Source organism: Urocampus carinirostris, chromosome 12, assembly GCF_059441175.1.
Source record: "Urocampus carinirostris isolate Australia breed hairy pipefish chromosome 12, RoL_Ucar_1.0, whole genome shotgun sequence".
Classification (NCBI taxonomy): Eukaryota; Metazoa; Chordata; class Actinopteri; order Syngnathiformes; family Syngnathidae; genus Urocampus; species Urocampus carinirostris.
Genome location: NC_142360.1, coordinates 22,015,004 through 22,147,629, shown reverse-complemented (window position 1 = coordinate 22,147,629; position 132,626 = coordinate 22,015,004). Strand labels below are relative to the sequence as shown.

At 38.4% G+C, this 132,626-nt stretch overlaps 1 protein-coding gene across 9 annotated transcripts; it reads right to left on the bottom strand.

Moving 5' to 3' along the window:
- Nucleotides 1-13,711: 13,711 nt before the first annotated feature.
- Nucleotides 13,712-111,767, bottom strand: ephb3b (eph receptor B3b). 9 transcript variants are annotated; one of them, XM_088350105.1, is made up of 16 exons: nt 111,101-111,766; nt 59,553-59,617; nt 53,581-54,253; nt 48,178-48,333; nt 46,422-46,757; nt 43,223-43,347; nt 42,461-42,623; nt 40,509-40,617; nt 37,579-37,631; nt 36,443-36,661; nt 33,313-33,560; nt 32,132-32,347; nt 30,040-30,225; nt 29,027-29,226; nt 22,533-22,688; nt 13,712-16,820 (listed from the first exon to the last, which is right to left on the bottom strand). In XM_088350105.1, the coding sequence occupies exons 1-16, from the start codon at nt 111,156-111,158 to the stop codon at nt 16,712-16,714; spliced, it is 3,072 nt and encodes a 1,023-aa protein (XP_088206231.1). In that variant the 5' UTR covers nt 111,159-111,766; the 3' UTR covers nt 13,712-16,711. The 9 variants fall into 9 exon arrangements, with proteins under 9 accessions (XP_088206231.1, XP_088206232.1, XP_088206236.1 ...); XM_088350106.1 differs by having other exon boundaries at nt 36,443-36,649; XM_088350110.1 differs by having other exon boundaries at nt 36,527-36,649.
- Nucleotides 111,768-132,626: the final 20,859 nt, after the last annotated feature.

The following is a 132,626-nucleotide window of genomic DNA, read 5'->3' as shown; positions in this document are numbered from 1 at the left end:
CACACTCCAAAAACAATTGGCCAGTCCAAATTGTCCCTAGGTGTCAATGAGTGAGTGATTTGTACGTCTACATGTGCCCTGAGACAGGCTGGCAACCAGTTCAGGGTGTCCCCTGGCCACTGCCCAAAGATAGCCGGGATGGGCTCCAGCACCCCGCAACCCTAGTGACGATAAACGGTGCATATAGTGGATGGACATCACCGGTTCACCACTGATTGTGTGTGTGCAAATCAGCAGGAGTAGCAGTACGGGTTTGAATTGAGCAAGAAAATATTTATATGTTGAGTTATGTGTTTAGAGTCACAATTTACATTAACAACTTCAGATTCAGATTCAGATTCAGATTCTGATCTACTTTATTGTCATTCTAGTACACGTGTATACAGAACGAAATGTCGATACATCTGACCCGCACAGTTTCCTTGAATGTACAGATATAAATAAAAGTTGTATTGTATTATGGCTACGTATTTTACCATAGTGCCGAACTTGACCAACTGTTATGTGTACGGGTGCATGTTTCACAGTTTTAAGGAACATTTTTCTTTAGCAATTCCAAGAGGAAAGAAGTCCTTTCAAAAGCACCGTAGGAGATTGTGGCTGCAAGCTTATAAACAAACTGACTGAACCGAGGACATCATTAGCAATACCCATGTTTGTGGTGCACATTTCATAAGTAAGTTACCGTGGTGATCTGGTTTGAATTTACTTGAATGCCGAATGCCTTAGCAAGTGTAAATATGATCAGTGCGAGGGAAATGTTATTTTTTCACAAATGCCTACTATGGACTGTAATTTTGCTACTAATGGTGCTTGCAAGTACATATTTTAAAAGAACATCTAGAATTACGTTATAATTTGTGTTCCCAATAACACCATTGATGCTGCAAGCCAAATAAAATCAATTCTTCTCAAGTTTACCTCATGTGTGAACGAAGCTACTGTTAAAATGAAATGGTCATCTGAGCCCCCCTTCTTGGTTCTTGTTACCTACCCGATTTGAATACGAGGCAACAATCTATTGCTGGTGAATTATAGCAAATTTGGGTAATCAATAAACTATTAGAACAAGTAATCAATCTACCAATTAAATTATCTGCACCGCATATCCTCAGTAGGGTCACGGGGGTGCCGGAGCCCATCCCAGCTATCTCCGGGCAGTGGGCAGGGGACACCTGAACTGGTAGCCAGCCAGTTGCAGGGAACACAGGGACAGACAATTCATCCGCTCATACACACTTAGGGAGAATTCTGACCGGCCAATTAGCCTAACATGCATGTTTTTGTAATGTGGGAGGGAACCCACGCAAGCACGGGGAGAACATGCAAACTCTACACGGTAGGTCCGATCTCATGACCTAAGAACTGTGCCGCACACGCGCTAACCACTGTCCCGCCGTGCTGCCCTGAGACTGGTCCATTCTTTTTTAAACAAGGCGCTCCCTGAATGTCCTTTGTTTCTCAAATGAAGGATGACATCAAACCAAACTTCACGTCCAGTTTCCACCTAATACAATTCAATCACATTAAAAAATTAAATAAGACCTATCCTAGGATGTGCCTAATTTGACATAATTGTGTTTTCTACATTGGAAACAGGTAATATTTCACTGATGGGTTTTTCATGTGGGCAAAGACAGATTGGTTGATTCCTGTGGAGTCTAGCTGGGTTAGGGGAAACAGAGAAAGGGTTCTTTAGATGTGGTATGCAAATGTAGGGTTCTGTCCCTCAGTTACCTTAACATTGACTTTAATGAGTAAAACAAAGTTGTTACTTTGCTACTGGCATATACTTTGTGCTTATTTGAGATGTAACCATCTGCGATCCATGATCTTTTTCTATCATTCTGGTCACATTTTTTCTGCCGTTCTGTCTCAACAATGCATGAGCAGTTTGGCGACGTCACACTTGTTTACAAACAAATATAGTGTTCTATACAGAAGAATTGAGCACAATGTACGTCATACACTTTGATCAGCATTTAACTTATTCAGTACCAGAAAATGTGTATGTCTTTAGGTGAATGACTCCTTTAAGGAAAATATGACCATTCTTATACAAAGGATGTATCAAGCTATCCATCTTTCATAGGCGCCACCAATTATCAAGTCCTTTGAAAGCGACTTTTTTTGCACAGGCCTCTCAAACTATTTCAACCATGGCGGAGCATTGAACAGATCACAAATCAAGGACAGCAGGGAGGACGAGGTATGATTGCTTTCCCACCCAGGAAGTAATCACAGTGGAGCTGCCACCGCTCTGATTAAGACTGATAAATATCGACGAGCAGTTAATGAGATGTCAAGCAGGAACAAGGCCCTTACCTTCATGCCTACCCATGGCACCACTGGAGAGGAAAACTGACCTTGAGATGGTGACATCTCCAATGTCTTTGCAAAGTGTTTCAAGTAGCACTTCTTTTTTTTAATACTATTTTACATACAGTACTTTTTGTGATTCAATCTGAGGTGTTTTGCATTCCTTGAACTTTTTAATTGCCAATGCGCAGTCTGGTTCGGAAACCTGTCTCATGCAAAGAGCCATGACACCAAATATATTTTCATTGAGAGCCACACTAACGTGTTAAAACAAAATTTGATGCCAGCAAACCTGATCTCCAGAAAAAAAAAAAAATGTTCACTCTGTGACATTTGATGATTTCATAAACTCTATGAAATAATAATAATTCAGGAGCAAATATTTCACATACAATTTGTCTCCCTTCCGCATTAGTATGAGATTGTTGAGGTTTATTTTGGCCGTCATTTGGAAAATAATGATTGCATTTATCTTCAGCTATGTGACCTGTCCTCAATTCTAACCTTGGGAGTTGTGTGTTCATTAATAGTCCTTCTTTTCATGTCATGGTTGCAAGTCTTCGACTTTAAACAGTCGTGTAAAAAGTCCTCTAGTGAATCATTGATAACTTGTCATTTTTTTCATGATTTGCGCAAAATATATGCTTGAAAAAATACCTGGGTTGGAGGACCAATTATTATGTTTAAACTTTAGCAGACACTAAAAACAAGTCAAGAAGACATCAATGGATTGATTTTGAAAAGTGCTCTTGGATTAAAAGAAAATACATCCACACCCCTGAGCCCCCTCTTTTTATGAAATATTTTGGGTTAAAGTAAACGGATCAGCCACAAAGTGTGTGAGGTCAAAGAATAACACTATGATTGGTCGATAGTAACAATGATTTATTAAATAAAACAACAAACACCAGTGAGTCCATAAAATGAAATGACATCCTATGAAATCTCCTTTGCAGTTGTCCAATAGTAACAAACTTATCAAATATCCAGGAAATGGTTGAAGTTGGGCGAAATACTTATAAGTGAATTCTGATGCATCCAAAGGTCCGTTGTAACAAGTTACATTTACTCCGTTAAATTTTAAATCAATATACTTATTACTTCTACTTGAGCAGATTTGTGAAGAAGGAACTGTACTCTTTGTCCGCTGCATTAGGCTACATTAAACCCGTTACTCGGAATTATTCCACATAAAAAACAGTCTGTCTCTGCTAAGAAACATTTTTTGTCAGAGACCTCCACTATTTAGATTTGACCAGTGACCCAAACAACCACCTGGCACCTTTAAGCAGGCTAAAGGAAGTATTGTTTTAATTTTTTTTGTTATTTTGTATTTTATTTACTGTACTGTATGTGCAGTGTATGTGGTTGTAGCTTCACATATATATTTGTGTGTATATATATGTATGATATATATGTATTTATGTATTAACTTTTTACTTATTTATTCATTGTTTTTAATCCAGAGGGTTCATCGAAAAACAAACACGGGCTTGTAATTCATTGTTAATAGGATGATTTGAATATTTGGTTAAACGGTTGTTTTTTATGTTTAAAAATCAATGAATAAGACAAACAGGAACTCAGAGATCCAGTCAATCCCCTGGCTAAAGCATGAAGCCAGTATAGGATGAAAATCAGCACAGAAAAAAAAAAAAAAAGTGATGACCAACAACAATCCTTAAGGTATCACCACAATTATCATCATAAACCACAGAGAGATAGATCCTGTCACCAAATATAATATTTTGGAGCTGTCATGTCAGAAAAGGGGTCAGAACCAGAAATCATGACCAGGAAAGCTCAAACCACAACCACACTTGCCAGACTTAAACCCACCTGAAGTGATAAGAACATAGCAGTAAAATCAAATATCAGACTCATGCAAGTGCTGGTTACTTCCATCTTCTTCTAAGCTCTCAAGACATGGACTCTCACAGCAAAACTGGAAAAGAAAATCCAGGCCAAGGAGATGCGATGCTACAGGAAACTTCTAGGCATTAGGTACTTAGCCCATGTGACGGACAAAATAGTCCACAACACCATCAAAGCAGAGGCCACATTGGACCCTACGAAGAACCGTTGTCAACTGTGCACAGCCGGAAACAAATGCTTTGGATGACTACTTTTTACTTTTACTTATGTCATATTATTCTGAACAGTAATTTTACTTGACTTTGGATACTCGACCCACCTCTGTATTCAACACATTTAGACATCGTATAGCAGTGTTCATTTTACCTCTGAAAAGTGATGGTTCCCGGGGACTCACATGCTCAAAAATCTATGGGTCCCAACAGAGATCTATGGGTCCCCAAAATCTAGTGTGCTCCATGCTCTTACAAACTGTCGTATTTTCCCTTACAAAATACAAAAAATCTTTTTTTTTTTTTTCAAACATGTTTTTTTTTCAAACATAATCATTCGTAATGTAATGCACCAACGCAAGTGAGCCGTTTGAGAGCCGGCTCTCTAATGAGTTGAGCCGAAAAAGCCGGTTCTCTAAAAAGAGACGGACTTTCACTACACAACTCGAAGTCGAGATCTACGTGCAGACGAAAACTCGAACCGCGAGACCAAGACAACAATGACAGATCTGCCTGACGAAAAGTTTGGAGTGCGGTAAATCTTTGTTAAAAAATGGGTATTGACAATTTTGTGTCAAAAAAGTTGCGTCCCGGGGAGGCACGTTGATTTGACCAGCAAAAATAATGTGTCTAGGACGCAGGTACGCGGGCAAACGAGAACAGTGGTATAGTCAATGTATTTTGTGCTCAGACATCAATTTTCAGTCACGCATATTTCTTGTATGCCCTATTTACAGTGAATTAAGACTCTAATCTCAATCAAGGGCTCCAAGGATGTCTTATCTCTTTGCAACAACCTTTAAACGTGCTTGTTGAACTGCCCCAGAGAGACCGGGGGGGCTATCAGACCCCCAGCATGCGAGAAGTTCCTCAGTACCTGCCGGGCTCTGCCCATGAACTTGGGGTCACCTGTGCCTGAGACCCTGTTGACTGTTTTGCCTCGACAGACATTATCGACTGTCTCACAGGAAGAAAACACAGCTGCACTCTAACACTCAACAATAGGAGGCTTATAAGGGGCCAGCAAAGGCCTGCTGGTCTTTAGGAAGGTGGAAGGGGTCACCTGGTAGATGCTTTAAATCAGTAGTCAGCAACCACTGAGCCGCAGACCAGTAATGGGCCGTGAGTCGTCTGGTACCGGGTCACATTGAAAGAAATAAAAGTTGCCATATTTTTCTCTTCTACCATATATAATGCATATTCTTTACCCACTAAAGAACACAACGTTTAGGTGTGTGTAATACACATGGTTTTACAGTAGTATATTACCGTATTTGAGCAATAATTGATCAGTCGAAATATATCTCTATAGCTCTTGCGTAGTTACACAATTAGTACATATACTACTATAATATAATTACTTATTGTTACAATTATTTAATGACAGTGTCTATGTCTTCTTATTTCAAGTCGCAAAAGATTAGATGGACTGTCAATACTGGTTAGTATTTTCATGTTACATGGGTAACCCCTCATTCAGACTCAAAATGTCAATAACGTGACTGAGTTTTATTCCTCAACTATATTGTTAGATACTATAACAAATATTGAAATGTGTCACTGCACAACATTTTTATCTTTTCAGTCCTTTAAATCTTTTTGATTTAATGAAAATGAATTGACCACATGATAGTTCATAAATGGGTCTAAGCATTTTCTTTATGATATTATTACCAGGAAGGGATTCAATCTTTGTAGTCTTTCTCATGGTGTTTTTAGTTAGAAGTCTGAGTGTATTAACTATTATCCAGACAATGTTTTGTCAAAGGACCAGTGTAGAACTGGGATTTGGTGGTTTTCCAATGACTTAAGTTTCGCTTTTGTCGAGGCCGATCCACATAAAACATCTTTTCAGCACACTTATGAAACCGCAGAGTCTTGTTCTGTACACTCAAGCCCAGAATTTGCAGGGTTTTTTTAAATTTCATTTGTTGTATCGTAACAAATGTATGTTTGAACATGCGGAAGAAGAACAAGTCTGTCTTCCTTTAAAAGTCAGCAGAAATTGTTGCTTTTTGTGAAATACTTTAAGTGAGAGTACAAAACACAAATCATCCAAGTGCACTGTAGTTGTTGTTTTTTTTTTGTTTTGTTTCTTGGGGAGAAAGACTTGAATAGTTTAATTTAATTTTTTCAATAACAAATCCAAATGCTTTCAAGCCCAAAGTGGGACTGTTTAAAATCAAATTATTGAGTCGGGCCGGTTGTAAATATGTCAACATTGCTTATGGTGATAAGATGTGTTTTTCAGGATTTTATATTCAGAAATGTGTTGAGGTTTTTTGTGACGTTGGCGTATTTCAATACAGTGCATGTTTGTGTGTGTGTAAATTATTATTCATTGCATTTCTCACTGTGAAAGCATATTGACATGAGCTCTCAGGCCAAAAGGCATTTGCTGAAATAGTTTTCCATGCTAATCAATTCATTTACATTTTCGTTTTCGAAACACCGTGGCTCTCCAATAAGCGAAAACAAAAGCTCGGTACTCCAAATATATCTTTGCGGGGACTTCTTGCAAATTAGCGAACGAGGCAACCAGGCAGTAATTGGGTTTTCCAGTCGACTGGAGTCCTGGCTCAAGCCGGGCTGAGAGCGGAGCCACGCTAAACACCTTGCTATTTGTCCGGCAATTACGTAGGGTCCCCGTGTCATCATACAGACGTGAGCAATTAGCGATGGCCGACTCCAATGAAAGAGGGATTACTGCAAAAGCGTAAAGAGGGGAAGGAGAAATCGCTTGTTGTGTGAAGCTCAGAAGGACGAAGATTGAGTCGAGGGATGATTCTGAGAGTCTGTTCCCGCATTGATCATCATCCTGACCGACATGAGGCTCAGGCATACTTGTGGTTATGCTAATACCGACCGAGCCAGGATTACGAATTAATCTTTATTGACAACCCGATCATTTTAGCCTTTGTTACAGTATATGAAATCCTCGGATAAAACGAGTCAATAATTTTCATCTTATAGACATGATGTTAATGTTTACACTACAACAGTTTAACTAGTAATATGAGAATAGAGCAATCCCTCACCTCTTCACGGTTGGAATTGTCTTTATTGTCATTGATATGAACGTATGGTGTCTTGTGTTCTGCAGAACACTGCAAACTGTAAATGCTATCACAGGGGCAGGCTGTATGCGTGTATGTTGGGTGGACGTGACTGCCTGTGTGCATGACTGAAAAAAGACAAGGCGGGCGCACAAGCCAATGTGTCCACCCAAAACGAAGAGTGACAGCTAGCTTTGTGCGGCTTGCTACATTGAAAAAAAAATCATCATCTAATACAGACTTTGAGAAATGTTAGAAGAGCTCAAAGGAATGGTCTTCAGCAGAGGGTGCTCTGTGGATTATTATCGGTATCAGTAAGCGACTGAGGCAGCAAAATCGCTTCTGCATGTCTGGCCTAAATCTGTTATTAGTATTATTTAGCAATATTATTCGGGGATCAATAGTTGTTATTTTGTCACAGTTGTTTATTGTCAGTCGGTAATGACATGATCTCAAGGTAAATTTGACCCTTGAGGGCTTTTATAATGGGGGTAGCCACTTTGCAGATTTTCACATTCTACGGGGGATACTGTTTCCTATTCTCCGAGATAACTGAGGGATTACTGTAAATGTTTACCGTGCAACAGTTCATCTAGTAACAAGAAAATTGGCTCAGCGTTGCCGGGGTGAAAGACATTTGCATTCAACTTCTTGGACACACGCACACAAACAAATCAGACTTGATAAGGTAGTTTAGATTAGCTACATTAGAATTATAATTAGGTTTCTTTTTTCCTCACGCTGAGGTTTTAAGTTTTTCCTTACCCGCATGTTGGTTTTAGATCAGGTGATGGTGTAATTATAACCTGTGCAATCATTTGGTACATTTGTGTGATTAAGGGCTATACAACTAATTCTGACTTGACTTCACTTGATTATATGTGAGATTACTATAGAGCTAGTATCCATACCGATATAAATACTGATACATTGTATTATACACTAAGAATCCTTTTTTTTTTCAATGAGCTTTTCTTCTCTTTGAAGGAAGTGTTTTTTTTGGTTGTTTTGCACAGTATTGTATTTCAATCCAACTAGAAAATATATTATTATTTTTCTATTTGAAGTAACTTTAGTCAAGTGAAGACATGTTTATTTGTATAGCACTTAATTACAAAATGTTTCAAAGGACTGCACTAACCACCGTTACTATCCCCTGATCTATGACTGACATGAGGGCAAGGAAAAAAAAAAAACCTCAAGATGAGGAAAATGAAAAGACCTTGAGACAGTGCCACAAATGAGGTAATCCCCTTCCAGGATAATCAGGCTGCAAAGGATGTTGCAAGGGCATCAACTTACAAAACACAAACATCATCAACATGAAATAGAACATATAATAGAAAGTCCAGATGACAGCTTCCTGTTTCAAAATCCTGACATGGTTGAGGTTCTAAATGATAAAATACATCAGGTCTAAGTGCCTGTAAAATGGCTCAAAATGCATGCACCGTGCAACAATCAGACCTGTCCTTCTCCCTCAAAGACCATAAGACTAGAGTATGATGCCCACACTTATAAAATATCAAATATAAGTGGGTTTTAAGCCTAAATGTAAACACATCCACTGAGGTTGCACAGCAGAGGGCAGAGCATTACACAGCACCGGGGCCGGAAAGAGAACCTGCAGAATTTCTTCTTGGCTCTTGACTACAGGGGGGAAATTCAATCATATGATGGGACAATTCCGTGCAACATTTGTACAATACCAACAGAACCTTCGAATACATTCTTAAACAGACAGGGAGCCGGTGGAGTTCAGCTAAAACAGAGGTAATGTAATCAAACTTAAAAGCGCACTTTTGCTAAAATAGAAACTAAATGGTACTTACGGATGGTGCCTGAATAATACCTGTTTTTTTCATTGAATTATTAATTTATGAGGATTTTTTATACAAAATATTTGATCTTTTTGGCCTGTTAGAAATGGAAGATGAGTGAGTGAACCATACAAATGTTGCTTTATTCATCTGATCATATTGGAATATATTTTCAGAGGGTACAGTTATGTTCACGAGACTCAATGCACCATTTTAAAAATGCTTATCATTCAATCAGTTGAGCCCTTGGATTGTAGCCATTTTGTTTTATTTGGCTCTCTGTTTAACTTTTAAAACCTTGCTTGTCAGTGCCTCTGTTTTTAATCCGTTCATCAAATCTGGATGTAACTTTAAAATAAATCATCTGTTAAAAAAAGGGAAATTATTTTTAATGTTGGTATTTTACAACTAAAACCAAGACAAAAATAAAATATCTTTCCTTTTCCAAATCCAACCTAGACACACAAAAATATATCTGTTGCCGCTTTGGGTTGAACATCAAGAGATGGAATGTGTTGCAAAATATCTTGTGCAGCTACCCGATGCTGAGGCCACAGATGCAAGGCTCTATATTTTCTGTAATTGGACCGGCAGAGGAAGAAGACAGGAGCCTGGGGACAAGGAGCCGCTTGCATGAGGAAGAATCTATGATCTGAGCGTCTTTCTCTTATTAGCAGAGAAACAAAACCGTTGGCTCAATGCCCTTAGAGACTAACTCATATTAATTGGTTGGGAGGAAATACAATACAAGCAAAGACTGCCTTGCACCTTATTGGCACAATGTGGAGTGCAAACTTTTTGGGTCTTTGTTGCAAAAACCTGCTAACATGTGGTTTGAAGACGATTTTGGACTTCTCCAGTCCATCCTTCCATCTTTCGATCCATGCATCTTTCAATCCATCCATCTATCCATCGGACGGACGGAGTTCCTTCCATCTCTTCATTTTGTTCCAGATTAATATCATCATCATTGTTAAGTTTTTTGTATATTTTGGTCAGAGTATTTATCACTTTTCTGTTTGTGTTTGTATTGAATATTTTTGTATTTGCAAAATCGAAAAAAGGTTGAATTGTAAATATATTTAAAAAAATTTGGTTCAATATTACAATACCCAGCTATTGAGTACATTCAAAAAATGTGCACCTTTGTTTATGTTCTTTTGCTTAAAAATCATAATGATGATTGAAAATGAAATAATAATACAGTCTGAGTTTATACATGAATGTGTTACGCTACTAGTTAAAACTTTAGGCATTTGTGTTTTTGATCATAATGATAATAAAAAAACTATATTTTCTTATACTGTATACATGTATAAGCTAAATCAGTTTTATCGCCATCAGGAGACTCGGTCAACATTGCTCTAAAATTTCTAAATCTAAAAAAAAATAATTCTAAAGAGTCATTTAAAAAGATGTATGAAACAGTGGCTCATTATACCCCCCAACTAAAGTTTTGATTGTTTTTTTTAAATGTCAATCTTGCTAGCTTGTGCTTCACACTTGACTGTCTCAGTGAATTGCAGGTTGAAAATGTCTTCAGGTAGTGGGCTATCCATCCATCCATCCATTGTCTGCACCGCTTATCCTCAGTGGGGTCGTGCGGTTGCTAGAGCCCATTCCAGCCATCCTCGGGCATTGGGCAGGGGACACCCTGAACCGGTTGCCAGCCAATCGCAGGGCACACAGAGACAGACAACTCACTCACTCATTCACACCTAGGGACAATTCTAACAAGCCAATTAACTTGACATGCATTTTTTTGGAATGTGGAAGGAAACCAGAATGCCCGGAGGAAACCCACGCAAACACGGGGAGACCATGCAAACTCTACACAGGAGGTTCGATCTCATGACCTCAGAACTGTGCCACACACGCAGGAGGTGTGCCAGTGTTTCCTAAAATGAAACGAACGGTTGTGGCTATAATCCATTATCCCTGGCCAACAATTGCTATGACCAGGGACCAGCAGACCTTGTCGACTGTGGAGGCACAACCTTAAAATCTGGATTCATATTTACAATGTATAACTTTAACCAAGTGATCGTGTGATCCCATCGTTCTATCAGGCCACAAGTATCAAACAGGCGACCCGCGGGCCAGATACGGCCCGCTAAGGGATTGAATCGGGCCCGCGAGACAATACTCAGAGAAGCGCAAGAGAAACACAAGCTGCAGGTTGAAATATGTCAAGTTGATGTTGCCAAAGCCCAGTGCCTCTCACAAAGACACTGTACTTGTATTTATTTCTCTCTCTCTCTCTCTCTCTCTCTCTTTCTTTTCCACCCCTTTTCTACCACTCTGTCTCTGTCACTTTCTGTGTCTCTTTTTCTCTTCCTTTGTTGCTCTTTGTCTCTTTCTCTCTCTGTGTCTTTTAACCTCTTTTGCTCTAACTTCCTTTTTTCATTTTCTCTCTTTTCTCTTTCTCTGTTCCTACCCTTCATGCTTTCTTTTCTATTTTCTCTCCTTCTGTCTTTCTATTTATCTTTGGATTTATTTCTTCCTCCCCTTTTCTGTTCCCCCTTTCTCACAACTTTTAATCTTTTGTTTCTCACGCACTCTCCCTCTCTTTTTCTTTCTTTGTCCAGCTCTCTCTCCTTTCCCCCTCCCCCTTTCTCTTATTTCTTTATCTCTTTTTCTTTCTCTTTAATCTACTAGTCCGGCCCCTGACAGAATGTTTGTTCTATCGTGTGGCCCCCGAGTTAAAATGAGTTTGACACCCCTCTATTAGGCCCTAAAGTCCACCAGTGTAGCAAGGTGTCGTAAAACAAGTTGTTCAGCTTTTTTTTTTTCTCAACAATTTAAAAGCATGACCACTAGTTTTGCACTTGGTGATTGATCAAGACTCCCCTAGAGTGTCACACAATCACATTCAACCTTTAAACCTAAATCACACTTCATGATAAGCGCCACTCCCCAGATGGCGAATATGAGATTGACACAATTATTTTGTAATTTGGAGTTGGCAGGTTTTGCTGGTGTGTACGGCAGAGCCGTTGATCTGCAGAAGGCTGAGTGGAGACAGGATGATTGCAGGCCAGACAGGAAATATAGAGAAATAATGATAGGTCAGCGCGCCATATGTCTGTGTTCACCGTGTCCCGGCAAAGTCGGACCGGTTAGAAGCATTAATGGACCTGACAGACAAGACCAATGGGTTTCTCTTCTAAGCACCCCGGATTCTTTGATGAAGATATTCTACTTGTGGGCCAGTTTATTTCAGAGCCTTATGTCAAAGTATTTTCAGGGATAGATAAGACAATGTGACTTAGTTGGACTAACTTGTGCTAGTAATGGAAACCCCGGCTCTTTTTTTAGCTTGGCTCACAAACGGCTCTTCAGATGTGTTTTTAATGATATATTACAAATAATAATAAAACATTAAGCACCAAAATCATTAATTTCAAAAATGTATTATGCTACTTTAATAAAATAGCCTTTAGTGTTTCAGTGTACCGTGAACTTTTGCCAAATTTAAATCGTTTGGGATTGAATTGTTTTCACTTAGCAAACTACAAAGATGACTTAACTCCCCAGATGGCGAAAACGAACATGACTGGTTACGAGCGCCTTTGAGAAAGAGAAAAATAGAGAGAGAGAGAGAGAGAGAGAAAGAGAGAGAGGGGGGTAGAGAGAGATACAAATATAGAGAGACAGAGGGGAAGATAAAGGGGGAGAGAGGTAGAGAGACAAAAATAGAAAGAGAAAAGACAAAAAAAGAAATTAAAGGACAAAAAAAGAGACAAATGACAGAGAGAGTGGAAGAAAAAGAGACGAAGATAGAAAGCGAGAGAGAGAGAAAGAAAGGATAAGATACACTGAGAGAGACATAAGAGGGGTGGAGAGAGAGGGATAAATAAACAGAGAGAAACATTGAGAGAGGGAGACAGAAAGACAGAGCAGCAGAATGAGAAAATACAAAATAAAGAGAGTGAGAACATGTGACAGAGAGAGGGCAAAAAAACAGATATAGATTGAAAGAGAGAGGGAGAGAGACAAAGAAAGGGAGATAAACATAAATAGAAAAACAGAGATAGGTGGAGGGAGGAAGAGACAAAAAGATAGAAAGAGAAAATGCAAAATAAAGACTGAGGACATGTGGCAGAGAGAGAGAGAGAGGAAGAAAAACAGACATAGATTGAAAGAGAGAGAGGGAGAAAGAGATAAAGAGATGGGAAAAGAAACAGCAAGAGAAAAACAGAGGTAGAGAGAGGAAGAGACATAGAAAGAGAAAAGACAAGCAAGAGAAATAAGAACAGTAAACCAAGAAAACGCTGTTAAATTGTGTATCAAAAAGACTTATGATCTAAAAAATACTAAATGTCACCTACCCCAAAATCCAAGACTTATTACCAGTAATTACTTCTCCTGTTTCCAATAAAAAATAAATAGCACCTTTGCGACTACAACAAAAACACACAAATCCACATACGGTATATGTTTTTTATTTTGCTTAATCATCACCAACTCATCAGCTGAATCTTCTTGATTTCCATCTGATTGTTTCACCTCCCAAATGGTCTCATCTGAGAAGTGAAGGTGTGGAAGTGTTGGAAAGGGGGGCACAAATAAATACATAGGGAGGGATGACAACAAATTAAAACAATTATTCTGATTACTTCTGACTAGTTAAGTAGAAAGTTGTCCACGAGGGGGCTTCTCTGCATACCTTATATGCATATATACGTTCTGCAAAGTTTGTGATTCCATAAAAAAGACATTTTTTTTTCCATTTTTTTCTTCTTTTTTTTGAGCAGTTGTCCACAGAATATAGCGTAATTGTTCCAGATATAGATGCTCCTTGTAATGGTTCAGTTCATGCGTTAACTCTCCACAGTGGCAAATAGCGGAAGCCTTATTGTACAGTATACTTGTGTGCACCGTGACACAACTGCACGTCCAAGCACACTTAATTACACATTCGCCCACACGCAATCAAACAAACACACTCTCTCAAAAGGCCTAGTGGTCTGTCTATTGTGTTGCCACAGTCCCCCGTCTCAAAGCCAGAGTCCAATGGGGGGGATTTCAGCTCGACCGGCCATTCGGAAACCACAAATCTCCCGAAGAAATGACAAAAAACAAAAACGAGGCAAACTAACAAAAATGTGAAGAGAAAAAAAATGAGCAAGTGATGGCAAAAGCAGCTGAACGGACGTAACCCGCCGCTTTAATCCGCCAATGGTAGTACCTCAAGTGCCCTTTTCGATAACACACCTTCAATATGAAGATGGAGAACGACACAAGTACAGTAAACTTCCGGGTAAGAATTGTCCTCTTTTTCCTTGCAGTTGTTTGTCTTCCACACGTGATCATTCCGTAGTTTTTGTGCCCGTCAAAGCCACGTTGGGGGCGGATCAGAATCTCTAATGACAAAGCCAAGCTTCCTAAAAATACATTTTCATGCAATGGGGCTCAAACTGTTAGCGTAAATAAATTACCTTAAATTCCGGACTACTGAGCACAGCTAACTAAAAGCTGCATGCGCGAATTTGAGTAAGAAATTCCACTTTGTTTTGGCACAAACTGTACCGAAATTTAACAGCCGCAAACAATGACTCATTCAGGTCCATTTTTTCCATAAAAAAAAAAAAAAAAAAAACAGCAGGTAAATGTCTAGTCCAGAAAAGTAACACATGGTGCCGCGATGAAGTCTCCACAGCAGTCAATCTTAATTAAATTGGCAATAAGATATCCGCAAGCAACAAAACCTCAAAATAAAACTCAATTGACCAAAGTTCACAAGCAACGATCACGACAGCCTGTACACTTGCTGAGCCATGCGATTGATCTTAAGCTCTCTCATGAGTCTCATCCCTTGCGCACACGACAAAGTGATTGAGAGGAGACCAAATATTACTAATACTACCTAAAAAATATAGTGTGGCAGGAACTGACTATTTAGTTATTATGATGTATTTTCCCAATCGGGGCGTAAACTGTGACATCATATCAGGCTGTGATCGGTCCGATAACTATGAGCTGAGCAATTATCATGGACACCTCCTAAGTAACTAGTGTTGGCATGTATTATACTTTTTTTAATGTGGTAGTAGCAGCAATTCTCTGTCTCCTCTCTATCAATTTGTCATGTATGCAAGGGATGGGAGAGATTAAGATCAGTCACACTGAATAGTGTTGTGATTGCACAGGCCTTTGAATTTTAGTCAGTACAGAGTTTTGTTTTGAGAATGTTTTTGTTGCAATCCTACTGACAGAGACACCTCGCTACTTAGTACTTCGGTTATCGCTGGTTCACTGCTTCGCAGATTTTGAATTTAATTGTCTTTATTTTTATTGATATCAACGTACCGTGCATTGAAGTCAGCAGAGAACACACAGCAAATGCATTATAGGGATAGGTTAGGTAGGTCTCTGTGTATTGGGTGTGCGTGAATTTCTGCACGACTGTGAAAGGCCGGTGTATGTCAGTTCAACAGCAGGGTGGGCGCACGAGTCAATTTGTCAACCAAAACAAACTGCGAAGCACAGTGACAGCTAATAGCTCAAGCATTATATTGAAAGAATGTTTAGCGATATTTTGGATTCTGAGGAAAGTCAGAAGAGTGTGATTACTACCGTTTATTACCAGAGAAGAAACTGAAGTGGCGTTGGGAGATAAAGTAAAAGCGATGCTGGAGGTCAGGCATACTGCGACTAGGCTACGTAACAACTCTCACTATCTATCACTGCCGAGCCTGTATCTCCCCAACGCCAGATCCACTAGCCATGAAAAGGAAGAGCTGGAGCTACACCTCATGGAAAACCGCTCCAGACCTGGCTCAATCCGAGAATACCCGTTGCTCTCGTGCAGCCAGCCAAACGCTCTCTAAATCGCTTTCTTACACTGAAAGGGAAAGCCATCCAATTTGGTTGTAATTTATTATAATGACAATAAAGACCATGTATTCGACTTCAATTCTGTGTTCTGTGTTTTATTTAAAGATCTATACTTATTTTTATATATTTGATATAATCGTATACACTCACTAAGCATGTCCAGGTAAGTCTTAACCTTGGGAGATTTAGTGGAAGGGCCTCGCTACTTCCTGTATTTTCACTTTTCGCGAGGGGGTTCTGCACCCATTAAACGTGATAACAGTAGATTTCTGTGGAAGTTCCACTTTGATCAATATTGACTGCTCTACTAGTTATTAGGACTGACTGCTAAAACATGTAACGGCTTGTAGTCCGGAATTTACGGTACCAAAAAGAACAATACATGACAAATTACAAAACCAGGAAGTGGTAGTGGTGGAAAAGAAAATGTAAAAACGTTTGAGGCACTGCAAGTCAGTTTTGTTGTGTCGAATTGGCAAAGATGGTCAGGCAGCATGGATCCTTTTTCCAAATGGCTCGGTCCGGCAGGGTTCCTCTCTCGTTTCTTGTCCTCAAAATGGCCGCCATGCGACCGTGAGTCTCTTTTTGCTCACACTTGGACAGGAAGTGTCTGGTTCATCTGTAATCTCATGTCCTGAATGCTACCGAGAATCTTCTTTTGGTGGCCGGCCAGAGTCACACCTATCCGGAGTAAATCCCTGCAACGGAAAACCAGACAGAAAGGGAAAGTGAGTGCTGGCGGTTGGGTCATATAAAAAAATAAAGAAAATATAAATCAAGTAAACGTTGTATTTCTAACAAACTGTAAATCTAATTTGGTCAGTGAATAAACACAGGATGGGTAAGTCACCACTTCGGTTGACACCCATAAAACGCCTCGTTCAGTTTAAGTCAACAAAAATGGGGAAGGCGAAGAAGTGCCACTATTGTTTGGCAGGTGAGCTTAAAGTAAATTCAACTGTCAGGAAATGAAAGTTAATGAACAATTTTCTTGGTACTGTACAGCTTCTGTTAGGAAAACCAAATGAAGATAAGCCCTACCAGCCGTTGTCCATTAAAGAGTTTGTTAGTTTCCTTAGGTAAACGTTGAGGAGTATAAAGTTACTATAGCCAATAGCAAATGCTTATGAGCATAAAACAATCTAAACACCAAGATTTCCAATTTAATTTTAGGACTTTTCACCACACCAAAAGAGTCTCCTAAGAAACAAAGGATCAACAGATAACCAAGTTGTTTCAAGTATGATTCAGTACTACAGGGTTCGTACAGGTGCTCAAAATTCTTGAAAATGTTTGAAATGTTGAAAGTGCTTGAATTTTGGGTAAGGTGCTTGGAAATGCTTGAAATGGTTGGCATGTTTCTAAACAAGTCCGCTACAGGTCCCCCAAGTACCCCTACAGGTCACGCCCAAGAGGACCTGTGCATGCTACACCTAAACAGAACACTATGAAATGTGTATTAGTGCAAAGATTACCAATAGAATATGGACATTTATTATGGGCTACGCAAAAAATGAAGGTAATGTGTCCCAGGGGTAAAATACATAGTATACAATTATATAGTGTACAATTTTATATATTATATGTATACTTATTGGGTAGCACGGCGGCGCAGTGGTTAGCGCGTGTGCGGCACAGTTCTGAGGTCGTGGAAACCTCCTGCGTGGGTTCAAGTCCAGCTCCCGGCCTTACTGTGCGGAGTTTGTATGTTCTCCCCGTGCTTGCGTGGGTTTCCTCCGGGCACTCCGGTTTCCTCCCACATTCCAAAGACATGCATTTCAGGTGAATTGGCCGGTCCAAATTGTCCCTTGGTGTGACTGAGTAAGTGAGTTGTCTGTCCCCGTGTGCCCTGCGATTGGCTGGCAACCAGTTCAGGGTGTCCCCTGCCCACTGCCCAGAGATGGCTGGGATGGGCTCCAGCCCCCCCGTGACCCTAATGAGGATAAGCGGTACAGCTAATGAGATGATATATATATATATATATATATATATATATATATATATATATATATATATATATATATATATATATATATATATATATATATATTTGTGTGTATTATATATTGTATTATTATATAGTCAGTTTATTTGTATAGGCCTTAATCAAAAGGAGTCTCAAATGGCTGCTCAAACCACAAATTATTGCAAACTAGACTGACAGACTATTATTACACAATCCCCTGATCTAAAACCTACATGAGAGCAAGGAAAAACTCAAAATCCTCAACATGAGGAAAATGAAGAAACCTTGAGAAGGGACTACACAGGAGGTAATTGCCTCTTCCAGGATGACCAGGCTGTATGTATAGTTTTTTTTTTTTAATCTGAATCCTGATTTTTCTTATTACAGCTATTTTTTTCTCCAGGTACAATATTTGTTTTCTCCCAATGCCTGCAAATCCAGACTACAAAAAGTAAGGTTAAAATTTTAAAGAAAATGTACATTAAGAAGAAAATATTCAAAATACTGTTAATAATCTGCTGAACTAAAAATAAGATACTGTACACTAAGTCATAATCTCTCTTGTTTATGTTTATTTTTTTGCATCATATTTTTACATCATAAGTGTAGTTTTGGGATGGACAGAGGGGGGCGTGTCCCCACCAGTATCAAGTTGAGTCATGTTCACTGTATTTGTGTAGCCCTTAAGAAGTCTCAAAAGGCTGTACAGACTACAGAGTACTATTATCAAGAAAGCATTGTTTCATTCCCATCAATATTATTTGATTACCTGAAAAAAATGCTCCATGTCCATGCTTATACATAAACCAAGTGAGTACTACTTTATGCACAGCAGGTAAATACACTCGTTTAAAATGGCCAGGGAGAGCGCATCATACTCATTACTTAAGTGGGTCTAATCCAATCCCTCTGTAGCCAACAATTAGTTTACTGTTTGGGTCCCTGCCATAATCTGTGTCCTCTCCGTTCAATCACATGCAAATAGTGGAGAATGAAATATTATGGTCGGATACATAACGACCGCCTTGGGAAATTGTATTGTTATTTATTTTTTTGTTGATTTTGTAATTTTATTGTGTGTATTTAAATAATAACATGCTTGCAATATTTTCTTTCTTAAAGGGACACTGTATTTTATGCGGCCACTAGGTGTCGCTGTATTGTGTCATGCAACCCAGAAGGCCTGATAAAAGGCATAAGGAAGATTACAAACTACAGAGAATCAAAGTGACCACAGGGCAGCATTTATATCCTCATTTCTTTTGCGGAGCCTTTCGCGAGGTTTTGGTTTTTCGCAGCAAGATGACGGAAATTGTTGTCAGCTGACTCTCGGTAAGTCTCATGGTATGTAAACATAAAATTTATTTTTTTTACTAGGTATTAACATATATATATATATATATATATATATATATATATATATATATATATATATATATATATATATATATATATATATATATATATGTGTGAATATGATAGTATATGTATTTTTCGTATTATTTAAATCAATATTGCTTTTTCACCACTAGGAAGCACAAAATAATACACTTATTTACCTTATATATGTGTGTATTTCGTGGTTTAAATGGAATTTTGCAATTTTTTATTGAGCAATATTTTATATCATGTGAGAGAAAATTGATGCTTTTTTGTAGTAAAATAAGGAAAAAATATATATATATATACACATATATATTCATGATCAATTCAATTAATACAGGTATTGCAAAAAAGTCTTGTTATTTTAATGCCATAAAATATTAGTTCCTAAAATTGGCACAGTTATTGGCCGGAATTACGAAATATTTGTACCTGAAAAGTAATGAATATTTTATTGACTTTTATTTACTAAATTCATTATGTAAAGTAAACCAAATGAAAAAATAAATATTTACAAAAATCTCCAATTTCCATCAAATACAGTATATTAGAGGGATGTTGTGTATTATTTCTTACCTCATAGTGGTTAAAAAAAACGTTATTCATCTACAAAACAAAAATATTGTTTTAATAATAAGTCAGAATACAAAGACCATCCTATAAAGATCCATTTTTTATAGTACTTGTAGGTTTGGAAATGTTCATTTAATTTATATAAAACTGGGGCTGACATTAATGTCCATTATCTTCCTGCAAATGTACCAAAAACCTCCTGAAAGGCTGGAACAAAATAATATAAAGAAAATTGTTACTTTTTGGTCATTTTGAGTATCCGTAAATTGTACTCTGCTCCATGTTTTTAGCACTCGTTTTGTGTTGCGCCACACAATAAAGCGACATAAAGTGGTCAAATATTACACAGTGTCCCTTTGAAAGCACTTCATATTTTATGTACTTTAAACTGAAACATTTTATATCTGGATCTTTTGCAATGTATGTAGATGGTTGGCCTAAAGCAGTGTTTCTGGTAGAGTGGGTTGGAACCCCAATAGTAAAATGGAGAGGAGATCCTGAGGATCAATTACACAATAAATGGTGATAATGCTTTTCTCGATCTTTTCTTCCTGTTCAGTCAATCGCCGCCATCCCAATGGAGTTTGAGAGGGACCACATCTCATTTTATTGTAATATTGGCTGTTTTATTTCATTTTTCATAATAAGGGACCCAAGAAAAATGGTGAGAAGGGGAAGAAAAAAGTGGAAAACAGTGACAACCAGGATTATGTTTAAGAAGAAAATTATTGTTAAATACGTCAGGTTTGCACAAGTGTCTGCCATTAAAGCTCTGCTGGAATCTACAGCAAATCGTTTAAACATGTTATATTTACTACATTTTGGATTATACACACAATTATGTATTTCCTATTGTTTAAGTATTTTTTTTTTAATATTTTGGTAGCAAACTTCTTTTAGTATGTGGCTATTTAAAAGCAGTTTTCAGGGTGTTGCTTTTATGCGATGAAGGCTTATGTAGGGTGTTTGAAGTTTTTATGGTTTTGCTGGTCATATTGTTTTTTGAAAAAAAAAGGTGAATATGTACTTCTATCTCTGCTTTAAACTTCACAATCCTTTCATTCAATACAGTTTAAAGTGGAATTTTTTTCCCTGATTTGGGTCACAGCTTCTCATTAGGGTGGAATGTCGGGTCCTCACGTCAGACCCTGAAGTTCTATATGAATACAATTGAGCTGAATTTACCAATAGCACATAAATAGTGAACAACTGTTAGAAAACCCTAGAAAACCTGAACATTGTGAGGGGCGTATCCCGGCAATTACGCGCAAATACAGTACATTTTTGTTTTTTCTTCGTTTGTCATCTGCGTCGACACAGTGACAGGAATGAAATGATAATAAATGGGTGCCATTAGAGCAATTACTGGCCATTTGGGGCACCAGAGAGCCACAGTACACCACACCTGTCAGCCTGACCAAATTGAAACAAATTACCCCTACCTCCAGTGCTTATTACGCAGCTAATGAGGAGGATTTATTTATCATTACAATCCTAATTCATTCACTTGATCGTCACCGGGCTGAGTTTTGTTACGTCATTTCCTCTTTGTAAACAGCAGCAGGAGCAAGTGAATTTTCAAGGTCGAACAACTGCAGAGCTTGCCCTAAATTTTAATATTTTGTTTCCGACATCGTCTCCCCTTTGTCAATTTAGCCGCGCATTTGGAGTGGACTAACACGTTAAAAAGGAACACAATTACTTTTCTCAATTAATGTAAGAAATTGATGTGAATTATTTTATGTTTATGAGTGTTAAAACCTGTGAATTAAAATCTGCTGTTGTTTGAAAAAAACAAAACCCAAAGTAGAGTTTTCTCCTTTAATTTTGCATGTGGCTTTTAATCAGGTGTGCTCTGTAGTCACAGCCTAATATGAAGTCACAGTTTTTAGGCTTATAGGGAAAGAAAATAAACATATATGGTACTAGCAAAATCTGGTCTCCTCTCAATCACTTTGTCGCGTGCGCAAGGGATGGGAGAGCTTAAGATCTGTCGCATGGCTCAGCATAAGTACAGGCTGTTGTGATTGTGTGGGCTTCTTAGTTCTGAACTAGTCAGTGCAGTACGTCGAGATTTGTTTTGAGAATATTTTGGTCACATTCCTGCCAATATCTTAATGCCAATTTAAATAATATTGATTGCTGTGCTAGTCGAATAATATTGACGGATGTAGACACAGTCTGCAAACGAGTGTCACAATGTGTTACTTTTCTGCATTGGGCATTTCCCCACTTTAAATGTAAGCGATGGATGTGAATGAGTTGATTTTCATGTCTGTTTAAGTCAGCAGCTTAAAATCCAGCACAAAAACAACCATGTGTTTCTTCCTTAAATTTGTGGATGTGGCGTTTAATCAGGTGTCCTCCTCCATAGTCCGTAATTTATGTTAGTAACTTTAACTAATTACTTTTTCAGTAACATTTGCCATTTGACTCTCAACTTTTGATCAATGGCTTTGGCCCGACAAGCTGAAGCGATTCCACTCACTCTGCGGTCATCTGGGCCACGAGGTCAAAGGAAGCAAATCCGGCATTGATGAAATTGTCATGGTAGCGGATCATCTTGATTGCGTCCAGCCAATCGCCCACAGTGGTGAAAGTCGTATAGTCTGGCATGCAGCGGTCGAGCAAGGGTTGGGATACCCTACATGGCGGTGGGTGGGTGAGGAGAGAGAGAAAGAGAAAGAGAGAGAGGGGTTAAGGTGGTTACTTCTTCGCCTTTGTCGGCCAAACTGACACCCCCTTCCCAAAATGCCTCCCCCACTGAGCGCCACCTCACCACCTCTCCTCCTCTCTCCTCTCCTTTCCGCCACACGGATTGGGCAAGCATATGGTTGGCGAGGGGGTGTGTGTGATGGAACTAGGTGGGTGTTAATTGAATGGGTGGAGAGACCGGCGGGAGGTTCGGTTGGTGGGTGCTGGCGCTGCAGCTGATGAGGGAGGTGAATGTTGAATGAAATATAGAGAATGAAGTTAACACGTATGTGGGGGGGTTTGAGTTGACAGTGGATTATTGCAACTTTTCGGATCACTGTCAACCGTCTACAGCACACCCAATGTGGCCCGCCACATTTTGTACAGTGCTTTGCAACGGTTTATGGAAAGTATGTTAAGTTTTTTTTAATCTTTAATTTTTAAACCTGATATATGGCAATACGTCAAAAAGTTATTGGGGCCGATACTTTTGCAAGCCATTGTATGTGGTCCAGGAAAGCTTACTTTTTATCAGCGTCTAAAAATCAGTAGGTTGAAGGAGTGCTTAGACGGATAACTACATTCTCCACAATGCCAGTCAACTACGCTACTTACAAAGTAATGGCTCAGTACATCACTGCATAGCAGTGGTTCTATATTAATGTCAGGGACTGAAATTGATAAATAAATGTTCGCAAAAGTGTCCAAAAATATTTTGTTATCTTCTTATATTTAGTTTTTGACACATTATATACGTGTCGCACCTTTTTTTATGCTATTGTCATGTTTGTATCTTGAAGGTGGTCCGCAACTTTAAATGTTGGTACTTTCTTTCCTGGCCTAAAGTCATGATCGCAGCCTCAGTCAGCTCATTCATGAAGTACTTATATAATTGTCTTTTTTCATTTTTTGGGGCGTTTGGGTTGGCAATCGGACTATATTTGAAACAGGCCTTTTCTTAGTTCTACCATTTTCAGGCGACAATAACAAAAAGTCCGGGAACGACCATGAAAGCACTCTCCACATCTCACCCCCAGCCCAAAAGCTCCCTTTCCTGCTTCCTGATGTTCCGAGTCCGGGGACAGCAGTGCTAAAAGTAAAGTAAAATAGGTGCGGTAGAAAATAAATATATAAAGGCTATTTGAACTCCGTTGGGCATCATTAAAACATACTTAACAGAGCAAATATTTTATTTTCAACCTTAAAGAGACACCTCAAACGACGCACCACTTCTTTAAATAATTACTAAATACAGACTCCTTCTACATTAAGGAGTAGTTACATTTATTTTCCATACCATTCAGTTACATTTAGTTACATGAATACGTTAGACCAAATCCTTTGAGGACAGCCAATATGGAATGTGGCTTTCAGAGTTCGACACCCGAGGTGTACAGTAATCCCTTGCTGAATCACCAACATTAAGTATGAGCAAAACTTTTTCAATGTTGTTGTGCTAAAGCGGTGCTCCCTGGTGGCTACCTCGAGATTTTATTTAGAAATGTTTGGAAATGGAAAATAATTGGGGGGGTATACGTATATTTTTGTGTGATGTTTTTTAGAGTACGTATTAAACTAACCTTTACGTATGGATCACCTTTTCTTTTGATCTAAAAATAGTTTTTTATATGATATTTTATTTTGTGATGCTCCAGGCATATTTGTTTTATGTTGTTGTTGTTGTTTTTATGTCCGTTATGGCTCCTTCAAAATTGTAGGCTGCCGACCTATGTGCTAAAGGAAAGTAAATGCATTTTACACCACATTTCCCAGAGCGTCAACAAGACAGCGACAAAATATAATCTGAAATTTAAAAAAAAGTGGATAGGTCCTTAATGTCTTTTGATCAAGAAAAGGGACAGCTGGTTCTCAAGAGATTTGCCCTGTCTAAATTTAATTGCTTCCCCAGGCAGGAAAGGATCTCAAAAACTGGAGTTCCTCACCATATTTCAGAAGAAAAAAAAACTCTTAAACCGAAAATATATGGGTACATGCAATATGACGTGCTATCTTGCATGGAATGGAAAAATTAATAGACACACCAGTTCGTTAAAGAAACACTGTTCAAAATGTGACCAGTCGATGTCACTGTACAGTGTAATGCAACCGAAAACAACTGTTAAAAAGCACAAGGATGAACAGACTATGGAGACTCAAGTGACTATTTGTCTTTTAATTTTTTTGACAACCTTTGACAATGTTTTCCTTTTTTGGGAGTACAGGAAATGGTGCCCAAACGACCCTAGTGGTTAAGGGATCCGACCGACCGACCAACAGACCAACCCTTAGCAGCAAGATGAAGAACAATCATGTTCGCTCTCTCTAGGTGAGCCTCATGTTTGTAAAATAAATTTCTTGACCTATGGGCCTTTTTAACAAATACTCAATTATGTGATGGCACATATTATCCCTTGAATTTAACAAGACCTGCAAACTGAATCCGGAATGAGTCGTCAATTTTGGAGTTAAATCCAAACACTGATATTTAAAAGAGTCAATTAATTACAAAACCACAAAAGAAAACTAACTAACTAAGAGCAAACAAAAGCTTTCAAGATTACTAGCTTTTAGCATGGAGCCAAAGCCACTTGATGACGTGAATACGTATTAAATTGGAGGCTAACTAAATTACAATCTTATTTTGGTTTTACCTGCACTGAAGTTAATCTCAATTTCGGAAGCTTAAGTATTGCTTGTTTAAGTGATTATTTGACAGGTAGTCTTTAGGTTTAGAAGTACATACTGCAGCTAAGCACATATTTTCATGCAACTGAGTGCTAAATTCACTCTGAGAAAAGTTAAGTGGATGAAGAAAAGACAGTAGAGAAGACTTAAAGGTGAGGAATCAACTTTGAAGAGAAAGAACCAATAGAAAGCTAAGACAAAGAGCGGCACTGTCTCTCCTCTTTTCCGCTCTGTTGAGTCTTGTCATCTCTTTTGATGGCATTAGATTCATTAACAATTAAAAGAGGAATGAAGAACTGTAAAAAAAAAAAAAAAAAAAAAAAAAAAAAAAAAAAAAAACAGAACAGTCAAAGAACTGCAGCTAATAACCGTGATACAGAGGCTCCATTGAGCGGTGTAGATTGAGTGATTTTTAATAAGAGCTATGCTTGGTTGCTCAAGGCTTCAGGCTGTTTTTAATGGGTTATTGTTGGTGCTCCTCCTCAAATGTTAGGTTCTAAAGGATCCTCTATGTTGCTGGTCCCATGGATTTAACCAGTCCGGAGCATTGCAGAAATGCAGGCTTAAGTTAAACTTAGGTCATTATTTTTTTTCGTTTTGAAGCAGTGTGTGTTGGGAATTTGTGTGTGAAAAAGTAGATGAAAAATACAAAAACAACCATGCATTATGTGAAACTTGTATTACAACTACTGGTCATTACTCTGACCCCCTCTAAAGCGGTATGGATTGAAGTAAAAACGATGTTACATGATTCAGAGAACTTTGGTAGCCCCCAGCTAGCCTTCAATGCCAAACAGGACGACAGTCTCTCTCACGTTGTGGATTTGTCGGCTGGAGGCCGCCACTCTGCTGGGCCCTTTTAAATCTTGTTAGTGGCTAATTAAAAGGCGCTCCCATCTCTTTTTGTATCGCCTTAATCGAGCTAATTAACCGCAAGCTTAATCTTCTAAGAACGGCGGTACAGTGGCCAACCGAGACCCTGGTTTCCCCCAAGAGCAAAACCCCAGTTGTCTGCAGACTTCCCGTTGGACAAAAATATCCTGATGCTAGGATTGATAGGTAGGTCACCGTCTTCCTAAACCCGATCACTCAAACTGTGCTAGCAACTTGGATATAACAGGACATAGCGCATATCTGACTTGTTAATTTACAGATACTAGCACTGTGCACTCTCGAAACAGAAGATTACCTTATTTTGGGCTGGAACAATATATTACTTGGGTTAACTCTATCTAATCCCCTAAATTGTTTTTGTGAATACAACATTAGCCTAGTCAAGGCATGTTTATTTGTATAGCCCTTAATCACAAGGAGTCTCAAAGGGCTGTCCAGACCACTGACTATTGCAAACTACAGACAATTATTACACCTTCCCCTGATCTAAAACCTACACGAGGGCAAGGAAAAACTCAAAAACCTCAGCATGAGGAAAATGAAAAAACCTTGAGAAGGGACCGCTCATAAGGTAATCAATCCCCCCTTCAGGATGACCAGGCTGCAATGGATGTTGGATTAACAAAACATTAAGAGTTATACAAATAAACATGATTTGACTTGACTTCAAACCAAAGATATTGGGTCTTCATTGTCCAAAATATGTTCCAAGACCACGTTGGGCTAACAAATTGATACATGCAATAAATAATTAAAATCTTTGATCAATAAAAATGAACCTAACTAGCTTAAATTTAAGTTTTTAATTTTTTGAAGTAGTTTTTTTTTCTTCTTTAGAAATTTTAAATAGTCAATATGCCGGTTGGGTTATTTATTGTCAAAACAGCAAATATGGATGGGTAATATGCTGAAAGCCTCTGAAAATGGTCAGCAGGCCACAAATGACCCATTGGTTACACTCTATTGTTTAAAATAACTTTAAAATGATTTATTTTAAATAAACAGAGCCAAGAGAGTGAGATCCAAGCAATGGTGGCTTGGTCAATTGTTGCCACAATTTGCGTTGTTTTAAGCAAATGTTTTTAAAGTGCATAAGGAACTTGTGGACATTTTAAAACTTTTATATTTTATAATTATTTGTTATTAATACTCCATTAGTATATTTGGGTGGCCATGCATGACTGAAGCTATGATACGTGATCCAGTAAAAATAGTTCGTATGAGTGCTTTAGATTATTGAAAATTTAATTATATGTTTTCAAGGATTCGAAAATGCTTGAATCTTGGGTGAAGTGCTTGTAAATGATTTATATTGTTGCCATGTTTCGCAACAAGCCTGATTGAAATCACGCCGACATTGCCCTCTGCTGGCTTTGCTTTGCCATTGCACTCTTTCCCTTGTGAATAACAGCAGCCGGGATTAGTTTGTATGACATTGTCCAAATCAGCATCACGCCCCAGAGAAAAGCTGCATGCTATATCTGAACAGGGCTCTTTAAAATGTGTATTAGTGCAAATATTATGTAATGATAGATTATTAAAATATGTCACTGAGTATGTTGTTACTATAACATGAGTTTTCCGGCAATATTAAGTTTATTATCTGATCATCACAACATTACTTTGATAATCAAATAATGAACTAAATATAGCAAGAAACTGCACACAACTGGATTTTGGAGGTTGTATGATAAGATAAGGGTGGAAAACCATTTTTGGGAAAGTACTGATGCTAGAGAGGTCATAAATTAAATCTCATCTCATCTCATCAGCCGTACCGCTTATCCTCATTAGGGTTGCGGGGGGGCTGGAGCCCATCCCAGCCATCTCCGGGCAGTGGGCAGGGGACACCCTGAACTGGTTGCCAGCCAATCGCAGGGCACACAGGGACAGACAACTCATTCGCTCATTCACACCTAGGGACAATTTGGACTGGCCAATTCACCTGAAATGCATGTTTTTGGAACGTGGGAGGAAACCGGAGAGCCCGGAGGAAACCCACGCTAGCACGGGGAGAACATACAAACTCCGCACAGGAAGTCTGGAGCTGGATTTGAACCCACTACAGGTTCCCATGACATGAACTGTGCCGCACAAGCGCTAACCACTGCGCCGCCGTGCTGCCCATAAATTAAATACCTAACTCAAATATGTGGATGAACATAAGTGCATTTAAAACAACTAAAACAAATAATATAAATAATAAAGTAATGTTGTGATGATCAAATAATAAACGTAATATAGCTGTAAAACTCATGTAATAGTGACAACATACCCAGTGACCTATTTTAATCATCTAACATTATCAATTTTTAATCTTTATTATGAGCCATGCTAAAAATGAAGCGTTTCCCAGTTTTAACTTTTAACGGGTTCTGAAAATGTAAGCTATATATTATCATCATTTACTTTATAGGAGAGATTTGTGTCAAAAAATATTTACACACGTATTGTTCGGATTTACAAATATATTCAAAATGTACTTAAAACATCACATTTGTAAATCACCGATCAATTTGTGGATCAGCAAAAAACATGATTCACACCGTATTTCTTCTTTGAATGGCACTGGAGAAAATAAGAAAATTGTCTTTGAAAGTCTTAAAAAGTGCTTGAATTTGGCCATGAGAAAATTGTACAAACCCCTGTGCAAATGATTCACCCAAATTGAAGCAAACATTCATCCGTGATAGCCTTCAACCTACTTACCCAGTCGATTGCGTGCTATTGGTGACCACTTTGAGGCTGGCGGCGTTGCGGATAAGTTTATCCAACGTGGCAACAATTTGGGTGAATTTGGGCCGCAGGTTGCGTTCTTTCACCCAGCAGTCTAACATGAGTTGATGAAGCGCCGTTGGGCAGTCCATGGGCGGGGGAAGTCGATAGTCCTGCTCCACTGCGTTTATCACCTGTAGAACCGTCAGAGAATTGGGTAAGTATTGACATTATCCATACTAAAAAAGTACTGGGATTGGATTGTTAATATTGTCTTTGAATCAATACCTTATTACCATTTTAAACCAGCACAATAATAATGGTGTGATTGAATTGTAAGATTATACATTCATTATTGCCAGGGTTGGGTAGGGTTACTTTAACTTGATTACTTTCAATTACTTTTGGATTACTCCAATACCAAATATGCTAATAAAACACAAAATAAACTAAATATGAATAAAATTACTAAATTTTGTGCAGGCTTGGGGATTAACTGAATACAAAGAAATGGCAAAAATGATGTTGGCAAGCTGTTTGGATTTATTTTCATTTTGTTTCTGTCGCATTTTATGTTAGTTTTGCCTGAGATCAAAGAGATCAAAGCCAGGAGAGAAAGCTTACCACGTGTTGTGAGTCATAATTTTATTCATATTTGGTTTATTTTGTCTTTTATTAGCATATTTGGTATTGGAGTAATCCAAAAGTAATTGAAAGTAATCAAGTTAAAGTAACCCTACCCATCCCTGATTATTGCACTGTTGAATTTATTTTTAAAATATTGTGCAATGGAAGGAATTTAGTTCTCTTGTTGATATTGTTATACAGCATTGATATTTTTGTGAGATTGCTGATTTGTTGGCTTTAATTGGCTTTTGTTCCAAAACAGTTACAATAGAACTATTGACATTTATGAGAAGAAGTACAATAACATTTAGCAGCAACAACAAAGACAAAATAAGTCACAAGGGATATATTTTCAGATTCATTTAGCAGCAACATCTTACATCTTGATTGCTCATGTCCCAGTATGGCCTTTCGCCGTACGACATCACTTCCCACATGACGATGCCGTAGCTCCACACATCACTCGCCGAGGTGAACTTCCTGTAGGCGATGGCCTCTGGTGCGGTCCATCGGATAGGGATCTTCCCCCCCTGTGGATATGCGAATGAGTAGGTGAGCATGAAATACTGGAGGGATGGAGCACAAACAGTCACACACACATACAAGAGGAAAAAAGAGGGTGAGATAAATGCAATCCGAGGAAACATTTATGCACAAACAAGAGGGTGCAAGACGTGCGACGTACAAGGTTAGTAGCATGGTTACAAAACGGTGGTGTGAAGTTTCGATAACGATACAACTGTATGTCAACGTTCATGTGTGTCGGATGAAGCATACTTAGAAACAAACACGTTATAGAAATTGTCAGAAAGACAACCAGGAGGCAATTTAGCTTTCAGACTCTAGCACATAGACATTGCAAGTTGAGCACTGATTGTTAAGCACCAACTGTAGATTCCGTTGCAACATAGGAAGGGTCTTATAAACACTAAAATAAACAAAATGCTGGATGTGCATTATGAGAGCAGTGATTCTCAACAATCTTTGAGTCAAAGTCCTCTTTTTACTGTAAATAATCGTAATTCTGTTCCAATGTTTTATATTAAAATGACCCTATTTTTGTAAGGAATTTTTCTAGTTAAATGGTAATGTGAGTCGTGTCAGTTGTCTTTAAAAAGTAGAATATTCTCTCTATTAAGTATTAAGTATGTTTTAACAATGCTCAACTGAGTTCAAATAGCCCTTATCCGTTTTTTTTTTATCTGCACCAATCTTTTTATCTTACTTTTAAAAAATCTGTTCAGGGCAGTAAATATTAGGTACAAGGAATGGACTAGGATGGTGTGGAGAGTAAATTCATGTTTGTCTCTATGTTTTTTGGGGGTTTCTATTTGTTTTAGTAACATGAAACTGTTTTAAGTACAGTCGTAACGCCAACTCAAAGATGAAAAAAGAGGAGTTGATTGGAGCACATCTGAGAAATGAACATACTTGCACATGCAACACTAAGAGCTTGACAGAGGCTGCAATGGTGACACAAGCCAGGAGATGACGGCAGCAAATAAAACAGATCCAGATTCCGTACAGCTCCTTCAATTATTTTAAGTTTTTTCTCCCAGAAAAATTAAATAAAGAAATAAAATAAATTAAACGATTTGCAAGTGAACCACTTTTCGAGCTACATTTTTGACATGTTTTTCTATTCACATAAGAAAATTATTACAAACGGGGAACACAATTATCTGTCAATGGATCACCATTTTTAATCTTGATTTTTAATGCAAGGTCAAACATCTTCATGCAAAAAATAGCTGTTTAAATCATCTGCATATTCCAAAATATATCCTTCTTTTGATGGATACTTTTAATGTATTTCATTAAAATTGCTAATTAGTTTGAAGATTTTGTATATTATTTTTTATGTGGTTTCAGACTTGGTGTATTTTCTGTATTTTATAGTATATTTCACTGTTATTTTGTTTTGGATTAAAGAGGAGATTGGACGCTACTCTTGACCTAGCACTTTATTCTAAATTGTGTACCATAAACACACACACAATAAGAGCATAACACGAATAGCAACATTCTACCGTAAGTTACTCTTTACATCACTGGTACACAGCACAAATACTCAAAAACAGCATACTTTTAATTCATTATAAATGAGTTGTCTATAATTTGAGGAAATTAGAAAACTATCATCAGCACACTAGATAAGATCTCCGTGCACACTGGTTGAGAAAAACTACTCGGTATGCATAGGATTTCTCCCAAAACATCTGTGAGAACATACTGGAGCTTCTTTTATCAAGTGTCTCTGCTCTCCTGTTGGAGATCAAAGACCCTTAGTAGAAAACGATGGTAGTGGTATCATCTGGGAGGTCCTTATACAGTCTCTGGAATTCCTTTTATGAGTTGTGCTCAGATGTATAATTCATTTATTAATAAATGATTTATTTAGGGGAAAACGCTAGACACAGCACGAGTACACGCTGATGCACAAACACAAGCATACATATTGTCGATGCTTACCAGCGAGCTGGTATAAGTGGGGTCCGTGGGGTCATCCTCAAGGAAACGAGATAGGCCGAAGTCAGACACCTTGCAAACCAGGTTACTGTTGACCAGGATGTTCCGGGCAGCCAAGTCTCTGTGCACGTAATTCATATCTGACAGGTACTTCATTCCAGATGCGATGCCACGCAGCATGCCAACCAGCTGAATCACTGTGAACTGCCCGTCATTGAGCTGGCAAAATAGAAGAGTGATCACAGATGAGCTGCTTTGCAGAGCGAGGTCAAACTGTTTAATACTTGTGTTTTTCTTAAAGATCATTTTTCAGTCTGTTATGTGTATCAGTTTTTTACGTTTTTCAATTTTCCTTTTCTCATTGCTTTTGTTACTGAATAGTTTATGATTTATGTTCATTTCTTAAGCAGTCATCACTTAAATCAGATGTGGACAAACCACCACATGCGGCCCGGCCCGTCAGGCTCCTTAACCCAACCCACCCAACGGAAATGGAAAAATATCACTATATAAAATGGTAACAAATTCTACGAAACAAAAATTTGTCTTGTGCCTAGAGTACAGTCTTACCTCAATAAGAAACATGTTTTTCATAAAACATTGTTGTCTACGGCACCAAATTTCAAAGAGCTTGCAATATTTTTCCGTACTTGCTACCTTTTTAATTATTATTTTTTTTTTATTAATCAAGATAATTATCAAATCTTATGAAGGAAAAAAAAATCATGTTGTATTTTGGGTTTTTCAATGCATATTGAATGCAGAGTCCTGTCCTTTGCTACTTGGACACTTGAATAACAAATAATATATTTGCAAGGGACATTACTACTGTGTACATACATTTAGTGCTTTAAAAAGAAAAATAATAATACATTAGGGATTGAATGAAAGTAATATACTGAGGTATCGGATTGAGACAATTTACATATACAGATAATAAATAAAAATCAAATCAATATTTTTTTCCTCCCTGCCGGACCCCTAGCCGAATTTTTGAACCCAATGCAACCCATAAATGAATCCCAATAAAGCACAAGTCATGAAATTGTATTGTTAATGAAACTATAAAAATATGTAAAAGGGTTTTCTGTAATGAGACTTAAACTTGAACGAGACCAGTCTAAAGAGAGACTGATCTTGAGAACCACAACGCTGGTATAACTCTTTCTTAAGTTTGTTCTCACCCTCAGGAATGAATCCAGCGCTCCATTCTCCATGAACTCAGTCACAATCATCACAGGTCGACTCTTTGTGACCACCCCTTCCAAACGGATGATATTTGGGTGGTCAAACTGGCCCATGATGGACGCCTCCGAGAGGAAGTCTCTCCTCTGCCGATCCGTATAGCCCACTTTGAGAGTCTTGATAGCAACAATGATCTCACGGCGACCGGGCAGCTTCAGGCGACCGCGGCAAACTTCGCCAAATTCTCCTGTGAGAGCCCAGGGTGGTGACAGGCAGGAGGAAACAGCAAAGAAGGAAAGGTGGAGAGAGAAAAAGAGGAGGTGGGATGGATGTATGATGGAAGAGTGGAGGAAAGTGAGGGAGAAAAAGGGAGAGGGGACAATTAACTGGTTAGAACAAGGAGCCAGGGAAGGTCAGAAGGTGTGTCACAGGGGAAACTGCACAAAAAGCCAGGACTCGAGGCCATAGTCAAAGGACGGTGATGGTGGAGGAGCATATAATGTTTATATGCGAATTAACTAAATGTTTTAATGCAAAATCGTGATGAAACATAAATGATGGCAAGTGGCTGCAGTGGGATTGGATCGGGGAGTGTTTAGGGGAGTGTCATTTACAAGGGGAAGTGGAGCTGAGCTCTGCAAGGGTCTGAGAAGTATGCACAAGAGGAAGAAATTGGTGGAGATAGAAGTTTGGGAGTTCTAGGGGTTGATGATTTGTGTTTTGATTCTACACCAAGTGCGTCAGAAACAGTGAAGGAAGTTGCGGGCAATGGAGGTGAGGATGTGAAGATGGAGGAAGGGGTTGAAGGGGATTAAGGGACATGGAAGACAGGGTTGTCACTGCGAATGCTGGGAAGAACCAGGTTTCAAGTAGTAGCCTCAGCAGTGGGAGAAACTGCCGTAGCAGTAGTAGTAGTAGTAGCAGTATGGTAGTAGCAGAAGCAGTAGCAGGAAATCCCTCCTCTGCCATCACAACAGTCTCTATTTTGGCTCACATATAATGAGAAAAAATCAGGGTCACATGACTCAACCCAGGAGTATTTTGAGAAAAGATATGACGATAAAACATAATCAATTAAATACTTTGAAAATGCTAACACCAAAACAACACAAGGCTCCTCAACCTTAAGAAGTATTATGTGCGAGCATTGTGTCTCAAAGTAAAAAGCAGCTTGGCTGAATTTGTTCTCAAGTAGTTGGAATCCAACAAATTTTGGAAACGGGGCTGCTGTAATACCCTAGCCCCTTTGAAAATGTCTTTGAGTCAGGGGAATCTGGGGCGAATGTAACTCTTTGCTAAACAAGTCATAGTTATAGTAATTGTATTACAACCAGATATTTGCCCCCGGAGATGCCTCATAGAACAACTGACATCATTTGACAAGCTAGAAGCATCTGACCGGAGGTGGTTTTCAACTTCAATTTAAATACGCTGAAAAGGAGGCCCAGAGCGGGAAGCAAACCGAGGCTAAAGTCACTGATAGCCTACAATCTACATATCTTTGAGTCGTGGGACTTCACAAAAAATAGCCTTGTCCTTGCACAGCTACTCTCTGGTCCCTTGGAATGGTTTCACTAAGAATAACTTTAGACGAGATAATAGATCAAATATGTTCCAAAACGGAGTGTTCCATAAAACTCAACTCCTATTTGAAATGTCTTCAAAGTTGACCTTGTAGGAAACTCACAACTGCATCACAGAGGTCAGTAATGTTTCAGAACAGTGAACAACTGTCTACACTTTCTATAAAAGTTTTCACTGTGACAGAAGATATTACATGGCCTTTAAACTTATTCTACCAACAGCGAAATAATATAATTTAATTTCTGACAAAAAGGAGCAGAAACAGACAGAAATACAAACGAGGCCAATCTTCTAAGGCAGTGTTCCTAATCTCTTTTTGAGCTGAGGCACAATGTTTTTATCGAAAAAAAAATCTAAACTTTTTCAAACAACAATTTGAATATGTTTACATTTGTTTATTGAAGGAAATAAAGAAAGTCGATTTAAAAAAAGGAAAGGAAACCTAAAGTGTGTGAAATGTAGGGAAAATTAAATTGTTTTTACACTTGATGTATGCAACATTTTTTCTGTTCATTAAACATAGTTTCTTTTGTTTTGTTTTGTTTTTTCGCAGGGACGGGTCAAACGTCGTTTTAAGGCAATACATTTTAGTGCCGGCAGCACGGCGGCGCAGTGGTTAGCGCTTGTGCGGCACAGTTCATGTCATGGGAACCTGTCGTGGGTTCAAATCCAGCTCCAGACTTCCTGTGCGGAGTTTGTATGTTCTCCCCGTGCTTGCGTGGGTTTCCTCCGGGCACTCCGGTTTCCTCCCACGTTCCAAAAAACATGCATTTCAGGTGAATTGGCCGGTCCAAATTGTCCCTAGGTGTGAATGAGCGAATGAGTTGTCTGTCCCTGTGTGCCCTGCGATTGGCTGGCAACCAGTCCAGGGTGTCCCCTGCCCACTGCCCGATGATTGCTGGGATGGGCTCCAGCATCCCCGCGACCCTACTGAGGATAAGCGGTGCAGCTGATGAGATGAGATGAGATGAGATACATTTTAGTGCCTGTATTTCTTCTCATTGAACTATTATCATAAAAGAGCAATCCGGTGTCAACCACTGATAAGGATGAATATTATAGTCACAGTTGAGCGCTTATCACTGAAAATAGCAGACACTTAACAACGGCAAGCTTATGGTGAATAATTATCATTTTTTTGTTATCTATTAGAGGAAAATAGACTGTTTTCTGTGGCACATGTTGGTTGGTTGAAAAATACTGTTTTAAGGCATATTCTGTCATATTTACGTGTGGCCCTTTTCCAAACAATCTGACTTACGAATCATTTTGATAGAGAATGATTAACAGTTTTGCATGTATATAAAACTCTTTGTGAAACCAGTCCAAACTCTAATCTCGATTTTCCTATCGCAAGTGAGACACTTGACGAACACAAATGGTATTACATGTTCTTTAAAAAGAAGGCGAGAATCAGGGTGGCTTTCAAAATCAGGTCTAATTGAACAGATTTAGCTGGAGAGGTCTATAAGACTAGAGATGACTTTCTAATAGATGACAAGTCAGATGGGGGGAGGGGGGAACTGATGAATTGAGTGAAAGTACCGCTTGGTGTGAAGTCCTCTAACGGTATGGCCTGGAGGTGACTAGCAGTCTTCCCCCTGTAGCTCAGGAGCTTTGGTGGGTTACCTGCGCCGATGACCTCCTCGATCTTCACGCAGGAGACATCGATCTCTTTGGCAAACTCCCTCACGGCTTCGTTTGGGTCCTCGTAGGTGAACGGGTCAATGTAGACCTTCATTCCCGGAGTGACTATGGGGGATTCAGTGGCAAGAACAGGAGAGTGAATCTATGTTGTCAAGTTTAGTTTGATAGCTAACAAAAACTGAAGGTACGTTTGCCATAGTTAGGGTTACTGGATGCCTTCTCTTAACATTAACAGAAGCAGATTTGTAGTGGATTCTATCTTTTTGTAATGTTTTTTTATTTCTAGTCAGGTCACGACCAAGCATCACAGTATTGAGGCTTGAGTATTGTATTACAATCTCAAAATAATTAAAATGTGATTCATAAGACAAACCAAGTTTTTATCATTTACCACATCTAATCTATAACATTTTGTTGTCATACCAGAAGTAGATCTGGACACTGGATCAAATAATTATGGGAGATTATGGCAATTCTGGCAATGTTACAAGAAAATACTGGGATTGTTTAAATGACAGAGCTGGTCGTAGGGAGTTATGGAAACAAAAAAAATAAGGTTGAAATAAGGTTGGATAACAGTGAGCATATTGGATTTTTAGCATTTAACTGTTAACCAAGACAACATCTAGCTATAGCTCAGGCAGTAACTTTTCCACTGCTAGGCTAGCAAGTTGCAGTGCTGATTTTCTTTTTTAACGCTTGTTTTTCAGGATATTTGCAATGCCCCCTTTTTATCTTAAAATTCAAGTCACCCTTAGCTTAGCACGAATGTCCACCCTGATGTTGTATCAATGGTGGACATTACACATCTTTGGAAAAAAACCCAAATAACAGAGGTCCAATGATTAGGCAATCCAGAAACTAGTAAACAGAAGAGAACTGAGTGGTCCTGACAGTGTAATTATTTGTAGGGTTCTAGAAAACATCAATAAGTGTCTTTTGGGTTTAGTTTACAGATACTTAGTAATCTCTCAGAAAATCTTTTTCAATTTTAACACAAGAAAAAAAAAATCCATTCCAGCATTGATACTTACTGTATTGCTGTAGTTTCTCTGTGTATTCTGACTCTGATCCATTCCTTTGCTTTCTGTTAAAAGAACGGTGGAAGTGACATAATGAGTATTGATGTCTGGAAAAGTACAAACATGTACTGCTTTGGAAACAGAAAAACAGATTGCATCGGGGTTGAATGATGTCACAACATTGTCTGACAATGCGACTAAAACAAGTCTGTCCATGTTTCTTCAACCTAGGAACACCGAAGCAGAAACGGTTGGCTTTAGCACTTAGTTGTTTGAAAAATAACCCAGGTTGGGTTAAGAAGGGACCAATATACACTTAAAATAAAATCACCCTAAATATGTGGTTTCGCAAATTAACCACAGAGTCTTTATTGGAACAAACTCCACAAATTAAGTCATTTATATTGAAATAAAATCCCATAATGTAATGGAGACATTGCTAAAAAAACAATAGTGAACATTCTTTCACTTGGTAGTGGACAACGCCACCACGAGAAATTACAATTGAACCACTTTGTTTCAAATAACTACAAAAAAGTACAAATGATGTTGACATAATAACATAATCACTGTTTTGATTTGTGTTTGTGTTATCAAACTACCTCGTAAAAAGAGTTATACTTAATACAACTGGTTTAAAAATGAAGTAGTTTTCTCATTAAAAAAAAGTTCTAAATCTTCGTTTAAAACAACCATATATTTTTTTTTTATTTTCTATAACACACACACGAAATGGTAATTCCGAAAAACAATGCTCCTCCCCAAAAATATGTCATTTTGTTTTTGACCACCTCTCAATATTTGGGTCAATTGTAAATTTGGTTGGTTGTTTTAAACAAATCTTTTGCTTGAACCCCAATTATAGGGATACTTTGTACAATAAAACCCAAAATGCTGTGTTGAAATAAACTGAGAAATCAGCCCAATTTTGATCCAAATTGGGTTATTTTCGAGTCCAAGCATTTTTGGAGAGCATTTTCAACCAATTGTTTGACTGTAAAAGTCTTGCTGTGTCTAATTCACCCATTTGATTTTTTTCCCCTCCACTTCTCTCCCCCATTCTCTTTACTACTGTTTTCCATTTTACCCCATCTGGGGAGATTGTATGGTGGCTACAAATGTGATTGTGTTGCGAGGGGGGCGGGTATTTTAAATTGCGTCTTTATGTGCTTCCTTTGTTGTGTAACCAGTAACCAGGGCAATAATACCCGGTGGTGATTTGCATCTTATTTCAAATTATAATTTGGTTCCGGAATATGCCGAAGCCTCTGCATTTTTTTTGTGTTATTATTTTCTCTGTGTTCTTTTATAGTGTCTGCGCTGTAGTTGAATTGAGACCGTGCGAGAGACACAATGAAACGGTGTGAAAATATCAGGGAGCGGCGAGGCAGGCGGGGTGAGCGGAGAGTGAGTCGGGGAGATTATTATTCATTGTAGCGTGACCGATGCCCACGCTTGTCAGCCACTGCCTGAGCAGGCTCGAGAAGGGAACAGAGTGGGCGCCTGTCGGTGGTTGGTGCCAACCTTTTGCAAGCATGCGCGGAAATGTGGCAGTCTGCTTGACAAATAAGTTATGCAAGGACAAATAAATATGGTTTAACCCAATCGATGTTACACTTTGGGGAAAGTGTGAAAAGCTGAGTTTTTTCTCCTAAATACTGCGAAGACCCTGAAGACCCCAGCATATCATAGCTATTGTTGCTGCAAGCTTTATCCTGAGATTGTATCTGAACGCCTACTATAGGCTGCTTTTTATGCGGTATGCAGCATGTAAAGTGAAGTTTGAACCAAAGATGTTTAGGAGTCACAATTCAGTGGCCTTCAAGGTAGCACAGAGCACATGAGGACGTGTAAACAAAGATGACATTTAAAGGTATCAAAGTTTATTCAAGTCTAACTGAAAATATCATCTGCAAAATGTCCTGCTCATTCTAACGGGATTTATATTCAAAAAGGCTCTAGCCCAAGAGTCCATGTATACAACTATTTACCAAAGGGTCACATCTCATGACGAAATTGATCCATTACCCCAATTTTTAACCTATTTTTGGTGTCTTAATTTTCATATTTATTTCATTGGTTGATATCAATAATTCTGATAAACCCCCCAGAAAAATTATTTCACTCTTTTTATCCTAAAACATCATCCCTTATTAAGTTATACATGGTGAAACACATTCATTATGATGTCGGTACTGCTTTGGTGCATAATGTGATGGAATACAAACAATGTTTATCATTATTTCACCAAATGAAAGCAAATTGCACACTTTGAGACTGTGAGTTTCTAAAAGTGTCGGTATGTGTTGGTTAGGTCAGGACTGTGGCTAGGACCTTGACTCAGCCTCTTGGCTGAGAGCAAGTGTCTCGGGCCCTATGCTTTGTAGCGTATTATGATTTGACCGATAACGGATAATGGATACTAGAATATGATTATAGAACAATAAACCTTACAAAATCCCCCCACTTTGAGACTATTTGATTACAGTACACCCCGGGATATTATGTCCTAAGGTAACGGTCGCAATGTAAACTATCCGTATAACAGGATATAAAAACATGGTGATTAGCTACAAACCCCTGGTAACTCGAATACAAACTTTAAAATAACATTAAATAATATAGTAAGTAGAATTATAATAAATTTGTAACAAATGAGCTTTCCCCCAGTGATATACGATCTAGTATCAGAATTGCCAAATACAGGATGGCACTTTGCACTGACATTGGCTACCAGGTGCTGAAGTTGCTGTATCTGTTCAGATCAGGAGGCTTCTCCTGCTACTGATAACCATGAAAACGAGTACTGTAACATGCGGTGGAGCAAACCCCTAGCCCCTCAAAAAAAACCAGCTCGGATATGACCATGGCCATTTAGGGATTCGTGAACTGTAGTTGATACATATTTCTTCCTATTATATATATATGACTGAAATGTATACCTGAGGCAGACAATGGCGATGACCACAACGGCAATTATGAAAACAAAGACCGCGGTGGCTGATCCAACGATGAGGGGGAGTTGCTCCTGCCACAGTTTGGGTGGGTCGGCTTAAAGGTGAAACAAAAACTTGAAGTTAGAAACCAATTGGGTGAAATCTATTAAAGGCTAACAGTATATCCTCACTTTTTGTGGGTGATACGTTCAAAGTCCTGCTGTGATCTGACAATTTAGGAAAAGTTAAAATGACTGAATGATATTTTTAATAAATTATTACAATGAATGCATTTATCTTTATGAATCGAAAATAAAGCATAAATCATGAGAATTGGACTGCATTCATAGATAGACGTTAGGAAAGTGCAGAAGGTGGATCTAGTGGAGGAGATTTTGGGAAACTGATCCAAACTATGAAATAACAGTATGAATGAGAAAAAGATCAATTTCAAGAAAAACATATCTTCCAAATGTTTTAATTGGTTCGATAATGTATGATCTTTGTTTTTTGCATCATATTCTTACTATAAATGTAAAAAAAACAATCGATCATGAAAAAGAGTGATGTACAACTGCAATGAATTAAGTTAGGATTATCAAAATATAAAAAAAATGATCGAAGCAAAATAAAAAGGCAAACAAGGACCACTGTGAAACAGTAACCCAACACAATTTGTTTCTTACAGTTGTTATCAAATGCATATTCTTAAAAGGAGGGGTTGTTGGTTTTCAGACACAGGGGATGGTGTAAATGTAACCTGTGCAGTCTTTTGAAACATTTTGTGATTAAGGGCGTCACAAAAAAACGTGACTTGACTTGACTTGATCTGAGCGGGCACATTACAACCCAGGGGCCAAAGGGGTTTTATTATGACCCGCTTAACCAAGAGTTTTAAAAAATTGCTTCTAAAAATATGTTCTTTAGGTGCCACTAGGTGTCTCTGCCCTTAAAAATATATATATTTACACTGCACCAACATTCAAATAGGTTCATCTGCATTTTCATTGCTTCCTCATTTAATTCATCAATATATTTATCAAATGCAATGTTTTTTAATGCATATTATCAAAAGGCTTTAAAGTATCATTGGATGGAGTAATAATAGTCTGTTTGCAATAATCTGTGATCTCCTTGTGATTAAAGGCTATACAAATAAACGTGAGTTGACTTTATTTGAATTCCAATTTGATTAAATGTTGTATTCATAAAAAAATACATATATATATATATATATATATATATATATATATATATATATATATATATATATATATATATATATATATATATATATATATATATATATATATATATATATATATATATATATATATATATATGTTTATGTATATGCCTGCATGTATCTTAATTCATAAATAAGTATAAGGAAAATAATATATATATTTTTTCTATATTTATTGCCCAAGTATCAGAATCAGACAATCAAAGAAATTATTTATTTCTCCTGACCCGGTCCTGCCGTCAATTTTGATAACCAAATATGGCCTACCACTGCAAAGACCAACACACTTTATAACAGTGTTTCTCAACTCGAGGGTTGGGACCCAAAATTGTGTTGCCGAACTATTTTTAGTTGGCCATGGGCCGTTTCTTTGGCAAACAAATACTAAGCAGAAAAACAAAAGGTCAATTAAAATCTACAGTATCTTTAGTATGTGGCTATTTCAGGAGTATATGGTATTTGAAGTCTTTTTGGTTTTACTAATCAACTTTTTTTTTGTTAATAAAAAGGAAAGAAAAAGACAAAAGGAGAATATATTCTACTATCACCGATTCAAACGGCACAATTGTTTCATTGAATGCATTTGAAAACAGGAAATTATTTCTTGATTTGGTTTGCAGCTTTTCATTAGGGTGGAATGGTGGGTTCTGAAATCAAAGCATTTGAGAACCAGTGCTACAGAATAAGAAAATAAAACATTGAAATTACATACTTTGCAGGTTAGTACTGAAGTCGGCTGGGCTGCTATAACGACCATATCCAGCAACTGTTCGAGCACGGACTTGCACCACATAAGGCGTACCAGCCTTGAGACCCTCCACACGGGCATTGCTCCGTTGAGCCGTCATTGTATGAGCAATGGCTTCACCCTTGTCCTGCAGAGAGACACACACAAAGAATAAAATAAGTGAAAAACACCTCAGGAAACGCCACTAGAGATCCCCTGTTTGTCTTATTAATCCACATCGCACTTGGATGAGCAACCATTCCAACACGGCCGACCAATTCCACTTTGTTAACTGAAGAAAAGGGAATGAAAAAGTAAGAAGCAGACATAGTGGGACGCGCTAGAACTGGCTCGCTAATCCGTCGGGACGAGGGGAAGACAACAAACAGCAGATATACACTGAACGTCTTTGTTTACTCCCTGAGGCACTTCCAGTCACAGTACTGTGCACCCCTGAAAAATAATTTCTAATGGAAGGATAGGGGGACCACTTGGAGTATAATACTGATGGAAAACGGGGACACGAGGAACGCAAGCTAAGACAAAATGGAAGAATAATAAATACTCAGGCGGGGAGAGACTGAAGAGCACAATTATTTGGTGAGAATTACGTGAACAAAATTGGAGAAACTATGACTTTCTTTGTGGGGACTGTTTGTTTAACTGCACCAACATTGTTTCCCTCATTCATTAATGCGTATTGTCAGCGAAATTGGATTGAATTAGAGGATTTACATTTTTGCTTACCTTCTCATGGTATTTAATCTCATAATCCAAAATGATTCCATTGGGTTTTTCTGGTGGCAGCCAGGACAGGCTCATGGTGCTCGCTGTGGCTGCCATGAGGTGGACTGTGGGTACTGCGGACGGAGCTGTAGAAACAAAGCGACAAACGTATGTTAGTTTTTCATAGGTGGAGAAATAGGAGAGGGTAACAAAACATTAAAATCCAATGTTACGATGTGCATGAATGTTGTTAAGGCGTGATCTGTAAATCTGACTCACTCTACTTCTTTTGCTACCTAACTATAACGCTGTGACTATAAGTCTTAAAACTTATCTTTTTCCAAACCCAAACCGGCATTTGACTTTTTGTAGTCTGTCAAAAATAACTTTTTATTACAATTGCAGCACAGTATAACCCCTCTGTCTTATAGTTTCAGCCCCCACAGGCTTCCCATTCTTGTTAAAACGGGATGCAAACCCGCTTTTTGTTCTTTTATCCCCCACTCTTGCATTTTTTTCCGACTCCAAATCCATCTTGTGTCTGGGGCCAGGGATCCTTCTGTTCCTCCACTCCCCTCCTGGCTCCCTAAAGCTTTTATTTTTTAGCCTTTTCTGTCTCCCTTCCCTGAAAGCCCACCCTATCACAGACCTCCACCACACCTCTTCCTTTCTAACAAGACAATGCTTTCAGGGTAGATTCCCTGCTTACTCCTGCTGGGGGATTAGGCTCTGTCCTGCGGGAGCAGATGTAGAAGTAACCGCAGAGGTGGCCTCTGTGGCTTATCACCACCCTTGTATTTATTTTGGTTCTTAAAGTTGAATGCGCATGTGGGGAAGGTCTTAGGTCTACACCGGTAATAATCTAATCACAGATGATCCACCCTTGCCCCTTTTTTCCTCCTGCTCGGATCTGACCGAGGCTTCTATGAATGGACGCTGGGTTTGATGATTTCTAGTGCAGCACCCCTCATAAAACAACGAAGGGGCTATCATAAGAGACTATAGAACCCAATCCAAGCCTCAAAAAGAGAAGGCATTCCCATGGCATCTTTGAGAAGAGCAGGGGCTCAAGGGTAAAGGACAAGATCACAGAGAGAAGATGACGAAGGGGGATGGGAGCACAACTAATCCTTTATTTTGTCTAAGCCCACAGAAAAAGCAAATTTAACCAAGTCACTAAATATATCCAAAGCTTAATTTCAAATGCCAGAGAAAACCTTAACAAAAGCCATTCCGAAAGCCTGAAGACTTCTCAAGACTATAGACCATTGAACAAACCAAGCCAGATTGTCCCATTATGTAATTTACCTTGAAATGCAATATATTGAATTTCAAAGACCTGCGATCTTCTCGGCAAACACAAACAAAACAAAAGAATGACTGATTCTGTTGACCTAGTTACTGCTGTTGCCGGAGGCTGGTTGAACAGTGGCTTGGGAACAGTTGGCTACTAGAATATTGAGGGTTCAACATGTCGAACACAATTTTAGCTGATACTTTGAGAATTTGAGTGGGTGTGAGAAATGCCCTTTGCTAAGTACTTCTTTTGGACAACCAAGTTTTAAACAGGTCAAACTCACTTAGGTCATGTGTGCGTGTTCATGTGTATAATGTATTGACATACAGATAGAAAATATTCAGCATGGTGGGTTTAAAATGTTGATCAATGTCTTCTAAAATTATCAACTTGTTTAATTTTGCCGTTGGCTGCCTTCTATATATCGTAACACAAACTAAGTGATCCACTGCCTAATGTTGCCAGTTTGGTTAAGTGAGGCTTTTTGTTGTTTGTTAGGATTATGCAGTATTCAGAAAAAGTAGAGCTTGATTTTCTTTTTCACCCACTTTATTTACAGCTTAGGGTGCAGGTCAAACATAGCATCCAATTAAAACTGGAGTGTCAAACTCATTAGATTTTAGGGGCCACTTTCATCCAAATAATATCTCAAGTGGGCTGGACCAGTTTGTCCATGGCCTCATAAGTTATAAATAACGACGGTCAAAAAAGTTATAAGCCTTTTTTGGGTTGCAAATCATTTTTAGTGCAGTCTGGTAATGTTTTAATAGTTTTGGTTATCTAATTGCAGAATAATTAACATTTCTTTCCAAAAATAGACTGCATTGATTTTATCATTATGGTTATTAGGATTATTTGTCTATTGTGATAGTAAATCAATGTTAACCGAATTTAGGATTTCTTAACTAAAATCTTAAAACAGGGGTTGGAAACCTTTTTGACCCAATGAGCCATAAAAGTAAAAATATTTAGGTTTTTATTTTATTTGAGAGAGAGCCACATCATATGGCTTAAGACAAAATTTAACAAAACCACTAAACCCGCTAAACAGATAAAAGCTAGTTATTTAGCACAAATGTTTTTCACTATGTGACATTTTATGATATGATAAAATCTATGAAATAATAAAAATGCAACAGCCTGTGTTTCATATCAAGATAAATTTACCACTTGAAATTGGTCTCCCTCTCACAATTACTAAAGTGTTAAAGCTCATTTTGACCATCATGTTTGTCCTAGTTAATGGTTTCCAAACAAGGTGAGAGCAGTGTTTTTTTGCAAAAATGTTACAAAATACAGCGCGCTGTGTGTATATAGCCCCGCTCATTCCTATCGCTCACTGAATCAAACTTCTCTGGGTGCTTTGCTGGAATTTTGGGGTGTTTACAGTATCTTCTGTGGGTTTTCATCAGAGTGTCTCAACAGTTAACATACATTCCTAAATGAGTTTCCAGTTAAAAGATTCCTTAGAGACGTACAGTCAAACGGGGTCTGTTGGTGTGACATCTTCATTGTAAGATTGAGACTGGATCAAATCACTTACAGATACTGAGTTTTCCTGGATTTGCATGTGCCAAAGACTATTGAGTAAATAACTGCAAGAGGTACATTTTATCTCGGAGCAAGATGTACTCATAAGAAGAGCCATATGTTCCCGACCCCTGCCAAATAAGAGTTTTCTTTTACTCTAATATATGTTAAATGTTGTTCATGTCTTGTCCATTTGACTCTGGTTTCCTTAATACGTTTTACTACTTATCAAACTTAGAACTGGTCTAGTAACCTTTCTTCCCTCTGTCTAAGAGCATAGGTGCAACACAAGCGTATAAACGGTTACATCACCCAGCTATGCTAGCTATGAGGCTTGTTTGTTAATCCCGAAAATAAGGTCATGTGACCTCAGAACTGCACAGTTGCACCTACCGGCTTGATTAGTGGTGATGTTGACAGCAGAAAACTGAGGTGTGTAGGGGCTTTTGTTGGAAACTCCATTGACCGCCTGAATCTCAAAGCTGTACTGGGTGTGAGCTTGTAGGTTGCGCACCGCCACCCTGCGCTGGGTCAAACCCAGGTGGCGCGGCGAAATATCCACATTGTCGTCGCAGCGGGAGCACACTCCCCGTTCGGGCAGACACTTTTTACAGATGACATTGTAGAAAGTGTCGTCCCGGCCGCCCATGTCACGAGGTTCGCTCCATTCTAAGACGAGAGAGGTTTCGTTCACGCTGGAGATGACGTTGCGAGGGGAGGATGGAACAGCTGCAAAAGACATGACAGGATGAGAGAAATAGGTTGTAAGTGAGGAGTCTTGATTATATATTGCTTATGTATCAAATATATCAAACAATCATTGTTTTGTCCCCACCAATATTATTTGATCACTTAAAAACAAAAAGCCAATGTCCCCACCAATGCCAATACCAAACACACGCCCTTGAAGTGAGTGGTACCTCAATTTGAAAAACTATTTTGAATTGAATGCCATTTTGTGTACAAGAAACAGTGATTCTTCCCAGAATGCAAGGAAAATTGTGTTTTATAAAAGTAGGCATAGTGTGTCAAAAAATAAAACATGGTGAGATAGAGTTCTCTTTGAAGGCAGCTGTGCCAGGACGATAAGGTTTCAGATAAGAGTGGGAACACAAGCAGAAGTGTTTGCCTTCTGTGTGTCCTGGTGGGAACAAACCTCTGTTCCTATCATTGATAACACTTCCTGATGACCCTAAAATCCACATAGGAGACCTTAAACTGAATTGAACTGTCCAGCCACTTCTCACTTTAGAATCAACAAGCCCATTTAAAGACAGGTGGATATACCCTACCATTTAAAATTTTGGGTCACTTAGAAATGTCCTTATTTTTGAAGGAAAAACCACTGCTTTTTTTTTCAATAAAGATAACATAAAACTAATCCAAAAAAAAAACATCCCATACATTGTACATGACTATTTTAGCTGCAAATGACTGTTTTCAATAGGTGTATTCAGGCCAATTGCAGCCACCAGCGCTCAAGTGTTCTAATAGGACATTGCGTTTGCTAATTGGGTTAGATAGCTTTGGATGATTAGGAAACGCGTGTGCTATTACGTCTGCACAGCTGCAAACAGTTTACCTGCTTAAAAAAGCTATACAACTAACCTTCCTCTGAGATAGTTGAGAATCTGGAGTGTCACATTTTCAGGTCTGATTAAACTGGCCAGATAAGGAGAAGGTTCATGTGAAACTCGACAGTCAGTCCTTGTTCTAAGAAATTAAGGCTTTTCCATGCAAGAAATTGGCAAGAAACTCAAGATCTTCGACAACAGTGTTTACTACTCCTTTCATTTAACAGCCCAGACAGGCTCTAACCAGAGAAGAAATAGAAGTGAGAGACCCGGCTGCACAACCAAGCAAGCGGACAAGTACATTAGAGTCTGAGTTTAAGAAATAGACTCTTTATAGGTCCTCAACTAGTAGCTTGGATAAATAACACCTGCAAGACACCAGTGTCAACAGCTACAGTGAAGAAGCGACTGAAATGCTGGCCTTTAACTTAGGGTTTTGAAGAAAAAACAATATCTGAGACGCCCAACAAAAGGCAGACATGATATGTGAACACAAACATTGGACAACTATTTGGTCAATAAAAGTGAGACTTTTTCATGGAAAAGACAAAATTGTCTGTGTGATGGTCACTTACTTGTGCATGAGGAGTCGGGCGTGTCCGTGTCAGAGCGGTAGTAACCGTTCCGGCAGGAGCAAACGCTGGCCGCTCCGGATGTAGCACGGCTGTTTGCGGGACAGGGCAAGCAGAAACCTTCGCCTTGTTTGTACTTGAAGGTGCCGGGGCTGCATGCTAATGTGGAAAACCAAAAGCAAAAGTGTGACTGATCCTGATTTACTGAATCCTGATTTACTGAAACCTGAGAAAAATTTCAATTATTTTTGGTCATTCAAAATAAATAACGATCATTATCTGTTTGAGGTTAACAAACATTTTTAAAAGATCATCATTAGATTTCACATCCATGATTTTGGAATCACATAGTGTACATTTCTAATACGGTTTGTGATCGCATGACTTGCGTTATAGCTTTAGAAATTGGTTAAGCGCGTATTTGTGTGGGTGTTGAGTGTGTTGGAGTATTTTCACACGACTTTGGCGGGAAAATGCTGGTGTTCTCATAAAGTCACCGAAACTCAGCTCTCAACTCTTTTAACAGAACCAGGGTCATACAGTGGTAACCCATTTTTTGGGAAATATATACATCTGTATAAGTCACTAAATGAAAATGGAATCGGATCAAATATAAATATAATCATCAAGCACATTTTATACAAAAAAAAAATCATACTCACACACAGCCAGATGCAAAATCTGAGAACTATTTCAACAAATATAGCGGGGTTCATACAAACCATGCGAGGCCATTTCTTTAAAACAATTTAAATACTTGGTCTTAGACCTATATTAAAGCTTTTTATATTAAGTTCTTTATTTTAATGTTGTCTTAATTAATCAATTCTAAAAACGATGTTTTTGTATGCAGAAAAATAAGCATTCCTTTATCAATTGTAAAAGTACGAATCACATATAAAAAAGTTATTTTTGTGTTTACTATTGGACACCTGCAAAGGAGACTGCATTGTATGCAAGTTTGTTATTTTGACTATACTTGCGGACTATTGTTTGTTGTTTTGACAAATGTGAACAGTTTACACCGTTACAACTATCGGCCAATCATTTTGCTGTTCTTTCTTTCCACACCCTTTATGACGGATGAGTTTTTCTAACCTAGACACCGAGTATAAAGAAAAAGCACAGGGTAGGGACTTTAGAACATTTAGAACATTACTCTTTGTTTGGGCTCGCTCCCTTGTTGTCCGTGCAAGTTCAAAATCCATTGATGTCGTCTCTCCTAACTTGGAGTGTCTACTAAACTTTAAACTCATCAAAACCTCATGGATTTACACAATTGTCAAGTAAAATCTTACAGATCCATTTTGAAAAGTGTATAAGCATAAAATTATTATTTTAAGTGTCATTTTTTTAAATGTTAATGTATTTGACAAGTAAAAACAAGTATACAATAAGGTGAATGATTATTTTTAAAAGCATAATAGTGTTAGTAGGTGACAACTTTTGTGTTGGTAATAAACATGGGAAACAAAACGTCTATTAAGCAGAAGGATAATCATTTTGCCTTTGTTTTTTGTTTTTTCTAACGTTGGGAGAAAACGTTCCTTGAAATTTGCCTATCATGGGTTCTTTATAGACCCCTGCAATAAATGAGGGTTCAATGTATCTCCTTTAGCTCACCATTTCCCCCCTACACACTCTCATCTTTACTCTACCCCCACAACTCATTTAATTCTAATCTGAAGGCCGTTCCTCTCATTAATACACCATCCGACTCGCAGCAAGGACGCGCGCATTCCTATTAATCGATGAGCCTCCTCTCCCCTTTCCTTTCCACCCATTCGCTTTGCTATTTCTTTTTCTTTCCGCGCCACCCTTTTCCAATTTTCACCATTGCTTTTAATCAGCTTCTTAAGCTCTGTGTTCTGCATGAGAGGATAAAACACTGGAGAGTGAGGCAGGAAGGAGGGGAACGCTTGCGGGATTAACATTTTCATTGCCTTCACATCTTCTCCCTCTCATTTTTTTTCCTCCCAACTACTCTTGTCTCTTTCTTTCTCCTTCTTTAGTTGGCTCCTTAGGGGAAACTGGATAAAAGGCAAGGGATGACCTCTTTACTGGCAAAAATGATTGATCAGCACTTTGAAACATGGGGAAAAAGCTTAATTTAATGGGGACGGTTCCTCAACCTCTTTGATTTGGGTAACATGTTGAAAATCCCATACTTCCAACTCCCATTAGTTGGAAAAATTGCTTTTAGTTCTCTTTGTATTTGGTGTGAACTCAAATGAACCTGCAGCCAACTGGTGGTCACCGTAAGGAGCCGCCTGCTATATGTCAAGGTCGTTTTTATGTGTTTATCCAGCGCTACTTCCTTTTAGCTAGTGGTGTGGATAACTTTGATTAATGGTTGAGGAGCAAACACACTCAGCGTTAATGTACACGACTGGGCCAACTGGCGGCCATGTGCTAATATTGAGTTTTGGGGAAAAGGAACGCGGCAGCAAGGGTAATAAGTCGTCTGCTGCTCGGGACCTTCGACCTTTTAACAGGAAGTCTAAACCAAAATAAATCAAACTAGGAAGCCCTGGTGAGAGAAAATTTTGTGCAGCCGGATCCAACTCTGAGTTTTTGTACCAAGTTATCTGTTTTTTGAGTCTAATTTCACGAATCTAATTTAATTTCTTACTCCAATTGCACGAATAGTTGACAGCATAGAATATAATATAATTTATTGTCATTGTAACAGGCGAAATGCACAAGTAAATTAAAAAGTGCAATCCTGATGGTGCTAAAACATACAAAATAAAATATCACAATTTAAGATAATAAGTTAAGCGTAAACATATAGAAATAAGAAACATTAAATGAAAAATAAACTTTTTCTTTTTTAAGAACTGAATCATCCCTTGTCATCTTTGCACATTCCCAAACAAGCATTTTACAGCATTGCGAGTGAGTTTTGCCCTAGGGCAAAAACTGTTTCTCTATGTATTAGTTCTAGACTTCCTGGTCCTAAGTTGTCTCCCTGAGGGCAGAAGTTCAATATGACACAAACGGAATATGTTGGTATAAGTAGGCTGTACCGATTACCCGGCTGGATAATGGTCACACATGGAAATGCAGTAAAAGGTTTTAAAATGCTTCAACAATAAGTGCTCTACTAGAGTGTAAGGGACAATATAATTTAATGAATATTTGCTAAAAATCTAACATTTTAATTGAATTGAATTGTCTTTATTGTCATTGATAACAACATAGTGAACATTGTTGCAATTAGATTAGATATGCCACTCCAGGATAAACAGGTAATAAAGGCTGAGTAGAGAAATATAAATGAAATAATGCCAGGGTAGACAGGTAAAAGTAAAAATGTACTGTATACTATAACAGTAAACATGTACTACTAAAGCTTCCTCTTCCTAGTTCGTGGGTAAACATTTTATACTGTATCCCCAGTGTGCTAAGAACTTTGATATGTTTAGTGTTTAATATTTAGTGGATCTATTCATATGATTGGTGTATAGTGTAAAGAAGAGGTGAGCCGTCTCTTTTGAAATGAAAGTGGAATAAGAAAGTTTGATGCGGTTGAGAAAATGGCCGGAACACTTTTTTTCGGCCAATTTTGCCTCATTTCGAGGTTAACCGATGCTGGAATACAGCCAGCTAGTCACTTTCTTACACTAAAAGGAGAGTCCATCTAATTTGGTTGTACTTTTTGGTAATGACGATTAAGAGCATCCATTAAGAGCATTCATTCAATTGCAATTCTGTGTTGTGTGTTTTTATGTGTAAATCAATAGTTGTTGTTTTTTTTCTTACAGTCGTATACTCTAAGTTGGGAAGGACTTCCTTTCGAGGTAAGTTTAACCCTTGGGGTCTTTTATGAATGTGCGATGGTACTTCGCGGATTTTCACTATTCACAAAGGGTTTTGGTCAACATTAACCGAGGGATTAATCTACATAAAATATATGACAACATACTATTATTTGGGGGTTTGCCTCATAGTGCAAAAAATACAGTATTTTTTTCTGTATGATTTCAAAAGTTGACCTCACAAAGTGTTAATAAAAATAGTCTGTATGCTAGTAAAAGGAAAAATTGATGATGCAGCCCTTGTATTGGATTGAAGTCAATTTCACCGTGCAGTCTACTGAACCCTAACTGCTGAAAATGCACAAAGCGTGCATACACACAAGCAACCCTCCGTCACCGCCTCTCGTCAATAACGTTGGCGTCTTCCCTGCCCTTATCTCATCCTACTGTCTCCATTTGTCCCACACCAGCCAAGCCTAATTTTACGCCCCCGTACCCCCGGACGCACACTTTCCATTTATCCTTCCCCTTCCCCGCTGTCACCTGCACTCTATCTCGGCCGAGACCTCGCTTGGCTAAATTCACCTTGCTCTCAACCTCTGCAAACTGTCCGCGTTTTGCATCGGGCCTTGAAAGTATCATCAGGGACATCCCTGCTTTCATGAATAGGCAGCCTCGACAGCATTTCCATTTATTTAGCAACGTGCCTGGATCAAGCTCGGCCAGAAGGGCAAACTCCTGCTGACAATGTCAGGATTTGTATCCCTTGCAGGCACTATTATGAACCTATTTATATATATATATATATATATATATATATATATATATATATATATATATATATATATATATATATATAGGCCAGAATTTTAAAGTACATCTCATATATTGATATTATTACATTATTGTGCAATGATTGATCAAACGCAAAACATTGCTGACCAAAACCACAAAACATTGTATGCCACAGGAATCGAGCCAGTGAGAGCGCCAAATCCTAACTAGTAGACCACCAGTGAGAGAGATAATATAGGAAAAGGCATTTTACGTGATCTCATTATCACACTATTTTTACTCACAGTACTTGAGACAAATTTTAGAGGACAGATAAAACAAAGTAATCCTGAAAAATATAAGTAATATGAATAAAAATAAATATAATAAAATATAATAAAAATATGAATAAAAGTCAATTTCATCTTTTGATACACCAAATAAATTTCAGTTTTTTTCCATGCTCGGGGGCCCTTTTTAGCACGAATTTTGCCAACAACATAATCAAAAAAATAATTCAATAAATAAAATGAGAAAACCAATTTTCTACACAGGCAATGTGTTTTTTCACAGTCTTGTGCTCTTGTTTTGGTTGGTTGTTGTCCTGGCTAAGAAAGTCTCTGAGCGTGCTAGTCTTTCTGTTCAATTATTTATCTAAGTTTAATACATTTTACAAAATAATTATGCTGAACACTTAATCTCAATTTTTAACTCAACATTTTAAAGTTCTTTATTATGTTGCGCAAAAAAAAGTATCGACCACTAGAACAAGAACATTTTACTTGAAAATATACATTTTTTAAAAAGTTTTCAAGATTTATTTTTTCAGTTCTTATCCAGGTTTTAACACCATTTTTGCAGTTTTACTCACCTTGGCATTGCGTATCTTTCATAGCTGGTTCAAAACCAGACGAACAGGTGCAGGCACCCACAGGAACCATCCATTCCCCGTCTCCATTGCAGTACAACTTCAGTGGCACAGACACCTCCAAGGCATTAGGGACGCAGGTTCCGGGCGCAATGACCAAAGAAGTTGCCTCAGCTCCAGTCGCTGTTTCTGGAAAAACTGCAAAGTTTGCAATAGTCGTGGAGCACTTCTTATAAAAAACCCTGACTGAGATGAGAGACATGCAGGCGCCGAGGTCCTGGAAGGCCAAGTAGAACCCAGCTTTGGACAAGGGCCCGAAACTTCTGACTTTCGTGTTAACCAGTCCTGAGTCCAGCTTGGAAAAGCTTGTGTCTGGGGCAATCGTGTCCACTTTCACATAAGGGTTTTCCATCCAGAACGGACTGGTTGCGGTGGCTGAGTCCGAGTCAGATTCGTAGTAAAAGAGGTTGAATGTCTCCTTGCAGGAGCCGGGGATGTTTGGGATGCTATTGCAATCTCGTACAGTGAATTTCATCTCCACATACACGCGCAGGACGTCCTTTCTTGGGATAAAGTCACTGCGTAACCAGTTGTTCTGGTTGAGTTCTCTTACATTACATACTTGGTAAGTCCGGATGGGATTCATGGCATCGTCGTAGCCACTCACTTCTTCCCACTATAAAGTAAGAAAGAAACAGGTTAGACCAGATTGTTATATTATTTGTTGATATGTGTACCTTTAAGCCATATCTTGGCATTGCAGAACTAGCCAGAAGGGATGCTATTGAAAAGCATTATTTCAACATAATAATAATAATAATAATAATAATTTCCTTTGTATTGTCATTCTTTGTAACAATGTACACAGAACGAAATGTCGATACACCTGACCCGTTGTAGCGAATCGATGCAGCCGCAGCCAACAGAGGGCGCCGCCATTATACCAATTAGGTATGTCTCGGCCGAGGCGCGAACCAGCGACCTCCCAGTCTCAAAGCGGGCACACTACCATCTAGGCAAACATATTCATCGGAGTAACTTAGAAAAACGTGAATCTTTGAAGCAGCACCTAACAGCTTTCCATTTTTGTCAACTATGTATAAAACCCAATGGACAAAAGCAATTGTGTTCCAGACCGGATTTCCCCATTGAGAACCTAGAACCAACTTCCAAATGAGCAAAGAGACTAAGACGCTGCATCTGTAATCAAATCCTACAGCCCTGAGCTCATAGTTCATCCGGTTCTTGTCTCATTTGGACTCAACAACCGATGAGGAGAAGATGGGATCAGGGAAAGGTAGCACTAATAACCATGATGAAGATATTACATGTGGTGAACAATGGTAAGTGAAAAACCATTTTTTATGATATTAAGGAATATGTCAACAATAAAGGCCTTACAGGTGAGAACCAGGAAAGTTTTGTGTTCATATTCGGCCGGTTTGTTTGTTTGTACATGATTCAAATTGAATCGTTTCTTCCGGCGCCGTCACGAATGGCAGCCACTCCAGAAGCTCCCGTGTTATTTTCGATTGTTTTCGATTGTTTTCAGCTCAGGGATGCTGCTGGAAATGTGAATTTCCCTTCGGGGATGAATAAAGTATCTATCTATCTATCTATCTATCTAACTATAAAGAAGGCTATTGCTGCGTCTACATAACTCACACAAGCAACCCTGCCGAGCCTATATCTCAGTTCCAATACCTATGTAATGGATGACCTGGAGCTATACTTTGTGGGAAACTGCTACATGTGTCATTGTTGTATTTTAACCATCACAGAGCTATGGCTTAACCTGAGAATTCCCGATGCTTGCATGCAGCTGGCCGGCCGCTCTGCTCGCCAGTGGCTCTTTTCATCGCTTCTTGCACAGATGACTCGGATTTCGTTTTATTATTATAAAGTTATAATAATAAAGACCATTCATTCATAGCACTTATGTTAAAGTGAATAAAGCCCATTCAAATGCTTTCGGCATCTACTTTGGGAGTGTTATTATTTGAAAAAGTAATATCTTGCTAGTATAACACAATATACAGAGCCAAGGGTATCTACATAACTATATGTGGTTGAGAGATCCCCTAGTAAGAGTTAACGTTCAGTTTAGATACAATTACAGCTACCTAGTGCTACTACCTGTTTATAGGGATAATACATGCTGCTTGATAGCCAATTAGGCTTGAACCAAAGTGCAATATTTTTAACATCCTCTAACAGGAAAACAGCTTACCTCCTGTGTGTTTCTTTCCATTTCATCTTTCAATAAATTACCCTCAGGGTGAATTACTCAGGACAAAACTGGATTCAAATTTCTTAAACTTTGATTACCGCCTCGATTAAACGAGGCGACGCAAACGAGGCAGTAAAACACTTTCGTGTGAGGCGCTGCAATCTAATGCAATTTCCCGTCGCGAATGAGGACACCGCAATTAAACGGTCTCGCTTCAAACGACGATTCCTGTGAGTATCGTGCTTCTGCACGGGGGTATGTGCTGGGGACCAGTTCTGCTTTTCAGCGTGTGTTCGTTTGCTAAGCTTAGCTATCATTTATTTTCACAGCAAATTTAAACCATAGAGGCAACACCGAATGGTTTATCTGGTCATGTTATGGTTTAGTCGTTAATCCTTAAAGATGAAGAATGTTGCTTATCTAAAGCATCAGATTGACCTTTCGACATTTGTATTGTTATAATTGTGCAAGATAAGGAGAAGTGAACAAAGAGAGGTCTTATGTGATACTAAATTCAAACTACTTGGTAATTGAGTTTGCATAGAAACATGGGAACCTTAACACTGGAGTTAGTTATATATTTTTCTTTTAAGGTCTGTGCATTCCAATTAGGGCTAAAATTCAGATGTGACAAAATACAGGGCTATTCATCTAAGACCCAAAAGGCTCCAATGGAGAGCAACTATATGGCCATTGTCTGGCCCCCGGATTAAAAGTACCTTCTGGCAAGTAGCAAGGACTGCAGATGAAAAGAGCCCTGTGGTTTTGTGGAAATAAACAGTAAAAAGAACAGAATACATTCCCATGCATGTCAGGCTCTTAAACCTTACTCTTTGATTACAGACATAACTGTTTCCCCCTTAATTGGAAACTGATACCAGACATCGTTAACATGCCAATACCATCCTTATTTACCCTCCAATAATCATTTTGTGATCATAAACTACACATTTTTTTATGAACTGAAAATGCTAGGTTAAATGCTACATTGCCATGTATGTTTTTCTAGGTCAAGTATTTTTTTTGTGGAATTACATATATCAATTGTACTGATAAAAAAGGGTATCCGACAAGGCTCAATATCACTGATAAACTGTTCATCAATCTCTGGTGTTGACTAAATCTCCACAATTTGATGTCATTAAACAAGTGCTGTTTTGGAAATGAAGCTTTCACAAAGATTCTAAGTAGAAAAACAAAATTGAATGATGTCGCCACAGGACCCCCTGCATACTGCACCATATGTCTGTTTTTATTGGAATTGCAATGCCAAGAGTGGGCAAGGGGGAATTTTGTGCAGTTTTTGTTGTGTTGTGCAACATTGTAAAACAAGACAGAGACGTCGTGACTCAGACAAGCCAGGAGAGCCTCTCAGGAAAGTGTAGTGTTGTCTGTGAGTGGACGATCTATTTAAGGACTATTTTTTTACTTTTTTTTTTGTTTGTTTTTAGAAATGACATTTCTCTCTTGTGCTTTGTGGTCTCTGGATTTCACTCAGTCACTACTACTACACTCCTATGAAACAAGTATTTTCTAAAAACAAATTAAGAAAAAATAATAATTCTGTATGCTAAGAGAAACAATACGCACATTTGATGGCGATGATCTTGTATACTGTAAATCAGAGGTCCGCAGGATGATTGTGGCCTTCAAGATAATAGTTTGAGGCCCTCACCTTAATATGAAACTTGAATGTAAAAGTATTAAGCAAATTATAACTTGTTTATTACTGATGAGTCCTTTTTGTATTTCTTATTTTTTGTGGAGCATTTATTTTCATAAATGATATTTCAGAACGGTGGAATTTTTTTATCAGAGCTTTTCTGTTAGAAATCACCGATTTGGTCCCAAGTTGCCCAGACCCTGGCTCCGACGTCTATCGAGTAATTTTAATTTTAATTTGAGACCTCCGCTTAAAAGTGACTCTAGTTAAAACTCACCACTTGAACCTGCAAATTGGGTTTGTTTTTGAGTAATACATAAATAAATAAATAAAGGTTTCTACTTTGCAGATTGCTACGTTTTGCGAGGGGGTTCTTCATTAACCCCAATTACTGAGAGATTAATTTATTGGTATTTGGGGTTGGAAAAAATATGATCCAATTAAGGGGAGTTGAATATTAGATTTGCTCTGAAAAAAACCCTCAAAATTTTGCTTTTAAACTTAAAATGTTAGGGTTTAAAAATGAAATTGCCAAAGTCTTGTTGGTTCATTGACCACCAACGACCCTGTATTGTGGGTTTAAAACAAAATGATGAAAACTATGGAGCGTAAAAATCCAAATGTTTGGGGGTGTTGGTTTCAATGAAATGTCAAATCAAACAAAGTCACAGAATGGTACACATTTGGCTTGGACGTTATTTTACTAGACCAAACTTTTTTTTAGCATGCAATATTTTAAGAAACGGTTTCAAAATCTGAAAGTGCTCTGGTGACTGCCTGTCTTTTCCAAAGGAGCATCTGTGGCTCAGAGTGGTGTTTTTGAATTTGTAGACTATGTCCCATTGGTCTTTTCTGCGACATTGAAACTTTGATGGGGAGGCGGGCCAGGGACCAGGAGAAAAAGATGGACGACTGTGAGGAGTGGTGGGGGGTTTTGGCCATTTGATTGTTGCAGCTCGAGTAATCGGGCTCCATTAAGGGCGACTTGCTTGTTGTAAAAGAAAAAGCGAAAGAAGGATAAATAGGGTGGCTGACTTGGAACAGCTGGAAAGGAATTTTGCTGTCAGTGTATTGGGGTGTAAACAAAATATAAAAACGGGGGGCCCACTTTTCAGAGCACAAGGGCCACAATGAAAGGGCCACACAAAGGCATTGGGAGGAGTGGTGGTAAGCTTTGAAGTATGGTCGAGAAAAGGTCAAGACTGTGGGAGATTCAACTGTATGAGGAAGAACAATGCCAAGATATAGTTGAAATTACAATATAATTTCTGCATTTGATTTAGCAGAAAATTGAACCAAGAGGATTAAAAATATTTAATCTTTCCAAATGCTGTTGCTTGGACGTTTCACCATTTACCGATAAATTTGAACTGACACAACAGTTCCGAAAACAGATGGAGCTCAACACTTATTTGTAAATATGATAAAATGGCTCACGTTCTACATGACTCATAACCACTGAATTACAGATGGGATCAGGACTAAAAAATCCAGCCCGACCTGACCCGGGGCTACAGGTATTAAAGCCCGAGCCAGACCATTTAACTTGATTTGAAGGACTGAGCTCAAAGCAAACCTGACGTGTCATTTTATTTGTGAGGAATCAGGAGAAGGAGGGGTGACTTGGGTTTTTTATTACTTTCAAATCAATAAGAAAATTAGGGAAACAATTATATTTGTTCAACAGCTCCCCCTTGCATAGTATGGTGAATTGGTGCGGGTGTAAAACTACGTTCACGCAACTGCTAAAATAATTAAGTTAACGCGTTCAATGCCGAACTTGAAAATAATTTTTTACCATTGTTTGTAAATAAGATGTGTTATGCTAAAAAAATATCCCTTGTCATTATGATTGTAATACAGTAGGGTAGGCTACTGAAGTGGCCTAGATGATCAAACAGAATACTGAAAAACTATAGTAAGCTAAAAAACTTAAGTTCACAGGAAACATATAATTAAGATTTCAATTTTGAGTCTGAAAAGTATTTCACTAAACCTCAATTTACCAAATCAGTGCAGAAGACCAAAGTTGTAAAACGTGATTGTAAATGTGTATATGCATCTGAAAGAATTTAAACTCACCCCAGTTTCAGGGTGCGAAGTCCAGGCTAGTTCTGTAGTGGCCCACTTAGTGTCCATCAGTGTCTCTGCAAACAAACCAGAATATCCAGGTTAGAGAAACAATACAAAGGCTGTATGAAATCACTAGAAAACTATATTAGATTTACAGCTACTGTCATAAAACTTGAAGACTTTCGCTATGTTATGATCTAGTGGCGATAACATGAACGTCTAAGATATTGGTTCTCAACTGGTCTGACTTCAGGACCCACCATTCCACCCTGATTTCAAGACGTGACAAAATTGAAAAAAAAAAAAAAAATCAACTTCTGAAATTAGAATATAAAAAATATGCAGTTTACACAAGATATAGGAAAACATTCATTATTTTTTTAAACAAAACAAAATGACCAGCAAAACTTAAACGACTTGAAGTAATCCTTTTCTGTTTAAGGCTCAATTAGTTGCATTTTAATGAAATCCAACATGCAAAACATCAGTGGCTTTCACCCAAAAAATGAATTGACTTTCTCATTAATGGTAACCTTATGTTGAAGCTATTAGTAGTAGTTATGCATTTCTGATTTTATTTACCATAATTCTGGTTTATAGGGCGCACTCGATTTTAAGTTGCCCTGTTGAATTTCTGGCACATTTTGTATTTTTAGGTGCACCCTACAGTCCAGAAAATATGGTAGTTTGAATGTAATTTCAGATATTTGTTTCCTCTCTTTGAATTATTTTCCTGAGCAAATACCTGCGAGCCACTGAAAACAGGTCCGTGACACACTTTTGACCCACCAGTTGAGAAATACCGGTCTAAATAATCCAAAGTGTGAATAAAGAACAATTTTGTCAGTTAAGAAACTGAAGCGCTGTAAGAGCCTAAACGGAACAACCCCAGACAGACATCTCGGCGGTAGATCTGTGAAGTGGTGCGGACCAAGTTATTGCACCTCCTTGTTAAACTAATTAGCCCTAATTAGACCTGTGCTGGAACACAGAAACCACCAAGAAGGAAAAAGTTCTGCTTCTTGCACAAACACAGGCTTACAGTAACGGCTCGTAAAACTCGACATGATATACAAGCTGACAGAAGGCTTGAATGAGGGGCGATAAAGTTGGCTAACACAAAAGAACCGGCTTTATATGGGAACTCAGGTCAGGACTCTTCAAATGGTTTGCTTTCTGACAAAACAAAACACTTTAGCTTTTGACTTGCAAATAAACACGACACCATATGGTGGCTATGCTCACTGCTGCAAATACTCTATACTATAACCTCCATTACCCGGACTTACGCTTCATCCATGTTTTCTTTTTCAATGCTGCCAGATTTTTGCTAGCGGGGAAGGAAGAACATAAATGTAGAGGTTTTTTTTTCATAACCTAGACCTCGAGGCAAGAAATGGAGCCACTGATATTATTTTGACCACTGTGTTGCAGACAAAAGCATAACATCATAAAAAGGCCTTCTTAAATCCTTTATCCTTTTCTCACTATATTTTCAAATGAGTTACACAAATGGCCCACAAATTACAATACATGGATCAAAGCATTAAACCGTAAGTAAATTATTTTGGATACTGCATTCACATGTTTTTAACAACCATTCCAAAATAGTTTTAATACCACAGTCTTAAAAGGCCAATTATATACTGTATAAGGGATGTCCCTATTTTGGATCCTGTTTCCGACTCATTTAAGGAGGGTAACAAAACCTAGTGCCAAAACAATACTTATACATATACATTTAAAACCCCCAACATCTATTTTTTTATTCACTCTATACAGTATCCACTTTAATTTTCTTGCAGCATGTCCTTACAGATCCTGCTTCAAATCTATTCCACAAAAGGGAATATAGAGGTATGTGCCCCCTGGAACATGTTGAAAAAATATTGTTCCCAGTTCTGATCAAGACCACGTCTAATTTGCATCTTGTCAGTAGCTAGGTGATGGGGCTTGCTTTGATTACGGTATCGGATCAGGAAATTCCAAAGATAAAACCATATAAAAACCTACATATAGCAAACCCCCCCAAAGTATGCTGTGGTACATGTTTTTAAAAATCTTCTGATCACAACTCATTTAATTCCCTTAACGTTATTTTAATTTTTGATGGTAAATTTGTTACAATGTGCAGTTTTAAGCGTATCAGTATGTGTATAAAACCTGGAACTGGGTTAACAGACATGAAGTTAAAGGGGAAAAACAATGAAAATACCTTATTTAGTGAGTGCCTCGTGAAACAAAAACAAAATAATTTTAGTTACTGTAGAAAATGAAATGAGGAAATGAGCTGTATCAACATAGTGATGCTGTCAGTGCTTCACGGTTCGGATTGAAGTCGGGAAATTGTCTGCTTTGGCACTAAACTGGTGGTCTCAAATGTTTCTGTAGCCAGACATTTGATATTTTTCAATGTTTCAGACAACCTAGTTTTTAGCAATCATGTGTCAGAAACCACAATTTTGAATTCGTAAAAAGTTATAGAAGCTGCGATATTTAGCCTTCTAAATATATCTTACAAATGTTTTCTAAATCACATTTTTTTTACTTTTTCTCATATATCAACCTTATGTGAATGATTTTACCGTAAATCTCTAAGGAGCACTACAATATCCAGCAAATGCGAGTAGTTTAAGAGGTTCTGAGGCCAAGGAGGAACCAAATCAGGCTACATTTACAAAACCAAGATTGCAATGTGCGTTTCAAGACTCACATTCGTGTGGCTTATCGTCCCAAGTAAAGAAACCAATAAGCTAAAAAAGCATGGTCGAGATCCTTTCAATTACTTCTAAACCAGCTATAGTAGAGAAGAGCCCCAAAAGTTACCCACATCATTCCAGTAAAAGACCTTGTGAATTATGACCGCAAATTTAGCGTACCGATGCAGCTGGGAATTCCTGGTGAATTACAACCCCCGCACGCTTCGAGTTAACGTTTCAGACACGGATGCGTGGCTGCTACACCGCCGAGTGCAAAAGTTAACAAGGCTTATGACAAAAAGTAACATAAAATCTGTGTATGTAGCTTCAGCGTGTCCCCCTTTAGGTGTAATGGCCTGGAACTGTGAAGCCACTAACAACAGTCTCTATGGGAGCGGCTGAAGTGAATAGAATGTACACGCAGCTGTACAAAGTGAAAGTCTGCTTGCTTTGTCAACTATTCGGCCCCTGTGTGCTGATGCTGAAAATGCTTTGGAAAAAAAAATCAACTACAAAAGCAGTTTTCTTTTGTTGCTTTTGTCTGAAGGGAAGCATTTATCATAAACTACCAGATTTTCTGAACTTTAAGGCGCACCTCAAAACCCAAATTTGGCTAGAAATTTAAAAGTGTGCCTTATAACCTAGTGCACCTTTAATACTGCAGAATACGGCGGATAATGTTGGAAATGCTGACAGTAATTGAAGGTGTGTGTTACTGTATTCGAGCAATGATTAAATGACCTAAATTTCAAAACATTGTATGCAACGGTAAAAAAATCTGAGTGGTGGCGGTGAGAGTGACGACACCTTACCGCTAGTAGTACCAATAAAATGCGACAAGGCATTATACCTTATCTCATCATAACAGTTTGTCACTCACGGTACAAAGAACACTGAATTGCATAGTGCATTCTGATGGGTTAAGCAGTCTTTCCACTTCTTCACCGATGATTGCTGGAAAATTTAGAAAAAAGAAAGTCTTGCAACAAAATACTACACAAGCTTTTTTACGTTTGCATACATATTAAACCAAGCGGTAATTGATGCACCGGTGAAAAATGCACTGTGCAAATCAGTGTTGCACCAAGTAAGGTGTTGGCTTTCTCGCAGCCACTACTCGGGTGCGATTCCTATTGCATACAATGTTTTGCGTTTTTTGTCAGCGGCATATTGTAATTCATAGCATGAATATATACCTGCACACATGGAAGCTCTTAATGTAGGCTCAATTTCCAGCGCCTTCTAGTCTGGCAAGAAATGATGAAAAATGTATGACAAAAAAACTTTTTGGGGAGACTATTTTTGGGGAGAAGTGCGGAAAATACGGTACCTTGAACTTGTTTCTACAGAGCAAAGCGTGTAAATGGATATGAACGGCACAACAGAACAATGTGTGATTGGAAGCTTGTTCCTGATAACTAGGCAAGTAAGTAAACTGAGTGGTGGTAATGATCTACCTCTGCTCAATCGTGTTATATTATTATTACGACTCAGCCGTTTGTGCCCCGCGCCAGGCTTATCATTATGGCTGACCTTGCTGAGAATGGCATACACAGCGGTACGGCACGGTACAAAGTGGTCTGGAATTGAAAGGGAGATATGCAAAGCACACACCTGTGCAGTTTGACTTTGTGGTTTGGATCGTTCAGGAGCTCGGAGCACATAACAAACAAAGCAGCTTTTTTCTCGATGCGTCCGCTTTGTTGTAGCTCACCAGGTCTGAGCCTGCATGCATCCAGGAGTGTGCATGTGTTTGTTGCTAAGCCCTGCATTGTCCTCAAAGTAGGCCAACAAATCTAAGTCAATGGGGCAAAGCAAAACTATTTTCTAACCTGGCCTCTCCCTAACAGTCAGGGTGTATATTGTCCTTTTATGTGTGTTTTTGGTCATTTATACTACTATTAAATGATATGAGTACATCAAATCCCATTGCACACTGTTCCTGGAAAGGTTTTGTGGATTTGCATCTGAAATAATCTCTCAGTGTGACTATGAGATGAGCTAAAGCAGGTAAAACAAGTTTAAAGTATAGTAAAGTATACAAATCTAGTCAAGTCTCATGGATTTGTATAGTCATTAATCATGAGAAAAATAAAATATTGATTATTTTGTTCCTTTTTAGGATTACTTAACCAATTTTTTGCTCTAAAGTTAAAAAAAAATCGCTGGTTAGCGCTTGTGCGGCACAGTTCTGAGGTCATGAGATCGAACCTTCCTCTGTGGAGTTTGCATGTTCTCCCCGTGCTTGTGTGTGTTTCCTCCGGGCACTCTGGTTACCTCCCACATTCCAAAAACATGCATCTTAGGTTAATTGGCCGTCTTAAATTGTCCCTAGGTATGAATGTGTGCCATGCGACTGGCTGGCAATCAGTTCAGAGTGTCCCCTACCCACTGCCCGAAGATAGCTGGGATGGGCTCCAACACCTCAGCGACCCTACTGAGGATAAGCGGTGCAGATAATGGATGGATAGATGATAGATAGATGGACAAGTATTTAAGAAAATGCACCTTTACATGATAGTTCATGCCTTTTTTGCTTATTAACAAAATCAATATTGGTCTTCTTTTTTTTTACCACTAGGAAGAGCTAAATAACACAATGTCCTTTAAAGGGTTCCTTAATAGCTAAAACGTTTAATATAGCAGATCAAATGTTTAAATCTTTCTATGATTCGAATATCCTTTAAAAAAAAAAAGTGTTGCACTAGTTTCTGCTGCTTGGTAGAAAACACATATTTCACGGGGGCTGCATCTGAGCTAAAGAACAAAAAAGGACAGTCTGAAAGTGTAAAGCCCAAAGTCAATATGAGACCCTCCTAAATCCACAAAACATGCTTCGGTTTCCCTTTCAGCAACATCATTTCACTACCTGCTCAATTGAGAGATGTGTGAACCCGGGCGAGGAGTGATAGTAACTTACAGGACGTGGAAAAGCAAACAAAGTAAATCAAGCGGGTGATCATGTAAAATGTAGGATGTAAAACACACACTGCTAAACGCGTTATCACCTGCTGTTTACTTTCTCTGGTGTGACCGTTTTTCCAAAGTTTTCACTTTTTCAGGCCGTGATAGATGTGACTTTTGGCATTCAAGAGAATGACCGTTTTTCCACCAGTCCATTCAATTAGCACGTCGCTTTGAGCAATCTGGGGAACATTTTTGTCAAGCACTATTATTGAATGAGGTCAAATTCACCTGGGATTAGCATTACAAACACAGGTGTGACATTTATCTTCTCTGCATGGAACCACAAAAGAAAAATGTCGGGATACAAATGGTAAAGGTCATCAAGGTGTTTTGGACTCACACACAGGAAGGTAAGGTACAAGCAAAGCGTCCCTTCAGCCTCTGTTTAATCCTCTAATGACAGGGCTGGCCTAATAACAGGGGAGGACACTGAAGCATTCATCCCTATGGCTGCATCCATGCACACACTTAGTAATACACGGACACTTAACGGAAAAATATACATTGAATTCGCCATTACAAAGCCACTTAAAGTATCCCTTTGTTAAAAACAACCACAACATTAAATAATTCAATAATGGACTACTGTATGATTGAGGGGACATTTAATGGTCAACGTCTACATATCCGGTTTACTGTGCTTAGGATTTTCTGGAACTTTGCCCAAGTTATAATGAAAAGAAACTCACAACAGTGATCAACAACTTGTTGTCTATTAAAAAGTGAAAGTTAAGGGTAAGGATATCAAAGAACAGCATTGTGATTGTCCGATAGTGACAATAATATAAACAATGAATTATGGTTATTTTAGGGGAGGTCCTTTGCAGTTGGCTATAATAAAAATATAATAAATGTATTCATTACTTAGCTTTACACAAGGAAATACAATGAATCAATGGACATGAATATCATTGGACAATAGGTCATTATTATTCATGCAATGTTTGTTTTATTGGCTTTAATCTATTCCAGTAAGGTTTATACTAATCTGCCTGTCTAGATTGTTTTCCATGTAAACTGAATATTTTATATAGCACTTTGAGTTCTGTACAAAAATATCTGATTTGATTGGAATTAAACAGGTTTGTGTTGCTGGCTTGGAGCCCTTAAATGTTTTGGGAATGATGTTTTTAAGTTTGAGCTTCAGCGGCTGTGGTAACTAATATTTATTCAGGGTTCATAAACATTTTTCATGGCCAAATTCAGCATTTCTTCAAAGTTATTTTAAAAGAAGAAATCCAATGTGAATGGTGTATTTTGTCGATCCACAAATATATATTCAATTTACTTAAGGGGGCTGAATCTTGAGTAATCACAAATATATTTGTGGATCTGAACAATATGTGTCTAGATATGTTTGAGATACATATTTCCCATAAAAGTTTGGGGTAAAAATTATGTTAATACGTAGCTTGCATTTTCAGTTGCAGGAAGTCCTTCCCATTACAATTTACCAGTAGGAAACGGTACCTGCATTTATTTTGACTTACCCATAATATATGTCCATAATTGATACGGGAAACCTGCACTGATACACATTGCATTAGCTTTAGCATGCACCTGCCCTCTTGGGGGCGACCCGTAGGGAGAGACGATCCTTCATATGGCAATGCGATACAAACTAATGGCAGCTGCAGTTAAACACAAGGGAAGAAAATACATAATGGCAAGGCAAAGCCACCAGAAAGCATTGTCAGCATCATTTTCTATCAGAATTCTTGTTGAGAAACATGGCAACACTTTCAAGCAATTACACTTCACCGAAATTCAAGCACTTTTTAGTCCTTTAAAACACACACATTTTAACAGTTCAAGGATTTCAATCACCTGTACGACGAATCCTGTTAAATATTTTGGGAATTGAGTTTTGACGTGATTCAGCAGATGCGCTAACAAATATTTATAAGCTGTTGACAGTTTATTTGAATGCCAATTCAGGGTTTTCAATAGCGGTTTCTTTAAAATCACTCAAATGTTTTGGAGACATGTTTCGGATTAAAGTGTGCAATAAAATGTCGAGCTTGTTTAAAGACTTTGATACTTTCCTCTAAATCATCGGGCATATTTAATACAAAACATGAACAGAGAGAAAAAGAAGAAAAGTAGGAAAACATGTCATATTAAGGGCTTTCCTTTAAATTCCTTTAATGACTGCCTCAAATCCTTCCCCTTGGGCCTCCTCCTCCCGAGCTCAATTATCTACCCCCAGCCATTTTTTTCTTTTTTTCACCCTGATTGCTTTTGTTACATTTCGACACGACAAGCACATGGCAACCTGGCATGGGGTGGCCACTCCATTAAAAGACTGCAGCGCTTGGTTGCCAAACACTACAGCCTCTGTTTAGACACAGAAACACTGAAATGTGTCAACATGGAGTACCGGGACCTGGCGCTCAACTTATTAGCGCTATTAGCCAGATTGCTTTGTTGGCTTGTCTTTTGTTATCTGCTGAGGAGTTGTGAGCTCCTAAAAGAGGAAGAAGGACAAAAAGAGAGCCGAGAAGAGGCGCTATTGAAATTCAAATTGTTCAAGAATGCATTTTCGCCTTTGTGAGGGTCCTGAGTTAGGGTGGGCGATCCTGGGAATGTTGGTATTGATCCGATCCAAGTAAATACATGTTGGTATCAATCAATACCGATCCAATGCTAATACTTTTTGCTTAGAAGTGCCATGATCGTCGAATAATTGAACCCTTCCCACCTTGAGTATGTGCATACTTAAACACAGCACAAATGTTCTAGGCACTGAAACTGTTTCATACGTTATTAAATGAATACATTGCACATTTAACAGTATAAAAATAGATAAAATTGTTTTTATTACAAAATGTTCAGAACAAACAACAAATGAGTCAAACAAAAAAAAGCAGCACTGAACGGAAATAGAAATATACTGTTTAAAGATGTCATATGGAGAACTAAAATACCTTCCACTTCACAATATTTTGAAAATAGAAATAAAAAATAAAGTGTTAATCGTCACTCACTGGCTCTGTTGTAAATCCACTAACAGTATTTGTTCAGGAACATTAACATATTCCCATTTTGGTTGCAGCTTGTTGTGCTTTGCAGGGAGAGATCATCATGAGTTTATGTAAATATGTGGTGTTGCCACAGATCCAAACCACTTCACCATATTCATTATACCTGGCATTGTCCTTTTCTGTAGTTGAAAAACAAAGTCCGCACCTCGCTGCACTTCCTGTTTACCTCTGTCATTTTTAGCCTTTGGTATGGGAGGGTGCTTGGTTTTGTCCCTCCCTTCTGCGGGGCATGCAGGGTGCAGCAGCAGGCCAGGTAGGGAAATGTGCCAAAAGTGTGGCTGTCAGTCACACACTGACACATAAACTTACAGTGGGCGCTGGGTGAGAGAGAAACAGGCCTGCACAATCTACAGAGAGGCACTTTGAGAAAATTGGTGGAGGAGGGAAGTATCGTTTTGAGGACAATAGTACTGTACTCGCCTAATATCAAAATTTTGTATTGATCCGCCCACCCCTAGTCTGGAGAGCTGTGATTAAGCATAGACCCCCCCTTCCCCCTATTTTGGCAAAAATCTCCCCTTTAGCGGAGCGTGAAAATCTCCACACAAGGTCGGTAATTGGTTGCTGTGACATGGGCAGGGCCAAGGAGGTGACTCCTCAGTGGAATTCCTGAACAGACTTGCCTCCCATGACAAACGCCCCCCTTCGTGGGTCTATACATGCCAGCTCGCACACATACTTCACCCCGCTAGCGCTCTGCGTCAGTCATGCCACAATAGCTGTCACAGCAGACGTTTGCGGTGTGTTTGCGCTAACAGGGTTACTCTCCCCAAGCCAAGCAAATAAGCGCTTTGCTTAGTTTGCTGTCTCTATCTTCCCCATGCATCAATGCTCTCAATGGACAAGTCTGATGAACTGTCTCTGCCCTTTCTATTCGTCAAGGTGTTTGACCCTGATTATTTTCTCCCTCAACAAGCTCATCGCTGCAATAATTGAAGCTGCATCGCTCTTAACTCATTCAATGTCATAACGTATAAATCTGTTTTCATAAACACTGTGCGTAAGTGGCAACATGTAAAAATATGTTTTATTTTATTTAACCTATTATAAACGCTTTGGCACAGCTCATCAGTTAGTGTTAAGCCTGTATGAAAAATCACCATTAGGTGGCAGGAGTGGCTTTGATAAGGTCTTTGTCCACACATTGAGCCCCCACTTCCCAGTGTTGCTTCTTGTATCTGAAATCTGAAATGAAATCTGAAATGATCTGCATTTATATAGCGCTTTTCAAGTCAATGACTTCCCAAAGCGCTTTACATTGTGCTTCACATTTCCCAATAGCGGCCGTGATCTGTGCAGCCATGTAAGGCGCTAACCTGCTTATTGGGGGTAATTGGGGGTTCAATGTCTTACCCAAGGACACTTCGACATGTAACACGGACAAGCCGGGATTCGAACTGGGATCCCTTAATCCTAAAACGATCGCTCTACCTCCTGAGCTACTGCCGCCCCCGGTGGTATCTGGCAATTGAAGTATGTAGGCGGCCACACATGGCAAGAAGGAAGTGAAGCAGAGTGTGAGGGAAGTGAATATATGGAAAAGTACAGACAGACATGTTTTCTTTCTAAAAAAATGTCTCTTCATAATTGTCGGGGTAGAGAGGGATGACGTTTCGTGCACGTCTGCAGGAACGTCATTGCCATGGTGACCAGAATCATGTAACCATGTCACTAGAAAGAATGGGTGCTGAAAGGTTCTTGCAAAGTTCATGTAACGCTCATGCATAAGTTTGGTGTTCTTGCAATAAAATGTTATTTTTCAAGCAAAGTGTACGCATTAATTTGATGTTGGAGGTATCACAAAACACCCCGAAAAGCTCCTAAGTGAATGTTCCGCTTAAAATGCATCATATCACAGAAAGACGTTTCTCTCAAAAGTTTTCGTGGAAACGAGTATTTTCAAGAAACTTGGGAATGTTCAACTGTTGTCTACTAAACAGTGGTAAAGAGATAGAAAGATAGTTTATTGTTCCTATGAGAGATGAGGGTTGACTCTTTTTTTCTGGTGCGTCCTATGCCTATATAGCTTTTAAACTAAATTGGCTGTAAGCCTTTAACTAATGGCTCCAAATGCCCAAAAAATGGCTGTTACGCGGACTTCACATTTGAGAGAACCGTTTGGTATTGAATGAGTTAATTTGGATGTATAGAGCTACTTTGTGATGCTTGTTTGAGAACGTTGACAAGCAGGGAGTAGTCATCAGAATTTTGCTCACATTTGGGTTTTGTAAAGCCATGTAAATGTGCACAGAAATACGAACATACTTTATTCAGACAGCTAATCATCAAAAGTGTTGAGTTATTTCTTATGTAAACAGATTTCTTGTTCATATAAATGATTTCAGTTTTTCTTCATACAACCATGCCAACTGAAACACAGTTATCTCCTTTATTGTGTCGTAGATTATTTAAAAAAAAAAAAAAAAAAGCCTTATCGACAAATACTAGTCTTGAGTCAATAATTTTAGTTTTTGTTTAAATTTGAAAAAGTGGAATAATGTTTTAATAATGCAATAAGCGGTAGATGTTGGTAACTATGCTGTATACAATGGTTTGCATCCCTCCTAGGCCATTGCTACTTCTTTATTGGTGTGGCTAAGAACTTTGATTTCATAAAACATAACAATATGAACACGCTAGCTCTGGCTAATTCCCTAAACTAGGTTTTTTTTTTCTGGGGTGTCGCATGTGCTTCATCCACTTTAATTGAGTTAAAAAGACAAATGATTCTGATTGATCTGAACAATTGAATTCTCTCACCTAAATCAGACAATTTCCTGTATCTACAGTAGATATACCAGCTCTACCTTTTTCTAGGGCTATTGCAGTCCAAACTAGTTCCTGTATTTTAGATGGAATGGGCCTCTTTGTCTTTGCCCCCTCCCTCATCTTTCATCTCGTTCCCCTAAGCCAGCCGCAAGTCGCCTTCCTCATCCCCTTCTCTCACTAACTCCCCTAATTACAAAGAAAAGAGGATCTGACGAACAGGTAGCCCCAGGGCCAGCTGTCTTTAAACCAGGTGTTCCTCTGTACGTATATGTGAGTCAGTATCTGTCATATGCAAGTCTCTGTGCTTATATTAACCTACTAGAAGCTGTCGTTATGGAGGCTTTATCCATTCATTTCAAAAAAACTAGAAGAAACATTTTTAATGCTGTCAGCAACAGCAAATACATCTCCAATTCCATTTTTTTCAATGGAGTGATGAGACTTCGATTTTTAGTTATAGTGTCCTGAGTCGATAAACAAGCAGTATTTTTATTTATTTTTAATTATATTTCATCCATAAACTTTTATGGGCTCCGATTATTGCACTCATATCATTAGATTATGTACCAGTTTCTGACCCTTATTTTTAGTCAAGATGTAGCATGCACAGACCATATGACCAAAACAGTAATGCATTTGAACAATTTAGCTTTTACATCGGTTATTGAATTAAATTGTCTTTATTGTCATAAAAAGCAAAGTAGTAATCATTGGCTGGAATGACATTAGACATGGCACTCCAGGGTAGAGAGGGTAAATGGAAAAGACTATCAGGATAAAAGGCAAATACATATAGATCCGTCTAAATTATAAGAATGCTATCATTTCGAAAAATGCCAAGTATGTGAATGAAAAAGAACAGCAAAATAATCCTTCAAACAACTCATAAAGTATGCATTTTTACAGTTCCGTGCAGCAACATTTAGCACCACAAAAAAGAAACAAAAAGAGAATAAGTCACAAGATATGTTTTGGTAGCTTTGTGTGCTTGTTTGGAGTGGAAATAGCCCAATTTGAGAGGAGCAGGAATACTCTTGGTTTGACAGTGATTTCGGCATTAGAGAATAAACAGCCTCATTCACTTTTTACACTGCCTTTCAGTTAAGGATAATCATATCATAGTTTCTCTGAATTTAGAAAGCATCCAATCACGACTCAGTTTGCAAATGTCATCTGAAGAAACCCAGCTCGGTGGGCTTGCGGGTAGGGCGCCCCCGAGACTGGGAGGCCGTTGGTTTGAGCCTCATCCGGGTCATACCTAAGACTTATAACATTGGTACCCATTACCTCCCAGCTTGGCATTTAGGGGTTGTAATTGAGGGGGTTTTGTCACCAAATGACTCCCAACACATCGGTTGGATTAAAAGTGACCCATAAGAATTTCATAGTAAGAATGTGGACGCCATTAAAACTGAAATTGAAACCAGGTTAGTCAGATTTTTAGCTGAGGAACTTAACCAAGTGATGGCTCTCAAGATGTTTAAAAACTAGGGCTGGGAAAATTGTGGTGTTAATAATTTGCGTTATAAATTTTAAATTTAGCGCGTGAAAATATATTAACGTAAGAATTAAAATTCCGCCCAGGTGTCAAGCTACGCTGCTCCAACAAACGAAGAAGAGTCACTTCCGTTTCCTGAGGCTAATGAGGCGTAGCATGCTAGCGATGGAGAATAGAAAAGACACACTTTTAGGCGGACAGTTTTGCTTTAAAATATTACCCGATGGGAATATTGACAAGCGGAATTTGATTACCATCGGAGCACTTCGTCCCTGATGTAGCACTTGAAAGCTAAGCACCCCGGTGCATGGTACAGTCGAACAGCGGACCCCGTCAAACAACTTTGAATTAGTTTGGTGCAAGAGATGAATGTTCTACAATATTTACATAAGGAACTTGACTATTTTTCCTTTTTCCTTTTCCTTTCCTTGGTATGCATTTTCTGTTAAAATATTTACAACAGCTTTACAGCAAATTTGCAGTTCAACAGTGTTACCATAAAGTACTTGAATATCTTTGTTATGGAAGCTATCTATGGCATTACAGTCTGTGTTCACGTTTACTGTACTTGGTATCTTGAGAGCCATCATTTTTCATATTTACTGCCGTTTGTAAAATCGAAATTTAATAAATAAACTGTGATTCATCGTGATTGATTTATTTCAAAACTGCAATTAATTAGTTAATTTATTTTAATCGATTCCCAGCCCAAATAAAAATGTGTATTTTTTCTAGTTCCGTGCACAGAACAGCTAGAGGTGAAGCATTTCCACTCTTTTTAATTGCTACTACTCACTTTTATCCACTGATACATTAACAGATTATTTTCAACAGCCTTCTCTGGACAGATTCCATTTTAGTGTTTTGCTATTGCCCAAGAACAGTGCAGAGCATTAAAGATCTGATAAAGAATGTAAAAGGTTTTATTTCCTATCCTTAGCATTCCAGGTTTATCTTCCTGTCTCGGCTTGCCTCGTCATTGAACATGTGGGCTCTTATCTTCAGCTGTACGTTCCGCTTCCACAAGACTGTTCACTCGTGACAACGTAACAGACTTCCCGTGCGCCCACCGACAGTGTTTTACGTTTTACACAATTACGCTGACGCAAAGCTTTGCCGTAAAACGAAAAATCATCCCCGCAAAGCTGATTTCAGAGACGTTGTCTGACACCGTCATGTTGTTACGCAATGTTAGGATTCATCACAGGTCGCTAATCATATGATTGATTCTTACACCTTCCAAAAGTTCAGTAGTTATTGCCAAGCTGAAGTCATCTGTTTGGATTTCCCCCGCAACAGGAGCAGGAAATTATACCCTACGGATGGTACACTGTGTTTAGTTTCAAAGAAAGTTCCAAAAGGAGGGTCACGTCATACTTTTGGAAAGGTGCTTTAGTATGTATTTAACCAGATCCACAAGGCCAGATCTTTTGCATGTTACTGAAAAATAGTCATTGGTTACTGTTACTACGTACTTCATTTAAACAGTCATTGAGTTACCCCCCCAGATCACTGTCACCAAAAAGTAACATGTTACTTACAAAGTAACTAATAAAAAGTATCGTACATATTCCAACCCCTTAAAACATATTTTAGCCCCCCATGACTGCCCGGGGCGGCAGTAAGTAGCTCAGGAGGTCGAGCACTCGTCTTGGGATCAAGGGATCTCAGTTCGAATCCCGGCTCGTCCGTGTTACATGTCCAAGTGTCCTTGGGTAAGACACTGAACCCCTAATACCCCCAATAAGCAGGTTAGCCTTACATGGCTGCAAGGCCGCTATTGGGAAATGTGGAGCACATTGTAAAGCACTTTGGGAAGTCATTGACTTGAAAAGCGCTATGTAAATGCAGATCATTTTTTTTCATAAAATAAATGGACAATTTCTGTGCTCACTTTTTGCCCCATTGGTTTGTTGTTCCAGTATAAGGCGCGCCCCGCTTCCCGTTGCCTCCCATTCGCTACAAGTAACACACAACCAAATATGCACATATGAGATTTGTCCCCTGATGTCATTATTGTGTTTAGAGCTGTATAGTCATATAAGATGTTCATGTGTATGGTAGGGAGAATATCTTCATGAGATGAAATTCAGCATTCTGTTGTACCTTGTAGGTAAATATGAAAACGCTCTACCCACAGAAAGCATGGCTAGTTGATCCAAGAAGGTATGTGAGAATGCACGTGATGCAGGAGTATTCTGCAATTGCAGGGCACTGTAATTCACACTTTGCAAGACACCCTGTAGTAAGGACAGTAGAGTTACACAATTTTGTTCGTAACATCTTAAAGTACAGTACACAATTGGATACCAGCAATGAGTTCCTTTGTAACGCGTTATTCCCAACGCTGTGTAACATGACATATGCAAAACTACTGAATAAAACGAAGCCCTTTTTACCTTTAAACTTACCAAATCATTTCAACTCAGAGTCACACTCTAACAGCAAATACTGTTTTGAGTCATAAATCAGATGGCTGTGACCAAACACTGAATGGCACGAGCAGTGTCTGCCTCTGCGTGCAATGCCTTGATGCCATCATCTGATTTTCTGGTGAGTCACTTGTCTGAGACTGAAAAAATGCAAACAAGCGAGCTGGAAGCACATTCTTCTTCAACCTGCCTATCTGCATATGGAAAGAGCGATCTTGTCGAATTCTGGCGTTCGCGCTGGTATTAGTCAGTGTGAGAAAGCAAGCGAGACGGGGTAATCTAGAGTATGTTTGTCTGTGAGAGCGTTACTTCTGTTTGTAAATATACAGTTGTTGATTTTATTTTGTTTTACATCAGACCCTCTTAGGCAATTGTTATTAACTGTTCTAAGACTCATATCTAATACCCAATGTGGATTAAGCGCAACATCAGCAAGCGCTGATCGATTTATGAGACTGGCACATAGATGAGCAGTAAACACAGGGCACGAACAAGGAGAGCGCATCACAGACTTCTATAAAAAGACTTGAAACAATCCAAAATAACAAGCAGGGAACACTCATTCAAACTCATAACTTTATCATTGGAAACACTCGCCCCTTCTTCTACATAAGGCTAAGTCTATGTATAAGCATATACCACGTATTATTATATTACAATTCAAACAATTATATGGGTGTGATAAAACCTTTTTAATTCTGATTTGATCCAAACAATGCGGCCTACTGTATATTGGTATTAATCCAATATGATGTCAGCTGGAACTAGGCCTGTTGCATTTTTTTTTTTTTAATATGATTTGATTTTGGGGACACGATTCAGCAAAATTACAATCGTCAGCAACTGAGGTATGCGGACCAATGACTTTAATTCCAAACATTTGGGTTGGATTAACCCAACCTCAAATATGAGAATGTGCTGCACTTGGTTAACAAAAGAATGAAGTGCTGCAATGAAGCGCAGTAGTGCAGACTAAAATGAGGTCTGTTATTTAATTCATTACACAGAATGATATTATCTGATACTGGTTTGGGGGATTTATGCTGGATGAATATTAATATCAATATTATCTAAGATACAATTTTTATACAGTAGATTATCACAGTAACAGTATAAGAGCCAAATCCTTTGTTGAGAAATTTGTATTAAGTGTATAAAACATGAGGCTCACTTAACGGAGCTGACATGGCTTTAGCCTCGTTCTGCTACAGGTACCCCTACAAACCTTTTGATAGCCTAAGCAAAAAAGGTGTTTGGTCACGTTGAGTCACTGTAGTTGGTATGTGTACTTGTTCTTTGTAGCACTCATTTTCGGGTGCACTACACCAGTGGTTGGGCAGATATGGCTCTCGAGCCAAATATGGCTTTTTCACATTTGGCTCATTGATACAATTTGGCTCGTGCAAATTTCTTCTGTGTCATTCCGAATCTGACGTGCTCAAAAACCGAATTTTGTAATTTTTAATGTTGCAAATACATTGTAGCGCTGACAATGAGATTAGTTCGGTCCAGTATATAAGGGGCACCACTACAGTTTATAGTCAGGGTCTCACACCAACAGACCCCGTTTTGGCTGTACGTCACTAACCAATCATTCATATGGAAGCTCATCAAAAAATGTATGAATACTGTTGAGACATTTTATGATGAAAACTCACAGAACATACTATAAACACCCCAAATAAATGCTGGACAAGCTCACAGAGTAGATTGATTGGGTGAGCGGTACGGCTGGGCAGATCTCTGCACACACAGCAGGCTTCCTTCTCTCACCCACGGCCACTGCGCTGAGGGGAAATACAGCTGGAAACTTTTTGTTTGGTGTATTTTGTGACATTTTTACAAAGAACTACTTGCATCTTGTTCTCAAACTATTATTTACAAAAAAAAAAAAATAATAAGATCAACATGAGCCTTAACTATCTTAAAGGTTAAATGTGTAATATTTTTCAAACACTTGAAGGCACTGTAAGTAAATAACTACAGGAGGGAGACAATTTTAAAGGGACCTTGTGTAATATTTAGTGCCTCCACTTGTACAAAACATTTTTTAATTAAAAAATATATTTAAATACTAGGCAAAAATGCCTGAACTATCATACCAATGTTATTTGTTGGTAAATAATCAAGTTGATAGATTTGTATTTCTTTAACACAGTGGAATCCTCACCTGGGTCTCTTGTCATATTTGTCTGGCAGGTTGCCGCCACACTGTGGTCTGGGGTACTGGCCCTCGCTTGCACCAGACAACTCAGTGCCATCATATATTACAACATAGGGGCTTCTGAGTCATATTTTGGTTTGTATGGGAAACAGGGTCTGGAATTATTATTACTTGATTTCATACAGTTGATCAAATCATTAATTGTCACACAGTGAAATAAAATGGGCTGAGACAATAAGCTTTTGTCTCGAGAGTGGTTTTGTTGCATTTTGTCTTAAAATATATGGCTCTCTCAAAAAAATAAAAAAATAAAAACATCTGCTATTATGGTTCTCTGGGTAAAAAGGTTCCCGGCCACAGCACTACACAATACATGACATCTTGTGGTCAATTATTACACAATGTTCCTCTCAAACCTTTCAAATTGTCGTACTGTCAACCACTAATGGCACGTGCAACAAAGTCGACATTTCTAAAATGAGATGTTCCACAAAATGCTGTGGAAAAAGATTGGCATGAAGGGTGAAAAGTGGTGTAAAAGGTCAAAGAGGACATATGACACAAGACAAAAAAGATGTTCTCTTATATTCTGGAAAGCATCAGCTCTGCTTTCCTTGACTGTTTGTTTTTTTTTTTTTTTTCGTTTGGCTTACTGACATCCATAAACCTTCAGAGACAGGTCGTGTGTTTGTGCTCAGACATTCACAATGACTTGTGTGTTCCCTCAAGTGCCTGTGTCTCATATGTAGACTGATGGTTCCTGAGGTTTATTTTTTTTTCTCTTTCTCTCATTGCATTGCTTTAGCCCGGGGAGCCATCATCTTCTTTGTGACAGTCATCCCTGTGGTCGGCATGTGTTGACTCAATAAACACAATCAGACTATCTGTACGGATCTGACACACCACTCGTACAGTATAGCTATATTAAAAACAGAATGTGTGATACAACTGACATATTTTTACATTAATTTTAATACAAAGGCTTTGCTGGGGTTCTGTCAATCAAACAGATGTGTGCGTTTTTGCCCAATGGTTATTTTAATTCTGGCTGTGTGTACAAACTTCCACCTATACAAAAACCCTCGTACTTTTTAGACAATTTTCCAAGAGGTCAGCAGTGTCCTGACCAAAAATAATTTGAAGGAAATATGAGAATGTAAACAATGCAAATGAAAATGTTTTGTATGACTAATATCTATTTCTTAACTGGCTTAAAAAAATGGCAGTGATCTCTGGTTTACTGCAGTTGGGTTCCAAAAGGAATCTGTGATAGGCGAAATATGTAAAGTAGAAAACTTGATTTTTTTTACAATTATGATACATTTAAATACTCTACAATGCACTGAAATAAAAAACAACACCCCTTTACAAGCCCAATTTATTTATTTATGGGTTTTGATACTGTTTAACCAATCATAATGCAGAACAAAATCCATGAAGTAGCGAAAACCGTAAAAAGTCAATCGCGTTATCGCGAGGGATAACTGTTTTAACACTATCAGCGCATTGAAATCAAAGAAGAAACCTTTTTTTTCCAGGCCCAATGTCATGATTACTCATGCCGCTGGTTGTGATTGGCTCCCTGTCAATATTTGAATTCAGTCCTGTCTGTTACCTGTTGTCAGTCCGGCTGCGAAGCTCTGTTTTTCAAGGCAAGCCTTTTTGCAACCCTGACTCACTGTCCCGCTTTTGTTCCTGTTTGTCTCCCGCTACAACCCGTTTTTGATCCCGACCACGTCTGCTCTCCCAGTCCCGGCTACTGACCAGTTTTCCGCCCCTGACACGCCATCGCTCTCTACGGAAGATCCACCTCTGTGTTCGGATCACGAGCTGAGTACGAGAGCGAACACCGGATTGTGGGCGCAGCCCTTCCTCGTTCCTTCAATAAAACTCGGGGTAAACGTTATGCAAGTGGGTCCTGTTTCCGTTCTGGTCCTGACACCCAAGCATTTGTTTAACAAATACAAGTATTGTATACTGTAAGCATTTACTTATTCATGACTTTTGGTACTCTTGAGCCAATCATAATACAGATCACAATGCACGATGCAAATCTGCCTTAAAGCCAGGGATACCTGTATCTACATAATCAGTTTGTTTACATTCAATTCGTATCTACTACCCTGGATACATTTTTTTATTGACCTAACTATGGGTGAGCGCCATATTTTCCCATAACATCCTGCTACTACTAGCTTTAAAAAAGCTTGGTGACCCCTGGTGTACATAACACTCATAACTATGCAGTATGCATCATTTATGCAAACATTTCTAACGTAAGTAAAAGGGGTCCACAGAGAATATGTTTGGTTTTCTCTTTCTTTCTCGCACACACTAGCGCTGTTATTTCATTGGACCAAACCCTAGAAAGAGCTGGAACGGGGCTATTGAATGAGAGACGAAGCTTTTTGAATGGCTGCACACCACAAGGAAAAGGCTGAGCTCCGGGCTTCGTCTCTTTGTCTCCCTTGTCACTCACCAGATTTCTTTTTTGCATTTGTGTAGTTTTTTTCCACCCAATACAATCATCCGCAAAGGTATCAGATAGCTTCCCAAATGCATTTCCAGAACATCCAGTAATAATCATCCTAAATGTAATAAAATATTTCCGATTCCTGTTCCTACCGGAACGGCTGACTGTGAGTCTGAAATAAGGGCAAAGGCACGAGTGTGGTCTGTATGTTCCACATGCCAGTGGCTTCTAATTACTTACTTCAACACAGTAAAAACAAAAGCAAACGTCTTTAAGTGTTCTTGTTTCCTAAATATATATATGATAAACACAAATCGGATTGAAAATTGGATAGACTCGACGACGCGACTCAACATGGAAAAAATAATGACACCAGACTAATTATGTGGTGATACATTGCGGTGCTGTAATTACGGAAACCGATTATTAAGGTTTTGTTAATTTTCTAGGTATGCCCTTGTTACCTGTAAGCAAGCTGAAACAATGAAGGTGGGGAATTTTAGTTTGAGTAATTAAACTCCTTGCAAAGACCATGATAAGAAAAAAAAGACTGAGCAGCTCATTAAAGTTAGATATCTTCTTCCAGTTTTTCTGCCTGCCCACTCATAAGGTGATGGTGTAAAAAACCTGCTAGAACAAAAAGGAAGTCAGGGCAGTTGAAGTATGGAATGTAACCCGGCGGGTCAGATCTCAGAGGGCGTGTGATACTGACGGGCAGCAACACACAAAACTTTTTACGGAAGGCAAGAAAATTCACACCTGTCAAGATATAAGTACAGATATCGGTTGTTTCCATATCCACACAAAGAAGTACGGGAGTGTCACTCAAAGCATCCCTGTCTTAAATACCGCAGATGCAAACAGGAATAACTAAACACTATTTATAGCCAACACTGGGGCAGGTAATCTGTTCTTGTGATCTGTTGTGTTTTCACATTGCAAACATAATTCTGCTTCCGAGCTTTGGAGTGCATTAGTGCCTTTGCAATAAAACCTTGACAACGGCTTTGCAAAAGTAGGTCGTGGACAAATAGATACAGCAAATGTACATTGTAGGCATAAATGACTTAAAGTGAGCAGCATAAGGCAGATATTGCCATTATTGAAGACTCATTTGTTTCTGTATGCCATCAATGTTTGCGTAAATACCAACAGCTGACACAGTATGCGGTTCTCTCCTAGTTTTTGCTCTCCAAAGATCTTTCTGCATGCTGATTTATAATAACCATCCTGTTAATTGAACTCACACTTTGCTGATGTAGTAACTTGACTTGGTAGACCTTGACCACCTGAATGTATATCTCCTTTTGCGCAACTACCATGAGAAAGAGAGAAAGGGTGAAACACGGAGGGGGAGAGCTAGAGAGGGCTATTGACAGATGGGGAGCTAGAGAGCACTATGGAGAGAAGAGACAAAGAGAGCGGGAAATATTAAAACATAGAAAGACATTTTGAAAGGGCTGTGGATGGACAGAGAGAGAAGGCTATACAGAGCTGAAGATAGATGGAGAAATGAGAAAGCTAGGCAGCGTTATGGCTAGATAGATAGAAATAAATAATGATGAGTAGGAGATTGAGAGATTCAAAGAGAGAAATAATATCTAGAAAAAGACTACATAGAGCTAGAGACAGATGGAAAGCTAGCAAAAAGCTAAAGAGAGCTATGGATAGAGAGGGGGGAGTTAGATATAGTGTCAAAAAGAAAATAATCAGTGAGTTACAGAGCGATATAAGGAAAGATCAAGAAAGAGAGAAAGAGCAAAAAGAGAAGGCTATAGAGAGGTGGAGACAGATGGGGAGCTAAAGAAACCTCAGGTAAACTATGGACAAAGACAGAGCGAGAGAAATAAATCAAAATTGAATGAGTTAAAGATTAAATGGTAAATGATCACCATTCATATAACGCTCTTCAAGTCACTGTAGCGCTTCAACAATGTACTTTACACTTACCCATTCACACACACACTCACAGACAACGCCCCTTCCTTCCTATCGAGGGAATTAGGGGTTCTACCTCCAGAGGTACTGTCACCCCAGTGAGGTCTAAGAGAAATCTAAAGAGCAATCAAAAGAGAGAAAGACCTAGAAAGCGAATGCTGTAGAGCTAAAGACATATGGAGAGCTAGTTGAAGCCTGAGAGAGCTATGAAGAGATAGAAATAGAAAGAGAGTCCTAGTGAGTGAGAAATTAATACTTAGTGAGGTACAAAAAGATTGGGAGATCAAGAAACAAAGTTCGAGGAAAATAACCCTAGAGAGAACGAGTGACAGATTGAGAAGTTAGTAGAAACTAGGTAGAGCTATGGATAATGATAGAGAGGGAAAAGGGGCTAGAGTTTGAAAGACAGGTCTGCCCAGGTTTTTTTTTCTAATCTTATGCTTGTAGCAAAACACAGAAAAGAGCCTCTAAGGTGCTCACCTTTCATTACAGACATTAAACATGAGACGCCACAAGCAGGTATGTCACAGCGGTCATTGTGGGTAAATGAAACACATGTCTTAGGTTTAGACCAGTCGTTGTCGGTGATTAGGGATTAGAAATGCTAGGCGACACTTCCCGTGTCCCTTCAGACTGCCACAAAATTTTAATATGCCCAATTATGAGCTGTCAGTTTTGCTTGCATTCAGTTCGTTTTACTGCGACCACGACTGCCACGGCAATTTTTTTGACGGCCTGAAGATGTCGTTGCCCCTTTCCACTCCACCCATATTGTCTGACAACCGTTCTGTTCTGTCATCGGTGGCCATCGAGAGAGTGTAAACAAAACCTGAGAATCCTGTTCAAACACGAGCAGTAGGACAAAGCAGACACGCAAAATCCTTGCATATTCTGTTTCAGGAATATAAATTTATGCCCTACGGTGGCCAATGCTGAGAAAGCGAATATGCAGTAAATCAAAATGTTGGAAAACATCGCCCCCTCAAAAAGATAATGCAGTATTTTCCAAACTATAAGTCACTCTTTTTTTCATAGTTTGGCCGGGGGTGCAAATTATACTCCGGTGAAACTTAAATGGAAACTTTTTTTAAATGTAATATCATTGTGTTTTACTTTTTTGCTATCGGTATATCATATCACATGTAATTTTCACACTAAACTTCAAGAGGGCGCTCTAGGCCTGTGTTGATCATTTCAACATTGCCCTGTTGTGTGGAGGACATTTTTTCGCAAAGTACCGGCAATTTATAAAAAAATAAAACACCTAGATAGAGAAAAAAAGCAGAACAAAAATGCCACCGAAAAGAAAATCATATTCTGTAAATAGCTGCAAATAGGGAAAATGCAGGCGAAAACGCTGATCGAGCATTACAAAGTTTGGAGTTAGCGAGAAGCGGAGGGGTGAAGATGAGTTTTACGTAAGCGACAATGAAGCGGAATAATGACGTGGTGCATTGTCTACCTCCCGAGTTTGGGGAGTTGTTTACTGGTAAAAGTGACACAGAGGAAGAAAATGTCATTGGATTTAGTGATTACGAGTGAAAATGAGAGTTAGGTTATCATCCTCTCTATGCTAGTTATCAGAATAACTACTAATAAGTTACATTGTTACTGACATTACCAAGCATTTAAATAATGTATTGTATATTGTAGACCTATTCATCAAGAGATCGCAGGTTCGATTCCCGGCTCCTCCTTGGGCAAGACACTGAATCCCTAATGCCCCCAATAAGCAGGTCGGCGCCTTGCATGGCTGCAAGGCCGCTATTGGTGTGTGAGTGTGTGTGTGAATGGGTAAGTGTGAAGCACATTGTAAAGCGCTTTGGGAGGTCTTCATTGACTTGAAAAGCACTATATAAATGCAGACCATTTACCATTCTTTCAAGATGGCATGCATGTTTTTAGTGTTGGATTTAGAAAAATTCTTTCCCCCCCAAAATAAAACTTTTTTTTCCCTCCTTAATCATGCATTTTTAGGTTACACACCGGAGTGACATAAAGTCTGGAAAATATGGTAACAATTGAAAAAAAAAGTGCAGATGATGAAATGGACTATGATTTATCATCAATACTATATTGGTATCAGAAATAAGATAACTGCATTGTTGAGGTGTTGATCTTTTTTGGTATATAGATATTTCTACTTAATGGGGTTATTGCAGAAAACACTGATCACAATGTGAAAAAATAAAACAGTTAACGTAAATATTGATGTATCTTACTTTCTTTAAAAAAATAACTGATAAAGTTAAGAACAGTGTGCCTTGATTTCATCAAAATTTGAATTATTTCCACACCCAAGCCACTCTGCATCACAACTATAGATTACCTTAACTTCTGACGCAAACAATTTGTCAATACATTTTAAACACGTCCAGTAGGTAGTACATTTAATTTCCTACAACATGTTAAAAGGTATTATCAAACTGCTAAAAAATTATATATATTTATATATTTTCTGCACGCTGACAATGGAAGAAACTCTGCCAACCATTGGACTGGATGTACAGTTACACTTTTTAAAACCCCCAAAACAAAACAGTGACTACATGTTTGTACAGAATGAAGTGAAATAACATGAATGCCATTTGCCAACTCTTTGCAAATACACATGTATGTTTATTAGTTGCAGCTGTTTCAAGTCAAACTTTCCTGAGGGGGCAACAAAAAATGTATTCCCCTCTCGAGCCTAATTAACTTGATGTCACAAATCTTTTAACGACACTGACCCAGTTACATCGTTTCATGTTACATGGGATCGGAAGACTTTTTTTTAAAGTTACTTACACCTCAGTGGAATATGCTGAAGAGAGCATTGTGGACTCACATGGAGCAACAAGTCACATCCCGAGTTTGACGGCGTTATCTGGTCAGTCTCCCGGTCAGGGAGTGGTGCGGTCCCATGACTTATTATAAGTTCATGTATTTAAGACAAGGAGAAACCACTGGATAGATGACCTGGGGGTACACGTTCTGGGCAATTAAAATAAATTGACGGCTGGACGGACATCCAATTCTTCAGGGTTCCATATGGCAAGGGGCCCGTTTCAATTACATAAAGACTGAGCAATGTACATTTGCTTTAAGCACCAAAAGCCTGGCTACATAATTGAACTATCTAGTAGAACCTTATATCTACTCTACAACAATATATTGTGCCCCGAGTCATTCCTTTTACTGCCGTAGGAAATTGTTTAATTTCAATGTGTGCATTACAGAGACACATTGCTACGTCGCGCTTCAGTCATTGCTGGTTTACAGCTTTGCAGATTTCCAGCGTGTAAAGTGTTCTGTTTTATAATTGGCTAATCAGATAAGGAGTTTTTCTGTCGACAACAAAGCGGACCTCTCCACCCGGTAAACCTGCTCAGGAGCCACATGATGGTCTTTGGCTTTTCCTAGTGGCTCCCTGGAACTTTTAGAAAATTGTTTGATTCATGTCGGACAGAAAAGGAAGGTGAATGCAGTTGTCCATAATGGCCACATGGTGGCGATGATGTATCATGTAAAGTTAATTGGATCGGAGCGGCAATTAAGTTGTGTGATAAAACAGCAGAATTATTTTTACATTTATAACTTGACAGTACTTAAGTTATCTGTATAAAAAATATCAAATATTGTTTAAATAAATTACTTAAATAAATGATCACAGGTTTCTACTTGGCGGATGTTCACACTTTGCGGGGGATTATGCCCTTCCCTCCATTAACTGTGATAGCTGAGGAATTACTTTATAGTGATTTTTCTTGTTTCATGTCATTTAACTGCTCTTGATTTTTCCTGTTGTGTGTTTTTTTTAACGCATGTCTGACGTCTGTCACCATTCAAAGTTAGACTAAGTGGGTCGTAATGCAAAAAGAATGCGTTTCACCGCAGCGGGATGCGTCGCCACGGGACAACAATGAGTGAGCGGTATGGGGTGTCTACTTTTGAAATACCGAGGAGAAAAAGTGTGAAAACAAGTAGGAGAAAGTTATAAGTGTGAACGGCAACAGACACCCAGAGGAGTCAAATAACTCTCAGCCAGAGGACCTTAGGGGTGTAGGGGTCAAGTGGGGCGGAGTTATTTTGAGGGGTTAGAGGGTGAGGTTGCAGTTCTTGCAGAGTTGTTGAAAATTATAATGTTTGAGCCTCCTGTGTCAGTAAAGGGCACTTTTGGCCCCTCTTGGTTCCCGGGGGCCAGGGACTAAGAGGGTGGTGATGATTAGCGATTCAATTTGGCTTACCATCAATCGATGCTAGGAAGATAGACAGGATATATGCCGATATTCCATCCGAGCAACCAGATTGGTCCAGCCCCTCTTGAGATTTATGCACTTTTTTTTTTTCCAATCCACACTTTGTTAATTAAGTGGCCACACTGCCCTTGCATTTACTTATTTATGAATCTCTGCTTCGACCGCCACTGGAAATCTTTTGGACTGCTCCTAATTAGTCTATTACTAAGGGTCCTTCTTTCAGAAAATCTATACGGTCTCTGTAAGGGGAATGGCTGCAGATTTGTTGTTTCTTTTTTTATCATACTTGACTACAGGGATCCCTCGCTATTGCATGCTTTGGTAATCACTGGTTCGCTACTTTGTGGATTTGGAATTTCATTGTGTTTATTGGCATTGATGTCAACATATCATACATTGTGTTCTCCAGAAAAACTAACACAGGGACAGTTTGTGAGTGTGTGTGTGTGTGTGGTTGGCCTGATTATCTGTGTGCACGAATTTGATAGGCAGGTGTATGCTGTCAGTCAAACAGCCGGAGTAGGCGGGACCACAAGTTAATATGACCACCAAAACAAACTGAGAAGCATGGCGACAGCTACCTTTAAGCGGCTCGTTACATTGAAAATAAATGAATCAGTTAAATTAGACTCTGCAGAAAGTCAAATGAGCGCAAAGAAATAGTGTTCATCACCGGGTGCTAAGCGGATTATTATGCGATCCGGTAAAGGAGTGAGACAGTGCAGCAGAGTAAGCAATTTCAGTGCTGCAGGTCCGCCCTACTATGGCTAGGTTACGTAACAACTCTCACAAGCCCCCCCCCCCCTGCTGAGCCTGTATCTCACTAATGCCAGATCCATTACCCAATAAACTAATGAAGCCGCTACATTCCGAACGGTTATATTTTGATAATCGTGCAGAGACCTAGAAGATACCCGATGCTAGCGTGGAGCTAAATGAGTGCTCTCAAAATAGCTTTTTTACACTGAAAGAAGTAAACCTTCAATTTTCTTGTTCTTTTGTATAAGGTCAATAAAGACCATTCGTTCAACTGCAATTCTGTTTTTATTTGTAGATCAATAGTTTTTGTTTGGTTTTATTTGTATACCGCAGTCGGTAAGGACGTCATCTCAAGCAAAGTTGGACCCTGGGGGCTTTTATAGAGGGGCATCGCTACTTTGTGGATTTTCACTTTGTGCTGGCGTTCTGGTGCCCATTAACCACGATAACCAAAGTATTACTGAACCTAGTTTCTGACGTTAGGTTGCTATAATGATGCAAAAAGTGCCCTATATAAATAAGCCCTTTGAAAAATGTGTCACTAATTCATTAAACTAAAAATGGAGCTCTGCATTTCAGAGTTGACGGTCATTAAAAATGGATAGAAGTTGCAAGATACAGGATGGCAGGCGGTGTCTTTGTGAAATATTTACACTTTTCTAGAGCAAAAAGAGCAAAGAAAAGAAACGACATTGATTTGTGTTGCTCTCATATTTGCCTTTCAAATAGAAGTTCGTTGGAAACATATTGCAATTGTATTAATTAAGAGACAAAGACTCCTCAAACAGATAACTTTGCTCTGTAGCACATTTACTTGAGACAGTTGAGGTAAAATGAGGAACATATGTGAACAAATTTGAAAAATATTTCAATTAAAAATACTGTTATTGTGTTTAGAGATGTTGTACATTCAATACATTCTAGTGAATACAAATGTACCAATACCTAAAAAGAAATCATGCATTTATGCATTCTACCTCTAAGGTCAGTCAGCTTCATCTGTTGAATCCCATTAGCAGTATACCAAAGTCAAATTTGCCATCCACCGTCCCTGGGGAGACATTTTTACCCTCCCCACTTTGATTGGTTCAGTGTCAGGGCCAATGACCAACCAGGTCAAGGCTGGTCTACGTTATAGTATTGCAGGCATCCCTAACTTTTGTAGCGCTGCAACTTGTAAGGATTTTGCTGCATCATACAGAGCGGAAAATAAGAAATATTTGGAATCTCCAATGAGAGTGGAATCAGTTATGTTCAGCTCTTTTCACTGAGCTAATGAGCCAGTTTAGGCATAAGAAGGGATATTGTTATTCTTTAACTTACTTGTAACCATTAGTCTAGATGGGAGGGCGCCCGCTCCGAGACTGGGAGGTCGTTGGTTCAAGCCTCGGCCGTGTCATACCTAAGACTTACAACATTGGTACTCATTGCCTCCCTGCTTGGCGCTCGGCATTAAGGGTTGGAATTGTGGGGTTTGGTCACCTAATGACTCCCAACACAGCAGTTGGGTCTAAAATGGCGGCGCCCTGTTTGGCTGCGGCTGCATCGGCTCGCTACAGTTCAACTGTACGGGTCAGGTGTATCGACATTTCGTTCTGTGCATGGTTACAAAGAATGACAATAAAAGTAAATTCTATTCTATTACTTAAGGTTCTAGATAGAAGTGGCAGGGCGGTGAGGTAACCATTTTCGGTGACTAACAAAGTAAGTAAAGTTAATAATGTTCCCTCCTAGACCAGGGATGTGAAACGCAGTTTGGCTCAGGGGGCAGATCCAGACTTACTTTCTGAGGCTGGCCTAGTAACATACTCTACATATTATAAGTGCGGCTGAAAAGGGATCTTTTCTAAACTCAACACACTTATTCACAAACAATGGGGGATATTTCCATTTTTGCCAATGAATGGGTTGAATTAACTGTTTTATTTCAACAGTTGACTGAGTGCAGTTTTACTCCTGAACCAATCGACCCCACTACACAAACTTAACACTCCCCTTTGGCGGCCGGAAAGAGCATTCGGCATGTATTAAAAAATAAATAAATATGGATACAATTTAAATGGAATGTATTGTCAAGTCACTGAAGACCTCCCCAAGCACTATACAATACATTTCACACTTACCCAATCACACACAAACTCACACAACAATAGAGGCATCAGCCATGCAAAGCATCCAAAAACACAGACTCGTGTAAATCTAAACAGCAAATGTAAGAGGAACAGAGACATCTGAGGTGTATATAGATAATGGTAAAAACATACTTAGAAATGTATGGCGGGCCAGATTCAAACATACATGGCCTGTGGACCGTGTGTTTGACGTGTCTGCTTTGAATCTAGCCTTTTAGTGAGGCAATTTGACCCCACATCATTAAAACTGCAAAGGTAATTCTGACTCATTTTTCAGATAGGCTTGACAATGTAAATACATATTTTATTAAAAAGGGTCAACCAGATGGGTAACTAACACAAACACAGAGGATAAGAATGTGCTAAACTATAGCACTGGTGTCAAACTCTAGGCCCCTGGGCCAATTTTTAAAGGCAATTAGAAGCAAAACTTGTGCATGCAATGGACTGTTTCCTTCTGAAATCCCAACCAAAATCTCTAAATAAATAAAATAAGAGAGTATACATTCGATATTCTGCCAACATGGACAATCCTTGAGCACACTTAATTCTTTACTCTGTAAAAACTCAAATTATAGTAGTAGTCTTTATTGTAGTAGAGAACAATGTTGACAATGAGAGTAGAAGTGGAACTCTAAAATCATCCTATAATAAAAAAGAGAAAAAGGAGATTAAAAGAATGTTAGGTTAAATGGGCAAAAATATAAACAAGGTAGTGCTCTGAGACTAATGACTTAACAAGTATTTGTTTAATTTATTTGATATTTTTTTTTTACAAATATCACAAAATAATCTGATCGTTTGTCAAGTTAATTGTATAGCCCGTAATCACAAGGAGTCTCAAAAGGCTGCACAGACCACTGATTATTGCAAACTACAGACTTATTACTTCAAGTATGATCTAAACAAAAAATAAATAAATAAAAGGATGCCCATGTCGCAGTATTATTTTATTTGCTCACATTAAAAGTGCTTTTTTAGTGAATAAAAATACAGTAAACACTAGTTTAGCAGAGTTAGCAAAGTTAGCGAAAAATTGCATCAACATAACACTAAATTAGACTTACACAGATGTTTCAGATGTTTTTTTTTCCCCCTCGGTTTACAACTATATACATTGTTCAATGGACTGTTTGCAGTTTCATCTATTAGATACCATATAGACAATATGATCGTCAATTGTCTTATCGTCATGAATATCGTGCGGGCAGCAACAAAAAATGAGTTTGACTTGGAATGACCTCCTAGGTCTTTACACAAAATCATAAAAATCTGTTCTTCAACTCAACAGGAAAGCCTCTGGGAATACACAAACATGCATTGCTTGCTCCATAAATCAATCAGATAATGTCTGGTGGCCTTGTGTGCATCTCAGGAAGCGGCCACGATGGTTTCCAAGTTGCTAGCTTTAGTAACACGTCATTGGAGGGTGAATAATACATTAGCCTGCAGCTTAGAGCACGAAGGTTTAGCTTTGCGACTAAAAAAGTTGGTGGGCCACATAAATGGGTGACTAAAAAAGAAACTACTTCAGGGTAAATACTTTTAAAGTGGCATAATAATCAAATCGAACGTGATTCCTTGGTTTCCAGTGAAACTTGCAGGTTTCTTACACTTCTTTTATGGCCAAATTCAAGCACTTTTTATTTCCTTTCAAAGTCAATTTTTCAATTTCTCCAGTACTATAAAAGGGACAGGATGTAATATTTGGAGCCTCCTAGTGGTACAAAAACGTTCATTCAGGAAAAAAAAAAACAAAAAACAAAAAACATTGATTTGTATCCCAAGCAAAATACATGAACTTTCATTTGTATGTTAGTTTTTAATTAAACATCGTAGGTCGTGGAACTGGTACTTCTTTTACACAGTGGAATCCCGACTTAGGTCGCCGACATGTCCGAAATCCTGTTGCTTCGCTGGGCTCTTTGGCAGTGGCTCTTGCTTGCCCCAGACAACACAGTGCTATTTAGTGGTCAACTATTACACACTGGGTCTTTAAAAAAATCTATTCAGTGTGAATCATATATTTTGCATATGAACAAAAATATCAGTGATTTACATATGTAATATTTATATCTTGCGAGTGCATTCATCAGGACACATGATTTTTAGATTTTGGGTGAACTTATTTGTGGATCTGAACAATACGTACATAAATATGTTGGCGGCAAACCTCTCCCGATATAAGTGTTGGGTAAAATGACTAATATGTAACTTACATTTTCAGTTGCAGGAAGTCCATTTCATGATTTTGCATGTTCCATAACAAATGTTCATATTTGATACATAATAATAATAATAATAATAATAATAATTTCCTTGTATTGTCATTCTGTGTAACAATGTACACAGAACGAAATGTCGATTGCACCTGACCCGTTGTAGCGAGCCGATGCCAACAGAGGGCGCCGCCGACCACTTTTTAAGTCTTAGGAATGACTCGGCCGGGGCGCGAACCACCGACCTCCCAGTCTCAAAGCGGGCGCCTAATCGATGCACTAATACACATGCGCCTTTCCTCTTGGGTGCAACTTGTAGAGAAGCTTCATAAAATAATGCCATACAAACTAATGCCAGATGGCGTTAACCGCAAGGGAAAAAAATACAGTGGCAAAGCGTAAACACCAAAGAGCAAAGATGGCGTCTTTCTAAGCAGACTTGTTGAGAAACAAGGCAAGAATTTCAAACATTTGCAAGAACTTCAACAATAATATAAGTACTTTTCAATCCTATTCATTTCTAGTATCCGTTCGAACCCTGAACTTGATCATTTTCCCATTGACAAGCAACCGACTTTTCCTTCTGAGATTGATGTTTGGTTGGAACAGTTTTGAGGAGGACGGGACGGCTCTAGACGGAAGCGCCATAAAGCAGACAAACTCCCGGACGCTTGGCTGCTTTGAATCCAATCGAGTGGGTCCTTGTGCATGGGTCAGTGACGCAAGTGTCCCGGTAATCATCAGGCTATAATTTCCGCATCCGTCTTGTTCGGATGATGCTGTGACGAGTTTGTGTAAGCTCGCCATTGAGAAGGATGGATTAGATAGATAGATAGATAGATAGATAGATAGATAGATAGATAGATAGATAGATAGATAGATAGATAGATAGATAGATAGATAGATAGATAGATAGATAGATAGATAGATAGATAGATAGATAGATAGATAGATAGATAGATAGATAGATAGATAGATAGATAGATAGATAGATAGATAGATGGATAGATGGATAGATGGATAGATGGATAGATGGATAGATAGATAGATAGATAGATAGATAGATAGATAGATAGATAGATAGATAGATAGATAGATAGATAGATAGATAGATAGATAGATAGATAGATAGATAGATGGATGGATTGATGGATAGATAGATAGATACTTTATTCATCCCCACAGGGAAATTCAAATGTTTTTATTAAATTATTATTAGTCTTTAAGCAGGAGTTCAGAAAGCCACACAGACAACATGCAATACAAGGTTTCCCAACATTTTTCGGGCCATGGTGCAATTTTTTTATTGAAAACAATCCCAAGTCAGACCTCCTCCATGAGATGTACATTAAAATAAGTTCTCAACTCCACTTTAAAGGGACAGTGGGTATAATTTTCCGTTTCCTAGTGGTAAAAACTTCATTCATTAAAAAAAAAAAAAAAAAAACTATGATTTAAATAATCTATCTATATAGTGCATTTTAGTGAAAATAACGGACAACAGTGAGGTATAATAGTCAATATAATGAACCGGCATCTTATCAATCTTTCATAGAAATATGCATTTTTTCAAATTCCTGCCGGTGAAGAAATGAGCATTCTTTACACATAAAATGTACCTTAACTAAAGGGAGCTGTCATCTTCCTACTTAAGTACCCAAAAAAATGAACCTTAACTAAAGGGAGCTGTCATCTTTCTACTCAAGTACCCAAAAACCTCAATAGGGTTGGGGAAAACAATGAGAAATAAAATCATGTCCTGTGGTCACAGAGTCTCCATAGTATGGATTCTTCTTTGTGCTTTTTTAGCAATTTTCAGTTGTACTAAACCATACGGCAACACACTGTCTCTTTAATTAATAAATGTTCTAAAAAGCCAATACAGGCTCAACGAGTGTTTGATATAATTGATAGTTCCTGCTCAGAATGTAGAATATGTAAATAACTTCAACACTACGAACAACGGTACATATGAACATTATTTTGGGATATCGAAAAATATCCGAACATTGCTGTAAGTTAGATTTTGTATTGTGTGCACCTTTATCCGAGAAGAGGGCAGTGCTGTAGTACTTATTCCCGCCGCGTGGCGCTGTGAGAGCTCACACAGCATCCACCCCGAAGAAGAAGTCCGGTTTCTTCTTCCTGGTTTGTGTGTGTACACACTGCACTGTATCTCTAGCACGCTAAGGACTTTGACACATTTATTGTTTAATATCTCGCGCATCCATTTAATATGGTTGGTGTGAAGTGTAAAGAAAAGGTGAGACGTTTCTTTTGAAATGCTGTTGAGAAAATTATTGTATTGCTTTTTTTTAATTCACTTTTTACCACGGAGGAGGACCTCTTCCAAAGTAAGTTGAACTGAACTTTATAATATTTACATAATTTATATTTATCGTCATAGTCAAGCCATGTTTATATGTGACACCCTTAATCACAGGGAGTCTCAAACGGCTTCATTCACAAACCACAGAATGTCAACGCCTAATGTGGAGCTTTGTTTTTCAGTACGTACTATGCTTTATCATTCAGCCTGCTTTGTAATGTTATGGAGCATATTATTTCATCAAATGTTTCATTTTCAGTTTCAAAACGATACAGGTTACTTATACAAGCCTTAGACATACTTATATAAACCCTAAACATACATTTCGTAAAAAATATAGGACTGAAACAAGTTACGAACAAATTCAACTTACGAGCGCTCGTTCGGAACCTATCTAGTTCCGAAGTAGGGCAGCATCTGTATAAAATAATTTACCTACAATTACAAAAAAATCTACCAGTAAAACACATTGAATAAATATTATTCAAACTTGTTTTTTTTTTCAACAAAACAATAAAAACATGCAAAAATGGAAATTAGACAATCCATATCAAAGGCTCTTGAATGTAATTCATAGCTAATGGGACAATGTGTGATATTTGACCACAAGATGACGCTGTATTGTGTAGTACAGAAAAAACAGGTGCATAAAAGTTAACAAAATAAAAAAATCTAAAAGGTTCAGCAAAAATATGGGAAGTACAACGTGTGTATTTTGGTCGTTTTGAGGCTCCATAGTTTGTATTCTTCCTTATGCTTTTAAGTACTTGTTTTGAGTTGCACTACACCATTCAGTGACATCTAGTGGTCAGATAACACACAATGCCCCTTTAAGTTTATTTTAGTAGCATCTGTTTTCTTAATTGAATCAAAAAAACTACATTAATATAATTATGGAGATTGAATTTATTTCTAATTTTAATCATAACACTTTTGCTGAATACATAATGGAATAAGTTATAGGTTTATTATCAGAAGCAGACAACTTTACATTGTGAAAGCTAGCATGAGTCTCGTGTGCTGACTTGGGTTTTTATATGCTACAGGCTTGACGTATCACGAAGAGGATCATAAGACTGAACTTTATTTGTGATAAGATGAAGCACTGAGAAGTGGTTACAGGGAGAAAGAAAGGATCATGAGTGACATTTAAAGAGGAATCATCAGACGCTTTAGGCAAGACTAGAAGAGGGGAAGTCAAATAAAACCGATGAAATCTGAAGCATTTTTATTTTTTTCATATGAATACTGGAGCCAGTTTAGGGCAGAATGCACATCACCCAAAGGTCAATACTGACTCTTCATTGCAAATTCATTTTTTTTAACTTTTACACAACACCCCATTTGTATCACAAAGAGCAGTTTGCCTTTTGAAACAATGATATTTTAATGAGATTCATTTTTACTCTCTCGCTTCGAAATTTTGTGTTCTCACCCTGTGATGGCATTTCGAAACAGTCAAACTGTGTGGCCATTGATGAGCACTAGCTGTCACTGTCAAAATAATTAAAAATGTAAATAATTAAAAATATCAGACAGACGCTACCTAAGCCAGCCAGAACTTTGATCCTCAGGCAGGATGTCAGAGAACATGCCAGGAAGAGGAAGAGAATGACAGTTAATGAGTCAGTGTGCAGTGGTGCATCCCTGACTAGCTGTGATCAGGGGAGACATGAATTGTTATTTCCTTCTTCTGGATGCATTAACATGAATATGGTGGGCTCCAGCACCCCTGCAACCCTGGTGGGAATAGGTTGTGCAGAAAATGAATGGATGGATAAAATGAATAATCATAATACTATAAATAATAAGGGAAGACTTCAATTAATTTTGAAATACTAAGAACAACAGGTTAGGATTTTACAAAAAAAAACCTCAGAATTCCAAATTCTGAATATGTTCTCAAAGCCCTCTCCTGAGCCCTTTCTTTTTATCGAATCCTCTAGGTTAGAATGAGCAGATCCTCCCTAAACTGTGTGGTCATCAAAGAACAGTAACATTATTGGCCAATAGTGACAATGACATAAACATACCTGTCCACCTGTACGGTTTTGACGTACAAAGTACGTTTTTCTATGCCGAGTACGACGTACAAGGAAATCTGTACGGAAAAACGCAAATTTGTCAATGATGGGTACCATCCGTTATACACCGACTATCACGAAACGGCAAATCAATCAAGTCAAAGGAGTTCGCCACAGAAGACTTCATCTCGGTATGTTTTTTTTTCCGTTGCAAACGAAGCGAGCGATTTGATGCTTCTGTGCGCATGCGTCTGCCGCCTGGGTATTTCCCATCATGCATCATTCTCCCCAAAAATATGGTGTACGACTATTTTGTATTTTGTACGGGAAAATATGACAGTTTGTACGGGCATGGAGCCATGGAGGTTGACAGGTATGCATAAATAGTGCATTTTAGTGAAAATAACGAACGGCAGTGAGGTATAATAGTCAATATAATGCACCGGCATCCTATTAATCTCTTTTGCAGGTTTCCAATATTGAAATCAGTATGAAGTTATAGAATACAATCTATTATTTATGGAAAGACCTGGGCTGAAATTAGGGTCAGGTCGGACTCAGGTTTATGATCTTTACTCTACAGTACAATACGTATCCATTCCTACTTTAACGTCTTAACATAGATGAAGGCCTAACAACAATATGCACCGACATGAACTTTTATCTCGAATGCTTCTCCTCCTCTCTCATACCTTTTTTTTATCAAGTAAAAAAAAAAACACAAGGTCAGATACAGGGAACGAAGCAAATTCCGGAAGGGGAAAAAAAAACCTTGCCTTATTCACTCCCGTCAATTTCAAACACGAGCGCATGCCGGCACCCAAATGCCGTCATTTTGGAGGAGTACAGCAGATAACAAACCGGGAGTCTTTGAACTGTCTGTATAATTCCAAAGCTCTTCTTAGCTCCCCCGCTGCTGCGTTGGGACCGTGAGGAAGGGTCTGATCGATGGGCCCTGACAGCAAACTCGACCATCGACGGTAGCTGATAGATTCATTAGCACTAAAACTGGCAGAGGTGGATGCAGATTGTGACCCAAAGAAGCTGCAGGGTGATAATTTGGAGATGATGTGGAGCTAACACCAGATGATGGGTCGGCCATCTTGTTAATGAGCCTGTTAAATTATATATGTATATATATATTTATTTTTAGATTTACACATTCAATGCTAGACATTTCTCTAGAATGGGAAGAGCGAGACAATTTTTGCTATTTTGACTCATGTTTGAAGGCCTACAAGAAAATCTAGGTCTGTACCTATATCTCATCTTTCATCAGAAAAGGAGTGTGTTTCTAGCTTTCACAATCGTTGAGTAAATAACAGTTGAACATTGCTAAGTTTCTTGAAAACATTCGTTTCCAAGAAAACTTCTGAGAAGAGCGGAGGTTTTATTTCTGTGGTTGTTTCTTTCTTTTTTGCATTGGTGACACCTCCAATATCTAAAAAAATCATTTCCATAAAGACAAGGGCGCGTAGATTTTATTTCAAGAAACCATGCATGAAAGATATATGAACTTTGCAAGAACTTTTCAGCACCTAATGGATGTTTCCGGTGGTCACACTATTTTGGTCACCATGTTGATCGAGTTCCCACGGACGTCTACAAAATGTTATACATCTCAAAGGGAGTTTGTCATCTTTTTATAGAAATGAAAAGCGCCTCTAAAACTTTCACTACTTATCCATATGCTTTTCTCACCACACTGCTTCACTCTGCTTACTCGCCATATGGGCCACAATTAAATCACTTTGATACAGAAAGCAACGCTAGTAAGAAGTGGGGTCTTCCTTAATGTGTGGACATAGATCTGATCAAAGCCAGTCCTGCCATCAAATAGTGATTTTTCATTTTAAAAATCATTCCCAGAGGCTTGACATGTGCAGATGATTTTGGCAAACCTTTCATCATTTAAAAAAAAATGTTTGGCACTCATGGACAATACTTATTTATAAGTTATATGCGTTACCTATTTATACATTATGGCTTTGAATAAGTTAATGAACTACAATGAATCCCTTCGTCGACTATTGTCTTCGCAGATACACATTTCCAACAGAGTGAAGCATCATATATGAGTATAATCTAAAAGTCCCTCGCGTGCAATAGCATCTTTTTCCTGGGTGGTAACATACGTGTCAACATCAAGTATGTGTAACAAAACATCTAAAATTTGTATGCATTTTAGCTTGGATACGGCAAATGAAAAGACGATTACAAAGTCTGCTAAGCAGACCACACGCAACGGCTTCTGTGAGGTATGAACATTTAAAGACAACATTCGGACAGTTCAAGAAAACGGAGTCTGATCCAAGTAACATTCAAGCATGGTTTTGATGAGATGCAGATGCATCCCTAAAAAATGGACAGAGGTTTATTTATGCATTTATGTCTCTACTGACTAAAAACTGTGCTTAATTGGTTTTAGATGCATTTTTATTTATTTTTTTGAAAAAATCCAATGGGCAGATTTTCCTAATTTTTAGCATTTTACATTTCGATTAGAATTTTTAAGTAGTAAATTTGCTATTGTTGTTTGGGTTTTGCATGAGCGCTTTCTTTTAAATGTATTAATAAATCTCATGTACCACCATTTGTGAACCACTGAATTAAGACATTAAAAAAATAACATTCACATCAAAATTATTTGAGTAATACCTTCTGTTCAACACCTGTCCTGTCACCAAATGGGTTGCCATCATGACTGTTAGAGTCATTATATACCCGAAGGGGGTCGGAGAAAAAAATGGCACCTTCCCATTTGCTCAATTGCCCCACAAGTCACCATTTATGCTATCAGGTCTTCTTATTGGTGTCACACCATTTAAATCTGTGTATCAAGGATACTGTAGTATAACTTAAAGTAAGGTTAAATAAATGTTGCCACTGAAGGCAGAATCTTTGAGGGGCAGCGCCACTCTGTGATGATGTAAATCTATCTATCTATCTATCTATCTATATCACCACAAAGGTCGCATACAATCGAAAACGCCTCAAGTAAAAATATATCAAATATAGTCCTATAAACACTGTTTCAAAGTTGCTCCGTCTTTGTCCGCTGAGAGATTTATCTAGGGCAGAGGTGGCCAAACGATGGTTTATTGGCCATATACAGTTTATTCTTGTGCCACCTTCATTCTCTTTATAACTTGGTGTGTCCACAATTTTACTACAGAAACACTCCAAAATTACGACAAAACTAAATATCAAATTAAGTGTCTGGAAATAGGGACCTAATCTATAATGCCGCAGCGAGGCTTTTAACTAGGACAAAAAAGTACGATCACATAAGCATTTTTGAAGGGGCGTCGCTACTTTGTGGTTTCACGTTCGCGGGTTCAGAGCTTCGCAGGTCTAAAAAAATAATAATGGAATACATTAATTAAAAAATATTAATAATAATAATAAATACATTTTAAAGCATTTTTGAATGGCGTCGCTACTTCTCAGATTTTCACTTTTCGCGGGTGGTTTTGGTCCGCATTAACCGGGTCTAAAAAAATAAATAATAACAAAATAAAATAAAAAAAAATATATATTTTTTTTTGAAGGGGCGCCGCTACTTAGCGGATTTTCACTTTTCGCGGGTGGTTTTGGTCCCCATTAACCGCGATAACCGAGGTCCCACTGTACATACTTAAATATCAAAATTAGTCCTTAAAAATACAAACCTAATATATCATTTTGCTTTGATTTTGTAAATAAAACAAATAATACGGAAATATTATAAAATGTACTATTACAGTCATACTATAATTCGAAATCACTACAAAAAAAATCATTGTAAATAATACATAATTCTAGATAATTGCTCAGAAACTAAATATCAAATTTGGTTCTTAAAATAGGGGCTTTATGTAATGTTTTTTGATAAAACAAATAACACAGAAATATTACAAAAAACACAACAACAAGAACACTATAATATAAAGTTACTACAACAGAAATGCTACAAAAGTCCTATTACAGAAATCCCATACATTTCTACAAAGATTCAACAGGAACAAAAAAAATACAAAAATACTGAAAGATACTATAAAATAAATACAACAACATTACAAAGAAACTAAACATAAAATGTAGATACCAATGAACAAAATACTACTACAATACTATAATACAAAAATCCTACTACAGAAACACTACAAAATCCTACTAAAGAAATACCACAAAAAATATCAACAATACAACAATAGTAATAGCGCAAAAATGCTACCAAACACTACAAAAATACCGCAGTAACACTACAAAAATACTGCAGTATTTCAACAAAAAATACAGCAAATTATCAAACAAGGAAAACAAGGACCTAGTATTTTATGCTTTGACTGGGAGTATTTCAAACATCCATCCATTCATTATTTGCACCGCTTATCCTCAGTAGGGTTGCAGGGGTGTTGGAGCACATCCCAGCTATCTTCGGGCAGTGGGCAGGGGACACTCTGAACTGGTCGTCACACAGGGACGGGCAACTCGCTTGATCATTTATACCTAGGGACAATTTGGACCGGCCAATATACCTGACATCCATGTTTTTAGAATGTAGGAGGAAACCGGAGTGCCCGAAGAAAACCCATGCAAACACAGCGAGGACATGCAAACTCCACACAGTAAGGTTATATCATGACATCAGAACTGTGCTGCACACGCGCTAACCACTCAGCCGCCCTGCTGCCGTGTTTAAAACAAATTGGGTGAAACTAATTTATTTCGAAACAAAAATAAATATAACCATGTAGATTGATTAATAAATGCAAATAAGAAAAACTGTATAGGTCTTTGGGCCCTTGGCAAATATTTTTCAACCAGTGACTCAAAAAAGTTTGCCCAACCCAGGTCCAGGAGGTGAGATCCCAAAACCGGTTTGAAAAAGTCTTGAAAAATAAGTATCTCAACCCCCCATCATGTATTTAACAAGCCCAGCGAAACCGAAACCAGGTTAAGTGGATTTTTTTTCCGCCCGAAGGCCCTCGCTAACACGGCGGCGGTCATTCTCCAGACAGCTGTAACTGTCAATGTTTCAAAGGCGACCAATATATCAAAGATCTTTGTTTTTTTTGTTTTGTTGCTTCTCTGCATCGTCAGTTAAATTTGTCCGAGACGTCTAAAGGTGGCAATGAAAATGTGGAAGTGAGCCCGGAGGTGGTTTTCCTTCTGTGAAACTTATTGCATTGCTTCAACTGGCCATGAAGTTACAAGAAAGATAATGGACATCACATGTGGCGAAAAAACAAATTCCTATTCCTCATACCATTGATTCCTAACGGGTGGGTAGGGGCCCAAAAGTGGACCGTTTTGAGTGGGTCGCGGGGTTTTGCCTTTGCAAAATAATGCTAAGAAGAAAAAAAAAACGGAGTGTTATTTACGCTCCTTAACAGTAAATGGCGATATCGCCTTGCCTGATATTTTCTAATAATTCAGTCAATCGGCGTGTTTCCGGAGGGACCACATTTAATTTTATTGTGATTTTGTTGGTTTTACTTCCCTTTTTCTGACAATGCGTCACAAGAAAGTGAGAGATAAGGGGAAGGACGATTGGAGAACAGGGACAATTGTGATCGAGTCACAGAATGATACAATTTTGAAATGTGACAATGATATTTCTTTGTGTCCCGTTGAACTACTGCTGGAAGGTACAATTAAAAATAAATGGTATATTTTAAGCTTTTTACCAGGATATCAATATATATTATTGACATGACTAAATAATTAACGGTGTTTAGGTATATGTTTTATTAATATTTAGAATTGATTTATTTTACTATGTGGCTATTGTGCAGTTATGGGGGTTGCTTATATGCAATGTCGGCTTATAAACAAGTATATTCCTTTTGATTCTTCTTCTCATTTTGGGTTTTTTTTTTTTAAAAAAGGAAATATATTGTACTATGTCTGAAGGAAACTGCACAATCCTTTCATTTTATACATTAACAAAGTGACATTTTTTTCTTGATGTGGGTCGCAGCTTGTCATTAGAATGGAATGGAGGGTCCTCAAGTAAGAACAGTTGAGAACCAGCGATTTGTACGACTGTGATTCAAGTGTGTAAAGTCTGTGTTTAAAATTAAGTTTTTGTGTTCTCGTCACAGTTATTTTTTTTTGTTACTTTCAAGCCGTTTTCAGGGTGAGTTTGAGACTTTTCAAAGGGTTTATTCCAGTTTGCATTTTATCAGATGTAATATTGTTGTTTTTTTTAAATATTGAATAAATTAAATATTATATTGTGGTGATAACAGAAGTCATCTTACACATCTTATTTTCTACCCCCCAAAAAAAACAACTAATAGACAAAGCCCATACAGTTACAATAAATCAGTCTTCAGACCTTCAACTAAAGTATGCGTAGTGCATAACAACCATTCGAAGTTTGAGACCGCTGGTGTATGAGGACTCATTATTACTGAGAGGACAATTTAATTTCTATCCGTCCAATATTTTTTGTTGTCTGTGGCTTCAAACCAAAAGTAATGTCCTTAATTTGCTCTTCAATAAATTGTTGTGGGATCTTAGTGCTTTCCAATTATAGACTGCACCGACAAGTCATTTACTCATGCCGGACAACAGGTGACAATTTACATTTGTCTTTTCTGCTGACAGCTACCGAATGGTGATTTTCTTTCGAGTTGTTGAGTTAGCTAAAACATCCATTGCGGAATCTCAGCATCGGTGTTAGTTCATCATTCCAAACATCGCCGCAGGCAAACTGAAGTTTAAACTCAAGAGTCTTCCATGCCTTGACTGTGTCTTCGCCGTGTATCAACAAGCTGCGGGAAGTTGCACAGTCGGCCTACTTAAATATACACATCTTTTTTTACTGTATTTTTATTCACGGCTGGAATACGATAGCCCCGGGAGCTCTGCAAGTCTGTTTTAAGAGAACCCGCTTGAGTTTTGGGGAAAACGTCCCGACCCCTTTGCAGTGGTCCAAACACAGACTACTGTAACACACCGCATGTACTGACCCTTGTTTAAATTTCCACCACTGAGGTGTTCAGTGCCAAAGACGAGTTAAGACGTAGAACGGGTATAAAAGTCAGGGCCCGCAAGCCACATCTGAAGGTATTCTTCGGCCAAGGACATGATCTTGATTCATTATTGTATCATACGCGTTATCGTTCTGTATTTGTTTTCACTGTATGTTACTTCTCCTTGTACTTTTTTATAATTGTAGTTAAATGGTCAGCATTTATATAGCGCTTTTCGAGTCACTGGAGACCTTCCAAAGCGCTTCATAATGTGCTTCACACTTACCCATTCACACACAATCACACACCGATAGCAGCGTCAGCCATGCAAGGCTCATTGAGGGCATTAGGGATTCAGTGTCTTTCCCAAGGACACTTGCACATAAAACACAGAGGAGCCGGGAATCAAACCTGCAACCTCTTGATCCCAAGATGAGCACTTTACTTCCTGAGCTACTGCCACCCCCGAAAATTGCTATTAGTTTTTCCTCTTACAGGTGATTTAAGCCCACTTTTGTTAAGATCTTCTAAGTAGGCTAAAGGTAATCCCAAAATAATACCAGTTTCTTTTATCAAATGTTCATGTTACAAGGAGAAGGACATTTGTCATTTGTGACTGTGAAAATTAAAATTACTGACATAGCCATAAGAAAATTTTGCTTTGCAGTGATCCCTCTTTTATGGCAGTGGTTACTTTCCAAAATAGCACCCTTGATATCCGTAAAGTAGAAATATTCATGTTTTTACAATTATTATACAAATACATATAATTTGAATGCAAAACACAATGCACGGTGCAACTCTGTGAGGTAAACCACGTTACGACAAGGATCATTATTTCATCTGATCATATTAAAATGTATTTTTCAGCGCTACAGTAGGTTTTATTGGGCTCACTAGATTATATGTGTCATTTAAAAAGTTGCAACATTTTATAAGTACACCCTAGCTTATTTTGTTTGTCCCTTCTTGAATTTTAGAACCCCTAACATAGAAGGTACCATGTTTTCCGGACAATAAAGCGCACCTAAGAATCCCAAAATAGCCAGAAATTTGAGAGTGCTTCTATAATCCGTTGCAGTTCTTATACCAGAAAATATGGTTGAAAAACTGGAAAAGCACATGTATGGTTCAATAATACTGGGTATGGTAACTATTCTGCTTTTGAGAATCATATTAAGTGGTCTTTGGGTCCCCTCTTGTGGTTAACATGGTAAATGTACAAGCATGCTTGTTACATTTGAACCAAGGATAAAAATGGTTATTATGATAACAAAAATGCAGCAAAAGTATTTATTTGTCTTTTTCTAAATTTCAGGGCTTGTTAATTATGGTCATCCAATAGTTAGTATGTTTATTCAAATATAATGTTTGGTTCACAATCATTTGTGCCAATGTGAGGCCACTGTTCTGCCTTTGTGAAACATACAGAGTGACCTTTGCTTGCCCTCATTTGGTTACCTTGGTAATCGTTTGTTTTTAAAAAAGGAATAAGGAAAAACGCACAACTTCGACGGCAGCACAGGCACCGACTTTCAAATGCTAATTGCAAATCCTTTTTTGTTGTCTCACATCATTCCCTAGCTATCTAGCTTGCTAAAAGGGGATGCGTCAGAGTGAGGACAGCGCAACTTTCATTTATGAACCTTAAATTTTAAATTCTGTACATTTCTCGCCCCACAAAAATGTGCCACCCGTCTCTCCCTTTGAATAGCACGGACTTATGTGTCCAGTTCTGCTCTGCCGACTCCAGACAGCAGCGACGGGTGGGCAAGCTCAGACACATTTGGCCTCACTAGCTTGAGCTCAACAGTGGGTGTCAAAGACGTGGCATCCCGCGAGGCCCCCTGGGCCCCGTGAGCTGCCAGCATGAGATCAGCCAATACACACATGGACGCATTCTCACATAAAATGTCTTGGAAAAGAGCATCCACAACAAAGTCCTCTGTGTTTTGGTCTCCTTTTGACAGCATATTGCAGTTTGGTGGGGAAAACACACACACTTGGCTGACAGATCCAGTAATCACGCAAGTAAGAAGATGTTGTTTTTTTCAAATTGTTGAAACTAGAAGTGTGTAATTGTTTAATTAATGGGCACTTATAATAAAAATTTAAGATAAAACAGCCACTTTTATTCTACAGTTATTTTTCACTGTAGTTTAAAGGAACAGTATGTACTATTTATTGCCTCAAGTGGTAAAAAACATATTGACATATTGATTTAAATATTAAGCAAAAATGTATGACCTATTAAATGTATATATATATATATATATATATATATATATATATATATATATATATATATATATATATATATATATATATATATATATATATATATATATATATATATATATATATATATATATATATATTAATAGTGTACTTTCTTTATTTTTCCCCTATATTTTGTTTCAATATGTCATACAAGAATATTATCATTTGGTATCGATACTGAAACCATCCATCATTCTAAACTAGAGACAGTTTCTTCCCATCACTCCCATAAACAAGTGTGCAAAACAATAAAAAGTTGCAGTAAAAAATATATACCCATATTGAATGTATCAACTCATTTTTTCGCTGCTAAATGCACGATTTTTCATTGCACAATTATCAAAACTTATGCCAGTCTCCAAGCACTACCTTCAATATTTTTGCCTATTTATCCTGACATACTCATTTTTTGTATTTTAAGTCCTTATTATATGTACATCCATGTCTTATCAATCACAATGAAGACAATTCAATTCAATAATGTCTATGATTACTACTTTTATTACAGTACTACTTGATGCTATTTAACAATAGATTTATTTTGCAGAGTTGTTCAAAGAGACTACTCATGACAGACATAGAGCATGGAAAATTGAATAAAAGTTTTGTTTTTCGCACAAATTGACTCTCATTTTGCAATAACTATGTTTTCTTTTATTACATTCAAGCCAAAGTAGTGCAAATTCCCTGGCTATGATTTCTTTTTTAAAGTGCTCTTCGTCTCTCCTCCGCCATGGTGTGTGAAGGCACCAGCTGGCCAAAGATGGCCGTTGCCTTCCTCCATGTGAAATTCCACCTCGGTAAATCTTTCCACGCCACTATTTGAGTCCTGTGCACATGAACACTCCTGCAGATCCAGATAGCCTACCAAAACAAAGTGTGTCAACTGTGCTGCCTCCTCGTCTATTGCCCTACATTCAATGCAACTTACACAATGGCCTCCATCTCATCATCCCATCCTGACACATCGTTGTCTGACCCCCGCCCTTCTTCCTTCCCGAGCGTCCCGATCCAAATCGCTCTGCGTCTGTTCATTTTTCTTTCTGTCTGACAAATGAGCGACGGATCGGAAGGGGGAACTTGAATGCTGAGGCCCTATACACCCTTGGTTGAACCCCAGATTGTTTTTAAGGGGATACATATTGGTACAACTTGTAAATAGGTTTATTCTTATTATACTAACATTCCCTGTAGCTTTCTTTTATGTCTTTATTACAGGTTTATCCTGGAGTGCCATGTTCACTTTGTTGTTATCGCATGTGGTAAAGACAATTTTAATTCTTAATAGAACTGTTTTTATAAAAAAAAAAAACTTTAAAAAAATTCATATTTAAGGTAGTTTACGTAGACATGCCAAACTTTTGAAATTACAAAGAGATATATCTTAGATAAAATGTATGCACAAAACAGAATGTTACTCCACAAAACTAAAACAAATAAACAAAAAAAAAAACAATAACATGTGCTTGTTAGGAACCAGAAGTGGCACACGTTTACCAAAACAAAAATCGAATACGAATGATGGGGTAGTTAATTCACCCACAAACCCATATCGCTTATTAAATCACCCATAAACCAAAATTACAGTTTTGAGTCTAGTTTTTAATTTTCTTAAAATTTGAAAAAGCAATTTTTCTTAAGATTTGTTTTAATGTGTAGCTGATTTTAAGGGAAAAAGGCGGCAATCTAATGAGGAAAGCAATAGTGTTGGTGAGTATGGTGTATGCACCAGATTGTGCTAATCTTAAGAAGAACTAATTTGAGTATTATTCTTGTGATTATAAGTCATACAGGTTTATTTCTTCTTACTATTGTTTATTTGAACTTGGATGACTTTTTTCTCCCCCACAAGAGCTGAACAACGAGGCCAGCTCATCCTTACGATTGATCAGGGGCCAGTGATAAATAGCCTTATGAATTGGTAATTGCTCCTTGCAATGCACTGCAAAAAAAAAAAAAAAACTCTCCCTCTCCCTGCATCTAATTCTGCCTTTTAAAAGGGCTGAGCGGTGTATTGATCCATCCGATCGATTCGGAGCACATCAATTGACACTTTGGAGAAGCCTCCGTGTGACAATTACACCACCTTGCAGAGACTGTAGATAGTTAGATATGGATAGATATATGGACGGACAGACGGACACACAGACAGACAGACAGAAGGACACATCTGTTTTGTATTTTTTTTAATTTCAAAAAGTTCTAATGTATTTTTTAAGTAAAATATGAAAAATCATTTGCAAAACAAGCAAAATAAAATTGTTTACGCTGATGAATACTAGACTTTTTGCTCGATATAGTGTATTTTTTCCTGATATCCATAGAAAATACATGTATATCTTAAAATTCTAACATCCGTCTCCAATATTAGCTCAATTTGCTTATTTTAAGGATGGATTTTCTTAATGTATTAGACAAATAAGTTAAACTATCTTAGAATAAGATATATTATACTAAAAAAAATGACAAACAAATGTATAAAGTAATTGTCCCCCTGTCACTGCTCTAAGGATTGTAGAGTCTCCACCAAAATAGAACAGAACAGAATAGAAAATAATGTACTGTCATTGATAACTACATAGTGAACATTGTTTGCAAAGAGATTAGACATGGCACTCTAAGATAAGCAAGATAAACACGTAATAAAGACTTAAAATGGAAGAATGTCTGCATGAAACATGTTCAAAGTAGTGCTTTTAGGTCGCTCGATAGCATATGACGCTGAAACGCTTTCAAGCTTTTACCCTTATCTGATGTAAATCTTTTATTTGAGTTTGTTTTTCCTGCGCGCGAGGCGCGTCGCGTCACGCCATCAGGTCTCCTTTTTAATTCCACTCATCGCAAATGTGATTTAGAAGCAGCGATCACGCTTGACATCAGCCATGGTAATTGTAATAACATAAAAATGATGACACTTTGACAAGGACCCCCCTCCTGTTGCATAAATCATTGGCCAAGTGTAAAAGACTCCCGTGGAGGTGTGATCTCACCCACGTAAACACATAAACATGCGCGCAGCGAGGCGCGACCATTTGTGCGCAATATTGCCACATAAAAAAGCGCTTTGATATTAGAAAGGACGACAGAACGCTCGTTTGTCTTCTTTATTTGTATGGGAAATGCGATTTTCTAGAGAAAGTGAGTAACTGCCGCCATCGAGTCAAAAGCTTCCCGTGTGTGGGGATAATGCATCCCACGATATAGCCCATTATCATAAAATGAATGCACATGTAATAAACATGAAAATGAATACCACTGCTACCGTAAATTAGAGGGATTTGAAATGTTGGAGGACTTCTCTTGCCCGCAAACTCAAGCGTCTGCGCACATAACAGACGCTCAAAATTCATCTGGATTCACTTTTCCCTGGCCTGGTCCTTATAACATACTTATTTAAAGAAAAAAAAGAAAAGAAACGGATATGACTTCTACTGTAACTCCTTGGATCTGAAAATTGAACTTCTTCGGTATTCAATTTAATACATGATTATCACTACTACTAATAAAATGATACTTGTTAATTATCATTCAAAACACAAATCGCCTAATTTAAATATCGTTAAAGTAACCTAATGAATAGATTCCATATATATATATATATATATATATATATATATATATATATATATATATATATATATATATATATATATATATATATATATATATATATATATATATATATATATATATATATATATATATATATATATATATATATATATATACACATAAATAATATAATTTTATCTATACCATTTTAATTTTGAAGACATTGAAATAAACTTTCAACTAAGTAGTATATTTAATTAATGTTTTACCTCTTTAATTTGCCAAGCTCCTTTTATTTATTTATATGTAGTATATTGTTAATATGTTATTATATATAAATATGGGCCGTTTTAAACTAATTTTAGGAGCATTTCCCCTGCTGCATGTGCCACACTTGTTAATTAGTACATCAATATCTTGTTACAATATTTAAAAAAAAAAGTTACAATTTTCTTTACCTTGAAATAGACTTTCAGCTAATCTGGGCCGTGAAAAACTAATTTTGTAAAAATGTTTCCAATTTCACTTGCCATGCTTGTTTATTAGTATACTATTAACCTGTTATTACAATATTGTGTTTTAAAAATGTATGCTCAGTTTAAAAACCTTCAAAAAAATCTTCAACTAATTTTATTAATATTTTTATTATTTTATTTGTCAGGTTCATTTATTAGTTTTGTTAATATGTTATGATATTTTATTTCTAAAACAAGTTTTACATTAAAACAAATTTACAAATACTGTCGGGTGTTTTGTCTATTGTATTTGTTAGGCTGACTAATTAGTGTTTTAAAATGTGACTATGATATTTTATTTTAAAAAAACACTTCCTATTTAAATACCTTAAAATAAACGTTACACTGGATCGTTTTAAACATGATTTAGGATTATTTTGCCTATTTTATATGCCACTTTTTTTTTAATTAGTGCATTGATAATGTTTTATTTTTAAAACATTTCTAACTAGAACAAACGTGGACCATTTTAGGCTAAATTTATGAATCTTTAGCTTATTGCATTTGCCACACTTGTTTATTATAGTATAGTTTATATGTAATCACCATATTTTATTTTTGTACTAGATGTACAATTTAAAAACCTTCATATAGACTTTCAACTTGTTTAAGCTATTGTAAATTCATGAAACTAAATCAATAAAATGATTTAGTTTCTGTTAAACGAATTTAATGAATATATACCATTTTGCATCTTTCATTTTCGTGGGGGAAAACTAAACACTCACATTGAGGTGACCCTGAACGAGGCCGAAGTCTGAAACCAAGAGTGGACATAAATGATTTTTTTCATCTATTTTGCACAACAGGGGGCCCACAAAACAGCTCAAAAATTAAACCCTTAAATGGAAATCGGCCTGGAAAGAAGAACGAGAGAAGGAAAGGGAAAGAAAGATGAATCCATTAATTATTCCCCGGGCTGCGTGACCTCGGGACCCGGGGAGCCGCGCAGTGGGGCCCGCTGAACTTCCCCCGCAAGGCTCAGTCTAGGTTTTTTTTTCTCTCAAAGTAAACCAAAACAGTATCTGAGCGTTCACCATAAATCAAAACGCTGCATTAGAAGTTTCAGCGGGACACAATTTATGGCATCACTTTTAAAGCATAATATATTGTTGAGTGAAATCCATCCGTTTGTAAAGCGGAGACGCAGTTGCTATGTCGGATGAGGAAAACTATACTATTGTATCTCTTTGCAGGCTCGTTTTATCGACATCTGGAGCCAAGTTGAGCCCAGCAAGCCCCCAATTCATCATCAGAGGGGTTTTGAATACATAATATAAAATAATATTCTAATTTGAGTGGATTGTGAGTGTTTTGCGTTAAAAAAGAAAGTGTTGAGGGAGAGGGGCTACAAAACGACCTGAAGAAAAACTTTCTTATCAACAAACCAATAAAAGCGACAATGACGCTTATCACATGACAAGTTGTAGTATTCCAGCCTTTGATCCTCTTTACCACAACACAAAGTCTAATTTGCATGAAGAAAAAAAGGAATACGTGCCCTGACTGTAAATTACCAAGGGAATACACAACCCGGCAAGGACTTTTTCTGAGTTTGATATTGATCCCCCCCTTCCCTGAAAATACAATGACCTGAAGAAAAATATATTCAACAACTTTTTGCAGTTTTAAGCAGGAAAAAACAGAATTTCATGTGTTGTTACTTTTAAAGCACACCGAAAGACAACTTTTTGGCTATTCATTCATAATTTATTTTGTTTTTTTACAAAGGGTGGGGTTGAAGCGAGGTTTTTGACTAAGACACACACACACACATTATGTCCCTTGGTGTGTCCACTGCAAAAAAAAAGCACCACAGAGATACAACAGACTTACTTAAAAACTATATTTATGGGCGTAAAATAAGGACCTAATATTACAGAAATACAGCACTACAAACATGCTACCACAGCAATACTTAAATACAAAATTCATATGACAGAAATCCTCTACAGAAATACTATTATTCATGTTGTGTGGTTAATGTCAAAAAATAGCCCTCATTGTCCCTCTGGTGTGTCCACTACAAAATATACTACCACATAAATACAACAAAATCACAACAAAACTAAATGTCGTCCTTAAAAATAGGGCATTAATTTTGTCAGGGAAAACAAAACTACAAAAATACTAGTTATATTATAATACAAAAATATCACTGCATAAACACTACAAAATCCTGAGACAGAAATACCCTACTAGTATTCACGTTGATTTATGTAAAAAGAAAAAAAAAACATGTTGGTGTGGATTGAATGTTTAGTCAAGTTAAACGATTGCTCTTCTTTGCATGTCAAAAGGCCACACAACCTGAGAAGACGCGCAGTTAACTTCGGAAAAAAAGTTTTTTTTTAATGTGTTAGTGTGTTGGGGGTTCGAATACACGACCGCCATCGTGCGCACCACGGTGCGCCTGACTGTTGCGCTAATTTCCTTTAAAATACTAACAAAGGCGAAAGTTGCGCCTCCAATCTGGAAACCACAGACGGGCATTAAAACCACATGGTGCCACTGCTTTGGATTCGAATACAATAAAATAAAATAAAAATGCATTTCTTACCTTCAACTGCAGAGGTGGCAGGCAGCAAAAAGCCGCACAAGAGCAGAATGTAATCCATTGTCACAACGCGCTCATGTAAACAGACGCACGAGTTGGACCGCGTAAAATCCCAGGAACGGGTCCGCTCCGTCCAGTCCCGATCCCTCTCACACCCTCGGAACCATTCACCAGGACCTCAAAAGTTGCACGTTGGGCGAAAGAACCCAAACCATGGACTTGTTCGAAAAAGAAGCACCAGAAGAACCGGTACCAGAACTCCTTCACGCGGTGTCCTCCTTTTGCGCGCACCGAGCGCTATCAGCTCCAGGCAGGTAGTCCAGTCCGGGAGCACACCATGTGCGCAGTAGTTCCACAATAGTCAACACTCAAAATAGTCAAAAATCACTTTTTGGAAGCTCGAACCAACATAATGCGCGTAGTCCTCAGGATGAATGAACGGCAATTCAATGTGCCAGCTTGCGTCCAGAGACGGAGTAGGGTACTACTCCAGGAGCTGGGTTGGAACGAGTTCGTGTTTTATTCCCTGAGCGGATTTCAGTTGTGTACCGTCTGCCTCGCTCTGTGCACTGGAATGAAGCGACTGCAAAGAGAGAAGGAGAAGGGAGAGGGAGAAAGAAAAGGGGAGGGTTCAGGCACCACTCACATATGTCAACTCCCCATCACGCTGTCTCGTTTATTCCCTAAAACTAAACGAATTCAAAACTATTGTCTCAACGCAGATTTGCATAAGAGATAGACGACGATCTGTTTTTTTTCCTTCAGTAACGATAAAAAGGATTTCGATCTACACTAGACACGTGTTAAAGCGGAGTTGAGTGTCTAACTCGGCTGTGCTGGTTTTTGTTGTGTGTTGCTGCTTTTCTAGGGAGGGCTGTGAAGAGGTTTCAAGCGCTTGCACACTTTGGTGCACAAGCACGGACTCACAGCGCCCCCTGCGGACCGAGAGAGGACGCGAGTGAGAGAGTACTTCTACTGTAATTTTGTTTCATGTACTTTCTTTGATCTGACCCTCCTAAGTTCACATTTTGAAACGATCTAATAAAGATAGCAATCTAAAATGTACATTGTGCTCTGCAGATCCTGAAACTGTAATGCTGGTGTGCCTACACGATTTCCGAATGTGAACTTCTTAAAAAATGGCCATGTCAAAATGATCTACCCACTGTGAAAATGCAAATCACATGTATTTATAAATATAGCCCATAGGGTATTGTTTATTTGTAAAATATATTTTGCATTATTGCATTAAAGCCCCTATTTTGCCATACAACCTGGTGCTTTTTTGGCATTACCTTACTTGCACTGAATGGAATCAGCCGTGGATGATTAGTCTGGACAGTACCCAGCCTCAAACACACTTCCAAATAACCGTCAGTCAAGGCTCACTCATATGAATAAGTGTTCCCGAATAATGCAGTTGAGGAGTTAGCACATATCCCTCAAATTGGGGTACTTTTCTCAGTCTGAACTGTCATGATCCCTGGATTTCTGCTCAATCTTATCGTTCAGTTTTAAAATAACATCTTCTGCTCCGTAACGGTTCAGGTGAAACAGTGCTTCTTTCCTATCTTTCAATTACAGCAGTGTTTCTCATGATACGTAGCAGTGCAGGATTTTATAGAGGCTTTTATCCTGCTATCACAGTTTAGTTTAATTTGCAACAAATATGTTCGTATCGTCTTTATATACTCTGTACGTGCTTTTCCTCACATGGCAAAAAACTCTCATGGGGCGCAATAGTGAGAAAAACAGATCAGAACTCTGTAAATCTCATTTCGTGCAATTTGCATCAAAAAATACATGCTTGATGGAGGTCAACATATGCTAGTGCACCCGTAAGGTTATTAGCAATCTTCGATTACATTTTTGTCTGCTACCGGTGACTGAGAAGATCCAGATTAGAACCAAAACCGACACGTTGAGATCAGTCTAACAACAACAAAAACAACCTGGCATTATTTATTTATTGTTCTTGTACGGACGCTCCACGACTTACGAACATACGACTTACTGATTCCGGCAGACACCCTATTTTTTTTCGGGATGTCGAAAACTATCCGGACATTCCTATAAGTTGGATTTTTTATCGCGTGCACCTTTTTCCGAGCAGAAGACAGTACTGTAGTGCTTCTTTCCGCCGTGTGGTGCTCTGAGAGGTCACCCAGCATCCACACCGAAGAGGAAATCCAGATTCTACTTCCTGGTTTGTGTGTAATCATAACAATGTGTAGTGTATTGCTAGCGCGCTAAGAACTTTGATATTTTTATTGTTTAATATCTTGTGCAGCAATTCAATATGGTTAATGTAAAGTGTAAAAAAGAGGCGAGCCCTGTCTTTTGAAACAAAATTGGAACAAGAAAGCTTGATGCGGTTGAGAAAATGGTCGAAACGCCTTTTTCGGCCACTCTTCATCACGGAGGAGGACTTCTCGATGCGCAAATCCCAAAAGTAAGTAAAACCTCACTTTATTTATCTTTATCGAGCATATTATTTTATCAAATGTTTATTTTTTAGTACAAAACATACAGGTTACTTATACAAGCGTTAAACATACTTTAAACATTCAAACCATAAACATACAAAATATAGCACAAAATATGGCACTGAAGCAACTTACGAACAAATTCAACTTACAAACGATCGTCTGGAACCTACCTCGTTCATAGGTTGGGCAGCGTCTGTACTTTTTTTTCTGTAAATTCTGGACTACTGAGCGCACCTGATTATTAGCCGCACCCAGTACATTTTAAAGGAAAAAGTAGTTTGTACATACATAAACCGCACCTGACTTTAAACCGCCTGTGACCACACAGAAATATGAGATAATTATGAAGAAAGACGGTAGTGAGAAATAGTTTTAACGATAATCGGTACCTTAGCCCCTTAAGGCTCCGACCTACTTGGCATTTTGGACTTATGTTAAACAGATGCGTGTCCGTACGTTGCCACTGAAACACGTGCCACGTATCATCAGAAAGCTTAAACTTATGGCATTCAAGATATGATGACCATTTAAAAATGTACTTATCAGAGAAACATCATGGTCAGTCTGAAACAAGATACCCAAAAATTATAAAGCCGTCATAACTTTACTATTATTATGTCTCCTGGCCGTCTAACTTCTTTGAATGTCCGCGAAAATGACTTTGTTACATTAAGGACAATCCATTGAATCCATCCATCCATCCATCCATCCATTGTCTTCCGCTTACCCCTATCCCCGTCCCTATCCCCAGCCACATCCTTCAGCTCATCCGACGGGATCCTGAGGTGTTCCCAGGCCAGCCGAGAGACATAGGAACCGTCCTTATCAGATGCCCGAGCCACCTCAACTGGTTCCTCTCAATGCGGAGGAGCAGTGGCTCTACACAGAGTCCCTCCCAGAGGACTGAGCTTCTCATCGTATCTCTAAGGGAAAACCCAGTCACCCTGCAGAGGAAACTCATTTTGGCCATTTGTATCCGGGATCGTGTTCTTTCGGTCAAAACCCACAGTTAATGACCACAGGTGAGAGAAGGAATATAGATCAAGAGTTTTGCCTTTTGACTCAGCTCCCTCTTCACAATACCGGATCAGTACAGGGTCTGAATGACGGCAGACGCTTCACCGACCCGTCTGTTGATCTCCCGTTCCATCCTACCCTCACTCGTGAACAAGACCCAAATATACTTGAACTCCACCACTTGGGGCAAGATCTTATCCTCAACCCGGAGGGAGCATGCCACCCTTTTCCGGCTGAGTACCGTGGTCTCGGACAAAGAGGTGTTGATCCTTATCCCGGCAGCTTCACACTCGGCTGCGAATCGCTCCAGCGAGACCTGAAGATCAGGGCCTGAGGAAGCCAACAGCGCCACGTCATCTGCAAAAAGCTGAGGCCCCCAAACCTCCATCCCCACCAAGGCTGCGCCTAGAAATTCTGTCCATAAAAGTTAAGAACAGAATCGGTGACAAATAGCAGCCCAGGCGGAGTCCAACCCTCACCAGGAACGAATCTGACTTACTGCCGGCAATGCTGACCAGACTCTGGCATCGGGCGTACAGGGACCGCACAGCCCCATAGAATCCAACCGTGTAAAATATTTACTCTAAACACATGATAATGCCAACAGGAAAATAAAAATCTGCCTTGAACATTTCTGCTTCCTTTGGCTTTGCTTCTTGGAATCCATTCGTTTCGCCACATTCAGTTCACAAAAAAACACTCGTAAAATTATTCCCAATGTGAAAGTTAGCCCTTCCCTTTCGATTGACACATTTTTCACGATAAGGGTCTGTTCATGCTAGTTTTATTTTATTCATGCACAAAGCGCAGTTACATTAAAATTGCCTTATAATCAACTTGTCTCACTCTTACCTTTACTGCATTAAATGCAAAAATTAGCTGCATCTTTGCATAAGCCTCAGCTTGGGACAAAAGTTGTGGCTTTTAGTCTTTAATTTACTGTATTCATATATGTAACTTATTATTTTATTTATTTATTCATTTTTAAACAAAAAGCAAACTCTTTTTACAGAGCATTTGAGCTTTTAATCCGTCACAAAAGCAATGGACCTATCGCTGTTGCCACAAAGTTTGATTCTCAACAAAAAAAGTGATGCAACGTGTATAATATGATGCAATACTCGAAATTACAAAAAATTGTCATTTTCTCCAGTGATTTAGATTTCTACTATCAGTCTGCTCACACGTCCGGCTCTTCTTTGAAGATTGGATGACGTTTAACACTGAAAACAACCGCGATCAGATTTTGAAGGTGCTGTATTCGAGTCAGATAATGAATGTTCTTTTGCTCCTGGTATCCATGGAAACACGTACTACCTGTTCCATTTGGGGAAGCAAACCCCTCGCTCCCAAAAACATACTGGAGAGGGATGGGTGCTGCCAGGCTGCGGTTGTCCAAGACACGCCACAGAAAGGGGTGCCTATACAACCCCTGCTGTTAAGGGACCCTTGAACTGTGAACCAAAATTTGGATTGTTTGTACAGTTTGTATTAATGTTAATGCAACACTGCTGTGGAATATCTGTATAGAAGTGGATTTGCTATGGTTTTCAAAATTACTTTAAATGTACTGACCATTGCCACGGATTTAGCTCAACTGACATAAAAAAAAAAAAAAAATCTGTTTCCCTTTTCTCAGCCCTTGAGACTACTAAAGTGTTACTCTTCGTGTGTAAGATGATAACTTGTTTATTTTTCTCATTCCTTATAATAGTTTTTCCTGATCACTTTTTAAAAATGTACCCATGCCTTCGAGAATGGACTGTATGGCAATTTATATGCTCCATATTCATTTTACTAGTTAGGAGGGACATCATTCATGACTTAATTTGAAGAAATTGTCACAATTACAGATTGGAATCACCTGCGTCCGCACATGTGGCGCCAGCCACTGCTGGGTATCTGATTGGCTCGGTGTCCCTATTTAAACCCTGTCCTGTCACTCTCCTGTTGTCAGTCCGTCTGCAAACCTTTGATGATACAAGGCAAGCCTTTTTGACCCTGACTCCCGCCTGACACGTTTATTTCACCCGTATTACCACCTGCCCGTTCCCGATCTCCCCGTTTATATCCGGCTACGACCCGTTTTTGATCCCGACTGTGTCTGCTCTCCCGTCCCGGCTTACGACCCGTTTTTGATCCCGACTACGTCTGCTTTCCGTCCCGTCTTGCGACCCGTTTTTGACCCTGACCACGTTTTTTGCTCTCCTGTGCCGGCTATCGACCTGTTTTTCCGTCCCTTATACCACCATCGCCCGCTACGGAATATCCACTTCCCTATTCAGATTACAATCCGATTGCGACAGTGACTTGCTTCCCACGTCCAGTGAGCACAGGATCGTGGGCGCAGCCCTTCCTCTTTCTTTCAATAAAACTTGTGGTAAACGTTACGCAATTGGGTCCAAATTGTCCCTAGGTGTCAATTGGGCAGAGGCAACCCCCTAACGGTGAATTATTTTAAAACAGAACCCAAATAAATATTTTGACTTTCCCGTTGTCCTAATTTTAAGGATAATCTTTGTACTTTTCCATATAACATACAGTACATGGAAATGTGAATAAAGACAATACTTCACAACATTTGTTTTTGTACTGTTTGAACTAATCCAGCAGTAGTCATGGAATTCAAAAATTAAAAATGTTATCAAGGATTTCTTTCTTCCTCTCCCTTTCTTTTCCCCCTCTCTCATGACATTTTATCATTTCTTTCTCACACTCTCTCTCTCTCTCTCTCTCTCGCTCTCTCTTTCTTTCTTTGTCCTGCCCTCTCTCCTTTTCCCTCCCTCTTTCTCTTTTCTTTCTCTTTAATTTACTAGTCCGGCCCCCGACAGAATGATAGTTCTATCGTGTGGCCCCCGAGTTCAAATGAGTTTGACACCCCTGCTTTAAAGCGTAATTGGATTCAAAATTATTGCAAAATTGTGATATGTTGTATGCTAAATGAATTTCTTAAGAAAAAAAAAACACATTTGGCATGTTATATTTAAAAGAAGAACGAGAGAAGGGCGAGAGATATTTTGTCCTCAAAGGCAAACTAAAAATAGATTTCACAACAAACTGTTTTTGGTGCAGGGCGGCATAATATTTAATATCTGAGATGCAATGAAATAACTTACGGTCCTCTAAATACGTTAATTGTTTTAACACTCCAAGTTATTTATTAGTTTGTGTACATATACATTTCTCCTTTGGACTGAGGAATCAATAATTTTCACGCACTGCAAAATGGTTAATGTAATATGTTCTTTTGTAATTGCCTTACATTTTAATGGTACAAGCCAAGATACCAAACCCCATTGCTCGGTTTCATTTAGTTATCTTTGTTTGTGTGGCGTTAAAGTTTTTTCTCTGTAGATTAATAAAAGGAAACTACATACATCTAAGTGTGTGTCTTTATTAACACATTTTAAATGATAAAAAAAAAAACGAAAAAAAACTACTATGTACGCAATCCTTCAAATTATGAGACTTAAACGTATTTATTATTGTTTCTGATATCATTATTTCAAAAACAAATGTGATGACCCAAACAGGCAAGACGAGCTCTTTAATTTATTTGGTCAATAGGGTTGTGGGTAAAATAATTCATTGACCACTACTAAAATACCAAATGAACATAATATAAATAAAAACTTAATTTTGTTCATGATAAATGACCAATGTAACCTTGAAAAACAATTGTAGGAAACCAAAGTCAGGTAGTTGCGTGTAGTCCTACAAAAAGTGCAAAAATTTTACCACCTAATATAGTCTAATAAGCAAAAATAAAACTGACTATCACATAGCAGACAAGAAATGGTCTTTTTTAGTTCACATTAAGAGCTCAACAAGAACCAAATATAGTTTTAAACACACTAAGTGTTTACTTTCTAAATTTCCAACAAACTTTGGTACGTCTTGTTTGAATTGTGGATGGCAAACCTCTTGACAATATTAAGATGTACTAGGCCAGGGGTCGGGAACCTATGGCTCGCGAGCCATATATGGCTCTTTCTATGAGTCCCTGTGGCTCAGAGACAAATTTGATTGCATGCAAATTTTCTCCATCTCGTCCAAAACATAAGCTATTTGACCTGTTCAGATACACGCAGAGCCAAACCAAACTTAGCAATGGAGCAGTACTTCGCAGTATATATAGGGCACGTTTTTCACTACAATTTACAGTCAAGGTGTCACAAAAAAAAAAAAAAAAACCTTGTTCTGGCTGTACAACGCTAAATAATCCGTTATATAAAACATCACTATATTATCTGTCTTCAGTGTTCAGATACCTTATGATGAATCCACAGAACAAACTATGAATACGCCAAAACACCAGAAGAAAACTTAAAGTTTTTTGATTGGGTGAGTGGGAGGGATGGGTGGAGCTATGCAAAAAGTGCAAGCACTCCCTCCCATCTCTCGCCCTACGCCGTCTGCGCCATAGATAAGCACATCAGGCTCCCTGTTTGCAGAATGTTGTGACGTTTTTACAAAATAACTGCTTACATCTGGTTTTGAAACCAATATGTATGAAAAAAGGGTCAAAATGAGTTTAACCGATCTTGAGTAATTGCAAGAAAGAAACAAGTTTAAAGTGGTATGGTTGTTGATTTTGGGACACGGCCTCTGGCATTATTCTCTTTTCATAATTTTTATCAAATCATCAAAAGTAAATGTGCTGAAGACTAAGCTTTTGTCTGGGGCGCGGGTTTAGCAATTTTGTAAATTTGTCTCATAATATATGGTGTGGCTCTTTCCCAAAATAAAATTGATATATTTTGCTTTTATGGCTCTTTGAGTCAAAAATGTTCCCGACCCCTGTACTAGGCTAAGTAAACCATGCTGACAATATGAAGCTAAAGTGATCGTATAGTGATTTTGTACACAATTAACTGCAATATACAAAAAGAAGACAATCGATCATATTGACTAAATGTCCCTGAAAGCACCACTGGCGCACAACTACGCTGACCTTACCAGGGTTGGGTAGGGTTACTTTAACTTGATTACTTTCAATTACTTTTGGATTACTCCAATACCAAATATGCTAATAAAAGACAAAATAAACTAAATATGAATAAAATTATGACTCACAACACGTGGTAAGCTTTCTCTCCTGGCTTTGATCTCCGGCAAAACTAACATAAAATGTGACAGAAACAAAATGAAAATAAATCCAAACAGCTTGCCAACATCATTTTTGCCGTTCCATGTATTCCGTCACTCCCCAAGCCTGCACAAAATTCAGTAATTTTATTCATATTTAGTTTCTTTTGTCTTTTATTAGCATATTTGGTATTGGAGTAATCCAAAAGTAATTGAAAGTAATCCAGTTAAAGTAACCCTACCCAACCCTGGTCCTTACAAAACTGCAGGCTTACGCCAATTCAACCAAATGACTGCTATGGGTTATGAGTCCACCTATACTCCGGTGAGACCTGTGTGAAATTATAAAATATTATTATATTATTCAGTTAATTTTGTATTACTGTTACTGTATATCACCTCACATATTGTTTTCACACTTAACCACAAGAGTGCGCCCTAGGACTGTGTTAATCATTTCAACCTTGGCCACGACGTTAAAGCTGAAAGAGTAAGCCGGCGCATCTTCTATCTCTGGGACCTACCAGGAGTTGTTTACCGTTTAAAGTGACACCGAGGATGAATATTTGAATGGTTTTAGTGATTTGGAGTGAAGCGTATAGTTTGGTCAGGGTTGGGTAGGGTTACTTTAACTGGATTACTTTCAATTGCTTTTGGACCACTCCAAAAAATATTCTAATAAAAGACAAAATAAACTAAATATGAATACAATTATGACTCACAACACGTGGTAAGCCTTCTCTCCTGGCTTTGATCTCCGGCAAAACATAAAATACGACAGAAACAAAATGAAAATAAATCCAAACAGCTTGCCAACATCATTTTTGCCGTTCCATGTATTCCGTTACTCCCCAAGCCTGCACAAAATTCAGTAATTTTATTCACATTTAGTTTATTTTGTCTTTTATTAGCATATTTGGTATTGGAGGAATCCAAAAGTAATTGAAATTAATCCAGTTAAAGTAACCCTAACCAACCCTGAGTTTGGTAAGCATGCTCTTTATGCTAGAGTTATCTGACGTGAGAAAGACCCTGAGAGGGGTCAACACAAGGAAGGCTCCAGGCCCGGACAACATTCCGGGGCGGATACTTAGGGAGTGCGCCGATCAGCTGGCTTGTGTACTAACAGACATTTTCAACACCTCGCTAGACCAAGCCAAAGTACCATCATGCTTCAAAATTGCCAACATCATCCCAGTGCCAAAGAAACCCCAGATCTTATCATTCAACGATTACCGGCCCGTTGCACTGACTCCTATCATAATGAAGTGCTTTGAGAGACTGGTTAAAGAGCACATCACCTCCAGTCTCCCCTCCTCATTCGACCCCTTTCAGTTTGCCTACCGGAAAAACCGCTCCACCAGGGATGCCATCTCCTCTGCGCTTCACCTGAGCCTGACACACCTAGAGGAGAAGAACACCCATGTGCGGATGCTGTTCCTGGACTTCAGTTCAGCATTCAACACCATTATCCCACAACATCTGGTAGACAAAATGAGACTCCTGGGTTTCAACACCCCCCTGCGGAACTGGCTGCTGGACTTCCTCAGTGACAGACCCCAATCAGTGCGGATAGGTCAGAACATCTCAGATGTCATCTACCTCAGCACGGGCTCCCCCCAAGGCTGTGTCCTGAGCCCCTTGCTGTTCACCTTGATGACACACGACTGCGTCCCTAGGTCCGCCACAAACCACATCGTGAAGTATGCTGACGACACAACAGTGGTGGGCCTTATCAGGGACGACAACGACCTGGCCTACAGAGAGGAGGTGGAGCAGTTGGTGGGCTGGTGCAGGGACAACAGCCTGGTCCTGAATGTTGACAAAACTAAAGAGATCATTGTCGACTTTAGGAAAAACCAGCCCAACCATGCCCCACTTTGCATCAACAACAAGGCTGTGGAGGTTGTCAGCAGTATCAAGTTCCTAGGGGTGCACATTACAAACAAACTCACCTGGTCCGTGAACACTGCATCACTGGTTAAGAGGGCACAGCAGCGCCTGTACTTCCTGCGGAGGATGAGGAGAGCCCACCTGCCCCCACCCTCCCTCATCACATTCTACAGGGGCACCATAGAAAGTATCCTGACCAGCTGTATCTCTGTGTGGTGTGGAGGCTGCAGCGCTACCGACTGGGGTAGTGTGAGGAGGGTAACGAGGACAGCAGAGAAAATAATCGGGACTACACTTCCCTCCATTCAGGACATTGGCCAGAAGCGCTGCCTATCCCATGCTAAGAACATTATCGGGGACCCCTCTCACCCCCATCATGGACTGTTCACTCTGCTAGCCTCTGGGAAGAGGTACTGCAGTGTGCGGTGCAGGACCACCAGGTTCCGCAGTAGTCTAGTCCCCCTGGCCATTAGACTGTTAAATGGTCAATCTAACATATAGTTAACCTAAATCTAAACGGCTGCTAATCTGACTTTTTGCACTACTGCTAATCTGACTTTTTGCACTACTGGCAGTTCTTTATAGCTTGCCACTCCTTGCACATTGCTCTCTGCACTATTGTACTTACAGCGTTATTGTTACAGTGTTAATGTTACTGTTTACCTGACTTGTTAACCTGACTGCCCATTTTGCACATCTGGTTAGCTACTCCTCTTGCACTATCGGCACTATGGTAAAATACTATACGTAGCCATAATACAATTCAACTTTTACTTATATCTGTACATTCAAGGAAACTGTGCGGGTCAGATGTATCGACATTTCGTTCTGTATACACGTGTACTAGAATGACAATAAAGTAGATCTGAATCTGAATCTGAATCTGAATAAACGTTAATACGTTACGTCATAACTGATGAGCGTGCTTAAGAAATCCATGTACGTATAATGTTAGTATATCGTATTCTCGATTTTATTTTAATTTGTCTTTCAAGATAACATGTATGTTTTCGGTGTTGGATCTTATCCAATCCATTTCCCCAGAAAATGCGACTTGTACTTTGACTGTGAATTAAATTTGCCTTCCTAATTATGCACTTTTTGGCTGACATACACTCCAGAGAGACTTATAGTCCGGGAAATACAGTACATCTTTTTTTGTATCCTAGTAACATAATCCAGTTACATGTAATCTGTTACTCCTCAAACCTTTTGATCACAACTCTCTACATGTTTCTTAAAGCGTTCTCTGCTCTGTGTAAAGATACTTGAGAGTCGACTGGTCCTGTTAGGAAAAAAGAAGAAGATGAGATAAGATAAGATAATCCTTTATTCGTCGCACAATTGGGAAATGTCTTTTTTTACAGCAATAAGACAACAGCAAAGATATCAAAATTATAAACAAGTATTTAGAAAAATAAATCCTAAAAAGTAAAAATAAAAGATAAAAATAAAAAAAAACAGAAAACCAGAATCAAGAAAACTTGTTTTTGATTACACGAACAGGAAAGGATGTCACTTGATTACAGGAACCAGCAGTGATGCCAATTGAAGGAATGCTCATGAAGAGTGTGAAAGCTGACCCGGGAAATGTTGCAGCCTGGCTAAATACAGCCGTGTTAGTGTAAAGTTGAAAGGTGTTCGGATCTCATTTCCTGGGAGGTGCGAGCAGACCCTTGCAACCGTGTTAGCCCGCTGCTTGTGGCTTTTGCACGGGTGCCTTCGCACCCAATGCTGAAAAGGAGGTGCAAGGGAAAAGCCGAATGTTGGGATAATATATTCTCTTTCGAAAAAACATTCATCTCAGACTAAAGAATTGAAATAAATAGGGTGATGAAACAAGACTCTATCATTTGAAACCTAAAAATGTAAATTTTAATTTGGGGATATTGGGGTTTCTGCACCGATTACGTACTATTAAATACAGTGGAATGTCTTTGGAAGATTTAATGTCCTCCTGTGTGCCATTTTTTTATATTATTATTGATATTTCTCGAATCCATGAATCCTTCGACAATTTAAATAACATTTATTAGTTGATAACTACATTTTATTAATACATTTAAAAAATGAAAACATTCAAAAGGGACACTATAATTTGACCATTATATGTCCCTGTATTGTACGGCGGCGCAGTGGGTAGCGCGTGTGCGGCACAGTTCTAAGGTCTTGGGAACCTCCTGTGTGGGTTCAAATCCAGCTACCGGACTTCCTGTGCGGAGTTTGTATTTCTTCCCTTGTGCTTGCGTGGGTTTCCTCCGGGCACTCCGGTTTCCTCCCACATTCCAAAGACATGCATTTTAGGTGGATTGGCCGGTCCAAATTGTCCCTAGGTGTGAATGAGCGAGCGAGTTGTCTGTCCCTGTGTGCCCTGCGATTGGCTGGCAACCAGTTCAGAGTGTCCCCTGCCCTATGATTGCTGGGATGGGCTCCAGCACCCCCGCGACCCTATTGAGGATAAGCGGTGCAGCTAATGAGATGAGATGTCCCTGTATTGTGTAGCATAACCAAAAACGAGTGCTGCAAAGCCCAAGGAAGACATTCAAACTGACCCACCACCCTGTTTTCCCATCTTTTTTTTAAACCCAAGCCCATCACAAAGATTTTTGTTTCGACAGGGGTACCCATCGTAGTAAGATGGCAGAAAATCATTTTAGCTTCTTCTACGTAAGCTTCATGTTATTTAAAATGAATCCAAACTTATTGGCCTAGGAGTATTTGAAAAAAAAAAAAAGTCCAGTTATATAATAGTTAATATATTTTTGCTTATCATTCAAACCAAATTCATGTTTTTATTAGGTGGCACTAAATAATGCACAATGCATTTTCCCTTAAATAAGTAATTGTCTGAGAGAAACCCTGTTCAAAAATAAAAGCAAATGTAATTTTGATTCAAGACAAGTAGTCCGCTTTTATAATACGTTCAACTGTTTTAAAATAATGACTATTTTTTGCTTGAGGTTAGAATTTGAAGATTAGGACCATTTTAAATTCAACAACGAGGTACTTAACAATGACTCACTAATTGCATTAGTATTTAGGAACATTATATTCTTATAATTGGTCAAATACAGGTTCACGAAATTAAAGAAGCACAAATTCTGAATCTGTTGTTAATAATTACTTGAAGGCATTTTTTTTTACTACAGCCGTGGTGGTAAAGTGACTACGTAGTAAACAACTAGTAACTGAAATTATGTTTTCTAATCACAAGTAGTGTACCTAATTAATTTCCAATTTAGAATTGTAATTTGGCATTATGTATCTTCTTTTTTTTAGTTACTGTTAATGTTTTCATTCCAAAAAGATTCAAACCTAGGTTGCCTGTTTTTTGAAGGTTTTAGTATCTAAAAATAACATTGTTTGATTTTTAGGGCTCCTATTCTTGGTAGGATGTTTCCCGAGGTGGATAGTAACGAAGTAGATTTACTCTGCTACATTGAGTACTTTTTGGGAATTTTTGTACGTCTAGGAGTATTTTAAAATCCCTATACTTTTACTCGAGTACATTTTTGAAGAAAAAAAACGATACTTTTACTTCTCTACATGAGGCAAAATTGAAGTTGTTACTTCATTACTTAATGAATCCCCCACATAAGTACGCGTCTGTCTGTCTCCGCTAAGGCACATTTATATTGATGCAGAACTCCTCCAGGCTCTACCATGTTTAACCAATCAAATGTAGCAGTCTCATCACGTATCCATATTCAACTTTAGTGAGGGGGAAAGTTGTTTACAGATCGAAAATGTTGCTTAGCAATTCCCACTTTAAAAACACAGAAGAGAAGGAGCACCTCCGACCTTACATCAAAAGCATTTTCGCCAAACACCAGCTACAATATGCAAGGTCTCCTTTGTTCAAGTTCATGGGCTAGATTGTTGTTCTGCTTGCAGAGCCTGTTAAGATAAGTATTGGGGATTTACATACACCACTTGGAGCTACATGTGCTTAATTTATTTTTTTCAATTGATACTATTTTAATTTTATTGTTCATTAAAGCGCTTGCATTTATGCTGATTATTTTAATCTACTTTTGAATTAAATGCATTTGTTTATTGATTGGATGAACTTTGATAATTTGATGATCTGATTGGTTGTTTTGAAACAAAAATAAACACGACGTTGCTACAGTTACTTCGTACTTATGTAATTTTTACTACTACCCACCTCTGGATGTTTCTCAGGTCAGGTGTATGTTTTTATGATGTAGTTATTTGTTTATTTTTTAAAAATTGTGTTTAATATTACTTATTTTTATGTATATTACCCCCTAACTTATTATATTAAACAGTGCTAAATTATTATGTTGTAAATGTTCTTGTACTATCAGCATGGCACTTTTAAATTTCATTCTACATTTAACATGTTACAATGACATAGGTTATGTATTTTTGCCCTATTTAAATTATTGTTATTTTTTTTAATGAATTAAGTTTTCCTACCACTTGATGGTGCTGAACAATACACACTGTCCCTTAAATGTTTTGTGACATTAAACACAATCCCTTAATGCAAAAGAAAAATGAAGTTAGCTTCAGGTTTTGGTTCCTTTTATGGAGCGTTCCTATTATAAATTGCAGTAGTAAAACCTTCTACATTTCCCTCAGTTAACAGCCGTAGCATATCAAAAAGTTCACAGTTACCGTGGGCACAAAAGAAAATTAATACACTTTATTACATTATCCAATCCCCTTTATCGTGTCTCTTACCCGCCATAACATCCTTACTAATAAACCAAATACATTGTGCTCTGATCGGTTTTGTATCGTGCGATTGTGTGTAAATGGAATATACTGTATATATTAGCGTCCTGAATTGTGATCCAGGGACTGACCAAGGCACCTGGCGCGCATTAGAAACACAGTTCGCAAAGTGGTGGACGTTTTACTGCCATATGGAAATTTCTGCACGCTTACACCTACCGGGCCCTCGGCAGACACTCAAAAAGCTTTGCCGTTCTTCCTCCCACTCTTCTTGTGCCAGGGTTTCAGTGTCTCTGTATGCTTTCTATTTCACACAAAGGCCCAAAAACACACATTCTGGACCTTTTCTGACACGCAGCAAACTTTTACTTCTCTTCCGCTCTTACAAATCATAAGCTTGGGCTCCAAAACAGACATACGTTAACCCCACCTCTGAAGCTCGTATAAAATTTGTGCAGACGCACACACACACTCAGTGTAGCTCTTATGTCTGGGTTTGGTCTAATAGCAGTGCTAATGCGATCTGAGTGTGAGCGGATCACTTTACTCCAGCAATAATAGGGAAATGGTACTGCTGGTTAGAGTTTCTTGACTTGTGTGTGTGTGTGTGTGTGTGTGTGTGTGTGTGTGTGTGTGTGTGTGTGTGTGTGTGTGTGTGTGTGCTCATATTGTTTTCACTTTTCAGACCTATTTTCAGGATTTTTACTATCATTATGAAAACCAGTAGTCATTTTCGATGGTCTGATATGGCTAGACCCATATTGGGGTAGTTAAAACGTGGTTTGAGTTGGACTGTGTTTGGGGTTAGGTTTTAGAGTTGGGATTAGGGAATCAATTTTGATAATTTAGGTTAGAGAATTAGGTTCCTAGAATGTTTCATTTTGGAGAAATGAACCAAATTGTATGTGTTTGTGTTCATATATGGTGCTTACTAAAAAACATATTCAGGTTTTTACTCTCATTGTGAAGACCAGTTGTCTTTACAGGACATTTATGTGGTCTCTATTGCGGCTAAACCTGTTTTTGGGGTTGGATTCTGTGGTTAGGTTTTGGGTTAGGATAAGTTTAGGACAGGAAATGTGTCTCATTTAGGATAGAAAAAACAAATCGGTCTGATGCTTTCTTAAACTTAGACTGTGTGTACTGTAAGATCAAACATCCAGTTGGATCCACCATTTCTGTTTGCCTCTCACCCTCCTCATCACCCCCCCCCCCCCCCCTCCGGAGGAAGCAGAGCCTATTTACAACAAAGACAACAAAGAGTTAAAACATGTTATTTGTTCCTTTATCTCTTTGTTTCATTATCCTCACTGTAAAATGTGGAACTGGAGTCGTCCAATTTCGTTGTTACAATATATCCCATGTTGTAACAATGACAATAAAGGCATATTCTATTCTATTCTATTCTATTCTATTCTAAACACATTGTCAAGATTTTCACTATTACTTTGATTACTAGTAGTCATTTTTTTATAAACTAATGTGGCTAGACCTATTCTGGGGGGTTAAAGGTGTTTTTAGAGTTCGAGTTAGGCTTTGGTATGGGTTAAATTTTCGTCTTGGGATTTGACAATTAGTTCTAATGGTTTAATTTAGGGGAGGACATTGATTATCTTACCAGATTGTCTCATTTAGGATAAAACAGCACGCCTGTATGTGTAGTGGACTCATACAGTATATGGGGCTTTCTTAAAGCCATTTTCAGGTTTTTCACTCTCTTTGTGAGGACCAGTTTTCCTTATAGCACATTTCATGGATTAGAATCAGTTAAACCGTTGGCATGGTTTAGGTTAAGACAGGAAATGGATTGTATTACAATAATTTCTCAATGAGAAATACAATAACAAAACTGTATGTGTGTGTATGTGTTTGCATATGGTGCTGTATAAACACGTTTCAGGATTTTTACGATCATTATGAGAACCAGTAGTCCCTTTTGATGATGTAATGTGATTACACCCATTGTGGGGGAGTTAAAAAGTGGTTTTAGAGCTTAGGTTTGCATTGGACATTGGTTGGGATTGCAAAATAATCCTTAAGGTTCAGCCTGAAAATGGATTATGTTACTAGGATGTGTCATCTCAAAACGGTACAGAATAGGATAAGAATAGAATTATATTTAAAGTCATTCGCAACAACATACTGAACATTGTTTGCGACAAGATTAGACAGGGCACTCCTCTTTGTCCGTGTTTTAAGGAACCTGTAGAACATACCAGAGGGCAGCAGGTCAAAGGTGGTGGCTGGGGTGAGAGGACTCCTTTATATTGATGCTAGCTCTGTTGCGGTATAGCAAGTTGGCATTGTCCTCCAGGCTGGGCAGAGCAAATTATATTCTGGGCTCAATTGATTTTCTGGGTATATTTGTGTACTTGTTTATGGTGCTTTCTTAAACACATTTTCAAGATTTTTACTCTCCCTGTGAGGACCAATTGGCCTTGAATGACATTTCTGTGGTCCCTATTATGGCTAGACCCTTTTTTGGGAGCTTAAAACATGGTTTAAGAGTTTAAGTTTGAGTTGGACTTTGTTTAGGGTCAAGCAATTAATTGTAATGGTTAAGGATAGGGCAGGAACGGCTTATGTTACAAGAATGTCTCATTTAGGATAAAATAACAATCTTGCATCTATACTCATATATGGTAATTTCGTAAACATATTTTCATGATTTCTACTCTATTGTAAGGACCAGTTGTCCCTATTGTTTTTTTGGGATTCTTTTTTTTCTTTTAGAATTAAGGTTCAGGTTGGACTGCAAAATGTTAAGGTTAAGAATTGACAATCTATTGTTATTGGTTTAAGTTAGATCAAGGGGCCAATATTATTGCAATGTCTCAACTACGATAGAAAAACAAAACTCCCCGAGTTTGTGTGTAATAAGACGTTGAGTGCTGCTGGTAGTAGTACCTGTGGATGAGGAATGGGCGGTGGGTGGCTCTGGAGAATCTCACCATGTGCATGTGTCGAGGCGGAGGGGGGGTGGCGGTTCACACAAGTTTTTTAGCTGAGAGGGGGAAGGATGGGGGTTCGCTTAATCCTTCGGGCCTTCACCGCTGACTGAGCACTTAACACAGGATCACAAATGCAGTTGGAACTGAACCCTCTTGAGGACGGCCGCTAACCGCCCTCTCCTAACACATTTGCAAACAAACACATAGGAACACCGCACACCCTTTCGGGGTCTCACCTCTTGTTCCAGTTCCCAAACAGTGAATCATCACCTCTATGCTAACTGTTCAATGTTCTCCTGAAAATGCACGCGAAACCGCTACTGTCTGACAATGGGTTAGGTTTCTAATAGCTGCAGTTTTGGAAAGCAAACTAATCTTTTGAATAGCATTTTTACACTTTGCAGAGGTGTATTTTGAGACAAATCAAAAACATTATTTTGTTTTACCCAGTCCGAGGAGAGAAAGAGAGAGAGCGCAAAAGAGTGCGAGAGCGTGAGAGAGAAAGCTAGTTAGGGTGGGTTGGTAGATGATATGTTAGGTAAGCAGAAGGTAAGTAGGTAGGCGGGAAAAAATATTCTTTATCAAGATTACGCAAACAGTGCATCTTTTTGCGATAAACTCAAGTCGAAGGGCGAGAAGGCAATAAGGAAAAAAAGAAAAGAAGAGAAAAAAGGAAAAGAGAAAAAAACATTGAAAACAACGGGGGGGGGGGGGGGGGGGGGCAGAGAGGTACGAACAACCTACACAAAATGGTAAAGCGTATTGTTAATGAAGTTTTTTTTCCAATGACTGTAGAGGAGGAAAATCAAATAAACCAAAGATGGTTAGGTTACTGTCCCTTTAAGACAGTCATTTAAAGGCAGTAACATGGAAATATTCAGCCGCCTGGCATACGTTTATTTTGTATTTTTAGCTTTTTCTCCTGAAGTAAGTAGTTCCAATGAAGACTAAACTCTGTGACTCCAAAAACATAAACCCAATATACTCGCATATAAACTAAATTTAGAACTTTAGCATCCAGAGTGTTGGCTTGGATGTGCATAAAACAAAATGAAGACAAGGGGGCGTAACACTGGCAAACCCACCCACAGGTGCACATTGCCATTGTACTCCTTCATTACCAGATCTATTTGTCCTGCTATGTGAATCAGTGCCTTCCCGATTGTGTTTGAGAGGTACCACATCTCATTGTATAGTGATTCAGTGCATCGTATTGCCTTTTGCCCCTAATAACTGCTCCCAAAAGATTTAGTAAGGGGACAGTGGAAAACAGTGTCAACAACAATCAAGTCAAAGAAAGAAACGATTGCGAAATATGAAAATGGTGAATGAGTCTGCCATTTGTGCACTGCCTAAAGATAAAGTAAATGGTTTAAACTAGTTTTATGTTTAGCCCTATTACCTTATATTTTTGTTATCTACACATTTGGATAATTATCATTGTTCAGGTACACATTCCACTAGTATTTTAGGTCCAAGTGGGCAGCACGGCGGCACAGTGGTTAGCACGTGTGCGGCACAGTTCTAAGGTCTTGGGAATCCAGCTACCGGACTTCCTGTGCAAAGTTTGTATGTTCTCCCCGTGCTTGCGTGGGTTTCCTCCGGGAACTCCGGTTTCCTCCCACATTCCAAAGACATGCATTTCAGGTGGATGAAGGTCCAAATTGTCCCTAGGTGTGAATGAGCGAGCGAGTAGTCTGTCCCTGTGTGCCCTGCGATTGGCTGGCAACCAGCTCAGGGTGTCCCCTGCCCACTGCCCGATGATTGCTGGGATGGGCTCCAGCACCGCCGCGACCCTACTGAGGATAAGCGGTGCAGCTAATGAGATGAGATGAAATTTATCTAAGTATGTGTCTATTTTAAAGAAGTTTTAGGGGGCCAGCTTATATGCGACATATGTGAGTATATAGCCTACCGTTGATCGATTATAATTTGTTAGTTGAACATTTGGCTATCAAATAATTTATCAGTCATATCTATTGGTTGGCAGAAACATGATATTAGATATTGTATAGGTAAAAATGAATACCTTTTTTTACCTCAGGAATAAACCTACAAATTAAGACTATTCAAAAATCTCATTTTGCTCATAATTCTAATGAACAAATAATGCTACAAACTTTACATGTTTACATTTGAAAAATGGCCATGTCAAGTGTAAAAAGAAAGAAATGCAGTTGAATGCTGCCTTCTGGTGTTACGAGTTTCTTAATAAATTGTTTGACTTACTATAGCAAGCAATTTACTTCTACAATATGCGGTTTCATATTGTATAGAACAGACCCAACTGCATGGGATTGTCTTAACGAAGAAATACCTTCCCTGAAAATTCATTTCCTACACTGAATGAGGCTTTCTGACTCATCGTCCACTCACAATGACTGACAGACACACACTCATAGACAGTCATATATTGTATGCATAAGCAGTAGCCTGAGCTCCAGGTAATTACACATACTGGGAACCAGCGATGAAAGAATCAATCTTTCATCCCGACCTCGGGATTATGTGTGGAACATTGGAAGGAACAGGCATTTGTCTGCACGCTACTTGGATGGTAAATAGAGCGTAGTGGATGAGGTGGCAGACAAGTGATTACATTCGCTCCCAACTCTAATGCTATGTACTTTCTTCCTTCCGAAGAACTGTTTGAATATTGTTATTTTTTGTACGTTTTCTCAAAAAGGATTGGAGACCACTAAAAACTCTTCTTTACTTTGTCAACAAGCCATTGTTGATGCCATAAAGAAAAAAATAAATGTTTTTATCGGGGAATTGCTCCAGCAACGACTGAACCGCCCATCGGGTTTTCAGAGCAAGAAAAACAAGGAGGTGAACATTTGAAGTCACCCATTGTTAAAATCCTTCACTGTGTGGATGATGTATGTGCAGATTTTGGCACGAAGAAAGACAGCCTTGAAACGAGCGGAAAGTTGAAGGTGTGAGTTTAAAGTACATGCGTGGTAGCCAAACTAATTTAGAAGTCACAAACTCTCCAATATTCAGTTTAACCAAGGGTGATACAGAAAGTTGTGGCCTTCTGTGAACAAGGGTCCAATAATTGTCGATTATATTGGAAACGGGATTTTCTTTGTTGGACTTTCATGAATCAGACCGGGTGCGTTTGAGTTCAAATGCATACTCGCCAGCAGGATCTGCACAGTACAACATTATGGAAGACATCTGCAGCCATTCTGTTTAAACTACCAGTGCCATTGTAAATACAGGGTCTAATTAAAGTGATTCACATTCAACAAGTAGTTTTGGCACTACACTACTAACCGCACAAGTACTTTACCAACCTGGTAGAGCTAGACACAATGGAGTCTTTTGATTGTTTAGAATTAAATTATTTGGTATGAATGAAAAGGTAGAGTGGTTATTTTA

What these genes read in the sequence shown, in the direction of transcription:
- ephb3b (XM_088350105.1), bottom strand. Translation starts at nt 111,158, where the DNA reads ATGGATTACATTCTGCTCTTGTGCGGCTTTTTGCTGCCTGCCACCTCT. An exon ending in GCCCGACTCCTCATGCACAA is followed by an intron (nt 46,758 to 48,177) that starts GTAAGTGACCAT and finishes TGTCTTTTGCAG; the next exon opens with CTGTTCCATCCTCCCCTCGC. An exon ending in ATCGCCATTGTCTGCCTCAG is followed by an intron (nt 37,632 to 40,508) that starts GTATACATTTCA and finishes TTCTTTTAACAG; the next exon opens with AAAGCAAAGGAATGGATCAG.